Genomic DNA, 144,179 nt, shown 5'->3' with positions numbered 1-144,179 from the left:
CCGATCGAATAATCTACTCTTACATATAAATTTAAATAAATAAATAATAAATTTCTACATAAATTTAAAAATTTTAAAATAATTCTATTTTATAAAAAACTAACCTCATGAAAGCAAGTTTTGAATATAAAGCTACCTACATTAGGGAAAATAAATCAGGTTACTGTTTTCACGTATGAAATTTTATATGATCAATTGAAAATTACAAATCTGACCCAATTTGAGTAAAAATTGACTCAAATTATAACTTACATATCATATAAAAATGTAAGTCGGTATCCGATCAATATTTTGTATAAAGAATTTATTTGTAACTAAGGTCTGGCCTAGTATAATATAGAATTAAAAATAATTTTAAGCAAACTTAACTTACATAAAAATGTAAATTGACGTCGGATCGCTAAAATTTACGAGTACATACATACAATTATTAATATAAAATATAATTATAACCCATGATAAATATAATTATTGTTGGAATTATTAATATCGTAACATCACAGTTATCATGTTTAACGATATTTTGCTTAGTTTATATATTATGAACTGTAGTACTGTAGTACGATGTTTTGCTACTATGAGTAGTTGATAAATGAAATAGTAGTAATAATTCTTTATGACAGAATGTAGAATGTGTGAATGATTTTGTAATGTGTATTTTTATACAATGAATGTAATTTTTCTTATATAATAATTAATTTAAATAAACTAAATATAAAATTAATTATTGGTGTCCGATTATAAAACCAATAGGTTATGGGCCCAGATCCCAGATCCCAGTGTCTTCGTAAATATAAACGTTGAGTGATTGTTTTTTCCAAAAACTTTTTTAAGTTTGAAAAATTGTGAACACGTGGATTGATCATGATAAACGAAATTGGAAATTCTACATTACCATCGTTTGAGAAACTGAAGGGTAGGTCAAACTTTCTGGACTGGCAGTTTCAAATGAAGAATAGTCTACTTCATGATAATTTATGGAACTCAGTGAAAGGTTACCCTGAATCGGACAAAACTGATGAGTCTACAAAATTACGTAGAGACGAAAAAGCTTTATGTAGAATCAACTTGATGGTTGATAAGTGTTGTTTTCCATATGTTATGAATTGTACAACAGCAAAACAGGCCTGGCAGGCCTTATCCAAAGCTTTTGAAGATAAAGGGTTGAACAAAAGGTTGATACTTTTACAAAAACTATTTTCTGTAAAATTAGTTGATTATTCGACAATGGATGAATACATCAACACTGTGATGGATATTTCAATGCAATTGTCTAGTTTAGGCAAACCAGTTGATGACGAATTTATAGGAGTAATTTTATTGAAAGGACTTCCAAAAATGTATCGTCCAATGGTAATGGCTCTTGAAAATGTGGAAGTGGAAATCACAAGTGATTTTGTTAAAAGTAAACTACTTCAAGATGCTGATTGGAATTCAAATTCACAACGACAAATAATTCGTGAGGAATCAGCCCTTGCATCTCATCAGAAGAAAAAATTCATTCATAAAAAGGACAAAGAAAAGAAAAACCCCACTTGCTGGCATTGTAAAAATACAGGTCATTTAAGACCACAGTGTCCGAAGCTGAAATTGGAACAAGATGAATCCAAAAAGGAAAATAATCGAAGGAAAAGTAACGCTTTATTTTCTGCTTTTAAGGCGACTAACGTACTTGCAAATCAGCATGAATGGTACGTGGATTCAGCTGCTAGTAGACACATGTGTTGTGAAGAGGTAAAACTGTCAAACTTTACCAAGAAAAATAATGGAATGACCATAACTGTAGCAAATGGTGACAAACTCACAAGTTTGGGTAGTGGGAATGCTCCCATATCATTACCAAATGGAAATTATGAAATCAAAGATGTAGTTCGTGTACCTGGACTTTCAACAAATTTATTATCTGTGAGTGCCATGGCAGAAAAAGGTTACACTGTTGTTTTTGATAAAAATAAATGTTCAGTGTACGACACAGTTACTTTAAAAGGTAATGTTATAGCTTCAGCTGATATTATTGATGGTATTTATCGGTTAAATGTTTTGAAACATGAAACTAAAAATATCATAAAGAAAAGTAACTTGATATTTGAAAATCATGGATTGATATCAAAAGTTGATGAAACCCGTTTGTGGCACTTGAGACTTGGACATCTTAATCAACAATATATGAAAAGAATGAAAGATTTGGTGACTGGAATTGCACCAACTATTGTTGATGATCCTCGGAAGTGTGTATCTTGTATAATGGGTAAGCAACATAAACTTCCATTTAAAATTAACAAAGAGAAAGAATTAGCCGCAAATAAATTGGATTTAATTCATTCTGACGTTTGTGGACCGTTTCAAGTTGAATCTGTAAGTCAATATAGATATTTTGTTACATTCTGTGATGACCATAGCAGAATGATTTTTATTTATTTTCTAAGAAATAAATGTGAAGTTCCAGAAAAATTTAAAGAATTTAAAGCACGTGTAGAAAAAGAATGTGAACGTTCTATAAAAATTCTTCGCACAGATGGCGGAGGTGAATATATTAGTGCTGAATTTGAACAATATTTAAAAAATGAAGGTATTAAACATGAGCTATCCGTTCCGTACGTTCCGGAACAAAATGGAGTAAGCGAAAATATTAATCGAAAAATTACTGAGCGAGTTCGCTGTATGTTGCATCACGCTAATGCAAACATGAACCTTTGGGCAGAAGCTGCGAACACGGCTGTTTACCTTCTAAATCGAGCTCCGACAAAAAGACTGAAAAATGCAACTCCATTTGAGGTTTGGTATAAGAAAAAGGTCGATATTTCTCATCTAAGGATTTTTGGAGTTGATGCATATGCGCATATTCCTGATGCTAAAAGAAAAAAGTTGGATGCGAAAGCACATAAATATATATTTGTCGGTTATAGTGATACTAGCAAAGCTTATCGACTATATGATCCGTCAAATGGTGCAATAAAACTTGCAAGGGATGTAGTGTTCTGTGAAAGTGAAGTTTTAGAACGAATAAACAATCAAGAAACGACAACACCTATTCCCGATTTGACTGAAACAACTGTTAAACTGTCAATGCCTGTTGTTGATAACATCGCTGATGTTAATGAAACGCAAATGTTAAATGAATCTACAACTGAGTATATTACTGATGACTCCGTGGAAGCCATCGTAGAAACAGAAGATGAAGATTATAACGTTGAGGAAGATATATTTGAGCAAGAAGATACTAGTGTACAGAATACTTCTGATACCACAGATGAATCAAATAGTGTAAGTGAATCATTTTGTGAATTAAATGAAGATCGTAGGTATCCTCTTAGAGACAGAAAAATTAAATTATTTCCTGATTACGAAACTAATTTTCATGTACATATTGGTGAGGAGAATGAACCAGTTACTGTCAAAGAAGCCCTACAGGGTATTCATGCTAAACAATGGCGTAATGCTATTGAAAGTGAACTTCAATGTATGCATAAAAATGATACATGGGAACTGGTTGATTGCCCTCCAAATCAAAAGATTGTAGATTGTAAATGGGTTTTTAAGATAAAACGCGATTCTAATGGTAATATTGCAAAATACCGTGCCCGTTTAGTTGCAAAAGGTTTTACGCAAACTTATGGCGTAGATTATAACGAAACCTTTTCACCTGTAGTTAAATTTAGTACTTTAAGACTTCTGTTTAGTCTTGCTGTTCAGTTAGACCTTGAATGTGATCACTTAGATGCGGAAACAGCATTCTTAAATGGTTGTATATCTGAAACAATTTATATGAAACCACCAGAAGGTCTGAAAGGTAATCTAACAAATAAAGTTTGTAAATTAAAAAAGGGCATTTATGGCCTGAAACAAAGTTCTCGTTTATGGTTTTTTAAAGCGAAAGAAATATTACTCAAATTAGGTTTTAAAGCTTGTAATTTGGAACCTTGTGTTTTTACAAAGATTAATAAACAAAAAATCACAATTATTGCTCTTTATGTTGATGATTTTGTATTATTCTATAATGATGCTTCAGAAGCAAAAAGTGTAAAAACAGAATTAAACAAACATTTTGTTATGAAAGATTTGGGTAGTGTGCAAAATTTGTTAGGTTGGCAATTTGAAAGAGATAAAAATAATGGTAAACTCAAGATAAATCAGACAGTTTACATTGATAAATTACTCAAAAAATTTAATATGGTAGATGCAAATCCTGTAAAGTCCCCTATGGACATTAATAAGAAATTCACACTTGAAGGGGAGCATGCTGATGTTCCTTATCAGCAATTGATTGGTTCTCTTATGTATTTAAGTGTAGGTACGCGACCTGATATATCTTATTCTGTTCATTTTCTTAGTCAATTTAATCAAAATCCATCTCATGAAAATTGGATTGCTGCTAAACGCATTCTGCGTTATTTAAAAGGGACAAAAACCAAAGGACTTGTGTTTGAAAAATCTGATGATTTTAAATTAATTGGTTTCGCAGATGCCGATTTGGCAAATGATATACGCGATAGAAAATCGTATACTGGTTACGTATATAAAATGGGTAAATGTCTATTTTCGTGGGAAAGTAAGAAACAATCTTGTATTGCTTTAGCTTCAGCTCACAGTGAGTATATGGCTATATGTGAAGCCGCTAAAGAAGGCATTTATGTAAAAGCATTTTTATCTGATTTGCTGAAAGGATCAGAAATTATGATTCCAGGACAAGCTGTTATCATATATAATGATAATCAAAGTGCACAAAGGATTGCTTCCAATCCAGAATTTTCGCGCCGAACAAAGCATATAGATGTTAAATATCATTTTATTCGAGAATTGGTTGAGAATAAAGAAATAATATTAAAGTATCAATCAACTGATGAAATGTGTGCTGACATTTGCACTAAAGCTTTACCTGCACCTAAGCATCAATTGTGCTGTGAATATTTAGGATTGGCCTAATGTTTCAATTAAAATTAAGATATTTAATTTTGTAATGTTTTATTGTATTACATGTATTGAAAATAGCATTGAAAATTGAATTTATGTATTGCTATGTATTTATGTGATATTAATGTTGACAATTGTGATGTTAAAGGGGAGTGTTGGAATTATTAATATCGTAACATCACAGTTATCATGTTTAACGATATTTTGCTTAGTTTATATATTATGAACTGTAGTACTGTAGTACGATGTTTTGCTACTATGAGTAGTTGATAAATGAAATAGTAGTAATAATTCTTTATGACAGAATGTAGAATGTGTGAATGATTTTGTAATGTGTATTTTTATACAATGAATGTAATTTTTCTTATATAATAATTAATTTAAATAAACTAAATATAAAATTAATTATTGGTGTCCGATTATAAAACCAATAATTATAACCTATTTTATTTCGGAAATTGACTGTTTACCATATATGTGGAGTATTACATACATGCTGTTTCCCTGCCTCTTGTCACCAAAAATATTTTAATAGTTTATACACGGATTTCCTAATAGTACATAATAGTCCTAATACACGAACCAAAGTTTATAAATTTTTAATCTTATATTTTTATTGAAGTTCCTATCGAATTTTCGAGAAATTTTTAATAAAAAAATGCTTATTCATATTACAAATTGTATTAAGAAGGGCTAAAGACTTTTGGTTTTCACATTTTATAAACACGAATTTAAAATATTAACAAAAAATAAAAACCTCACATAGAATCATTACATAAATTAAAAGTTTTTTTTTTATACCATGTTTATATGAAATATACATAGTATATTAAGTTTAGTCCAAAGTTTGTAACGCCTAAAAATATTCATGCGACGAAAAAAATTTTGGTATAGGTGTTCATAGAATCACCTAATTAGTCCATTTCCGGTTGTCCGTCCGTCCGTCCGTCTGTGGACACGATAACTCAAAAACGAAAAAAGATATCGAGCTGAAATTTTTACAGCGCACTCAGGACGTAAAAAGTGAGGTCAAGTTCGTAAATGAGCATTATAGGTCAATTGGGTCTTGGGTCCGTAGGACCCATCTTGTAAACCGTTAGAGATAGAACAAAAGTTTAAATGTAAAAAATGTTCCTTATCAAAAATTAAACAACTTTTGTTTGAAACATTTTTTTGTAAACATCACTGTTTACCCACGAGGGCGCTTATTAGGTGCAAATTTTAGAGTATGCTTTAATATGGGAATATCAGTCTGTGTGTAGCTATTTAAAAGTGGATATCTTTTTTTATTAACGTGACGTCAAAAAACAAACGATTGTTTCATCAACACTGTCTATACATGGTATTTCAACAATTAACTCAGTCAATTGTTTGTTTTCACTTGTTTTTCATTAAAAGTTACAAAATTGAAGTCTTTAGCCTTTTGTAACATCATTTTGAACATGCATGCAAATTTTCAGGTCATTTTATTGAGGACAGCATAGAAAATACTTTGTTTAAAAAAATGTCGATAATCTTCAAAAGACTATAACCCCTTAATGAATAAAAATTGAAATGAATTTCAAAATCAAATATATGACATACTTTTTTTTAAAAATTATTCGAAGTAATACAAATAAGAAAATTTTAAAAAAGTATATCACATATTTGAGTTTGGAATTCAATTCAATTTAATTTATTCATTATTTTTTTAAATAATACAAATAGTGTACAGAATATGTCATTAAAAGGGATGGGAAAAAAGAAAGGAAGGAGATGCATGCAGCTATGAATATCAACTACAACCCTACACTTAAGAAAAGAATTCATTTACTAAATTTGGTAATGATACATTTTCTAAAACAGTGTAATGATCTCCTTCTAGTACAGTTACAGGAATTTCTGATGATTCCTTATCCACCAAGGTCGATAAATCATAATCGTTAGACGATTCACTAATCACTTGAACAGTGGGTCGAACTAACGCAATCGGAATATTTAATTTAATTTCTTCGGATATCTTGTAATTTAAAATTGAATTAAATCGTGCTAATAAACCATTACAAACTATGCGAATATATTTCTCAGAATATAAGGATACACCTTCCGGTTTTTTGGATAACAATAGATCCACTCGTGATTTCCAATCAGGCAGAGTTTCGAGTTCATTCTATAAAAAAAAGTATTTGTTAATCACTAGATAAAGAATATCAATTTTAAAAAGAATTATATAATAAATATGAGTCAGTAAATTATTAATTGTGTATATCTTTTGAAGTCGACGCTTATCATATCCTTATGACCTCCGCACATTGCTTCGCCAAAATTTAATTTAAAATACCAACGTATCCACTTTTGCATTCCATATATGTAATTGTTCGTTCACAAATTTTTTTAATACAGAATTTTATATTTAAGATTAAAAATTTATATCCGCTGCTCCCAGCTTATTTTAATAATTTCTTTGTCATAATATTCTATTATCACACGATTTACATTTTCCCTTCGAACTTTAACTTTCTGTCTCAACGCTAAAGAGTTTCAAATAAAATATTTTACCCGTTTGCCCGAACTTAATAGTAACTAACTAACACACAAACCAAGTTAATTAAAAGCTTGTAATAAAATAAAATATAATACTAAGTATGCCAAACTCACCAAAATACTTGAAATATCTTCTGTAGCAAACCACGCCATTATCAATGCTATTAACCTTGATTCGATAGTGCTGGCTGACATTTCTTCTGACATTGAAAGTTGATTACGAGCTAGTGTTTTCAGAAATGTTGGCGATCCATCAATAAATAAACAACGACCTTTATGGCCTAATTTTTCTAACACTATAGAAATTTCTGTTGCCAATATTGATCCAAATGAGTAGCCAACAATACCATATTCTTCACTTTTCGCTAGTTTGGATTTAATTAGCTGAAATTAAACAGGCTGATATAAATGTAATAGAATAGTCTTAATAAATAACTTAGGTTCGATTTTCATAGTGATATTTTAAATATTACTATTACAATTTTCATATAAATTATCAAAAATTATAGTTTGACAAAATTGGTTCCAATAAACGAATTGGTGGAAAACAATTACTGAACTGTTAGAAACAGTTGGAGTTGGACCAAAAATGTTTAAAAATAAGATAAAATTAGTTAGTTTTTTGAGTAAAATAAACGCTGCTTCAAGAAAAGTAGTTGTAAAAATAAGTTTCGAAGACGAAATTTTGAACTTTAAAGAAACGGAAAACTGTTTTGAAAAATGTTTTTGCGATTGCACTCAAATTAACCACCCATTAATATATGGCCATGCGCAAGCAAAACAAGATGGTGGTACAATTTAATAAATAAAAATCTCGTGTTACGGTATTTGTGTTTAACTCCTCCGAAAACTTGCCCGATTTTAATGAATTTTATGTTTTGCTGAAGAACAAGTTAAACAACATAACAAACAGCAAAATAAAATTGAATCGATTGTTAAACATACAGAAAGTATTGTATAAAATATTAATCAATATTGCCCGTTTAAAAATCGCTTTTTACTTTTACGGTTTTTATGTTTTAATAAATTGAGCAAAGAATATAAAATTCTATGTAGGTACACATTTACTTACGGAAACCATTTTTTGTGTTAGAGCATTAATGTTATCAGTAGTATCCTCAAACGAAGTTTGTAAACCATAACATTGATAATTCAATCTTGAACATAGTGCTTCAAATACTAAACAATTCCCTTCAATACCAGGAATGAAGAATAGTGGCATTGATTTCGCTTTATTTTGGATTGATGACAATTCTATCATCGGTTCTATATGTTCATTTTCATCACCAAACGTACGAATAAGCATTTTAAATATATCTTCCGGGGACATCGACTTTTCTGTTATTGTAACACCTGATTCAGCATTATCAACCCGTTCATTTTGTAATTCAATTAGTTTTGAGAAACTTAAATTTCGTATATCTTGTGGTGTTAAGAAAAGCTCAAATTCTCTTTCTAATGTTTGTTTAATTTCAACTGCCATCATTGAATCCATACCGATCTCCGTTAGTTTCGCATGCTTACTCACTGTTGTGTAATCTCTTATCCCCATAATAGATATAACAGAATCTAGAATACTTCCACCGGCGTTGAATCCATACTTTTTTTCAGCAACTACCATACTTGCAACAATAGGTGATGATTGTTTCAAGAAAATATCCATAGCATTGAAACAGCTGTTTAAGTTCTGTTGAAGTGTTCCGCCAATTTCTAATACCTCGTCATTATCTTGCATATCGGCAACAAGACCTACTTCACCAATAGCACCCCATTGTATAGCAAGAGCTGGATATCCACTGGCATGACGTTCTTCACATATACGTTCCATTACTGAATTTGCCATACCATAATTAGTTTGACCTACATTACCACGTCCGCAGGACACACTTGAGAATACAACAAAATGACGCAACTCTGGACAAAGTGTACGACTCACTTCATCTAAATATTTTGTACCCAATACTTTCCCACCAAAAGATGTTTGAAAATTTTCAATACTTTGATTTTCGAACAACGCATCTCGCAATAATACGGCTAAGTTGTAAATACCATCAACTGGGCCAAAATGTTTGGCAAATTGCAATATTTCTATGCTTCCTTCTTTTGTTAAAATGTTTGCAGTAGAAATTTGTACGTTAATACCAGCAGAGAGCCATTTTCTAAAAATTCATTTGTGTAAATTGATGAAGCCATTATTCAGGTTTTTGCATATATACAGCAATAAACTTTATGAGGTGGTAGGGGGGCAACAAAATCAACTTTTTGAGTCCAAAAATGTAGCTATTAAAATGCTTCGTTTTTGAGATACAAAGTGTTAAACTTTGTGAAAACAAATCTTTTCTATTAATATTAATAAAATAATTTTATCTATAAACTAATCAGTTTATTGGACCAGGGACGTACTCAAGGAGCAATCTTTGAAACTATAGTAGCATTGAATCTACCTCTAGAAGATTGTCGGTTTGTCTGTTATTTTAATCGCTTATTTTATTATTTTGAACTTTGAGAATTTTTTACTGTTTGGAACTTATTACAAAGTTGACAATTTTTAGTCCCACTGCTCATCATCTCAAGCAAATCATTAATAATAAAATCCTCCAATCACTTTATGTATTCATTGGAGGCCAGCAACACTTAAATGTCGCTAACGGATATAAAGCAATACATCACATATTTTTTGGATAAAGTAATAGCCGCTAGATGTTTGCGAAAATAACATTTCGGAGGTTTATCCTTTTTTCAAAATAGAAATTTGATAAAAAAACTACCTCCTACGGTCAAGCCCAACTCTCGAGAGATTTTTCCTTAGCCGCAAAATCCCCTCAAAATTCTAAAATTCCAAAGCTAAGACATTCAAGTCTTTCTGGACGATTCGCTAATCATTATTAAGTGCAGCACTTAAAATGAATCACTGCCTTGCAAATCGTCAACAAGATCTTCTTTACTCAATGTGCTTCTTAGTAAACAAAAAATGGACAATCCGTCGTTTAATTTACCGAAGGTTCGTTTTGAATGTGAATTTTCGTCCAACACAATTTACGCTCTAGGAAGATTTGAAAGGGACAAAATTATACAGTATAGATTACATTAATTTTGAGAATTTTAACTTACTGTATTCGAATTGATTGGTATCCCTTTCTTAAACCCTGTCTTGACGAAAGTATTAAATTTCTACAACCTCTCTGAATCAACCAATTTGCTAATTCTAATCCAAATCCACCAAGACCGCCGATGATCACAATCGATTTATTTTGCTTTACGTATAACCTATCAATACATTGCATTGAGTTAGTTAATTCGAAATTTTAGAAAGAAAATATATTACATACCTTGGAATTGCGGGTACTAATACTGTTTTCTGTTCTTCATTATCACGAATTTTGATCAATACTTTACCAATGTGTTTGCCAGCACTGAGATATCTAAAAGGTGCTTCTAAATTGTCAATCTCAAACACAGTTCTAGGCAAAGGCTTAATGGCTCCGCCTTGAATGCCTTTCGATACCATTGTATGAATTACTTCTTTCTCCTCGGGTGATGCGCCCATGGTATTATCCAACATGATTCCATGAAACGAAGCACCACGCATAAACACTTCCATTCCAAGTTTATTATTTTTGGATAAATCAAATTTACCAATTTCCATAAATTTTCCATATTCAGCTAGACACCGAACTGATGCTAGTAGCTTTTCTTCAGCCAGCGAATTCAACACAAAGTCGACACCTCGACCTTTTGTTTCACTCATAACCATTTGTTCAAATGATGTGTCACGTGAATTGCCAATATGACTTTCTAATCAGTTTAAAAAAAATTAGAATTGTTAAAAAAATTATTTATTTATCGCTAGAAATTACCTTTAATTTGCGGAAACCGTTTTTTAATGAAATCCCGTTTCTCTTGCGTTCCAACGGTAGTAAATACTTCGCAACCATAATGTAACGCTACATGAATACCAGCTAAACCAACACCCCCAGTTCCAGAATGAATAAGGACAGAGTGACCTTTAGACATTCCAAATTTAATTAGCGATGCGTATACAGTCGAATAAACCACAGGAACTGTTGCGGCATCTTCCAAAGTCCAATTATCTGGTACTGGCCAGATCAAGTTTTCGTCGCATTCAACTCGCGTTGCTTGTCCAGCGCGTGGAATTAAACCCATATACCGTTTTCCATCCGGGCTTACTCCGGAAAATTCAAAACCTTGAACACATTCTAATGGCAACACACAATCAGGATCAGTTTTAGCTTTATGTATAAAATCATTACTCAGTTTTCCTGTAGCTATCATAACATCGCGAAAATTCATTGCCGAATAACAAATTTCAATAATTCTTCTAGGCTTTGTGGATAGTGGCAATTCTATCCAGGACATGCTCGATAAATCTCCTCGAGTTACGCAATTAATATAAGCTGTGTCAGTTATTATTTTTGTTTCTAACAATTTCAAATGACGATATCCACCCCAAACACCATTCTTGTATACATTTACAGCCAAACCAAGATCTAACTGTTTTTTATAGAATGGATCGTTGATATCGAATACTGGTGCATTCTCATCATTTATGAACACAGCTTGAATCGAATTACTTATGTACTCTTTTCGTAAACAGTTAACCAATCCTATTAAGCCACTAATTGGTTCATTTTGTGAATATAAAATTGTGGGCATTTTACTTTTCACTAATTGTTGTAATTGTTCTATCCAAGGGAATTCGATATCATTTGTAATTTTTATTATTTCTGTAGATTTGTTAATATTTAATTTTTGTTTTTTTCGTAGCATTAATAGTTTATCATTTTCAGTAAATAGTTCGCACAATATATCGTAATCAGGTATACTACAAGTTTTTGTTTCCGGATTTTCCCGTGATATTACAAAACTAGCATTATTTTTTGAAACAGTACCAATGATTGACAATTTCTGTATCAAAGAAAAATAATAATTGTTTTAGAAAAGGATAAAAAGCTTATTTTAAATATGCAAAAAACATAACTAATTTAATACATTTTCGATAGCAAGTCTAATCTATCTCATCCAATTATTTTGTAGTTTTTAAGTAGATCGAAATTACCAACTTCAATTAAGTAATTCATGATTTCATTTTTTAACAATATTATATACTTATAACAAGTTAAAACAAACAATTGACTGAGTTAATTGTTGAAATACCATGTATAGAAAGTGTTGATTAATCTATCACATTACACATATACCTATACATGTCACACATACATAACTGATATTACCATTTAATACATACTATACAATTTGCGCCCTCGCGGGTAACAATGATGTTTACGAAAAAATGTTTGAAAGAAAAGTTGTTTATTTTTTTATAAGGAACATTTTTTACATTTAAACTTTTGTTATATCCTTAACGGTTTATAAGATGGATTCTACGGACCTAAGACCCAATTGACCCATGTTGCTCATTTACGAACTCGACCTCACTTTTTACGTCCTAAGCACGCCATAAAAATTTCAGCTCGGTATCTCTTTTCGTTTTTGAGTTATCATGTTGACGCACAGACAGATGGACAGGCAACCGGAAATGGACTAATTAGTTGATTTTATGAACACCTATATCAAAGATGTTCTATATTAACACTAATAAAATATGGAACAAAGGTGTTCCATATTTTATGAACACCTATATCAAATCTTTTAGAGAGACCGCTATCAGAGTGCCAGTTTTCCTATCAAGCCGGCCGGCCTTTCAGTGGATTCCATACTTGATCGACTAGTAGGGTCGATTGAGGGGCGCTATCAAAAAATAACTTTAGAGATCTTCCTTGATATCGAGGGAGCCTTCAATAACACAAACGTTGTGGGCAATACGCACTGGATTACCCGTACGCGGGATAGAGGACATCTTTTTAAGGTGGATCTGCAACATGCTTGAAATGAGGTGCATTACTACAACTTTAGGCGGACAATCAGTTAGAGGCTTCGTGGGTAGAGGGTGTCCGCAGCGTGGAGTTCTTTCGCCGCTACTGTGGTGACTCATTGTGAACAGCTTTCTAATCGGTCTCAAGGAATTATTGATATTTGCTCAAGAAACGCTGATGACATATCCATACTTGTCAAAAGCAGAGACGATGGGGTACGTGGAGCGTTGACGCATTGATCAAAAACTCTGTCAAACCCGAAAAAACAGGTTGTGTGCTGCTAACAAGGAGACGAAGAGTTGCTCAACGAATGATCAGCATATCTGGCATTCAAATTACACAAACCAGAACGGTCAAGCATTTAGGTGTCATCCTGGACGAAAAACTGAACTGGAGTGATCATTTGGATTGGAGATTAACCTAGGCAAATAGTGTCTTTTGGAGGAGAACATTTGGCCAGTCTTGGGGATTCCAACTACACATGGTGCACTATTTATTTACAATAACCGTAAAGCCAATTCTCATATTTGGCTGTGTAGTATGGTGGACTAGAACCTTTCTGGTCATAGCCAGAAAAAAATTAGACAACCTGCTCAGGGTTGTATGCCTTGTCAGTGTTACTGGAGCCATGCGAAAAACACCTAAAGCTGCTCTGGGCGCACTTCTAAGCATACCTCCGATTAACCTAAAGATTGAAGCGGAAGCCATGACAGCTGCTTACCGACTTACAAACACAGGTCATGCCAGCATAATGAACAGGTTAAAGACTGTGACTCCACTTGTGGAAATGGTACATGACTCAACTCTTCCGCTTTACCGTTTTGATCGCAAATTTCGGGTAATCGTCTCGTGAAAAATGAGACCTTCTAGATCATGTCTTTATACGGATGGTTCAATCTGGTGCTGGGGTTTATGGACCTAGAATAAAGTAATCAATTCCTCTTGGCCAATATGAGACGGTTTTTTAATCGGAAATCTTCTCCCTGCTGATAGGTGCCCAGATCTGTAATTAGAAAGGTTACAGTGGGGGAATATCAGCAAGATTCCATTAAGGATAGTCTATAAATGCTTCGAAGAGCTGAATCACCTGGCACTGAACAACACAGTTAGACTGATCTAAGTTCCGGGTCATTCTGGCGTTAAAGGGAATGAATCAGCAGACTCATTGGCTCGAGAGGGGTCGTGCTAAACGCTCCTTTCACCATCTTTGCACAGGGTATCGACGGGCCAAACTGTGTATAACCACAGGTAGGTCGTTCGACTGTGCTCGTCTGAAACTTACTAAACCACAATTGAGGAGACCTTGGATACATCTATCCCGGTAGGGATCCCGACTTAGAAACTGCGAGCTTTCTGTGCGGCGTCTGGCTTCGACAGAATCCTTTATTCGATTTTAATAGCGCCTCCTACCCGAAGACGTCTCACCTTCGGTTGACAGGTCTTTCTCAAGGAGGGCACAAGTGTCTCTGGATCTAGGTGCTAAAGACTCACTTGCGGTACCCCTCTTTTATTTGATTATTATTATTATATATTATTATTATTATTAAAATTGGTCGAAAGGCCACCATAATTGTGTTGGTTTTTTAATAACTTTTCTAATTTATTAAAAATAATTCAAAACCTGACTGTTTGTTTTCTCTTGTTTAAATTAAATTTAATACTTACATTTGGATTGTTTAGTAAATCATATGTCACAATATAATCAGCTTTGGATTCAGTTTCTAATGGTTTGTTAGAAACTTGACAATTATTTGGCAATTGAATCGATCGATTTGAAAGAACTGTTATATCAGGTTGAATTAATGGTAGGTCGCTAAGAACTTCAAAAATTACAGGTGCCAATATATCGTTGACTTCATTATCAACTTCAACCACTTTTACTTTAACACTAGGGTTATTCTCTAAGCCGATTTGGAAAAATATTCGCACAGCGTCAACAACCTAAAAAATTAAATTAAAGTAAATTGATTATTCAGTTTACTCAAATCAGAATATTAAAATTATCATAATTTGAACTATGCCCTTAAAACTCTTAGAGGGTGCATAATGAAAACTCTCGGTTGGTGAAACTTTTCTAAAAGTTGTATTACCGACATAGATAGGTATAGTACTAGCAGTTCCGTACACCTTCCATAGACTTAAATTAAATGTTAGAATAATAAGTATGTATGTGAAAAAAATTGTTTTATTATTATATTTCTTGTTATCGCAATAAGCAAACATACAAAAAACGGGAAATTTCTTTCGTTAAATATATATAATATTTGCTCGTATGTAACATTGTTGTACTTGGTCCCCTCCTCTGTGCTCTGTCACAGCTGAATTAAAAATAAAGAAGTGAACTGCTCCAATATTACCTTGAACCAGAGTCAAGGCAAACGATCCAAACAGATTTAAAAAATGAAAAAGCTGAATGTTTGTTAACATTCAGCTTTTAAGTTAAGTCATATCGCCCATGTAACGCCCTGCTCTGAGCTCTGCTTTAACCTCCAATTTAATATATGTTTTATAACCATACGATTTTTTGTTCTCAAAATGTTTTGTAAATCGTTAGAGATAGACCGTTTTTCGTAAACATCTCTGTTTACCCGCGAGGAGGCAAATTAGGTTAGAAACATCATATAGTGCCATAGACATTTATATCTATGTATAGTGTGTATACATATTCGTTGTGTGCGTAGTCATGGTAGGGATAATAAAATCGATGCCAGCGCTTTAAGTGAAAAATTTTGGAGATAAAGTGGGCTGTTATGACTAATTTGCAATTATTTACATGTTAATGATATAGAAACTGTCAAATTAAAATGATTGAAAAACACTAATTAATTAAACTTAATGCATTAAAAATTGTGAAAATAAGAAATCAAATTGTACAAATATTATTTTTCAAATGTTAATTATCGTAATTATTTATTTAAATTTGTGAAACAAGAATATTAAATTTTAAATGTAAGTTTTCAATGCAATCCACACAATTATATATGCATCCATTAATTCTATAATTAAAGTAGTGTATCGTTGTCATGGAAACGAAATTCACGCTCGGAGCGAATATATTGCATATATTTTAAATTTATATTATATTAATTACATGGTATTTCAACAAATAATTTTTCTCCCCGGCAGGGAATCGAACCCCGGTCTGCCACGTGACAGGCGAGGATTCTAACCACTGTACTACAGAAGACTTGTAATTAAATAAATAAAGATTCACAAATAATGATGTGGGTGGCCTCTGTTATAGGCGTATATGTCAGAGAAACGGAGGTTAAACCCCATTATTATTATTATTATTATTATATTATTTCAACAAATAACTCAGTCAATTGTTTGTTTTCACTTGTGTTTTCTTTCCCTTTGGTTATGGGGAGACCTGAATTTTACCTCTTTATAAATTTCAAATTTGAATTTGTTTTCGAAAAAATTAGTTGAAAACTTTTTCTAAAAATCATTCTGTATAAGTTTTTAAGGTGGAGCTGTGTCATAGCTAAGTGCCCCCCCCCTGGAAATAGTGATTGAAGCACAAATATTTTGTCAGCCTAAGTTGGCTTTATCAGCCAAGAAACGTTCAGAAACGCTGATATGTACAAATAGTTTCATCGACCATAGAAAGGTGGAAACGACCGAATTGCACAAGATGATGTTTGATTAGAATTTCCTGTTTCGTAATATTAACCGAAATGAATTGATTTTTTTGTAACCTCTTCCCTCTCCTCCCAAACCTTAAACGAAATCCGCAATTGATATCATCATTTGTTCACGAGAAATTTTTGAAATAATGCACACACACCATACAAAGTTAAAATTATAAACATACCCGGGTTATTTTAGAACCGCTAACCTTGGGAACTTCAAAATGTGTTTACGTGCCTACTATAGGTAGTATCTACAATATAATTTATTCGAATTTATAATTTTGTTAAATGTAAGTTATTTTAAACCGGAATTGCAAGCAAGATCGAACCAGTTAAATTGTGTGCTTTAAAAACTTGCTTTGTTTTTTTTTTCAAGGTTGGCCTCTCAAAAAAACCCGAGTATATGCTTAAAATTTTTATTCAGTTTGTTCCGAAATTTTTTATGAATGTACGTCACATCAAGTTTTTATAATAGAGGTATAAACAAATTTGTATGTTACAGTAAGATTAATTTCGCCAAAAAAATTAAGGTGAGATTCTTTTCACAAAAATTACTAGGAAAAATTACTTCGATTTACTTTTGAATCAATCGTATGATTTAATTGTATACTATCAAATTAATACTTACAGTATATTTTTGGGAAATACAATTTATTAATGGAACAAATTCTTGTTTTTCTAAAACAGCATCAGCCAAAGGTTTACGACGATTTATTGATGTTGCCATTAAACCCATAATTTGGATGCCACCCCCTTGCAGCACTTTATATTCTTTGTAATTTGTGACGGTTATTGATTGTCTACCATCTTCGTGTTCATGGATATGTTTGAAATGTTCATGCGGATATATTGTTAATTTTTGTACACTTGTCGGAACATACAGAAATCTGGCATCTTCTTGTAATATTTGAAGTTGTAGCATATTATCCATAAATGCAGTCCACATGCCTGGTTTCCATTGAATTTGTCCAACAAAGCCACCATTATCCGTAGATATAATGCCCTTGAACTCATTTTGGTAATTGTAACCACGTAAGCGCAACTCTTTGTAAATGTCACGTGAGCTTAACGCTAACTTATCAGTATCATTGATAATTGGTTTTACTTCGGGCAGCTTAAGTAATTCTTTGGAATTATGAGGTAAACGCTTAATTCGACCAGTGACTACAACTGAATCACCTTCTAAAATTTCAAAATTTCCTGTACCCTTTTGTATCATCGTTGTAAATGTTATATTATTTTTTGTGGAGATATTTGTAGCGCGTAAAAATTGAACATCTTCAAATTCCACTGCAATATTTTCCAATAATTCTCCTTCAATATCTGATAAAGCGTGCCACATTAAAGCTAAGTAACCAGTTGCCGGAAAAAGATTACGACCTGTATAACGAAAACATTTTTTTTCAAAATATCAGTATTGAAGATTATAAATATTGAAGATTATCGACATTTTTTGAAACAAAGTATTTTCTATGTGGTCCTCAATAAAATGAATTTCGATTCTTGCCCCAATTTCCTAGATCAGTTTTTTGTATTTTTAAAATACGTATTTCCGACTACCAAGTAGTCATCATCGGTAAGAATTAGGTAGTGATTACTCTTATTATGAATGTTACTCTTTGCTAATTTGAGAGTATGAGTAACATTCATGATAAGAGTAATCACTAGCTAATTCCTACTGATGATGACTACTTGGTAGTCGAAAATACGTATTTTAAAAATACAAAAAACTGATCTAGGAAATTGGGGCAAAAATCGAAATTTATTTCAATATATCCTAGAGTTCTTATTTATTATCTTCGATAATATTTATACTCAATAAAATGACCTGAAAATTTGCATGCATGTTCAAAATGGTGTTACAAAGGGCTAAAGACTTCAATTTTGTAACTTTTAATGAAAAAAAAAAGTTTAAATTTATGTTACGATTCTATGTGAGGTTATTATTTTTTGTTATATTTTAAATTCGTGTTTATAAAATGTGAAAACCAAAGTCTTTAGCCCTTCTTAATACAATTTGTAATATGAATAAGAATTTTTTATTAAAAATTTCTCGAAAATTCGATAGGAACTTCAATAAAAATATAAGATTAAAAATTTATAAACTTTGATTCGTGTATTATGGCTATTATGTACTATAGGGAAATTCGTGTATAAACTATAAAAATATTTTTGGTGACAAGAGATGGCATGGCAGTCAACATCTGCCATGTCAGCAATAGGAAAAAAACATGGCCGGGCCAATATGAACAAGAAATATCGTTACCCCTTAATACCAACAATGAAGGCCGAATATATGGCGTTATCATCTACAGTTCAAGAGGCGATGTGATGTGGATTAAACAGTTCGCGCAAGAAAAGCAAAAAAAAAGGTGTGATAACCAAAGTGCAATAAAACTTGGTGAATGTGATGGCTAGATCTAAACACATAGACGTGCGTCACCACTGTGTACGGGAAAAAATTCAAAATGGATCTGTGAATATTAAATCCTAATCTGCAGAATCCATGATAGTTGATAGTGTTACAAAAGCAGTCCCAAAAGATAAGCAAATTGTTTACACTAAAAACATGGGACTAGTAAATTGTAATTCAAATTATAATAAAAAACCATAGATTTGATAAAACTGAACTTTGTATACAAACCATCAACTATGTGGCCTGTAAGATATTCATATTTTGGCGTAGTCACATCGATTACAATCGTTTTTTCCAACGATTTTTCGAGGAAACTAAAGCCCTCTTTTGTTACTGGCCATTTTCTTGAATGTTCCCATTTTACGGTGTGTCCGATCATTGGAGTACCACAGCTTACAGGAAATTGTACTTCCGGGTACAATGCTGCCAATTGTGGATTGAATCCTTTCGTATATAAGCTATAAATTGAAGGTGAAATGAGCACGAAATATTATGTTATTAATTACTATTTTATAAAGAACATACTTTCCAATAATATTAAATAATGTGTTTAAATTATGATCGTTCCTTTGCATCAGCGATCCAATAAATATATTCTTTTTATCAAAAACATCTTTTAATATGTCAACAAATGAATTATCTGGTGATATTTCAAGAATAACTGTATTTGATTGAATATTTTTAAAATTTGTTTGTAAATTAATTGGAGTATTCAAAATATTTATTAGAGAATCTGCTGTACATAATTCTTCGTTCGTATTATTCTTCATGTTTGTTGATTCAGTTTTACTAATCCATTTCTTTGATCTAGACTTTGGATTTGGAATTAATTTTTTTAACTCTTTCAGTAATTCCGGCTCTAAAATTTGTTTTATTTTAGTTCAATTTATTACGAAACAAATAAAAACTATATATCTATTAGCTAAAACTATATTATCTGTATAACTATTGAATTGTCTCAAATTGAGAGTTTGCTGTCCCGTTTACTGTCTCAAAACGTATAAATATTTTACTTGTCGACTTCTCAAGTCGACACCAGTTTTCGCAGTTGGCACAATTTATTATTATTTGAGCTCCTTATGCTTAAAAAATTTTAAATTTTGAGTTTTCCAGAGAGTTCACCTTTCGACTAATTATTATGAAAAATAAAAGTTCATTATTTATTCTCTAGCTTTGATATACCTACTGCGATACAATTTGTAGATAACTTTTTTTACTACATTTATTTGTAGAATATAATAAAAATAAGCATCTCTAACGTGTTTCCAAACTATGAGTGTTTTTGTAAACGATAGTGGCACAATTTTCTTTCAAAACTTTAAGATGACAGTCTTGGCTTTTTGTGAAAATTTATAGAGAATTATATACAACGCAACAAAGTTGTTGGAAGCTAAATTTTTCTGCTTAAAAAACTCCCAACCTAGTAACAGATTTAAACGTTAATATAAAATTACATGCGTCACCAAAATTCAAATTCTACAAAAAAGATCAACGGATCAACATTTTTACTGACCAGGTAAATACATCGAATTTCATTAAAATTCGTTCATCCTTTATTGTGAAAGCCAAAAGGACAGTCACAACTGTTTAATTTTACATTATTAATATTAATAATATCAATTTTTACAAAATGGCTTTTATATACTACATTATTTTCAATTTCTTTTATATAAATTTGCGAAGCAGTTTCTTTTAGCATACCTGCTAAACCAGACATTCCCACGTTGTTTGTTTTTTTTATATGCTCACCACTATCGATTTCTATCGGATAATCACTTAATATCTGCAATTAAAAAGAAGAAAATACCGTAAAAATTTCAAAAATAGAATAAAATTATATAATAGAAAATTACTTCATTTGAATTAAGATCACTCAAAGCCACAGACTTCCTAATCAGTTTGGAATCAAACAGTGTTAATCCACGATAATATGCAGCTAAAATTGTTTGCTCAGCAGTTAAACAATTATCTGCATAGGCGCATGCGAATTCTCCAGTGGAATAGCCAATCATATGATTCGCTTCAATGCCAATTGCATTCAATACATCAACTAAACCAATTTGTATTGCTGTGGTTCCAAGGATTGCATACAACGGATTATCAAAAACTTTTGAATTTGTATCAGTAATCAACTTCACAATATTAACACAAAGTGGATCTAGATATTTATTCAATTTATGCATTGTTGCCGCGAATTTTGGTATTTGCATTAATGTTATCCCCATGCCAGCCCATTGACTTCCTACTCCAGTAAACACATAGCAAATGGCTGGTGTTGCTAAATTTTTAATAAATTTCGTTGCATGACCAACATTACGTGGCTCACTTTTTTGTAATAGCACATATCCACGATATTCATGATTTTTTATATTCTTACGATAAATTTCATGATATAATCGAACGTGCTCCACATCCAGAGAATGTTTTTGAAAATCATTAATGATAGTATTCACTGCATCTTGAGTTCTAAAAATTGAAACAGTTGCTTGAATTGAACAGAATTTTCAAACTTCTGTTGATTTACTCACCTGCCAGACACACAAACAAGTCGTGATACGTCATCTGAGGGCCACCCATTATTTTTTTTCATTTTTTTAAAACGCCTCAACAATAGATGTGCATTTGCTCCACCAAATCCAAATCCACTTAGAGCCATGTAATCGCCATCTAAAGGTGTTATTTTGTCAACAACTGCAAATTTGTTTTCCATTAATCCTTGAATTTCTTTCCGTGGTTTATTATAATGCAAATTCGGTGGGATCAAACCAGACTCCATGGACAAAATACATTTTGCAATAGCACACAATCCAGAGGATGGTTCAGAATGCCCAAGGTTAGATTTAACCGAACCAATTTTTAGCGGTGCTTTACGATCTTTACAAAATATTTCCTCAACTGAAATACATTCCTCTACGTCTCCGACTTTAGTACCAGTGCCGTGGCATTCAACGTAACCAATATCTTTAGGTAAAATTGTAATTTCGTTATAGAATTCATTCAATAATTTGTATTGACCTTCTGCTGATGGAAACGTAATTCCTTGAGCTTTATATCCATCACAATTAGTCTTTGAGTGCACAATATACGAGTAGATGCGTTTAGCATCTTTAGCACGCATTAACACCATGCATCCAATTGTTTCAGATCTTACATACCCATTTGCTTTTTCATCAAAAGTTCGACAAGCTCCTTCTTTTGATAATAAACCCAAGCGTACAAATTGTAATGTTGTCATTTCAGATAAACATAAATTTCCCGTTCCAACGAGTGCACAATCCACAATACCAGCTCTCAAATCTCTATACGCGTGCTCAACAGCATATAGGAAACTTGAACATGCTGTATCCAAATTATACGATGGGCCATGTAAATCTAACCATTGACTTACGCGGTTGGCTAACATTGCTCTACTATTTCCAATCGCACCGTATCCATCAACCATTGCTGGTGTATGAATCCAATCATTGTCAGATTCGCATACTGATGAGGCTGTATAGACTCCACTTTTTGTTCCACGTAAATCGTCGGGATTTAATCCTGCATCAATTATGGCCTCATATGTTTTCTCTAAATGTATGCGAGTCATTGGATCCAATGAATAAATCTGTTCATCTGGTATATTAAAAAACTTATTATCAAACCCGCTGAGATTATTTGGTTTCACTCGACCCAAATATTTTGGTATGTCAGGATTTGTGGCTGAGTTGTCTTCTGATATCATGTCAATACCATTATATAAATTATACTTTAATTCGATCAAGTTGTCACATTTAGGAAATAAACCTGAAATACCACAAATTACAACTTCTTCTCCTGGCGCTGGATTTGCATACGAACACCAGTTTTGAACCATGATTCTGAAATAGAAAAACGGAACAAATAAAAAACTTCGTTTTATTAGACGAATCATTAAATCGTAAGAAGGGGTAATACACTTGTAGAGTTTGACCATAATAGCTGTATACAATTTTTGTATTTACGGACACAAAAACTTTAACACATAAACGTAATTCAACATTACGGTTGGCTCAGTGGAATTTTTGCTTTAAGAATTGTCCATCCATAAGCCAGCTTTACCAAGAAATTAATCCAAAATTGATCATTTTCACCTAAACACAACAGGTTTTACCTAACCAGTAAGATGTATTTAAATTATGTTAGTACGGATTATAGTACAATTCGATCTGGGCAATCAATACGGTTACATAAAATATAATTTATCTATAATTAAGATATGAATCGAAATAAAACCGAAAAAACAGTCTAACCAAGGAATTGCCCCCTCGCCAGAAGATTCTTATTCGAAACAAATTGTAAGGAACCATTAATAATTTAGGAATAGATGCAAATTATCAATATAATTGCATATGCATGCTGTATTGTTTTTTTGAGTCGCATATATTACGTATTGATTTTAGCCATGATAATATTTGAATAATTTTGTTAATTTAAATATGGATATCATTTGCATGATCATTATTTTAAATTACAAAATGACTTCTTCGCTACAATGGTATGCAGAATTAAAACTTTATAAATAATACTATTTTCTGAATGTCAATTAAGGTCAGTCAGTAAAATTTTAAATTTCCTTTTCCCTCCAGAAATATTATTATTTTCTAAATACGAAAACATTATTTTTGATTTAAAACAATGAGATTAAGAATCATTTTATCTAATTTCTCCAAAGAAATTTGCTTCTGTAGAGATGATAAAATTCCGGAAAAATTTTTCTAATGTTCGCATCGATTCTTAAAACTTACAACTTTTGCTGTTCAACAAAAATTTCGACGCTCCCTAACAATTTACAGCCTTCTACTTTATTTATAGTTTCCTAAAAAAGCTCTGAAAACGAACATTTGATAAAATCATCCCCTTTCATCTTCTTAATATTATCAGAATGTGTCAAAAGTTGTGCTCAACGGTTGTAAAATATTTTATCCCATGTATGGGACAAAAGTTATCATGAGGTTAAAGAAATACTTGTGTTACGATGTATTACGAAAATTCTCAAGTACGTTTCCTATCTCAATAATCATTATTGACTGTAGCAACTACATTCTGAATCTTTGATAGAATTTTATTTTTTTTTAATTATAAAGTGCAATAATTTATAAAGAATGTGCATAAATGAATTAAATAAATGTACCCTTTGAAAAAATCGAGAAAAACGAAAAAAAAAATTTTGTTTACGAATTTGATGAAAATTAGTGGATGGGGTAATTTTGATCCAAAAAGTATAAAAATCAGGTTAATTTAATGATTGGATGCCCAGTTTCTTAGACATCGTAATATTTGCATCGATTTTAGTCCGTATCTCAAAAACAAGTCAGTATTCGACCAGTCAACAAATAATGCACCTTTTGGGTCAAATTGTTGTTGTCAAACACCAATTTGTTCTTTTTGGGTCAATATTACCTTATAAACAAGAGATATCAAGCTGAAATTTTTGTTGTGTAGGACGTAGAAAATGATGTTGAGTTCGTAAGGTATATTTGCCACATAGGACAATTGGGTCTTGGGTCATGGGACCCATCTTCTAAACCGTTAGAGATAGAACAAAAGTTAGAATGTAAAAATGTTCCTTTGAATAAACAACTTTTGTTTGAAACATTTTTCGTAGACATGACTGTTTACCCGTTAGGCAATAAATTAGGACAAAACTTTGGTATCTATTTTCTCCAAACCTATAAAAGATAGACTGTTTATTATTTGCAGGTAGCTTCAAATAGTGGTAGGTATTGTGGAAGATTCTCCATGACAAAATGGTGATTGAAAGACGGGCATAAATGTGTTTGTTTTTTAATCTGTTCTAATTTATAAAAAAATAATACAAGCACTGACATTCAACACTTTCTATACAGGATATTTCAAAAGATTACACATTCAATTGTTTATTTTCACTTGTTTTTATTTTAATTTGAGTCGCTAAATCGTTTAAACATCGTTGTAATGTGCAATTCTTCAAAAAAAGTAAATCACGACTTATAGTATAGTCTTCTGGTAGTTTTACCTTTAAAGTTTCCGGGAATTTCAAAAATAGGTGATATTATAGATTTTGAGGTGCTCTTTTCAAATTTCTAATTTCTTACCTTGTATCTTTGTCGCTCGCGCCGCCGTATTGGAAAAATGGCGTCGAAAAGCGGTTTTTGGACAATATCTTTTTTTGAGTCATTTTATGAGGAAAATATACATACAAAATTAAACCTCAGAAAATTTCCTACAATTTATATCTTTACAATTTTTTTCGTAAAATCAATAGTTTTGGCGTACGAGCGCCTAAAGTGATGAATTTAAGTGAAAGGTTATATATTTTGATTCGAGTATTTAACGTTAAATAACTGAAAAATTTGACGTTTTTTGAAAAATGTATATCATATACTTTTAAAAGTATTATAAAAAAAACTTGAAAATGAAAAAAGTTTCAAGTCAAAACCAAAATAAACGGAGTTATAAATGAAAAGATGGGTTCGCATACCTTTTTTCTTGATTTCATTTAGCACAAAAACTGATGAATTTACTACAGGATCTAAAATTAATGCTTGCCGCTTTCCAATTTACTTTAATTAGGTAGGTACTGAAAATATGGTCATTGGTCAAAAAGTTTTAACAGGTAAACATTTTGTTAACATTTAGATGTATAACAATTGAAACATTTTGCTAAAACTTTTTTTCTTCGTTGCAAATATATGTATTTTCTGTTTGATTTAAAATAAAATTAAACCAAAAATTATTTCATGTATTTATTATATAAAATATTTATTTTCTTTGATGTTTATTGAAACTACCTTATGATGATTAGGTAAAGTCAGTCAGACTGAAAACCAAATATAAGAAATACTGACTGAGTCAGTATTACGTATATGCCGAATATTTTTTATATATGAACAAAACAAAAAATGAATTAAAAAAAAAAAATTGTCTAACATCAAATATTTGTTATACATCACATATGCCATAAGTATATGTGAAGTTGAAGAAATATTTGATGCATAACAATTATTCGGTATCGTGTGTGGTCGCTCCTTAACATTTACAAAGAAATATTTCAGATATTTGTAAAAATAAATTTTAAAATATCATCATCTAATTTCCATGATCTAAACCATAAAATTTAGAATATCTAGGCAAGCATTAGTAAAATAAAATAGAAAAATTATATGCATTTTTCAATAATTTATCAGTTTGGTAGAACAAATATTATTTATACAATCAGAAAGCTATTGGTCTTCTCACTAGGCGTAATAAATAGATTTATTTTTATTGCAAAATAATACTTACATTAAATATATTTAAACAATCTTAACAAATTAAATCAAATAAAAAGTGAATTCAACAACTATCTGTTATAAATACGATGGGCTTAAAAAATAGGTACTACCTCCGAATATTTCCACCATTTCTTATTTATAACAATTTTCAATGGTAGCATTTTTACACTTTTCAAAGTTATTTAAATTATGGGAAACATTTTAGCTCCGTATAGTTAGCAGGTAAAATTGTTATTTTTCACTCAAACTCTTTCCATTCATTTGGGAATCGTTTGGGAGGATTTGGGAATATAATTTTAGAATTTGGGAATTTTTAGTTTTCCTGTAATTAATGATTCTTTTTTCAGCGTATAGTTAGCAGGTAGGAAATTAAATCCACTTAATTTTTATGTTATTCGAAAGGAAATCATTTGGGAATTACGATAAACACGGTTTCAGAGTTTGGGAATGTATAATTAATTAATTACACCTATTTTTTAGTTAATTGATAGGTTATGTTAATTAACCGTACATTAATTGTTATATAGCAGTATGGCGCCAATATTCAAATATTACTGAATAATTTATTTTATAATTTATGTAAATGTTAAGTTTTATTTTGCCTTAAAACTGTTCTTATTCAATTGGAAATCGTTTGGGAAGATTTAGGAATATAATTTTATTATTTAAGACTGATTAGTTTTTATTTAATTAATTAGTTCTTCAAAGCGTATACTTAGAAGGTAAAAAATTAAATTTTCACCATTTTTACGTTATTTGATAATAATTTACATGGAGACTGATCTAATTAATTTGGGAATCATATTAATCACGGTTTCATCATTTGGGAAAGTATAATTAATTAATTAATTACATTTATTTTTTAGTTGATTTTTTTGTGGTTATATTAATGGCGGCAATATTCAAATGTTACTTCATTGACAATAATTTTGTATTTTTAATTTATGTAAATGTTAAGCTTTATTTTTCATTAAAACTATTTTTATTCAATTGGGAATCGTTAGGGAAGATTTAGGAATATAATTTTATTATTTAGGACTGATTAGTTTTCATGTAATTAATTAGTTTTTCAAAGCGTATACTTAGAAGGTAAAAAATTAAATTTTTTTAAATTTAAATAAAAATTCCCAAATGATGAAACCGTGTTTAATGTAATTCCCAAATAAATTAGATTAGTCTCCATGTAAATTATTTTCAAATAACGTAAAAATGGTGAAAATTTAATTTTTAACCTTCTAAGTATACGCTTTGAAAAACTAATTAATTACATGAAAACTAATCAGTCCTAAATAATAAAATTATATTTCTAAATCTTCCCAAACGATTCCCAATTGAATAAGAACAGTTTTAAGGGAAAATAAAACTTAACATTTTAATAAATTAAAAAAACAAAATTATTGTCAATGAAGTAACATTTGAATATTGCCGCCATTAATATAACCACAAAAAAATCAACTAAAAAATAAATGTAATTAATAAATTAATTATACTTTCCCAAATGATGAAACCGTGATTAATATGATTCCCAAATTAATTAGATCAGTCTCCATGTAAATTATTATCAAATAACGTAAAAATGGTGAAAATTTAATTTTTTACCTTCTAAGTATACGCTTTGAAGAACTAATTAATTACATGAAAACTAATCAGTCCTAAATAATAAAATTATATTCCTAAATCTTCCCAAACGATTCCCAATTGAATAAGAATAGTTTTAATGAAAAATAAAGCTTAACATTTACATAAATTAAAAATACAAAATTATTGTCAATGAAGTAACATTTGAATATTGCCGCCATTAATATAACCACAAAAAAATCAACTAAAAAATAAATGTAATTAATAAATTAATTATACTTTCCCAAATGATGAAACCGTGTTTAATGTGATTCCCAAATCAATTAGATTAGTGTCCATCTAAATTATTATCAAATAACGTAAAAATGGAGAAAATTTAATTTTTTACCTTCTAAGTATACGCTTTGAAGAACTAATTAATTAAATGAAAACTAATCAGTCCTAAATAATAAAATTATATTCCTAAATCTTCCCAAACGATTTCCAATTGAATAAGAACAGTTTTAAGGCAAAATAAAACCTAACATTTACATAAATTATAAAATAAATTATTCAGTAATATTTGAATATTGGCGCCATACTGCTATATAACAATTAATGTACGGTTAATTAACATAACCTATCAATCAACTAAAAAATAGGTGTAATTAATTAATTATACATTCCCAAACTCTAAAACCGTGTTTATCGTAATTCCCAAACGATTTCCTTTCGAATAACATAAAAATTAAGTGGATTTAATTTCCTACCTGCTAACTATACGCTGAAAAAAGAATCATTAATTACAGGAAAACTAATAATTCCCAAATTCTAAAATTATATTCCCAAATCCTCCCAAACGATTCCCAAATGAATGGAAATAGTTTGAGTGGAAAATAACAATTTTACCTGCTAACTATACGGAGCTAAACATTTTTGCATTAATCAACTTTCACACGTGTAACATGTTAAGTGTCAGTGTATCGCATACAATAAATGGTTCGAATGGAACTTGTTAAAACTAAAACGAAACTAAGGGAAAAAATTGTTCGAGATCTCGCTTATAGATAACCGCTTTGAAAGCAGACAGTTGGTTTGCATTTAATTTGGTTTGTCATTTCATTATAAATAGACTCACGTCAGAACAACGCTTGAAAATTATTATTTGTATGAAAATTTACGAAATTTCTCTCTTAATCTAATCTCCCAATCTAATAATCCCTATTAGATTACTTTCTTTGGGGATGTTTTAAGTCACTTATCTACGCCGATAAACCAGAGACGATTGAACACTTGTAACACAATATTCGGCGAGGTATTTTCGGGCTAAATGGCCGAAATCATATTCTTTTTTTTTATTTTATTCCATGTCGTTAATTAAAAATGATTATTACATGAAAAATATTGCAATTTATATATAAGAATAAATTATAACGATCGAATGCCGACTTACATCTTTATGTAAACTATGATTTGAGTAAAATTATTATTAATTTTATCTCAAATTAGGTCAGGTCGTTGGTTTTCGATGGATTGTTTGTTGAAAACATTTAAATATATATGTAAGAGCAGATTATTACGATCGGATGTCGACTTACATTTTAAGTTATTATTTGGCTAAAATTATTATTACCAGAAAAAAATTTTGTATTTTAAATTGAAAGAAATTAGTAATCTGCACATGACAAAATACCAAAATATCTTCAAAAAGGTTCGTTTTCATAATATATATATTATTTGCTCGTCGCCAGATGTCAGCAATAGTAAAAAAAACATGACCACGGCCATGTGAACAAGAAGCATCGTTACTCCTTAAGCTGTACCTTTATTGAAATAGTTCCGTTAAAAAACAGCCGTAGTTATATGCTTATTCACAAAGCTCAATAAGCTATTCTTGCAAAAAATATATACTTCAAAACAAGTGAAAACAAACCATTGACTCAGTTAATTGTTGAAATACCATGTATAGACATAGTTGATTACGCATTTGTTTGTTTTTTTACGTCACGGAAGTAAAAGAAAGATAAACAAACAAACATACAAAATATATGTAACGTATTTTAAAATATAAACAATAGGGACCTGTATATATGTACTATATAATGTTTTTAAGCTAATTAATAATATACTTAGCATTATATTTAAGCTAATAATCTTTAAATTATTTTTTAGTATTGGGACATTTTCAACAAGGGTAGTATTTAATTTTTTTCTATTATATTTAGGCCCGTGCGCAAGGAAGGGGTTTTCTGGGTCAAAACCTCTCCCATTGAGAATCTCTCCACATAAATTTTGAACTAACAATACAGTCCTGTAAATGCACCCAATTATGAAACGCGTTTCCACTGACGAATCAGATGTCCATGCATATTTTGAGCTCGGTACATTTTGTGACTTGAGTCGAATACTTCAAACAGAAAACCTGGATCTTGGCGAGGCTATCGAACTAGCTGAGGGTGCGAAACATATTTTGATTGAAAGAAAATGAAACGTTGGAGAAAAGTTCAGAAAAATTTTCAAACCCATGAGTGATATTTGCGATGAATACGACATAGAATTGCAGAAGCCAAGGTTCGCGCCATAACAGACTCAATGCTCGAATATACAAACTGATTCGGTTGAAGATTATAGATTGAATTTTGAATCATCGCAATATTTTATCAAATTTTGCTTGTCTCTTTCTCAATAAAATGAAAAATTTTGATGAAAACTCTTGCTCAACTTTTTGAACTAGAATATTCAATTTTGCACGTTGATTCCCGTGACATCTTGGAAGATTTTTCCGAATGTATACTAAATGCTTCGCAGTCTGGCAGTTTTGCCTGTAACAACAACGACGAATGAACGCTCCTTTTCAACCTTGTGTCATCTCAAAACATACCTTATATCGACAATGTCTGAAGATCGGCTAAATGATGTAGTCCTCGCTCAAGATACATTGCGATTTAGAGGTCGATGCACACAGAATTTTGGACAAGTTTTTTTCTGTACCTCGCAGAATTAACTTATTGAGAAAAATTGACTGGATATTAAATGGTGGTCTAATCCAGTGTATTCTCTTACTCGAAAAAAGAATTTCTTGTATTTACTGACTTTATGACCAAATATCGCGAACAGAAGTTTGAATCCCTCCCTTGGATAATTCCTGTGCACGGGCCTTATTATATTTATACCTACCGGTTTTTATTCAAAAGATAATAATAAATGTTTTTTTGAAATAAAATAATCAAAGTAATGAATAATTGATAATAAAAAGTATTTAATTAAATAACTATACATTTTATATTATTATACATTTGACTTAATTATTTTATAACTTTTGGATTATAAAAAAGTATAGAGATACTGTTTGTTGTATGATAATTAGGGAAAATGTTGTATGATAATTAGGGAAAATCAAATTACACAAATGTAAATTATCATAATTATTTATTTAAATTTGTGACAAAATAATATTAAATTTTCAATGTAAGTCATAAATGCAATCCATACAATTATATATGCATCCATAAATTTTATAATTAAAGTAGTGTATCGTTACCATGGAAACGCCTCCAATAAAACTTACGGTGCGAATATGTTATTCTTGCATATATGATCAGTGGTACCACAACTGTTGATTTAATAAAGTATTAATATGCAATTATAAGTATCTTATACTTATGACACCTCCCCCCTGAGACACTGTCTCAATAAATTAAATCATAGCCGTCAAATCTTTTTGGCTGTTTGACCGTCCTGTTGATTCTTCTAAAATTGGTATCATTTTTTGTAGATGTCCGAGTATCGGTTGGTTTATTTTCAACAATATTTTGTTTTGTAACGTTATGCTCTGAACTTATGGAAAAATAGATAGTCTATATAAAACCATTCCCAGTTATGATTTAAAGATAACGCTAGGTGATTTCAACGCCAAAATAGGAAAAGAGGATATATATAAGCCAGTAATAGGCAACCATAGCAAACACAACGAAACAAATGAGAACGGAAGAAAGCTGATCGAGCTGGCTATGGAAAACGAGATGAAAATTGTAACAACATTTTTCCAACATAAAGATATTCACAAGGGCACATGGATAATACCGGGTACTGGAGAGACAAACCAGATAGACCATATCCTAATTGAAAATAAGCATTTCACAACCATTACCGACGCTAGGAGTTATAGAGGAGCTGATGCTAACACTGACCACATAATGATAGCAGCAAAATTGAGAATTCAGAAACCGAAGACAGTCAACAAAACTGTAACAAAAAGAATAAAATTCAACTCGGAGCAACTGAAAAACGAAAATAAGATAACTGAATTCCAAGAGGTAATTAATGAAAATTTACAATGTTATGATGAAGTCCTTAGTATTAATCAAGACTGGGAATATCTATCGGATATCTAGAAGGAATATTGGAGATGGCAGGGACTACCTTACAAGGCCAGGCAAAGGTAAATAGGAGATCTTGGTTCGATGAAGAATGCGAAGCTGCAATAATAGCCAGAAAAGCTAGTAGAACAAAATGGTTGAGCAACAAAACAATAGAAAACGAAGAAAAGTACAAGTTTTTAAGGAAAACAGCGAAGAATCTATGCAGACAAAGAAAAAGATTGTTTCTACAGAAGAAAATAATAGATATTGAAGACCATTTTTCAAAAAAGCAGTCGAGAGAATTCTTCCTAGGTGTGAAAAGTTTAAATGAAACCACACAAAGGAACCCAGTTTTTATTAGAAACGAGGATGGGGCGCTCATTGGTGAAATTCATCAAAAGTTAAATCGCTGGGAAAGATATTTCTCAATAATAAGGAAGATTACATTGAACAACAAGTCCATATAAGGGATCATCAGGATTCGCAAGAAATTCCCAGCTTTATGGAAATCAAAAACATTATTGCGAAACTAAAAAATAATAAGTCCCCAGGAGAAAATGGAATAACGGCAGAAATGCTTAAAGAGGGAGGTGATCAAATGCATAATAAGATTTGTGAACTTATATGTGAGGTGTGGAAGCAGGAAAAAATGCCTACGAGATGGAATAGTGCGCTGCTATTACCTTTATTTAAAAAGGTGACCGATCAATATGTGATAATTACAGGGGAATCGCACTGCTAGACATAACATATAAAATATTGGCTATAACAATAAAAAATAGGCTTGAAAATGTCATTGAAAATGTAATAGGGGATTATCAGTGTGGTTTTCGTAGAAATAGATCAACTATTGATCAAATTTTTACTGTCAAGCAGATCCAAGACAGCAGTTACGCGCAAAATCTACCGCTTCACATGCTGTTCATTGATTTTAAGCAGGCATATGACTCACTGAACAGAAGTAAGCTATACAAGGCAATGGATGAGTTGAGATTACCACCAAAATTGATAAGGCTTGTGAAAATGACCCTTAACGAAACCAAAAATAAAATTACGGTTGATGGCTACACCTCAAATGGATTCGACGTCAAAAAAGGGCTGAGGCAAGGAGACCCACTATCCACTACACTGTTCAACATACTCCTAGAATCTGTGATCAGAGAGAGCGGAATTAATGCATGCGGAACAATATACGACCACCTAAACCAATGCCTAGCTTATGCAGATGACATCACAATCCTTACAAGAACAAAGGAAAACCTTCTTGTCGCTTTTAAAGATCTTGAACGGGCAGCAAAATCGAAAGGGTTAATGATAAATGAGAATAAATCTAAATACATGAAACTTCGATCGTCAAGCACCCCATCGAATACGGAACAAGTACTTACAGTTAAAGTAAGCGACGATACGGTTTATAAGTTCGAAGAAGTTCAAAGGTTTAACTATTTAGGTGTTACTTTATGCAACCAATGTAACGAAACTCCAGAAATACAAGAAAGAATCGCCAAAGGTTCAAGAAGTGTTGGAGCCCTAAGAAAATTTTTCTTTTCCAAAAATTTATCTAAGAGTACAAAAATTAGGGTTTATAAATCCATAATTCGGCCAACAGTTATGTATGGTTCCGAGTTATGGAAATTAAACCAAAAAGAAAAGAACACCCTGAATATATGGGAAAGAAAAATATTAAGAACAATTTTTGGAGGCAAGAAAGTGATGAATTTGTGGGAAAGAAGACCAAACCAGGAACTTTACGAACTCTATAAAGAACCCTGTATTACAAACGCCATTAGAGCGCAGAGATTGAGATGGTTGGGACACGTATTTAGATTACCATTGGATAGAGCAGCAAGGCAGGTGTTAGTCAGAGGAAACTCAGGAAGAAGAAAGAGAGGCAGGCCCAGAAACATGTGGTTAAAATCAGCAGAAAAAGATTTAGAAGAGCTAGGAATCCATAATTGGAAACAAGCAGCTGAGAACAGAATCAGATGGAGACAAATCTGCTCAAAAGCAAAAAATCTAAAATGTTAAAAAAAAAAGAAAAGCTAAATTTTTAAAGTTTATAGTGTGTTACGTGTCTGTTAAAGTTTACATATTGTTATGGTTTAAAAGTTTGGAGTTTATCGTTTGTTATTTTGTTAAAAGTTAAAAATTTATAGTTTATCTTTTGTTGTCTGTTATAAGTTATAATCCTTTTCATGCAAAAGTGTGAAATAGTTGTTTTTTGAAAGTCTCTTACGCCACATAGTCATAAGTGTTAAAGTTTTCATTGTTTTTTAACTTCTGTGGACTGGTAGTTAATTAAAACCAAAATATGTGAAAAATTTATAAAATTTGTGATTTGTTAAGTGGCTGCACTGTATCATGTTATGTTAACGAATTGTATGAGTGTAATTTTTATGGTTACGTAAACGTTTTGATACAACATGAATATATATATTTACGTATACGTTTATTTAACATAAATACTTATCTACGAAAAGAAGCAGAGGGAGAATAAGTCTCCACAAAAGCCATGGGCCTACTAGGCCTGTAGTGCTGCTATATATATATATATATATATGCTCTGAACTCTCTGTATGATCACTCCTTGCATAATCGATATCGGAGATTTCATTTCTTTTCTCATGATGATTTCGAGACGGTCTTATGTGGCTACGGTTTATCCTTAAGTATTTCCCATTTTCCTTTTGTATTATATACGAACGTGGTGTATCTAATTTTTTTGAAATAACAGCTGGCTTCCATGTTTTCTCTTCTTCCACGGCTGTGAATTCATTTTTATACTGACTAAACCAGCACTCAGCGTCTGTTAGTGCTCGTGAAGCGTATGCAACAGGTCTGCCATCTTGAAGTAAACAACAGCCCAGCCCACTCTGCCTGCTTTCAGTTTGAATAGTTATTGGTTTGCTTTCACTAAAATTAGCCAAGACAGGTGGCGAGCTGATAACAGATTTGATTCGCCTCAGAGTATCATCATGCTTTTTGGTCCACAGCCAAACTATATTGTTTTTAAGTAGCTCTCTGAGGGGAGCTGACAAAGTCGACAAATTAGGAATCTAGCAACGTGAGCAATTAATCATACAAAAAATTTTTTGTAATCCTTTTTATTATTTGGTTCCTTAAGGCCTAAAATTACGCGATTTTTTCCTTCATCTGCTTCCATTCCTGCACTATTGAACCTGCTATCAAGGTATTTTACCTCATTTACTCTATATTGAATATTATTATTATTAAATTTTACATTTAGTTATCTAGCACGCTGCATGACATTATTCAAAGCTCTATCATGTGATTCTTGAGAATCCCTACAGATAAGCAATCATGTCATAGAAATACACCATACAGCCCTCTATGTCTCCGAAATTATCATTATTCAGTTTTTGAAAAAACTCTGGAGCACAGTTCAGCCCAGTCTATTAAATTTACAGATACCAAATTCTGTACCAAAAGATTTGAGACTAATAATTTTTTGCGGCTGTAAAAAGGATTATTCATTTTCTGATTTGTTAAAACTTTCAATAGAACATTTTTAGGGCTATAAAAAGAATTAGTAAGACTTTTTCAGACTTTAAAAAAAATTGTTATGAAAATTTATGCGGCTATAAAAAGAATTATTAAGAGTTTTTCTGATTTATTGAAACTTTCTGTTGAAAATTTGTGCAGCTTGAAAAGAGTTATTTGGAATTTTTTATTTTTATTAAATTTTTTTGCGGATTACATTCCTGTGTTGCAAAATAATTTGTTACTGGATATTTAAGTTTCACAGGACGAATTTATAATGCCGACGATAACTATCATATTTTCAAATATTGTAGTCAAATATTTCAAATCAATAATTGTAGTTCAAACGTTTAAGGTAATAAATTTGAAGAAATAATCTATTTTTTCTATTTTTACAAAGTTTTTTTTTTTTACATTTTTTAAATTATAAAATCATAAATAATCAATAATTAAAAAATAATAATAATAACATTAATAATTTTTTAAGAGCGCTTATTGCGCGCTATTTTTTGAATATTACTTTTTTTGTTGGATTATTACAAACTTTTGAAGCTTATATTAATTTTTTTTAAATCTATTTACTATCGCTTTAATTTACTCATTCCTAATTATCATAAATAAACCCTACCCCCCCCCCACCCCACAAACTTTTTAAAAGTATGGAAAGACTTTCAACTGTCATAAGCGCAATCAAATTTTATTAATTTTATTAACAAAAAAAAAACAACAAAACAAAACAAAAAACTAAAACGTTAATGGGAAAAGGATACAACTTTGCAGCAATTTCGTCGAGATATATAACTTTAAGAAAATTACTTACAGCAGTTATCAATTATGGATTAAACAAAAATTGTTGAATAAATTTTAGCCCACAAAATGTTAAAAATCGAGAGTTCGAATCGAACTCTCAATTTATATCCCTTATATGTATTTTTTTTTTTTAAATTTATACCTTGGCGAAATTAATACTACGTCGTCCTTTTTATACCATGTATATGTGAAATATACATAGTATATATAAAATCACTTAATTAGTCCATTTCCGGCTCTCCGTCCGTCCGTCCGTCTGTGGACACGATAACTCAAAAACGAAAAAAGATATCGAGCTGAAATTGCAGCGTACTCAGGACGTAAAAAGGGAGGTTAAGTTCGTAAATGAGCATCATAGGTCAATTGGGTCTTGGGTCCGTAGGACCCATCTTGTAAACCGTTAGAGATAGAACAAAAGTTTAAATGTAAAAAATGTTCCTTATCAAAAATTAAACAACTTTAGTTTGAAACATTTTTTCGTAAACATCACTGTTTACCCGTGAGGGCGCCAATTAGGCGGAAATTTTATAATATGTATACTATACTTGATTATCAGTTATGTATGTGTCACATGTTTGTATATGTAATGTGATAAAGAAATCAACACTGACTATGCATGGTATTTCAACAAATAACTCAGTCAATTGTTTGTTTTCACTTGTTACTTTAATATATTATAAATATAATATATAATATGTATAAATAATAAAAGTATTGTGATCGAAAAAAAATCGATTTCGGGGTTTCAACGGAAATACACGTTTTGAGGGTCCCTGATTCCAAAAAAGTGGTTTTTAAAAAACGTTGCGTCCGTCTAGGTGTTCCTAGGATTGGTATAGGCCACATATCCGGGAAAATTCGAGAAGACCCACGCTCTTGGGAATAACTTTTTTTGGGTTTTCTCAAAGACACCTCTAACGATTTCGATTAAACTGGGCACAAGGCTAGACTTTAAGGTGTTCCTAGGATTGGTATAACCCGCATATCCGGGAAAATTCGAGAATGCCCACACCCTAACGAAAACCTTTTTTTGGGGTTTTCTCAAAAACGGCTCTTACGATTTCGATTAAACTTGACACGAGGCTAAACCTTAAGGTGTTCCTAGGATTGGTATAGGCTACATATCCAGGAAAATTCGAGAAGGCCCACACCCTTGGGAAAACCTTTTTAATAATTTTTAACTGTTTACGTTCAAGTACAAGTGCAATAAAACCTCAAAAATCGCATGATAAAATCGTATAATTATTCAAATTGTTCACATAATCAAATAAATCAAATAACGAAATAAATAAAACTTAATTAAGCCAAATAAGTGAAGTTAAGAAACTAAAGCTTTTCCTTGTTTTTAAATAATTCTTACAAGTCATTAAAAATTTTTAAAAAGCGGGGTGAATTGGCAATTTTTTTTCCAATAGTACCTATGGACAGTGTCCCTCATTTTTTTTAAATACTCAATGACCTTAAGCTGTCATAACAGTATTAAAATTTTATTAATTGATTTAAAAAAAATAAAATAAAATAAAACATTCATTGTTGTTATTAATTAAGAGTTAAACTTAATTTGGTAAATAAATATTAGTCTGAAAAATTTGACATTCCGAATCGTAATGTTGACAAGAAGATTTCACTGAAATTTACTGTCCCAATTTCGTTCAACTCTTAATTGATACTAACTGTTAATAATTTTTTTTAAATCTCTGTCTCGGCGAAATTGTAATTGCATTGTCCTTTTTTCAATTAATGCTTAAACTTTTTTAAATTTTTCCTACCCAAATTTGAATACAGTTATTACGATTGAAATTCATTGAATATTTTTTAAAAGTGGGGGGTTCGAATCGGTCCAAATATCGGCCTCAAAATCTAAGTTTGGTCAAACCCTTTCGAATGGCACCAACCGCGATCAAATCAGACAAGCCGTTCAAAAGTTATGAGAGGTTTACATACATCCGCACACACACACACACACACACACACACTCATACATACATACAGCCATACAGACACCCTCGCGGAAGTAGTCAGGGAAGCTTCCTGACACCTTAAAACGTCGAGATCTGATGAAAACTCGATTTTGGCAAAACGGGGTGAAAACAATAACTTCCCTATTTTCTTAGCGGGAAGTTAAAAATACAATATATTTTTTCTATAAATACAGTAAACAAATATGTATAATGATATACATTTAGATAATTTTATATCAGTTAATGATAATGGTAAAATAAATTATAAGAAAACGTTGCATCATGGGGTCATTTTTTCTATCTTTAAATTTAATTTAAGTAGAAAAAAAAAGAAAGAAAGAATTTTTATTGTAATTTGTAAGCATAATTCAGTTAAAATACAATTTTATAGAAAAATAGATAACAAATAATTGACTGGATAATTTTTAAAATTCAATAAAAATTGCAAGTATTTCCATTGGCTAAGAAATCTAGTTATATAGATTAAAATTTTGTAGCAAATTTTCAAACAAATCAATTATATAATTTTTATTTTTATTATTATCAATAATTATTAACTATCAATTTCTTTTTTAGATGAAAATTTTTTAAATAAATCATTCAAAAACGGATTGAAATCAACGTCTAAAATTTACTCTTCAATTTAGTTTATAGATAGATAAATATACTACAAAATGACAAAAAAATGTAAATTTAAGAGAATTCGTACCTTTCGGATTTCAGATCCGGCATCTAATTTTCTTTCATTGGTTTGTTTTAGTAGATTTCGTTTTGGTGGAGACGATTTTCTTCTGTCTGAATTTTCGATTTCTATTATCATATTTCTCTGATTCAAATTCCAGTCGTTGTCGTGTATCTCTTCTTCTCGGCTTTCGTAAACTGTTTCATCGAATAAATTATTCTAAAATTTTTAAAATATGTTTTTCTATCTATTTTTACAATGTTCTGTAAAATGCAAATTTTACAGAAAAAATTTTCGGGTGTTTTATATAAAAATGCCACCAAGCTATCATATAGATGCGTTAAAAGAAGCTTGACATTTGTTTAGTTATGTATTTTATTTTATTTGGCGAGCCTTAAACGAGAAAAACAAGTGCTTTTTATTCACAACGGGTCAACATTTTGATATACCTACTGACGATAGCCTTTTTCGTTGGTATCAGATTTCGCGTTTCTATCAAAGTAACTATCATCACTTGCCTCTTGCCAAAAATCTTAAACTTTGAAATCACAGTAAATTAAACAATATTTAGAATAATTTTTTTTAATTTTTTAAGAGCCAATATGTTATATCACTTCATAACCAGCATAAGTGTTGTGTCTTGTTGTGTGCGACACTTCACTCCTCTGACCATTCAATCTCTTGTACAGTTGTTGTCAGTCATATAAGTAAAGAAAGATAGCCACACATACATACACGCCACACACACATAACTGATATTCTAATATAATACATACTATATAATTTGCGCCGTCATGTCAAGGGTAAACAGTGAAGTTTACAAAAAAATGTTTCAAACAAACACTTTTGTTCAATCTATAACGGCTTACAATATTGATTTCTGGACCCAAGACCCAATTTTTGCACCCAACTTTTTACGTCCTGAAAACAATATTGTTGTCATTAGCAGCCTGTAACTGAAAAATTCTAGGAGTTATTAGAACTGTACAGTAAATACTGTTATTTACAACATATTTGCAAAATAATTTTTTACTTTTGGGCAGTAAATTTTATATTATATTGGCAATTGTTGTTGCTTAAGTGATAATTAGTTTCTCCTTATTTGTCAATTATAGTGTTCTCGATTTAATTATAAAACTTACAGTGATTATTAAAATTTATTATGCATTGATTTGAAAATTTTTGAGAATTTGTATTTTAAGATTTCTCTAACATACTCGTGAGCACCCGGTAGGAACTATGCCGCTTTCGTTTTAAATTATGCTATATTGAAAAACAAACTAAATGAAGGATGGTAATAAAATTGTATTTAATAATTTTTTAATACAATTTCCATAGGGTCTGAAAATCGATTCTCTTATATATTTTGAAACTGGAATAAAATATTTTGCTCTCTGAAAATTTGGAGTCTGAAGCCAACTGAGCCGATTTTGAAGTTCATCGCCAATTTTTTAGTTTTTTTTTTTTTTTTTTTTTTACGGAATTCTAAACTCGCATTTGAAATATAGCTATAAGAACACTCTCTCCATTTAACAACCTTTCAAGTCATTAGAAGCCAAACTATCGGTAGTCGAAAATATGCGGACCGTAAAATTGACATCATAAAATTGACGGACCGTGTGACGTAAAATTGACATCTATATGACCTAATTGACATTATAATCATTTAACAATGATATCACAGTGACGTCACGTTTATGTCAAATATCTGACTTAAATATGATTTATCCTTACGTAAGATTTACATAATTTTTACGTTATTATATTTCACGATATTGTAATTAAAATGACCTAACAATGATATCACAGTGACGTCACGTTTATGTCAAATATCTGACTTAAATATGATTTATCCTTACGTAAGGTTTACATAATTCTTACGTTATTATATGTCACGATATTGTAATTAAAATGACCTGGAAATGATGTCATAATGATGTCAAATACCTTCCTATAATATGATTTTTCTTTACGTAAAGTTTATCTAATTTTTCCGTTGCTCGATGTCACGATATTAAAATGTCATCGATATGTAATGAATTGATCTATTCATTTCTGTTAGACAATAATAAAAATTTATATATTGAATCAGAATGATGTATTTACTCATTGTGGGTTTGATCCTAGCTGTACAGCCGAGAAATCAAAACAATATCTACTGCTGGTAAGAAACATGATTATATACCCTAAATTACATAAAACTAACTCCGCGAATCACAAAGTTATAACTAGTAGAAAGAAGCAGTGATATTCTAGTTGAGATATACACAAGAGTATAAGTATGTTTCTGAGGTAAGAATATGATTCTCACATTACGTAAATAATACGTAAACTTATGAATTTGATATGACGTCACAATGTGACTAAAATATGAGATCAGTTTTACGTAACATTATGACCTGTTTCTGAGGTAAGAATATGATTCACATATTACGTAAACTTATGACTTTGATATGACGTCACAATGCGACTAAAATATTACATCAGTTTTACGTAACAGTATGACCTGTTTCTGAGGAAAGAATATGATTCACATATTACGTTAACTTATGACTTTGATATGACGTCACAATGGGATTAAAATATTACATCAGTTTTACGTAACAGTATGACATGTTTATGAGGTAAAAATATGATTCACATATTAAGTAAATATTACGTAAACGTATGACTTTGATATGACGTCACAATGTGACTAAAACATGACATCAGTTTTACGTAACAGTATGACCTGTTTCTGAGGTAAGAATATGATTCACATATTACGTAAATATTGCGTAAACTTATGACTTTGATATGACGTCCCAATATGACTAAAATATGACATCAGTTTTACGTAACAGTATGACCTGTTTCTGAGGTAAGAATATGATTCACATATTACGTAAATATTGCGTAAACTTATGACTTTGGTATGACGTCCCAATATGACTAAAATATGACATCAGTTTTACGTAACAGTATGACCTGTTTCTGAGGTAAGAATATGATTCACATATTACGTTAATATTGCTTTTTTATCGGACTTTTTTATCATTTATACGTACGTAAACTTGTGACTTTGATATGACGTCACAATGTTATTAAAATATGACATTAGTTTTACGTAACATTAAAGTCTTTTACGTAACATAAAAATGGCATCATATCAAAATCAAATTTAATGTCAATATGTCATAATAGTGAGGTCATTCAATATGATATTGTAGCGGACGCATCTTTCCGTCGACTATTAATTATTCAATAATTAATGGACGAGGAAGGCTGTGACGATGCATTTACCATAACGACATAATTTGTATAAATATTATTCAAATAATAAATCGCGTTATGGTCTACCTATGCGGATCACTACTGATCAAGGTTCACAATTTCGATCTCGTATGCGGAATGATTTTTTGTCAAGTCTGGGAATTAAGCACATTTCGTCGACTGCTTATCACCCAATCAGCAACGGGATTGTCGAACGTTTCATTCGGACTGTCAAGACATCCCTTGCTTGCTGCAAAAAAAATAATAACTGGCACAAAATTCTTCCATGGGTTATATTAAATTTACACTCCTCGGTAAGGGAGGATATTGGTTTTTCATCTGCTGAGATTTTGTATGAAACAGAAATTCGACTTCCATATAATTTTTTTGGAGATGTGACTGATATACATCGTTCTGTTTTTGAATCCACAAAAGAATTGAAAAACAGAATGGTCAACGCTAAATTCTTTTTCACAAAACGGTTCGTAAACAAAAATGTTTATTTACCAAAAGATTTGGCCAAAACAAAAAAGGTTTATATTCGAGAAGATTGTGTCAAACCTCCTTTAACTTGTAATTATAGAGGACCTTACTCTATAATACAAAAATTTTCAAAATATTTTGTTGTTGACGTCAACAACAAACCAACTTCCATTAGTATAGATCGACTCAAACCAGCATACTATTTGGATAGTTAATTTCATTTATTATTATTTATTTAGTTTTGTTAAATATTGTAGTGGAAAATAATATATTGTTTCAAAATTTTGTGATATTTCTTTTAAATATCAATCATTTTCTAATTCAAACCAATATATTATTTTTCATTTTCTTTAATTGTTCAATTTTTCATTTTATCATTAATTTTTTTTCCCCTGGCCAAAAACAATAATTATCAATAATTACATTTTCTTTTCTTATTCACCTAAGTTAAAATGTCTCTATTTTCTTCCAAATTAGATTAAAAAATTTTTTCCAATTCTAAAATTGTTTTTGGTCCGTTTTTTTTTTTTAATGCAGATTTTTTTTTGTTTTTTCAAAGTTTTCTCATTATGTTTACATTTTTTTTTTGTGGGGGGGAGTAGATGTAGCGGACGCATCTTTCCGTCGACTATTAATTATTCAATAATTAATGGACGAGGAAGGCTGTGACGATGCATTTACCATAACGACATAATTTGTATAAATATTATTCGATTAATAAATTCTTAACTTTGAAGTCAGATTTATTATTTGCGCGTCTTTCAGGAGAAGGTTCAAGTGAAGTCTATATAATATCATATTACCATCATAAATTGAGTCACCATTATGTCATGTTTCCGTAAAATATGACGTATGACCTATGCTCTTTTTATGACCTATGTATGACGTCATATTAAGGTAATGTGTTCACTGGGAAGCGATTCCATTTTGTATGGGGTAAAGGTATTTAAAACAAATGAAAACAAACAATTGACTGTTGTCAATTGTTGAATAGTGTTGATCACATTGCACATACATATACAATTTATATAATACATACTATACAATTTATGCCTAATTTGCGCCCTCACGGGTAAACAGTGATGTTTACGAAACAATGTTTCAAACAAAAGTTGTTTATTTTTGGATGAGGAACATTTTTTATATTTAAACTTTTGTTCTATCTAACGGTTTACAAGATGAGTCTTTCGGATCTATAGGTCAAGACCCAATTGAGCTTTGGTGCTCATTTACGAACTCGACCTCACTTTTAACGTCCTGTTGATATCTTTTTTCGTTTTTGAGTTATCGTGCAGACAGACGGACGGACGGCCGGACGGACAGCCGGAAATGGATTAATTAGGTGATTTTATGAACACTCATACCAAAATTTTGTTGGTAGCATCAATATTTTTAAGCGTTACAAACTTGGGACTAAACTTAGTATACCTTGCATATTACATATATGCATGGTATAAATATAATACTTAACTTCATATAACATTTATCCTCAGATAGAATTTTGATTAATCGGTGCAAATAACATACAGGGGATCAAAATTATCCCGTGCATCTCGAATGATTCGCTTACGCACTCAACAATTAGTATGACAATCTATAGCAGACATGCTCTAAAATATTAGGTACCCAATTTACCCTCTTATTACCGTCTATTAAAACTGTATGAAGTACGCCACTCTGAACTCCTGTAACTAGTCCCATTGGTCCATTGTAGTTATCAATATACCCAGGCATTGGTTCCTCCCCGAACCAACCACTAAGGCAAAATATAATTATTTTATTATTAAAAAAAATCTTCAGAAGCATTTGGAGTAATAAAATAAATTTCATGACTTTTATTGAAATATCAAATTTCAATTCAGTTTAAGCTGGAGCTGGAACAGACTTTTTCATGTTAGTCTTCTGGAAAATCAGGATAAAAAGACTCTTTTTTTAGCGCTTCTGGAATGAGGAACGTTCAATTATCATTAAGAAAATCATATTGTCATGTATTAATCGGTGGATTAAATAGAACTACGATAACAGACTTATACTGGGTATGGGTTTAAGTAAGCTTTGGATAAATAGATATATATTTAAAACCATAGTAATTTACAACAATCGGTAATGTTCAAATAATTGAATAGACTGTCTAATAAACAAGTGAAAACAAACAATTGACTGAGTTAAATGTTGAAATACCATGCATGTTGACAGTGTTGATTACTCTAACATACATGCCATAACATCACATAACATATACATACATGCCACACATACATAACTGCTATTCCCATATAATACATACTATACAATTTACGCCTAATTTGCGCCCTCACGGGTAAACAGTGATGTTTACGAAAAAAAATGTTTCACACAAAAGTTGGTTATTTTTTTATAAGGAATCATATAGCACAACAGTGCGTTAGCGTAGATAAGTAAAATGGAAAATTGAAAGGGTAATGTATGATGATGTATGATGATGTATATGTGAAATGTGAATGTTTTTGTTGTGACTATATATACAGGACGTCAAATAGCCCTTTTTCACACCCTTATATCTCAGAAACTACTGGAGCTATAATGTTGAAACTTTCAACTTAAGTAGATATTTACCCTGGGACGCCGTAAATCAAAGCTCACGTTCACGGCTCTCATCGTTTCCGGGCAATAACGCGTCAAAAAACGGCCAGGCCCCGAAATTTTGTCACTGACTGACATAAATTCACAGCAAAACTGAGAAATGGTATAAAGATGCGGTTTTCAATTAAATAAATTAGAGAAAAATCATACCCCAGAAAAAATACCAAATATCAAAATTTTTAACGGGAAATGGGAAATTTCGCTAATTAAAGGTGCATTTTTAGCCCATTTAAAAATACATGGTAAAATATGAACCAATCAGAAGGCTAGTTTTTTTTCCTATACAATTTGTATGGGGAAATTTAAATACGCTTAAAAATTTGTTATTTATATAATTTTAATTAAATATTGATTAAATTTGAATAAATATTAAATAAATAATCAAAAATTAATTGTGTATTTCAATATTTCCAACTCAAAATATTATAAAAATTAAAATAAAGACCCTATCAAATTCAAAGTACCATGTAGAAAACACATTAAAATGATTTTGTCACATTAATTAGGAAAATTTTAATTTGCCTTTATAGCAAAAACTGTAAGAGATAGAAAAAAAGTTTAAATGCAAGAAATGTTCCTTGCCTAAAATTAAGCAATTCTGTATGAAAAATTTTTTTGTAAGGTAATTGTTTTCCAGTGAAGAGCAAATAAATTAAAAAATTAAATTGCAATTTTCGAAAAAACGGTAAGAGATAGAACAAAAGTTTAAATGTAAAAAATGTTCCTTACATAAAAATAAACAACTTTTGTTTGAAACATTTTTTCGAAAAAACAATCATTTTCCCCCGAGAAAGTAAATAACCAGTCCTGTTTTTTTCGTTAATGCAAAATCAAACTATTTTTGTCCTTAAATTTAAAAAAAGTATAAATATAATTTCACAAGAAGTTTTAAACCATTTTGCTTATATGACTTGTAGTGTTCACTACTAACGGTTGCTATGACAAGGAATTTTATTTTCTTAAAAACAATGGTATTGTTATGTTCAACAATAAATAATCTTGCAACCCAATTTTGAAGCCGACACCCTCAATCGATTACGTTGAAATTTTGTAAGCACGCTGACCTTGAATGACATTGAATTTTTATGGTTGTCTTGATCGAATTTTCTCGTCGCTTCCGCCATATTTTGTTAAATATTTTGTTAAATGGGGGGGAATCTTATTACTCAATTTTAAAGCAGATATCTTCAACCGATTGAGTTGAAATTTTGTATACACGTTTAGATTTGATAACAAAACATGGTAAGGTTAGTGGCGTTATTATTTTTCCATCACTTCCACTATAATTGATTTATCTATAAATGATTCAGCTATACCGATTCTAAGGGACTTCTAAATTATAGAAAGATACGATTTTGGACATTCGAAAGAGACTTGCTTGAATTGAGGGTCAACCCATGCGCAGTACTATAACATGTAATTCTCGTGTGCGCACTTGCAATTTTTAAGGCCTACATGTGCGCAGTAACAAAATATAAATTCAGCGTATGCGCAGTTGCAAGATTCAGAATAAATGCATGCGCACAACCATAATTATTGATTAATCTGAGCGCACTTCCCGGATATAATACCCAAATATGCGCACTAACAAAATATAAAGTCCCTGTATGCGCAGTGGTAATATTCAGGATCAACCCATGCGCAGTATTATTACATGTAATCCACATGTGCGCACTAGCAATATATAAGGCCTACATATGCGCAGTAGCAAAATATTAACTAACCTAATGCGCAGTTCTAAGATTCAGGTAAAATGCATGCGCAGAATTATAATTTGTGATTAATTTTTGCGCATTTTCAATATTTAAGGACCAAATATGCCCATTTACAAAATATAAGGTTCCTGTTTGCGCAGTTGTAATATTTCGAATCAACTCATGCGCAGTACTATTTCATGTAATCCACATGCGTGTACTAGCAATATATAAGGCCTACATACGCGCAGTAACAAAATATAAATTCAGCGTATGCGTAGTTGTAAGATTCAGGATGAATGCATGCGCAGAACTATAATTTATGATTAATCTGTGCGCACTTCCAATATATAAGACCCAAATATGCACACTTACAAAATTTAAGGTTCATGTATGTGCAGTTGTTATATTCCAGATTATCCCATGCGCAGAACAATTATATGGGATCAAAGTGTGCGCATTACCAATATATAAGACCCAATTATGCGCACTTACAAAATATAAGGCCCCTGTATGAGCCGTTGTAATATTCAGGATCAATCCATGTGCAGAACTATTATATGAAATCAAGCTGTGCGTATTACCCATAAATAATGCCTAAATATTTGCAGTTACATAATATCTGTCTGTCTGTCTGCCAACACGATAACACAAAAACGAAAAGAAATATTAAGATGAAATTTTTATAGCGTACTCAGGACGTAAAAAGTGAGGTTAAGTTCGTAAATGAGCAATATACGTCAATTGAGTCATGGGTCTGTGGGACCCATCTTGTAAACCATTATAGATAGAACAAAAATTTTAATGTAAAAAATATTCCTTATGATAAAATAACCAACTTTTGCATGAAACATTTTTTCGAAAACATGACTGTTTACCCATGAGGACGCAAATTAGACGTAAATTATATAGAATGTATTATAAAATAATCAATATCAGTTATATGAAAATTAAATTTTCATTACAATATTTATAAATAACACAATTTTGATGACATCTTGTCCGCCATCTCTCTTGACGTACGAGGCTCAGTATTCAACAGTAATTCAATGTATTCATAATGTTGAGTTTAAATTGTTACAAACACTTTCAAACTAAATACTATTGCCTTGCAAAAAGAAGTGATATCCCACCAAAAACATAAATGTGAAAAAAGGCGTAGATGTCACAGAATCCCAATAAACTCAATTACGTCAGCCCAAAAAAGTTGTGAAATCCCGTAGAGAAAAAAATTCTTCGAAAAAAATTTATAAAAATGACATAAATTTATTGAGTAACTTTTCCGTAAAGACGCATTAAAGTATTACATTAGCAACTTTTCGGTGACGTCATACCTACACGCACCTGTATAGGAGAACAAAAGAAAATCGTTAACCCCCTACTACCTCCCTCCTCCCCTCTAATGTTATGACGTTATAATTTTTTCACAACTTTTTTTAAACATCAAAATTTAAATTTAAACAATCGAAAGTATTCTTCAGATAAAAGTCAAGCACCTACTTAACAAAGGCCTAATTTTTTTTTACTAAAGTACGAAAATTATTGGTTTAAATTTCTTGTGTAGGTTTCTCCTTAGTACGTATTTATTTTATATTTTACTTCGCAAGTTTTTATTTTTGGATTCGTTTTTCTATTCCGAAAACTTGCGAAGTAAAATATAAAATAAATACGTACTAAGGAGAAACCTACACAAGAAATTTAAACCAATAATTTTCGTACTTTAGTAAAAAAAAATTAGGCCTTTGTTAAGTAGGTGCTTGACTTTTATCTGAAGAATACTTTCGATTGTTTAAATTTAAATTTTGATGTTTAAAAAAAGTTGTGAAAAAATTATAACGTCATAACATTAGAGGGTAGGAGGGAGGTAGTAGGGGGTTAACGATTTTCTTTTGTTCTCCTATACAGGTGCGTGTAGGTATGACGTCACCGAAAAGTTGCTAATGTAATACTTTAATGCGTCTTTACGGAAAAGTTACTCAATAAATTTATGTCATTTTTATAAATTTTTTTCGAAGAATTTTTTTCTCTACGGGATTTCACAACTTTTTTGGGCTGACGTAATTGAGTTTATTGGGATTCTGTGACATCTACGCCTTTTTTCACATTTATGTTTTTGGTGGGATATTTTTTACAATATCGATTGTGTTGAGCTTTACTTTGTGGAATACGTATATACGTGTATATTTTAATTATAAAATATTTTTTACATTTAAACTTTGTTTCTATCTCTAACGGTTTACAAGACCCAATTGCTCATTTACGAACTCGACCTCACTTTTAACGTCCTGAGTACGCTGTAAAAATTTCAGCTTGATATCTTTTTTCGTTTTTGAGTTATCGTGTTGATAGACAGACGGACGGACAAACAAAAATGGACTAATTAGATGATTTTATACCTATACCAAAATTTTGTTCGTAGCATTTGGTATGGTATAAAAATAGCTGCTCTATTTTTTATATCCTGCATATATGAAATATATAATAGGTATATTAAGTTTAGTCCCAAGTTTGTAACGCTTAAAAATATTGATGCCTTGCGCGCTTTTCAAATACGCTTCTCGTTTTATTATACAATAATGATGCTCACTTACCTAATGTGTCTTACATCCAAAAAACGCGCCATGCTTATATATAACGCTTCGCGTTATATCAGATCCCTTAAAAGCGCCCTTAAAAAACGCTTCGCGTAATTTATTATTTGAGAATAATGAATAGAATTATTCTTAGCTAAGTTTCTCAGAAAAGCGCCGGTGGCGCTTTTCAATAACGCTTCGCGTTATATTGTCCGACCATGACACAAATTGAATGTATTTTACAGGCGAATAACGCTTCGCGCTTTATCAGGTAACTAAATAGAGCTTTCTAAGGGTCAGAAAAAGCACGCCTTATGTGTCCTACAGCGAAAAGGGGCGCCGTGCTTATATATGATGGTCGCAAATCGAATGTAGTTTACAGGATAATACCGCTTCGCGCTTTATCAAGTAACTAAATAGAGCGTTCTTTGCGTTATAAAACAAAGTTCAATATTACGTTAAATGGTGCGCTTCGTGCGCCCTTCTTTTTTTTTTATTATTAGACTCAAGAATGAAAAAATGCTGAAAAAGCGCGCCTTGCACGCTTTTCAATAATGTAGAAAAAGCACGCCAAAGGTGCTTTTCAATAACGCTTCGCGTTATATTTTCCGACCATAACGGTTACAAATCGAATGTATTTTACGGACGAATAATACTTTGCACTTTTTCAGGTAACAAAATAGAGCGTTCTTTGCGTCATAAAACAATGCTCAATATTTCGTAAAATGGGGTGGTTCGCGTTCCCTTCTCTTTTTCCTTTACTGATAGATTCAAAAAGAAAATAATGCAGAAAAAGCGCGCCGCACGCGCTTTTCATTGACTTTTTGCGTTTTATTATACATGCATGATGCTCACTAACCTAATGTGTTGAAAAGGCGCGCCGCGCCTTTTCGCTATAGGACACATTAGGTTAATATTTATTAGATATTAGATATTAGATAAGATTCTTAGAAAAGCGCCAAAGACATGATGGTCACAAATCGAATCTAATTTACAGGCAAATAACACTTCGCGCTTTATCAAGTAACCAAATAGAGCATTCTTTGCGTTATAAAACAGAGCTCTTTTTTTATTGATAAGATATTTTTATTGATAGCGCGCCGAAGGCGCTTTTCAATAACGCTTCGCGTTATATTTTCCGAGCTTATCGGTCACAAATCAAACGATTTTACAGGCGAATAACGTTTTGCGCTTTATCATAGAATAGAGAGTTTTTCGCGTCATAAAACAATGCTCAATAGTTTGTAAAATGGCGCGCTTCGCGCTCCCTTCTCTATTTTTTTTTTTAATTGATTGATTCAAGAATGAAAATAATGCAGAAATAATGAAAATAATGTAGCGCTGCGCGCGCTATCAATTAGTATCTCATGTTACAATTATTATTTACTTAGAAAGTTTCATTGTATTAACATAGTCGGAATTCATATCATAAAATTTATAAGCTTCTTTGTTGATGTAAATCTAATATTTTTAACTTTTCAGATTTATGAAAAATAATGCAAACACTGATAATCAACACTGTCAATACAGGGTATTTCAACAATTAACTCAGTCAATTGTTTTTTTCACTTGTTACATTTAAAAAAAAAATCTTTATTAAAATATTTCAACACCCTGATAACGAAATCTAATTCATTAAGTGGAAATTTCCAATTCAACTAATCGGAATGCATAGGATTCAATTGAGAAAAAAATATACGAATAAATTACGTATATATTTCGTAGAGAGGAGGCGTGGAACAAGTCAGGTAAAAACAAATTTTTACTGTCAATAAAACCAGCAAAAAATTATTTTCAAAAAATGATAAAGTTTCTGTTTTTCAAAAAAAATGGGTAAAGGAGACATTATTTTTTAATAGATTACGGATATGTAACCTATTATGAAATCGAAAGATAATAAAAAATGCTACTCCGTTGTAAAAAATGGCATAAAATGGCAGCCATTTAAAAAAATTTACTAAATTTAAAATTTTGGCTGAACTATTTGTGCGGATTTGGCTAAAATTCTAATTGAAAGTTGTAAGTATTAAAACCTACTTTTGGTATTAGTTTCATTTAAATCAGTCAAATATTTTTTATTTACAATCAAATGAACTGTTTTACCATATGTATGTAAACATATATTTATAACTCGAGGGGGCTGGTGCGAATGCTCCTATAAAAATATGGGGTTTACTATTGAAGCTTTACTACAAACCCAACAAATTTCTCCTCTTGCGAATATAAAATAAAAATGATAAAATTTCAGAACAAAGCCATTTTTGACGCTATTTTGTGCCATCTGAACGTGACAGCAGAGTACTAGAAATTTGCAATCTCAGATGGTAATGCAGAAAGTTATAAAATATTACACCAAACATGTAATTGGTGTTGCATAAACAAATTTTAAAATGAACTAAATTACTCAATATGTATAAACTGGGCCAATGTGAATTCAATCCCCTAAATTGTAATTTTAAAAACAAAAAAAAATTTTATGTGAATTTTCGAGTTCATTTCGCTTTGAATTTCTATTCCCTTTGAACTCGAAATCAAAGCGAAATGAACTCGAAAATTTTAATTCGAATTGAATTCAACTTTTTTATCAGGGTAGAATAAGTGGGAAAACATTCCTCAGGCTTACGCTTTATCAGAAATTTGTCTATTCGTAAATAAATGCCCTTAATTTTTCCATATGAACGAAGTAATTTCTCAATTAAAACTATGCCCATAAAGCCAGTACCGCCCGTAATCAGAATATTTTGGTCAGCATAAAATTCACTAATTGATGGTACATCCTCTGATAACTGTGATAGAGTTACTTTATCCACAAACACTTTCTTTGTTGACTTAACAATATAATTATTATTATCAAACATTTTGGAACACCCGCAACCACAGCCATATACATAACTTATTTTTTATACGCCAAATAAGCATTCTTTTTTAGCTTTGCAAATATTATTATTGTGTTCGTTTTTCATGTCATTGTAGAGTTGTTATTAATAACTCCATTTCCTTCGGAAATTCTCTAAAAACATTTAATAAAAGGTCAATTAAAAAAAAAAGACGTGGTGATGATAATTTAGAAATAAATTTATGTATAATTTAAAAAAAAATGTAAATTAATTAATAAATATATTCAATTAAATGACGAAGATCAAGTGTTGTGTGATATGTGAATATAAAATCAGAAATAACAATAGCTGAAAACACTTTCGATGCACTTAATATGAATGCAACATTGTATTCCAGTTATATAATATATCATTGTATTTCAAAAAAACGAATAAATTTTATTAAAATAAAATAACATTTATTTTTAAAACTAGGATGAGTAGACGCAGTGTTTTCTGAAGTTTTTTAGGTCACCGATTACGAATATGTGCGTCAATTTTATGTAAAGTGGTGCAAACAAAAGGTAGGGTTGATTATAGAAGTTGAAACTGATTTAGGGCAAAAAATGTTGTACAGAAAAGTTGTAGATGATAAAAAGGTTAATAACTTTTGTATGGCTATTTTTTCAAAATAACCTCGACCAAGTTCATGAGAAAATCGCGATACATTGTGTTTATCTTTTTTTTTCGCGCAAAAAAACTTGACCCGTGCAGTTTTGGTTTCCGTAAAAAAAAAGGTTTTTCTTGAATCGGAACTAATGACAAATTTGTACCTTTCAATTTTTGATCTACTCCCAAATTGTGAATGACTGGCTTCGGCCTCGGCGCCCGTTTTGCTTGCTATGAAGTAGGTGTACTTACGTGTTTAGATTTTTACCCACATCCCCTAAAAAATTTAAGATGTTTTAAATATGGCTTAGAAGCAAGCTTTTAGCAATTTTTAAATGTATCTTGGTATCTTCAAAAACAAAGTGTGGCCTTTTATCTTCCTCAGATTTCCAGATGTCCTCGTAAAAAATTTCATCCAAATCGGAGCGACCTTTCGGCTGCGATATACGAACAAAGAGCAGGTAGTACCTCATGGAAAAACGAAACTGTTAATAAGTCTGAATAACAGTTCTTAAAGTATTACTTTCTCTCAAAAAGTCTTATAAACTCTGAATAAGTTTTAAATGTTAGTAAAAGTTAGTAAGACTTCTTAAAACTTTAAAAGTTTTTTTTTTTTTAATTTTTGTGACTGTATAAAGAGTTATAGAGTAAGAGCCAGCGCCTTCCAGACATACGTTAAAGTATAAAAGCTGAAAATTTTCTTGCGTATTCTCACTGGTGTAGGGAACAATGTTTGGGGGTTACAAATCTTGACTAACTGTTAATAAGTCTAAATAACACTTCTCAAAGTTTTACTTTCTCTTAAAAACTCTGAAAAATTCTTACAATATGTCGTAATAATTCTTAATAAGACTTAAGAAGTCGGAATAATTCCAAGAATTGAGACTCTGCCAGAAGTTTCTGATTTATTAAATCTTTCAATAGAAGATTTTTAGGGCTATAAAAAGAATTATTAGAAGATATTTAGGGCTATAGTAAGACTTTTTCAGACTCTTAAAAATTTTTGTATAAAAATTTATGCGGCTATAAAAAGAATTATTAAGAGTTTTTCTGATTTATTAAAACTTTCTGTTGAAAATTTGTGCAGCTTGAAAAGAATGATTTGGAATTTTTTTTTTATTAAAATTTTTTGCGGATTACATTCCTGTGTTGCAAAATAATTTGTTACTGGATTTTTAAGTTTCACAGGACGAATTTATAATGCCGACGATAACTCATATTTTCAAATATTGTAGTCAAATATTTCAAATCAATAATTGTAGTTCAAACGTTTCAGGTAAATAAATTTGAAGAAATAATTAAAAACAAATTTTTATTTTTTCTATCTATTTTTTTCTAAGTTTTTTTTAAAAACATTTTTTAAATTTTTAAATTAAATTATTAGGAGCGCTTATTGCGCGCTATTTTTTGAATATTACTTTTGTTGTTTTATTATTACAAACTTTTGAAGCTTATATTAATATTTTTTAAATCTATTTACTATCACTTTAATTTTATTAATTCCTAATTATTATAAATAAATTAATTATTAGTTATTAACATAAAAGTATATTGCAAGCTGTTCAATGGACGATATTACTTTTTTGCTTGATTATGACAAAAACTTGAAGCTTATTTTAACTTTTTTTAAAACAATAAATTATTAATTATTAACAAAAAAACATAAATAATATCTTACGAGCAGTAATTGCACTCTTTATATCCCTTTTAGTATTTATAGAGCAAGAGCCCGCTGCAAAATCTTGGGCCTATCGAGTTACCGGATAAAACATTTTTTTTAGTGAAGTACTCACTATTATATTTTCAAATATTGAACGGCTGCCATCCTGAGTGGTGCACAAATTTTTTATGGTTTTTTAAATAATCCATTATACGTATGTTACAGTAATCGTACCGAACGAGTTACCGGTTAAATTTATGCTTAAAATTTACTACTTACCGTGTTAAACAATACCATCATTTAGTGCCTTCATAAAAATGAATTCATCACTTTGGCAGGACATTTTTTAATTTTTTTTTTAATTGTCAGCAAATGTACCTATCGAGTTACCGCTTCAAACTTACCTCAAATTAAAGTTCAAACATTCCTCTGTTTAAAAAATATTTAGTGCCACGTTTATTTTACATCTAACACTGTGGCGTAAAACGTTAAACATATGTCCCTGACTAATCATTCGTGACTCAAAGGATTTAGGGATGGAGTAAAAGTAATACATAATAATAACATTTATAAATAAATTCAAATAAAAAACACAGTTTTAACATTTCTTAGAAAATCTCACAAAAGGACCATCTCACAAAAGACCTGGTGATTTTTACAAGGCTTTAAAAAACATTAAATTCAAAGAAGCTCTTATTAGTTTTCTGATAGATTATTTTTTTAATGATAGTGTGGCAGCATTTTTGGGCAAAAAAAAAGTGTTTATTACGAATAAAGATGAATGTTTTTCTTATCAAGTTGAAAATGACTCTGTAATACAAAATAATGAACGTGAACTTGCATGCCATCATGAAGAAGCTGATACGTATATTGGCAGCAAATTGGCGAATAATCAGAAAGTAATGGTCAAAGCGTCTGACACGGATATTTTTGTAGTTATACTAGAGAATATTCATAAATTAGAAACATTACAAATATATTTAAGTACAATAGGAGCGAAGCCTAACATTATTAATTTCATAAATTGTACCGAATTAGCTAGTAAACTTGGCTATCTTATGTGTCGTGCACTGCCTGGTTTTCATGCATTTACAGGCTGTGATTACACAGCGAGCTTTTATAAAAAAGGTAAAGTTAAGCCTTTCAAGGAATTTATGAAAAATTCGCAAGTACAGTTAGTATTTGCTAACTTAGACAACATTGATGAAATTAATAATTTTTAAGATATGGAAATATTACAACAATATACTTCTAAGCTGTATGGTATTAATTGTAATAGCGTAGACGATGCTAGGCTATTAATTTTCCAAAATCAATTCACATCGACTTCTGTTGCAGAAATTTAAGAAATCTCTAAGAAATTTTAAAAATGTGTTTTTCATTTGAATTTATTTATAAATGTTCTTATTATGTATTACTTTTACTCCATTCCTAAATCCTTTGAGTCACGAATGATTAGTCAGGGACATATGTTTAACGTTTGATGCCACAGTGTTAGATGTAAAATAAACGTGGCACTAAATATTTTTTAAACAGAGGAATGTTTGAACTTTAATTTGAGGTAAGTTTGAAGCGGTAACTCGATAGGTACATTTGCTGACAATTAAAAAAAAATTAAAAAATGTCCTGCCAAGGTGATGAATTCATTTTTATGAAGGCACTAAATGATGGTATTGTTTAACACGGTAAGTAGTAAATTTTAAGCATAAATTTAACCGGTAACTCGTTCGGTACGATTACTGTAACATACGTATAATGGATTATTTAAAAAACCATAAAAAATTTGTGCACCACTCAGGATGGCAGCCGTTCAATATTTGAAAATATAATAGTGAGTACTTCACTAAAAAAAATGTTTTATCCGGTAACTCGATAGGCCCAAGATTTTGCAGCGGGCTCTCGGACCATTACCTGTAACTTCAAAGTCAAGATCCAATCCAAGTTGCCTATGAGCTGCGAAAACCTTCATCGTGAACAAATTTTACAAAATAACATTTTTCTGTAGCTAGCTATAGTGTTACAGAAAAACCTCATTAGATAGTGGTAGAGGAGTTCCGAAACAGACTGTGAGAAAAAAATTTTTTTGTAAATCGATTATTAAAAATCGATTTTTACAAATTTAATAATAACCGTTTTTTCACATTCCTCTCAGACAAATTCCACATTAAGTTCTGTTTTTGAAAGCAAAACAAACTTGCAAAACCGAGAAATATTATTAGCATATAATATTATTAAATAACAAATCAAATCGTTTTTCAATTCTCAAAATTAACATTTTTTTAGTTTATTTAAATTATATCGCCGAGTATTTAATTCAAATATGAAGCTTGCACCGTTCACGTTAAATGAATGGACATTTAAAAATAGTAATTTTAATTCTTTGCATGCAATATTGAAACTCGGTGAGTATAAATTATAAAACCACAAAAAATAATTTGAAATTTGGTTTCATTTCAAAAGAAATGAATATTTGTTTTTTATTTTTTATATTATAACGTATCTATTCAACTGAGAAAATATTTTAGTTTGACTTATGTAATTTACAGTTTAATTTTTTATGTACTTCATCTATCACCTTCAGTACCACTTGTATTCCAGATCCTTAACCGAATCACACTTTGAGTGATACTCGGGAGGCATTTGATCTTTTAGTATCAGATGCCGGCTATCCTACCTATGGTTTTCTATGGTAAGGTTTGCACGAGGTTAATGCCGGGATAGTTCCTAACAAAGTCAGCCATAGCTGCATACCTTCCCCTTCCTTTCTTTTTCCCTATCCCTTTTTAATGACATGTTCTGTACATTATTGTTTAAAAAAAGAATAAAAAAATAAATTGTATTGAAATTGAATTGAAATATAATTGAATCAATTTTATGTTAAATTTACAGGTGGATTATTCTGAATTACAGTTTCTGATCGATTTGAAATGCAAAGAGATGGCACAATACGGTATCTGTTAAAAAGATAAGAACTTTTTAAAAGAAACATTTGATAAACGAATGTTTAATTTTAAAATGTAAGATAATACCATATGCAATCTTCCATGACGCATTGACTACGATCAGAAAATACTCTTGGACGGCGTTCACTTTAACAGGCGTGTTATATGATCGTAGAATTTTATGATCACGGCCATTATATTGTAATGATTGGTTCCTGCCAACAATCAATCCTAAGAGTGATTGTTGGTTCCTGCATTACCATAAGAAGATAGATTTACCTTTATAAATTTAGCAAATTAAGTAATACTCGCATATTAACTCGATATATCTAAGTGTATTGCATTATAGCTATGCCAGTTTCCCAGAATTTACTTACATAGAAAATATTTTTTACAATATAGTTGAAACATGACGGTCTTGATTTAAGTCACTACGTCATGTAAAGATTGTGAATGAGTCTAAAATGTAAAAGGATCCCACATCTTTCGTCTGTCCAATATATTTTTTGAAAATGTTAGTTCTTGAAGTTTATAGAGCAAAAGTCCCTATGTTCATAGAGTAAAAAAAAGATACTTAGTCATGGGGACTGTTGACGGAAGTGAAAACTTAAAACTTTGGAAGAACTGTGTTTTTTAATTTTTTTATAGTATAGAATATAGATAATCGCCCAAAATGTAGTATAGATAATTTAAATTTCATAATTTTTAAATTGAAATTATTAACGTTTGTATAAAAAACTATTATAAATAATAATAAAAAGCAACAACACATAGTGTTTTCAAGCAATCAAAGTCCCCCATCCTAGAAATAAGTGTGCTCAATGTTGCTTAACTTCACAGATTGGGCGAGATTCGTTGTTTTCAACGTGGTATATATGGTGAAGGTGGCGGTGACGAAGACGCGACTTCCATGATTTTTGTTCACATAAAAAGTGCTCAACATGCCAAAAGAAGTTTTCACTTCAAAAACTAGAAACTTATTTACCTACCTATAGTTTACCTGTTTTTTCTCGAATTCTAGGTTAATAATCTCAAACTCCTGAACAGTGTGGAAATCGAGACTGTTGTTTTAATTTTCAGAACCAACATTTCAAGCAGTTTACCGAAAGTCATTTTCTATAAGAATTGTACGGGGTCCTTTGTTTATGTGGATATACACATAATAAAAAATTTACAAATTTTTCTTTCCTTACAGAAAATACTATCTGCATGTTGCGATAATTAGTCTTTTAATTATTGGTTCTCTTGTTATGTTGGAAAATTTATGAATAAACGTTACTTTTAAATAACGAATTCAATTCAATTCTCATTCTTTCTTTAAAAAATACAAACATTGTACAGAACATGTCATAAAAAAGGGTAGGGAAAATGAATGGAAGAGGGGAGGGAAGCAGCTATGGCTGGCTTAGTTAGGAACTATTCTAATAGTTAAAATAAAACTAATAATTAAATTAAATTGGTATAATTTGAGACCTTCCATTTTGTATAGTTTTCCGTATACTAAAATTATAAATTTGACCAACACTTTGAAAAAAAAAATTTTTTTTAGAAGAAAATTTCAACTCAATTCTTTTATTTTTGGAAAAGTTATCAGGAGTTGAAAGTTGAAGTTGAAAATTTGAAGTTATTGCTGTTTTTTTGAGATTTGGAGGTTGTTTTGCTATGATGTAAATATCGTGTGCATGATTAAATGTAAACAACAACAATAAGTAATAATAATAAATAAGTGGATAAACAAATTTAAAAAAAAAATTCATTGAGTTGAAAAAATTGCATTCGTGTCTAGAACTCGAATAGCCTAATTGGTAGGGCGCTTGACATGAATCCAAGAAGTTCGGGTTCGATTCCTAGTTCGAGTGTATTTTTTTCAATTCTCTTTAATTAAGATTACTAGACAAGATATTTGTCAATATGTAGTTTACGCCTGTATGTAACAAAGTATACAGGTAGTTTACGCCTGTATGTAAGTATATCAAAATATAGTCGGATAGACCATGATGTAAATATCGTGTGCATGATTAAATGTAAACAACAACAATAAGTAATTATTTGCTATGTTCAGGGTTCCATTGCATTCAAGAAAACGTCACCAAAAAAAAAAACAAAACAATACAGTGGTAAATGGTCTCAAAACGGCGTGCAGAAGATCGTGCGGAATGTTCCGGAATCTGAAAACTGTTTTTTTTTTGTTTTTTACAACAAAAGAAATCTATTTTAAAAAAAATTTACCGTCTTTTAAAATTTTCCGAATTTATTATCAAAATTCGGCAATAAAATATAGATTAAAAGCTCAGTAAGATAGCTTAGAAAAAAGAGGTATAATTTCCAAATACGATGAACCTACTGAGTGGCTAAGCAACCTGGTAATAGTGGAAAAATATGATTAGAGCTTAAGATTATGCCTGGACCCTAAACACCTCAATGAAGCTTTAGAGCGTGAATTTTGTATAATTCTTACACTCGATGAAATACGCTCAAAGCTTCAAGGTCAAAGTTATTTTACAGTATTGGATTTTAAAGATGAATTCGACCAAGTTAAACTAACCCTTATGGAAAAAAGAAACTATTAATAAGTCTGATTAACAGTTTTACTTTCCCTGAAAAAGTCTTATAATCTCTGAATAATTTTTAGTAAGACGTAATAAGTCGGAATAATTCCAAGATTTGAGACTCTGTCAGAAGGGTTTTACTTGGTAAAAGAGTTAGTAAGACTTTTTCATACTTTTTAATACTTAAAGTTTTTAATAATTTTTTTGCGGCTGCAAAAAGAATTATTCAGAGTTTTTCTGACTTATTAAAACTTTCAATAGAACATTTTTAGGGACTTCAGCCTTCAAAAATTTTTTTTATAAATATTTATGCGGCTATAAAAAGAATTATTAAGAGTTTTTCTGATTTATTAAAACTTCCTGTTGAATTATTTATATTTATTAAAATTTTTTGCGGATTACCCGATCGTTTCGTGGGTGGTTTGTCGTACCGGTCAGGCTTGCGCATCGTAATGGTAGGGACTCCCATGCTGGAAAGGTTCCAAATGATGTATCAGACCAAGATCCACGAGCCCCCTAATCCAGGGTGTGATGCGACCCGTTGCCTATTGGATGGTTTGCAGCCGGGGGAATACCGGCTGTATTTGAACGGAGCCTGCCCGATACCTGTTCGCCTCGGGCAGCGCCATTGGTGATTTAAGAACTTACCGCACTATGGAGCACTGGTGCGGCGGACCTTTATTTCTTCCACTTTTTAAGGGACCACCGAGTTTGCCTTTAGCCGACGGAGTAGTCCAACACTACATATGAAAAAAAAAATCAAAAAAAACATAGCCAACCCGTCCGAAAAGGGAGGTATATCATTCCTCCAGGTTCCACAACGCAAAGGGTATTAAAGCCCACGCAAAGTGAACCAAGAGAAAATAGTAGAAGTATCTTTGGCCTCCAAACCTGGACCTTCTACCCAAAAACCAAGCAACTCCAAAGCAGAGGACCACAAACCAGCTGCTGGAGGCAAATTTTCTATCGACCCAAAAATATAAGGAGCGAAAAGCAGCCTATCGACTTCTCGAGCGCCTAGAGTCCATTCCGGATGAAAGTCTCTCTGATCATCAGAGGGCCTCCAAGGAATGGGCAAAAGGTGTTATCAGGGGAAGGGAAAAGGTAAAGCTAAATCCTGCTAAGCGACCACGCTCGCAGGAAGAAGCAGCCCTCCTCCCAAGAAGTCGAAAACGGGATCTTCGCCCCGACAAGGGGGTAAACTTATGAGTACAGTGAAGTGGTCAAAGATCACTTCATCTGGGCGGTGATAGACCGTAGCAACCCCGACGGAACCATCTCTCTGGCCAATTGGAAGAAAGTTAAAATCGCTCGTTTAAGAGTTTACAAGGAGGTCCTAACGGAAAATCCGGGGGCTCCTCCACGTTGAAAACATGCTGGCTGGTACCAAGGTCACATAAAACTTGTGGCCTGTGAAGACCAAAGATCAGCAGATCTTTACAAGACGGCTATAGGGAAGGTGGGGGAGGTATGGGAAGGCAGTAGACTGGACGCTGTCTCAAGGGACTCGATCCCGAGCAGACCCAGGTCGAGAGCCTGAATCCCATCCGAGCCTGCCGACCCGTCTGCAATAGAGCTCATCCAAGTGAGCAACTCAACTTTACCCACGGAAGACTGGAGGGTGGCGATGGTTGGGGAAGCTGTTGGAGGCTCAAGACAGGTACTGATTATCCTTAATCAGAACTCTGTGGCTCCCCTTATGGCAAAACGAAGGGAGATCTATTATGGCTTTGGCCAAACTATTCTTAGCATCTACGACAAGGATGTTAAGGAAGCTGAAAAGAAAGCCGCCGAAGAGAAATCTCAAGACGCGAGTGGCCTCTCATCCCCTAAAGGAGAGAGTTCCACTCAAAAGGCGTTGGAGATTTCTTCAAAATAAGAGTGGAAAGTGAAGATGAATCGCTCTCATCTGGGTACGAAAACCTCGATTCAACAGTAATCGAGGTATTTGATCGAAAAACGGATGAGAATGGTTCAAATTAATCTCCGCCACTCGAAAGCAGCCTCGACTGCACTCCTCCTCCGCCTCCATCAAAAGGAACCTAATTCAAGTTCAGGAACCATGGGTTGTTGGAAACTGGGTTTGTGGACTAAACACCAAAAGTTACAATACCATCTACATCCAAGGTTAAGGTAAGCCTAGGGCATGTATTCTTGCAAAGAAAGAGTACAATTCCTTTATTCTGTATAATTTTAGTGATCTGGACACCGTGAGCGTGGCAGTAGAATTGAGAGCTCAGACTCTCTGGCTACTGTCTTCCTACATGGCAAGACAACCTTTATTACATCAATTCGGCGGGAAGTTCTGGACATCACTTTAGTCAACGAACAGGCTGTCAGTATGATTGAGGCTTGGAAAGTCTCAAGCGAACACTCTTTTTCGGACCACCGATATATAGAATTATCAATAGACGTACCAAAACCCAAAGTTAATACTCACATCAACAGACGTAAGACAGACTGGGGAATGTACGTCGATACTTTTCAAAGTTTACTTCCAGTAAGGGTTCCGGTCCCTCCCACCTAAAAGGAAGAGCTAGACCGGTTAGCATCCAAAGTCCAACGGTTAGCATCCATGCTAACCTCGGGATGCCTACGTACAATTCCATCCAAAGCACTTGAGGTAATTCTGCACTTCCTGGTGGCTATTCATGTGGTATGTGAATGTATAAGACTGAACACCCTTAGGTGCAGGTACATCACAATCTTCATCGACAAACAAGCGGCTCTTAAATCCTTCAGCTCAGTCTATTTAACGTCAAATGTAGCACAGGACTGTCGTACATCCTTAAATGAGCTGGCGGAACAAATGAATGTAAACCTGGTTATATAAGTTTTTTTTTTTTACATTTAAAAAAAAAAATAAAATCATAAATAATCAATAATTAAAAATAATAATAATAACATTGTGCGCTGGACAGTAAATCGAGAACACTGTAATCAGACTTATTAATAGTTTCTTTTTTTCATAAAGGAAGTGAAGAGCCTTGCAGGATGTGTGCTTTTGGTACAGAATTTGGTATCTGTAAATTTAATAGACTACCTTTTGGTTTGAACTGTGCTCCAGAATTGTTTCAAAAACTGAATAATGATAATTTCGGAGACATAAAGGGTTGTATGGTGTATTTCTATGACATGATTGCTTATCTATGGGGATTCTCAAGAATCACATGATAGAGCTTTGAATAATGTCATTCAGCGTGCTAGATAACTAAATGTAAAATTTAATAGTAATAAGATTCAATATAGAGTAAATGAGGTAAAATACCCTGATAACAGGTTCAACAGTGCAGGAATAGAAGCAGATGAAGGAAAAACTCGCGCTATTTTAGGCTTTAAGGAGCCAAATAATAAAAAAGAATTGCAAAAAATTTTTGGTATGATTAATTACTTACGTAGCTAGATTCCTAATTTGTCGACTTTGTTAGTTCCCTTCAGAGAGTTACTTAAAAACAATAAAGTTTGGCTGTGGACCAAAAAAGCATGATGATACTCTGAAGCGAATCAAAGCTGTTATCAGCTCGCCACCTGTCTTGGCTAGTTTTAGTGAAAGCAAACCAATAACTATTCATACTGAAAGCAGGCAGAGTGGGCTGGGCTGTTGTTTACTGCAAGATGGCAGACCTGTTGCATACGCTTCACGAGCACTAACAAACGCTGAGTGCCGGTTTAGCCAGATTAAAAAGGAATTCACAGCCGTGGAAGAAGAGAAAACATGGAAGCCAGCTGTTATTTCAAAAAAATTAGATACACCACGTTCGTATGTAGTACAAAAGGAAAATGGGAAATACTTAAGGATAAACCGTAGCCACATAAGACCGTCTCGAAATCATCATGAGAAAAGAAATGAAATCTCCGAAATCGATTATGCAAGGAGTGATCATACAGAGAGTTCAGAGCATAACGTTACAAAACAAAATATTGTTGAAAATAAACCAACCGATACTCGGACATCTACAAAAAATGATACCAATTTTAGAAGAATCAACAGGACGGTCAAACAGCCAAAAAGATTTGACGGCTATGATTTAATTTATTGAGACAGTGTCTCAGGGGGGAGGTGTCATAAGTATAAGATACTTATAATTGCATATTAATACTTTATTAAATCAACAGTTGTGGTACCACTGATCATATATGCAAGAATAACATATTCGCACCGTGCGTAAGTTTTATTGGAGGCGTTTCCATGGTAACGATACACTACTTTAATTATAGAATTGTATGGATGCATATATAATTGTATGGATTGCATTTATGAATTACATTGAAAATTTAATATTATTGACTCACAAATTTAAATAAATAATTATGATAATTTACATTTTAAAAATAATATTTTTGCAATTTGATTTCATACTTTCACAATTTTTAATGCATTCAGTTTAATTAATTAGTGTTTACTCAATAATTTTAATTTGACATTTTCTATAACATTAACATGTAAAGAACTGCAAATTAGTCATAACAGCCTCATTTAACGCCAAAATTTTTCACTGGAAGCGCTGTCATCGATTTTCCCTAATTATCATACAACATTTTCCCTAATTATCATACAACAGTATCTATATACTTTTTTATAATCCAAAAGTTATAAAATAATAATTAAGTCAAATGTATAATAATATAAAATGTATAGTTATTTAATTAAATACTTTTTATTATCAATTATTCATTACTTTGATTATTTTATTTATTTTATTTCAAAAAAACGTTTATTATTATCTTTTGAATAAAAACCAGTATAAATATAATCAGGCCCGTGCACAGGAATTATCCAACGGAGGGATTCAAACTTCTGTTCGCCATGTTTGGTCATAAAGTTAGTAAATACAAGAAATTCTTTTTTCGAGTAAGAGAATATACTGAATTAGGCCAACATATAATATTCAGTCAATGTTTCTCAGTAAGTTAATTCTGCGAGGTACAGAAAAAAACTTGTCCAAACTACTTGTGTTCATCGACCTCTAAATTGAATTTATCTTGAGTAAGGACTACATCATTTAGCCGATCTTCAGACATTGTCGATCTATGGTACGCTTTGAGATGAAAAGAAGCGTTCATTCGTCGTTGTTGTTACAGGCAAAACTGCCAGACTGCGAAGCATTTAGTATACATTCGGAAAAATCGTCCAAGATGTCACGGGAATCAACGTGCAAAATTGAATATTCTAGTTCAAAAAGTCGAGCAAGATTTTTCATCAAAATTTTTCATTTTATTGAGAAAGAGACAAGCAAAATTTGATAAAATATTGCGATGATTCATAATTTAATCTATAATCTTCAATCGAATCAGTTTGTATATACGAGCATTGAGTCTGTTATGACGCGAACCTTGGCAATTCTATGTGGTATTCATTGCAAATATCGCTCATGGTTTTGAAAATTTGTATGATCTTTTCTCCAACGTTTCATTTTCTTTCAATCAAAATATGTTTCGTAGCCTCAGCTAGTTCAATAGCCTCGCCAAGATCCAGGTTTTGTGTTTGAAGTATTCGACTCAAGTCACAGAATGTACCGAGCTCAAAATATGCATGGACATGTGATTCGTCAGTGGAAATGCGTTTCATAATTAGGTGCATTTACAGGACTATATTGCTAGTGTCTAATTATCTCTGAATAACTCTTCTAGAAGAGTCCCAAATCTTGTAAATACTCTGATTTTTTACCTATAATTAAAATTTTGGATTAATTCTGAAATATTATTCTAGGAGAGTCTAAAAAGTTTTACATATATCTTTCCATACTTTTGCAGAATTTTTTAGACTTCTTCATTCTTCTAGAATATTGTGATTCAGAACACTGCAAGGCTTAACTCAACGCGTATCGAATGTTATTAGTAACAAATTGTATTGTATGAGTGCAACTTCATATGACATCTATAACACCTCTTACTTAGATGCATTGCTTAACGCATGTATTCCTTCATATTTGTGGTAGTTCTATGCCTAGATGTAAACTGAATACTTGGTATATTATAAATTAGCTTAAAAACATTATATAGTACATATATACAGGTACCTTACTTACGTGACGTAAAAAAACAAACAAATGCGTAATCAACTATGTCTATACATGGTATTTCAACAATTAACTCAGTCAATGGTTTGTTTTCACTTGTTTTGAAGTATATATTTTTTGCAAGAATAGCTTATTGAGCTTTGTGAATAAGCATATAACTACGGCTGTTTTTTAACGGAACTATTTCAATAAAGGTACAGCTTAAGGAGTAACGATGCTTCTTGTTCACATGGCCGTGGTCATGTTTTTTTTACTATTGCTGACATCTGGCGACGAGCAAATAATATATATATTATGAAAACGAACCTTTTTGAAGATATTTTGGTATTTTGTCATGTGCAGATTACTAATTTCTTTCAATTTAAAATACAAAATTTTTTTCTGGTAATAATAATTTTAGCCAAATAATAACTTAAAATGTAAGTCGACATCCGATCGTAATAATCTACTCTTACATATATATTTAAATATTTTCAACAAACAATCCACCGAAAACCAACAACCTGACTTAATTTGAGATAAAATTAATAATTTTACTCAAATTATAGTTTACATAAAGATGTAAGTCGGCATTCGATCGTTATAATTTATTCTTATATATAAATTGCAATATTTTTCATGTAATAATCATTTTTAATTAACGACATGGAATAAAATAAAAAAATTTTTTCTTCACTATAGCTTACTCAAAAGTGTAAGCCGGCGTCCAGTGCTGGATTTAGGCTTAGGCCCGTGAGGAACGCGCCTAGGACGCCACAATTTTAGGGCGGCATCAAGTCTAAATCCGCCCCCTGCCGGCGTCTAATCGTTTTAATCGACTCATACATACAAATATAAATATTGTGAATAAAAAGGAGTAGTTAAATTAATGTGACTGGCTCATAAAAGAAAATCCACAGCATATGTTTCGTTTTTTGGAACGACCTGATTTTGGCAGCAAATTTGTTTTTGTGAACACGCTTATGTAGACTAAACTTCTGTTGTTCAGTGAATAATTACCACAAATATCACATTATATTGAACTAATATGTTTCTTCGTGCAAATTGTTTGTCTGAAATTTCACAGGAAAAAACTTTTTTTCCACTATGGAGGCGTTTATATTGACTTGAACTTTTCACCACAAATATCACATGAAATAATTCCTACCATTAAGTTTTGTTGTTCAGTGCATGATTAATTACAGATACCACATGAAAAACGTTTTTCTAGAGCATGAAAATGAATACGTTTATGTTGACTTAAACTTCTTTGTTTTTTAAATGTTTTACCACAAGGCCGAATGCCTATAAGGAAAAACCTGATGCATATACTTGGGAGTGCCTTTTTATGGGTGTGATAATTTTCACGGTTTATCTATGCACCCGTGCGAAACGGGACCGGGTCCCTAGTTGTGTGGGTATAAATTAAATGGAAATCTAGTGTTCCAATTAAAAATTTAATGCTCTTGATTTTTATAAAAATAATTTTATGCCATTAATATGTGACTATGATTTCGGCCATTTAGCCCGCAAATAGCTCGCCGAATATTGTATTACAAGTGTTCAATCGTCCCTGGTTTATCGGCGTAGATAAGTGACTGAAAACATCCCCAAAGAAAGTAATCTAATGGGGATTACTAGATTGGGAGATTAGAGAGAAATTTCGTAAATTTTCATAAAAATAATAATTTTCAAGCGTTGTTCTGGCGTGAGTCTATTTATAATGAAATGACAAACCAAATTAAATGCAAACCAACTGTCTGCTTTCAAACCGGTTATCTATAAGCGAGATCTCGAACAATTTTTTCCCTTAGTTTCGTTTTATTTTTAACAAGTTCCATTCGAACCATTTATTGTATGCGATACACTGACACTTAACATGTTACACGGGTGAAAGTTGATTAATGCAAAAATGTTTCCCATAATTTAAATAACTTTGAAAAGTGTAAAAATGCTACCATTGAAAATTGTTATAAATAAGAAATGGTGGAAATATTCGGAGGTATAGTACCTATTTTTTAAGCCCATCGTACTTATAACAGATAGTTGTTGAAAGTGAACATTTGATTTAATTTGTTAAGATTGTTTAAATATATTTAATGTAAGTATTATTTTGCAATAAAAATAAATCTATTTATTATGCCTAGTGAGAAGACCAATAACTTTCCGATTTTATAAATAATTTTTGTTCTACCAAACTGATAAATTATTGAAAGATGCATATAATTTTTCTATTTTATTTTTACTAATGCTTACCTAGATAATCTAAATTTTATGGTTTTGACCATCGAATATTAGATGATATTTTAAAATTTTTTTTTACAAATATCTCTGAAATATTTCTTTGTAAATGTTAAGGAGCGACCACACACGATACCGAATAATTGTTATGCATCAAATATTTCTCCAACTTCACATATACTTATGGCATATGTGATGTATAACAAATATTTGATGTTAGACAATTTTTTTTCAAAATTCATTTTTTGTGTTTTGTTCACAAAAAAATATTTGGCATATACGTAATACTGACTCAGTCAGTATTTCTTATATTTGGTTTTCAACAGTATGTTCAGTCTGACTGACTTTACCTAATCATCATAAGGTAGTTTCAATAAACATCAAAGAAAATAAATATTTTATATAATAAATACATGAAATAATTTTTGGTTTAATTTTATTTTAAATCAAACAGAAAATACATATATTTTCAACGAAGAAAAAAAGTTTTAGCAAAATGTTTCAATGTTATACATTTAAATGTTAACAAAATGTTTACCTGTGAAAACTTTTTGACCATATTTTCAGTACCTAATTAAAGTAAATTGGAAAGCGGCAAGCATTAATTTTAGTTCCTGTCCTGTAGTAAATTCATCAGTTTTTGTGCTAACTTGAAACTTTTTTTATTTTCAAGGTTTTTTTAATACTACTTTGAAAAGTATATGATATACTTTTTTCAAAAAACGTCAAATTTTTCAGTAATTTAACGTTAAATACTCGAATCAAAATATATAACCTTTCACTTAAATTCATCACTTTAGGCGCTCGTACACCAAGGCGCCTATTGATTTTACGAAAAAAATTGTAAAGATATAAATTGTAGGAAATTTTCTGAGGTTTTATTTTTACGTATATTTTCCTCGTAAAATGGCTCAAAAAGAAGATATTGTCAAAAAACCGTTTTTCGACGCCATTTTTCCAATACGGCGCCGCGAGCGGCAAAGATAAGGTAAGAAATTGGAAATTTGAAAAATGCACCTCAAAATCTATAATATCACCCATTTTTGAAATTCCCGGAAACTTTAAAGGTAAACCCTGGTGGAAAAAATATTTGAAGAAAGAATAAGAATTCTGAAAAAGTCTTAGGAACTTTGAATTTCTCAACGTTTTCGGACTAGTCTAATTCAGAGTTATTCAGAGTTCTTAATACTTTTTTAAAGTTTCTAAGACTTTTTCAGAGTTTCCTTATTAAGACTTATTCTTTTTTCAAATATTTTTTCCACCAGGGAAACTACCAGAAGACTATACTATAAGTTGCGATTTACTTTTTTTTAAGAATTGCACATTACAACGACATTTTAAACGATATAGCGACGCAAATTAAAATAAAAACAAGTAAAAACAAACAATTGAATGTGTTTGGATATTGAAATATCCTGTATAGAAAGTGTTGAATATCAGTGCTTGTATTATTTTTTATAAATTAGAACATATTAAAAAACAAACACATTTATGTCCGTCTTTCAACCACCATTTTGTCATGGAGGTCATGTAGGTATTGTGGAGAATTTTCCACAATACCTACCACTATTTGAAGCTACATGCAAATATTAAACAGCTTATCTTGTATATAGGTTTGGAGCAAATAGATACCAAAGTTTTGTCCTAATTTATGCTCTAACGGGTAAACAGTCATGTCTACGAAAAATGTTTCAAACAAAAGTTGTTGAAAGGAACATTTTTTTAAAAGGAACATTTTTACATTCTAACTTTTGTTCTATCTCTAACGGTTTACAATATGGGTCTGTCTCAACATCATTTTTTACGTCCTACACAATAAAAATTTCCGCTTGATATCTCTTGTATATAAGGTAATTTTGACCCAAAAAGTGCATTTGTTGACTGGTCGAATACTGACTTGTTTTTGAGATACAGACTAAAATCTTAATTTTATACTTCTTGGATCAAAATTACCCCATCCATTGATTTTCATCAAATTCGTAAACAAAATTTGTTTTTTCATTTTTCGCGATTTTTTCAAAGGCTACATTTATTTAATTCATTTATACACATTCTTTATAAATTATTGCACTTTATAATTTAAAAAAAATAAAATTCTATCAAAGATTCAGAATGTAGTTGCTACAGTCAATAATGATTATTGAGATAGGAAACGTACTTGAGAATTTGAGAGTAATACATCGTAACACAAGTATTTCTTTAACCTCATGATGACTTTTTTCCCATACATGGGATAAAATATTTCACAACCGTTGAGCACAACTTCTGACACATTCTGATAATATTATTAAGATGAAAAGAGATGATTTTACCAAATTTTCGTTTTCAGAGCTTTTTTAGGAAACTATAAATAAAGCAGAAGGCTGTTAGGGAGCATCGAAATTTTTTTATTGTTAGGGAGCATCGAAATTTTTTTTAGACAGCAAAAGTTTTAAGTTTGAAGAATCGGTGAACATTATAATAATTTTTTACGGAATTTTATCATCTCTACAGAAGCAAATTCCTTTGAGGAAATTAGCTAAAATGATTCTTAATCTCATTGTTTTAAATCAAAAATAATGCTTTCGCATTTAGAAAATAATAATATTTCTGGAGGGAAAAGGAAATTTAAAATTGTATTAACTGACCTTAATTGACATTCAGAAAATAGTATTATTTATAAAGTTTTAATTCTGCATACAATTGTATCAAAGAAGTAATTTTGTAATTTAAAATAATGATCATGCAAATGATATCCATATATGTCCATATTTTTATATATTTAAATTAACAAAATTATTCAAATATTATCATGGCTAAAATCAATACGTAATATATGCGACTCAAAAAAACAAAACAGCATGCATATGCAATTATATTGATAATTTGCATCTATTCCTAAATTATTAATGGTTCCTTACAATTTGTTTCGAATTTTGGAAAACTATTTTCACTTACTCAAGAGGTACTTACCGAAATATTTGAAGAAACTGAACAAGTTTTCGAAATGTTTTTCAAAATTATGTTTACGGAATGTGGCGTGTTTAGAAATTTGACTGTCAAAAATTTTAACTTAAACAAGTGAAAACAAACAATTGACTGAGTTACTTGTTCAAATACCATGCATAAATAGTGTTGATTATACATTGCACATACATATACAATTTATGTAATACATACTATACAATTTACGCCTAATTTGCGCCCTTGCGGGTAAACAGTGATATTTACAAAAAAATGTTTCAAACAAAAGTTATTTATTTTTTTATAAGGAACATTTTTTACATTTAAACTTTTGTTCTATCTCTAACGGTTTACTAGATGGGTCCTTCGGACCCACAGGTCAAGACCCAATTGACCTATGTTGCTCATTTACGAACTCGACCTCACTTTTTACGTCCTGAGTACGCTGTAAAAATTTCAGCTGCATTTCTTTTTCGTTTTTGAGTTATCGTGCCCACAGACGGACGGACGGACAACCGGAAATGGACTAATTAAGTGATTTTATTAACACCTATACCAAAATTTTGTTGGTAGCATCAATATTTTTAAGCGTTAGAAACTTGGGACTAAACTTAGTATACCTTGCATATTACATATATGCATGGTATAAAAAATTTCAATTTTCTCATTTTTATTTCTTTTGAGTATTGCAATATACCAGAAATTTGAAATACAAATATTTAAAGCTGCGGTTTTTTAGGTAACAGTTAGGTTCCCAGTGAACACATGCCCTTAATATGACGTCATACATAGGTCATATAGAGATAATAGGTCATAGGACATATTTTACGTAAACATGACATAATGGTGACTCAATTTATGATGTCAATATGATATCATATTGAATTACCTCACTATTATATCATACTGACATTTTTGATTTTGATATGATGTCATTTTTATGACTTTAATGTTACGTAAAACTGATGTAATATTTTAATCACATTGTGACGTCTTGTCAAAGTCATAAGTTTACGTTTTATTTACGTAATATGTGAATCATATTCTTACCTCAGTAACATGTCATAATGTTACGTGAAACTGATGTCATATTTTAGTCACATTGTGACGTCATATCAAAGTCATAAGTTTACGTATTATTTACGTAATTTGGGAATGATATTCTTACCTAAGAAATATGTCATACTGTTACGTAAAACTGATGTCATATTTTAATCACATTGTGGCGTCATATCAAAGTCAAAAGTTTACGTATTATTTACGTAATGTGAAAATCATATTCTTACCTCAGAAACAGGTGATACTGTTACGTAAAACTGATCTCATATTTTAATCACATTGTGACGTCATATCAAAGTCAAAAGTTTACGTATTATTTACGTAATGTGGGAATCATATTCTTAGTTCAGAAACACACTCATACTCTTCTGTATGTATATATATGCCTATCTCAACTAGAATATCACTGCTTCTTTCTACTAGTTCGAACTTTGTGTATTATTGCGGAGTTAGTTTTATGTAATTTCGGGTATATAATCATATTCCTTACCAGCAGTAGGTATTGCTTTGATTTTTCGGCTGTACAGCTAAGGTCAAACCCACAATGAGTAAATACATCATTCTGATTCAATATATTAATTTGTATCATTGTCTGACAGCAATGAATAGATCAATTCATTACATATCGAAGTTCCATGAACCTGGAACAGCCAAAGTAGCACAACCAGGTAAACAATACGGGGTTAATTAGTACTCGATTATTACTAATTAATTACCCAAAAATTGAATTTATTACTCCATTTTAAAAAAATTAACATTAGTTGTGCTGGCTTCCACCGAAAGCTAGCACAACAGCTTCAAAAAACTTCGTATTGGTACAAAAAATTAAAAACTCATTTATTACTAATTTATTAACATAAATTTTAATTAATTGCTAATTTATTACCGAAAAATTGAATTTATTACTCCATTTTAAAAAAAATTAAGACTAGTTGTGCTGGCTTCCACCGAAAGCTAGCACAACAGCTTCAAAAAACTTCGTATTGGTACAAAAAATTAAAAACTCATTTGTTATTAATTTATTACCATAAATTTTAATTTATTACTAATTAATTACCGAAAAATTGAATTGATTACTCCATTTAAAAAAAAAATATTACTAGTTGTGCTGGCTTCTACCGAAAGTTAGCACAACAGCTTCAAAAACTTCGTATTGGTATAAAAAATTAGAACTCATTTATTACTAATTTATTACCATAAATTTTAATTTATTACTAATTAATTACCGAAAAATTGAATTGATTAGTCCATTTAAAAAAAAATTATTACTAGTTGTGCTGGCTTCGACCGAAAGTTAGCACAACAGCTTCAAAAAACTTCGTATTGGGATATAAAATTAGAACTCATTAATTACTAATTTATTACTAATTAATTACCGAAAAAAATGAATTTATTACTCCATTAAAAAAAAAAAAATTAAGACTAGTTGTGCTGGCTTCGACCGAAAGTTAGCACAAGTGCTTCAAAAAACTCCGTATTGGCATAAAAAATTAGAACTCATTTATTACTAATTTATTACCATAAATTTTAATTTATTACCATAAATTTTAATTTATTACTAATTAATTACCGAAAAAACAGCCAAAGTTGCACAACCAGGTAAACAATACGGGGTTAATTAGTACTCGATTATTACTAATTAATTACCCAAAAATTGAATTTATTACTCCATTTAAAAAAAAATTAAGACTAGTTGTGCTGGTTCGACCGAATGCTTCAAAAAACTTCGTATTGGTATAAAAAATTAGTACTCATTTATTACTAATTTATTACTACACATTTATATGTATTTATTACTGGTATAATTTTCCAGTAATTTGACATTGTTTCATTTTCTTTGTGAACCTGGAACAACCCATCAACTTATCTGTTTACCACCGTGGCGTTGCAGACCAATTTGTTGTTTTTAACTCATAACGGCTTTTTCATTGTTTGGATTATGAACGACATTTCAATTACAATTAAAAAATGAGTGTTGGATGCAAAGCTGCAATTGATAAAGAAAAGATAATTTCTATTTTAACGAGTTACAAGAATGATGTGCTCGATAAACAAACAAAAAAGTGCGTTAGCAAAGGTCACCCAATTTGGGATCAGATTTCACAACAGCTTCAATCTTTGATAAAACCATCGTCACTTTATGTGTATGCCTGCCAACATTACTGAATGTTTCCATCTTGCATAATTTTCAAAGAAAAAAAAATAATAATAATAAAACAACTAGTTGTTCCAGGTTCACGAGAAAAATAGAATTTTAATTACTATAGAATTTTACAAGTAATAAATTAAAATTTATGGTAATAAATTAGTAATAAATGAGTTCTAATTTTTTATGCCAATACGGAGTTTTTTGAAGCACTTGTGCTAACTTTCGGTCGAAGCCAAAAAGCACAACTAGTCTTAATTTTTTTTTTAAATGGAGTAATCAATTCAATTTTTCGGTAATTAATTAGTAATTAATTAAAATTTATGTTAATAAATTAGTAATAAATGAGTTTTTAATTTTTTGTACCAATACGAAGTTTTTTGAAGCTGTTGTGCTAGCTTTCGGTGGAAGCCAGCACAACTAGTGTTAATTTTTTAAAAAATGGAGTAATAAATTCAATTTTTGGGTAATTAATTAGTAATAATCGAGTACTAATTAACCCCGTATTGTTTACCTGGTTGTGCTACTTTGGCTGTTCCAGGTTCATGGAACTACATATCGATGACATTTTAATCTCGTGACATCGAGCAACGTAAAAATTAGGTAAACCTTACGTACAGAAAAGTCATATTTAAGGAAGGTATTTGACATCATTATGATATCATTTCCATGTCATTTTAATCATAACATCGTGACATATAATAACGTAAGAATTATGTAAACCTTACGTAAGGATAAAAATCATATTTAAGTCAGATATTTGACATAAACGTGACGTCACTGTGATATCATTGTTAGATCATTTTAATGTCAATTAGGTCATATAGATATACGTCATGTTTACGTCATTCTATTACGTAAAAATCTTACGTCAGGCAGTGGGAAATAATGAGTCAGACCTGACTCATCTGTGACTCATATCTTACATAAATTATGGCATTGCATGACTTAGTTTGACGTCATTATGACGTTATATTTACGTCGTTGTGTTCACTGGGTTTTGTGAAAAATTGTATACGGTTGACTTCTAAAGAAACTGAAATAACAGTAGAAAACTATGTGAGAATATCTAGTATTTCTGCAATGAAATTAAATCTCTAATAATATTTAATAGTAATGATTCATATCAGTGGCGTATCCAGGATTTCGTCCAGGAGGGGGGGGGGAGAATATTTTACCATATTGTTAAAATGTGTGTTCCTATGAGGCACACTGGACACCAAATTATATATATATATATATATATATATATATATATATATATATATATATATATATATATATATATGGATTGTTATGGTACGCCGATTTACTTTTTAAAACCTCAAGTTATTTTTTTGAAATTTTAATTACAATTTACGGAATTAAAATTATCAATATTGTTTACATAGCGTCACAGTTTTAGAGATAAAAGCATTTGAAAAACAAAAATGTGAATTTTCAACAACTTACTTATTCAAAGTTTCAATTAAAATTATCATTATTGATAATTTTAATTCACAGAGAGCTGGTTCCTATTAGAAACCTTATAAGAAACTTGGAATTAAAATTATCAATATTGATAATTTTAATTCCAAGTTTCTTCAGTAATTTTAGTAATTCCTCATATCTTCAGTAGCACTTGCGAGGTTAGGACAAATCGATTGACGTCAGAATCATCAAAATCGACCCACGCGTTTGGTGTCCAGTGTGCCTCATAGGAACACACATTTTCACAATATGGTAAAATATTCTCCCCACCCCTCCTGGACGAAATCCTGTATACGCCACTGATATATATATATATATATATTTATTTATATATATTTCTAATGTTAAATAAAGAGAATGGGATGTTCGGTGTTCGGATGTACAGTAGGTACCTCTGTCACACCTTATGGTGAGAAATCGAAAAAGCACAAGAACACATGTATATGGCTTTGTTGAGGACACTCAGGCAAATATTTTCCACTGGCTCCCATAAGAATCTTCTGACGAGGGGGCAATTCCTTGGTTAGACTGTTTTTCGGTTTTATTTCCTCGATTCATATCTTTATTATAGATTAATTTTATTTTAAGTAACCGTATTGATTTCCCAGATCGAATTGTACTATTATCCGTAACATAATTCAAATACACCTTAATGGTTAGGTAAACCCTGTTGTGTTTAGGTGAAAATGATAAATTTTGGATTAATTTCTTGGCAAAGCTGGCTTATGGATGGACGATTCTTAAAGCAAAAATTCCACTGAACCAACCGTAATGTTGAATTATGTTTATGTGTTAAAGTTTTTGTGTCCGTAAATACAAAATTTGTATACAGCTATTATGGTAAAACTCTACAAGTGGATTACCCCTTCTTACGATTTAATGATTCGTCTAATAAAATGTTCCGTTTTTCTATTTCAGAATGATGGTTCAAAACTGGTGTTCATATCCAAATCCAGCGCCAGGAGAAGAAGTTGCAATTTGTGGTATTTCAGGTTTATTTCCTAAATGTGACAACTTGATCGAATTAAAGTATAATTTATATAATGGTATTGACATGATATCAGAAGACAACTCAGCCACAAATCCTGACATACCAAAATATTTGGGTCGAGTGAAACCAAATAATCTCAGCGGGTTTGATAATAAGTTTTTTAATATACCAGATGAACAGATTTATTCATTGGATCCAATGACTCGCATACATTTAGAGAAAACATATGAGGCCATAATTGATGCAGGATTAAATCCCGACGATTTACGTGGAACAAAAAGTGGAGTCTATACAGCCTCATCAGTATGCGAATCTGACAATGATTGGATTCATACACCAGCAATGGTTGATGGATACGGTGCGATTGGAAATAGTAGAGCAATGTTAGCCAACCACGTAAGTCAATGGTTAGATTTACATGGCCCATCGTATAATTTGGATACAGCATGTTCAAGTTTCCTATATGCTGTTGAGCACGCGTATAGAGATTTGAGAGCTGGTATTGTGGATTGTGCACTCGTTGGAACGGGAAATTTATGTTTATCTGAAATGACAACATTACAATTTGCACGCTTGGGTTTATTATCAAAAGAAGGAGCTTGTCGAACTTTTGATGAAAAAGCAAATGGGTATGTAAGATCTGAAACAATTGGATGCATGGTGTTAATGCGTGCTAAAGATGCTAAACGCATCTACTCGTATATTGAGCACTCAAAGACTAATTGTGATGGATATAAAGCTCAAGGAATTACGTTTCCATCAGCAGAAGGTCAATACAAATTATTGAATGAATTCTATAACGAAATTACAATTTTACCGAAAGATATTGGTTACGTTGAATGCCACGGCACTGGTACTAAAGTCGGGGACGTAGAGGAATGTATTTCAGTTGAGGAAATATTTTGTAAAAATCGTAAAGCACCGCTAAAAATTGGTTCGGTTAAATCTAACCTTGGGCATTCTGAACCATCCTCTGGATTGTGTGCTATTGCAAAATGTATTTTGTCCATGGAGTCTGGTTTGATCCCACCGAATTTGCATTTTAATAAACCACGGAAAGAAATTCGAGGATTAATGGAAAAAAAATTTGCGGTAGTTGACAAAATAACACCTTTAGATGGCGATTACATGGCTCTAAGTGGATTTGGATTTGGTGGAGCAAATGCACATCTATTGTTGAGGCGTTTTAAAAAAATGAAAAAAAATAATGGGTGGCCCTCAGATGACGTATCACGACTTGTTTGTGTGTCTGGCAGGTGAGTAAATCAACAGAAGTTTGAAAATTTTGTTCAATTCAAGCAACTGTTTCAATTTTTAGAACTCAAGATGCAGTGAATACTATCATTAATGATTTTCAAAAACATTCTCTGGATGTGGAGCACGTTCGATTATATCATGAAATTCATCGTAAGAATATAAAAAATCATGAATATCGTGGATATGTGCTATTACAAAAAAGTGAGCCACGTAATGTTGGTCATGCAACGAAATTTATTAAAAATTTAGCAACACCAGCCATTTGCTATGTGTTCACTGGAGTAGGAAGTCAATGGGCTGGCATGGGGATGACATTAATGCAAATACCAAAATTCGCGGAAACAATGCATAAATTAAATAAATATCTAGATCCACTTTGTGTTAATATTGTGAAGTTGATTACTGATACAAATTCGAAAGTTTTTGATAATCCGTTGTATGCAATCCTTGGAACCACAGCAATACAAATTGGTTTAGTTGATGTATTGAATGCAATTGGCATTGAAGCGAATCATATGATTGGCTATTCCACTGGAGAATTCGCATGCGCCTATGCAGATTATTGTTTAACTGCTGAGCAAACTATTTTAGCTGCATATTATCGTGGATTAACACTGTTTGATTCCAAAATGATTAGGAAGTCTGTGGCTTTGAGTGATCTTAATTCAAATGAAGTAATTTTCTATTATATGATTTTATTCAATTTTTGTAATTTTTATGGTATTTTCTTTTTTTTAATTGCAGATATTAAATGATTATCCGATAGAAATCGATAGTGGTGAGCATATCAAAAAAACAAACAGCTTGGGAATGTTTGGTTTAGCAGGTATGCTAAAAGAAACTGCTTCGCAAATTTATATAAAAGATATTGAAAGTAATGTAGTAAATAAAAGCCATTTTGTAGAAATTGATATTATGAATATTAACAATGTAAAATTAAACTGTTGTGACTGTCCTTTTGGCTTCATTTTTCTATTTTTAAAACGCTCTAATAAGTGTTTTTTATATGTGTTACATAACTTGAGTTAGTTTTATGAAATTTAGGGTATATAATCATGTTCCCTACCAGCAGAAAAGATTACTTAGGATTCTCGGATGTATAGCTAAGAAAGAATTCGAAATGTAGAATGCACCATTCTGTTTCAACCAACATATTAATTTTAAAATTATCTAAAAGAATTGAAAAGATCTATCGATTACATTTTTTAATAGCGTCCGTTGAAAATTATCTAATTAAGTTCCAGCATTAATTTAATTTTGCACACGGGGAATGTAATCCGCAATAAATATTACCATAGATTAGAATTCCAAATTATCTCTTTTCTCAGCTGGACAAATTTTCAACAGGAATTTTTATTAATAAGTTAAATAAACTCTAAATAACTCTTTATACAGCCGCATAATATATTTTTAAAAGGAATTCTTTTAAATGCATGTATTAATAAGTCTTACTAACTCTTTATACAATCACAAAAATTTTTAAAAATAAAATACTTTTAAAGTTTTAACAAGTCTTACTAACTTTTACTAACATTTTAGTAAGTTTTATTAACTCTGAATAACTCTTCTGGCAGAGTCTCAAAAAATGGAATTATTCCGACTTTTTATGTCTTATTAAAACTTATTCAGAGTTTATGAGACTTTTTCAGAGTTTTTAAGTGAAAGTAATACTTTAAGAACTGTTATTCAGACTTATTAACAGTTTCGTTTTTCCACAAGGGAATTCAAGATTATACAGATAATATAGTTTTAGCTAATAGATATACAGTTTTCATTTGTTTCGTAATAAATTGAACTAAAATAAAACAAATTTTAGAGCCGGAATTACTAAAAGAATTAAGAAAATTAATTCCAAATCCAAAGTCTAGATCAAAGAAATGGATTAGTAAAACTGAATCAACAAACATGAAGAATAATACGAACGAAGAATTATGTACAGCAGATTCTCTAATAAATATTTTGAATACTCCAATTAATTTACAAACAAATTTTAAAAATATTCAATCAAATACAGTTATTCTTGAAATATCACCAGATAATTCATTTGTTGACATATTAAAAGATGTTTTTGATAAAAAGAATATATTTATTGGATCGCTGATGCAAAGGAACGATCATAATTTAAACACATTATTTAATATTATTGGAAAGTATGTTCTTTATAAAATAGTAATTAATAACATAATATTTCGTGCTCATTTCACCTTCAATTTATAGCTTATATACGAAAGGATTCAATCCACAATTGGCAGCATTGTACCCGGAAGTACAATTTCCTGTAAGCTGTGGTACTCCAATGATCGGACACACCGTAAAATGGGAACATTCAAGAAAATGGCCAGTAACAAAAGAGGGCTTTAGTTTCCTCGAAAAATCGTTGGAAAAAACGATTGTAATCGATGTGACTACGCCAAAATATGAATATCTTACAGGCCACATAGTTGATGGTTTGTATACAAAGTTCAGTTTTATCAAACCTATGTTTTTATACCATGTATATTTGAAATATACATAGTATATTAAGTTTAGTCCCAAGTTTGTAACGCTTAAAAATAATGATGCTAAGAAAAAAATTTTGTCATAGGTGTTCATAAAATCACCTAATTAGTCCATTTCCGGTTGTCCGTCCGTCCGTCTGTGGACACGATAACTCAAAAACGAAAAAAGATATCGAGCTGAAATTTTTACAGCGTACTCAGGACGTAAAAAGTGAGGTCAAGTTCGTAAATGAGCATCATAGGTCAATTGGGTCTTGGGTCCGTAGGACCCATCTTGTAAACCGTTAGAGATAGAACAAAAGTTTAAATATAAAAAATGTTCCTTATCAAAAATTAAACAACTTTTGTTTGAAACATTTTTTCGTAAACATCACTGTTTACCCGTGAGGGCGCCAATTAGGCGGAAATTTTATAATATGTACTATACTTGATTATCAGTTATGTATGTGTAATGTGATAAAGAAATCAACACTGACTATGCATGGTATTTCAACAATTAACTCAGTCAATTGTTTGTTTTCACTTGTTTCATTATAATTTGAATTACAATTTACTAGTCCCATGTTTTTAGTGCAAACAATTTGCTTATCTTTTGGGACTGCTTTTGTAACACTATCAACTATCATAATATTCACAGATCCATTTTGAATTTTTTCCCGTACACAGTGGTGACGCATGTCTATGTGTTTAGATCTAGCCATCACATTCACCAAGTTTTATTGCACTTTGGTTATCGCACCTTTTTCTTTGCTTTTCTTGCGCGAACTGTTTAATCCAAATCACATCGCCTCTTGAACTGTAGATGATAGCGCCATATATTCGGCCTTCATTGTTGGTATTAATAGTATATTTTAGAGTTTTAATTCGGTTTATACCTATAGGAAATAGATTAAATTGAAGACTTTAATAAATCAAACAACCCCTATTCAGAGCGTAGATTTTGAAAAGACCTAAGGAAGTAATTGTTAAATTATATTTTGAAAAAAATGTTTTCGTTATACAGGTCGTAATCTTTTTCCGGCAACTGGTTACTTAGCTTTAATGTGGCACGCTTTATCAGACATTGAAGGAGAATTATTGGAAAATATTGCAGTGGAATTTGAAGATGTTCAATTTTTACGCGCTACAAATATCTCCACAAAAAATAAAATAACATTTACAACGATGATACAAAAGGGTACAGGAAATTTTGAAATTTTAGAAGGTGATTCAGTTGTAGTCACTGGTCGAATTAAGCGTTTACCTCATAATTCCAAAGAATTACTAAAGCTGCCCGAAGTAAAACCAATTATCAATGATACTGATAAGTTAGCGTTAAGCTCACGTGACATTTACAAAGAGTTGCGCTTACGTGGTTACAATTACCAAAATGAGTTCAAGGGCATTATATCTACGGATAATGGTGGCTTTGTTGGACAAATTCAATGGAAACCAGGCATGTGGACTGCATTTATGGATAATATGCTACAACTTCAAATATTACAAGAAGATGCCAGATTTCTGTATGTTCCGACAAGTGTACAAAAATTAACAATATATCCGCATGAACATTTCAAACATATCCATGAACACGAAGATGGTAGACAATCAATAACCGTCACAAATTACAAAGAATATAAAGTGCTGCAAGGGGGTGGCATCCAAATTATGGGTTTAATGGCAACATCAATAAATCGTCGTAAACCTTTGGCTGATGCTGTTTTAGAAAAACAAGAATTTGTTCCATTAATAAATTGTATTTCCCAAAAATATACTGTAAGTATTAATTTGATAGTATACAATTAAATCATACGATTGATTCAAAAGTAAATCGAAGTAATTTTTCCTAGTAATTTTTGTGAAAAGAATCTCACCTTAATTTTTTTGGCGAAATTAATCTTACTGTAACATACAAATTTGTTTATACCTCTATTATAAAAACTTGATGTGACGTACATTCATAAAAAATTTCGGAACAAACTGAATAAAAATTTTAAGCATATACTCGGGTTTTTTTGAGAGGCCAACCTTGAAAAAAAAAACAAAGCAAGTTTTTAAAGCACACAATTTAACTGGTTCGATCTTGCTTGCAATTCCGGTTTAAAATAACTTACATTTAACAAAATTATAAATTCGAATAAATTATATTGTAGATACTACCTATAGTAGGCACGTAAACACATTTTGAAGTTCCCAAGGTTAGCGGTTCTAAAATAACCCGGGTATGTTTATAATTTTAACTTTGTATGGTGTGTGTGCATTATTTCAAAAATTTCTCGTGAACAAATGATGATATCAATTGCGGATTTCGTTCAAGGTGTGATAAAAAATCTGCCACAAACGATATGTACAAAATAAGCGGTTTGGGAGGAGGGAAGAGAGGTTACAAAAAAATCAATTCATTTCGGTTTATATTACGAAACAGGAAATTCTAATCAAATATCCTCTTGTGCAATTAGGTCGTGTCCACTTTTCTATGGTCGATGAAACTATATGTACATATCAGCGTTTTTGAACGTTTTTTGGCTGATAAAGCCAGCTTAGGCTGACAACATATTTGTGCTTCAATCACTATTTCCAGGGGGAGGGCACTTAGCTATGACACAGCCCCACCTTAAAAACTTATACAGAATGATTTTTAGAAAAAGTTTTCAACTAATTTTTTCGAAAACAAATTCAATTAGTTTTTTTCTTACGTCATGTAAGTAAATAAAACTGCCTCAATGTATATATAGTATATGCTATAAGAAACAAACACATACATATTATATGTAACGTATAAATTTAAAATATATACAATACATATGTATACACACTATACATAGATATAAATGTCTATGGCACTATATGATGTTTCTAGTCTCATTTGTCTCCTCGCGAGTAAACAGAGATGTTTACGAAAAACGGTTTATCTCTAATGATTTACAAAACATTTTGAGAACAAAAAATGTATGCGTCAGTCCAAAACTAACAGCGTCAAAAGTGAAACTTTTTATGTAATTCAAAAACTGTCAATGAGTGTACAAAAAAATACATTGCAGCAAAGAAAAATTGACTGGAAATTATAATAAAAATGATTTATAATAAAAATCAAGAAAAATCTACAGACTATCCCGAATTAATTACTACGGAAGTTTCACTTGTACGTATATGTATATAGTTTTATGTATATGTAAATAATAGTACGTACGAGTGAAACTTCCGTAGTAATTAATTCGGGATAGTCTGTAGATTTTTCTTGATTTTTATTATAAATCATTTTTATTATAATTTCCAGTCAATTTTTCTTTGCTGCAATGTATTTTTTTGTACACTCATTGACAGTTTTTGAATTACATAAAAAGTTTCACTTTTGACGCTGTTAGTTTTGGACTGACGCATACATTTTTGTATCTTCATTGACAATAACTGAGAATAAAAACAATATTAAAAAATTTTTAATATGAAATAATTTAATATACATATACATATATATATATATATATATATATATATATATATATATATATATATATATATATATATATATATATATATATATATATATATATATATTACATATACATAAACATTCTACATTAAGAAAAGAACTATAGATGAACGACTGAAATTGAAGTTTTTTGTCCATTCATTTTCATTTATCAAAAAATAATTTTAAATTACAATTACAAAAAAAAATATTTCCATAAATAAAGCAACACTAGTTACAACGACTTTCTCTGATGAACTGAGACTTACTTGCTCTTCTACGTACGTAAGATTGTACAAGTCTAAACTAGTCCTAAATTTTATATAAATAAATAACATCAATACTGCTTGACTCATATACAGAACATATATTGATATATATGTATATATAATTTTTTCCGCCTCTCTCACTCTGCTAGAGTAAATGGTAATAAGAAAGAGACAAGGAGTTTAACAGTTTTGTTAGCTCGACGAGTTAACTCTCATGACAAAACGCTAGTGTCCCATAAAAAGTTTCACTTTAAAAATCGTATGGTTATAAAACATATATTAAATTGGAGGTTAAAGCAGAGCTCTGAAGGATATAACTGTTTTCAATAAAAAGGGCGTTACATGGGCGATATGACTTAACTTAAAAGCTGAATGTTAACAAACATTCAGCTTTTTCATTTTTTAAATCTGTTTGGATCATTTGCCTTGACTCCGGTTCAAGGTAATATTGGAGCAGTTCACTCCTTTATCTTTAATTCAGCTGTGACAGAGCACAGAGGAGCGGACCAAGTACAACAAAGTTACATACGAGCAAATATTATATATATTTAATGAAAGAAATTTCGCGTTTTTTGTATATTTGCTGATTGCGATGACAGGAAATATAATAATACAAACTTTTTTTTCACCATACATACTTATTATTCTAACATTTAATTTAAGTCTATGGAAGGTGTACGGAACTGCTAGTACTATACCTATCTATGTCGGTAATACAACTTTTAGAAAAGTTTCACCAACCAAGAGTTCTCTTTATGCACCCTCTAAGAGTTTTAAGGGCATAGTTCAAATAATGAAAATTTTAATAATCAATTTACTTTTCGAATCCAAGAAGTCCGGGTTCGAGAGTATTTTTTTCAATTCTCTTTAATGAAGATTACTAGACAAGATATTTGTCAATATTTAGTTTACGAATGTGTAACATATTATACATCAAAATTAGTCGAATAGACCATGACGTAAATATCGTGTGCATGATTAAATTTAAACAACAACAATAAATAACAATTTACTTTTATTTAATTTTTTAGGTTGTTGACGCTGTGCGAATATTTTTCCAAATCGGCTTAGAGAATAACCCTAGTGTTAAAGTAAAAGTGGTTGAAGTTGATAATGAAGTCAACGATATATTGGCACCTGTAATTTTTGAAGTTCTTAGCGACCTACCATTAATTCAACCTGATATAACAGTTCTTTCAAATCGATCGATTCAATTGCCAAATAATTGTCAAGTTTCTAACAAACCATTAGAAACTGAATCCAAAGCTGATTATATTGTGACATATGATTTACTAAACAATCCAAATGTAAGTATTAAATTTAATTTAAACAAGAGAAAACAAACAGTCAGGTTTTGAATTATTTTTAATAAATTAGAAAAGTTATTAAAAAACCAACACAATTATGGTGGCCTTGCGGCCAATTTTAATAATAATAATAATAATAAATAATAATAATCAAATAAAAGAGGAGTACCGCAAGTGAGTCTCTGGCACCTAGATCAGGAGTCATTTGTACGCTCCTTGAGAAAGACCTGTCAACCGAAGATGAGACGTCTTCGGGTAGGAGGCGCGTCGAAGCCAGACGCCGCACTGAAAGCTCGGTGCTTCTAAGTCGGGATCACTACCAGGATAGATGTATCCAAGGTCTCCTCAATTGTGGTCTAGTAAGTTTCAGACGAGCACAGTCGAATGACCTACCTGTGGTTATACACAGTTTGGCCTGTCGCATACCCTGTGCAAAGATGGGCTTGTCGTCCTATCCTAGTAATCAATATGTAGCCATTCTTTGATTCGGTAAATTACAGAGAATCTTTCTATGGGAAGGACAGGCTCAGGCAAAAGGAGCATTTGGCACGACCCCTCTCGAACCAACGAGTCTGCTGCTCCATTCCCTTTAACGCCAGAATGACCCGGAACTTAGATCAGCCTGACTGTGTTGTTCAGTGCCAGGTGATTCAGCTCTTCGACGCATTTATAGACTATCCTTAATGGAATCTTGCTGGTATACCCCCACTGTAATATTTCGAGTTACAGATCTGGGCACCTATCAGCAGGGCAAAGATTTCCGATTAAAAAACCGTCGCATATTGACCCAGAGAATAAAGACATGATCTAGAAGGTCCCATTTTTCACGAGGCGATTACTCGAAATTTGCGATCAAAACGGTAAAGCGGAGCAGTGGAGTCCTGTAACATTTCCAAAAGTAGTTTCACAGTCTTAAACTTGTTCATTATACTTGCATGACCTGTGTTTGTAAGTCGGTAAGCAGCTGTCATGGCTTCCGCTCTAATCTTTAGGTGAATCGGCGGTATGCCTAGAAGTGCACCTAGAGCAGCGATAGGTGTTTTTCGCATGGCTCCAGTGACACTAAGGTACACAACCCTGAGCAGGTGGTCTAATTTTTTTCTGGCTATGGCCAGAGAGGTTCTTCTCCACCATACTACACAGCCAAATATGAGCATTGGCTTTACGATTATTGTAAATAAACAGTGCACCATGTGTAGTTGGAATCCACAAGACTGGCCAAATGTTCTCCTGCACATCCAGAAGACACTATTTGCCTAGGTTAATCTCCAATCCAAATGGTCACTCCAGTTCAGTTTTTCGTCCAGGATGACTCCTAAATGCTTGACCGTTCTGGTTTGTGTAATTTTAATGCCAGATATACTGATCATTCGTTGAGCATCTCTTCGTCTCCTTGTAAACAGCACACAGCCTATTTTTTCGGGTTTGGCAGAGTTTTTGGTCAATGCGTCATCGCTCCACGTACCCCCTCGTCTCTGCTTTTGACAAGTATGGATATGCCATCAGCGTAGCTTGAGCAAATATCCCTAATTCCTTGAGACCTATTAGAAAGCTGTTCACGACGAGGCACCACAATAGCGGCGAAAGAATTACACGCTGCGGACACCCTCTACTCATGAAGCCTCTAACTGATTGTCCGCCTAAAGTTGTAGTAATGCACTTCATTTCAAGCATGTTGCAGATCCACTTTACCAAGATGTACTCTACCCCGCCCACGGTTAATCCAGTGCGTATTGCCCACAACGTTGGTGTTATTGAAGGTTCTCTCGATATCAAGGAAGATCCCTAAAGCCATTGCCTTTTCTGATAGCGCCCCTCAATCGACCCTACTAGTCGATCAAGTACGGAATCCACTGAAAGGCCGGTCGGCTTGATAGGCAAACTGGCACTCTGATAGCGGTCTCTCTTAAAGATTTGATATAGGTGTTAATATGTAATACACCTTTGTTCCATATTTTATTAGTGTTAATATGGAACACCTTTGATATAGGTGTTCACAAAATCATATAATTAGCCCATTTCCGGTTGCCTAACCCTCTGTATTCCCGCCTGTCTGCCTGTCAACACGATAACTGAAAAACGAAAAGAGATACCAAGTTGAATTTTTATGGCGTGCTTAGGACGTAAAAAGTGAGGTCGAGTTCGTAAATGAGCAATATGGGTCAATTGGGTCTTGGGTCCGTAGAATCTCCATCTTGTAAACCGTTAGAGATACAACAAAGGTTTAATTGTAAAAAATGTTCCTTATAAAAATAAAAAAAATAATTGTATAGTATGTATTAAATGGTAATATCAGTATGTGTGACATGTATAGGTATATGTGTAATGTGATAGATTAATCAACAATTTCTATACATGATATTTCAACAATTAACTCAGTCAATTGTTTGTTTTCGCTTATGTATAATATTGTTAAAAAATGAAATCATGAATTACTTAATTGAAGTTGGTAATTGCGATCCACTTAAAAACTACAAAATAATTGGATGAGATAGATTAGACTTGCTGTCGAAAATGTATTAAATTAGTTGTGTTCTTTTTGCATATTTAAAATAAGCTTTTTATCCTTTTCTAAAACAAATATTATTTTTCTTTGATACAGAAATTGTCAATCATTGGTACTGTTTCAAAAAATAATGCTAGTTTTGTAATATCACGGGAAAATCCGGAAACAAAAACTTGTAGTATACCTGATTACGATATATTGTGCGAACTATTTACTGAAAATGATAAACTATTAATGCTACGAAAAAAACAGAAATTAAATATTAACAAATCTACAGAAATAATAAAAATTACAAATGATATCGAATTCCCTTGGATGGAACAATTACAGCAATTAATGAAAAGTAAAATACCCACAATTTTATATTCACAAAATGAGCCAATTAGTGGCTTAATTGGATTGGTTAACTGTTTACGAAAAGAGTACATAAGTAATTCGATTCAAGCTGTGTTCATAAATGATAAGAATGCACCAGGATTCGATATCAACGATCCATTCTATAAAAAACAGTTAGATCTTGGTTTGGCTGTAAATGTATACAAGAATGGTGTTTGGGGTGGATATCGTCATTTGAAATTGTTAGAAACAAAAATAATAACTGACACAGCTTATATTAATTGCGTAACTCGAGGAGATTTATCGAGCATGTCCTGGATAGAATTGCCACTATCCACAAAGCCTAGAAGAATTATTGAAATTTGTTATTCAGCAATGAATTTTCGCGATGTTATGTTAGCTACAGGAAAATTGAGTAGTGATTTTATAGATAGAGCTAAAACTGATCCTGATTGTGTGTTGCCATTAGACTGTGTTCAAGGTTGTGAATTTTCCGGAATAAGCCCGGATGGAAAACGGTATATGGGTTTAATTCCACGCGCTGGACAAGCAACTCGAGTTGAATGTGACGAAAACTTGACGTGGCCAGTACCAGATAATTGGACTTTGGAAGATGCCGCAACAGTTCCTGTGGTTTATTCGACTGTATATGGATCGCTAATTAAATTTGGAATGTCTAAAGGTCACTCTGTCCTTATTCATTCTGGAACTGGCGGTGTTGGTTTAGCTGCTATTCATGTTGCGTTACATTATGGTTGCGAAGTATTTACAACCGTTGGAACGCAAGAGAAACGGGATTTCATTAAAAAACGGTTTCCGCAAATTAAAGGTAATTTCTAGCGTATAAATAAATAATTTTTTTAATTATTCTAATTTTTTAAAAACTGATTAGAAAGTCATATTGGCAATTCACGTGACACATCATTTGAACAAATGGTTATGATTGAAACAAAAGGTCGAGGTGTCGACTTTGTGTTGAATTCACTGGCTGAAGAAAAACTACTAGCATCAGTTCGGTGTCTAGCTGAATATGGAAAATTTATGGAAATTGGTAAATTTGATTTATCCAAAAATAATAAACTTGGAATGGAAGTATTTATGCGTGGTGCTTCGTTTCATGGAATCATGTTGGATAATACCATGGAGGCATCACCCGAGGAGAAAGAAGTAATTCGTACAATGATATCGAAAGGCATTCAAGGCGGAGCCATTAAGCCTTTGCCTAGAACTGTGTTTGAGATTGACAATTTAGAAGCACCTTTTAGATATCTCAGTGCTGGCAAACACATTGGTAAAGTATTGATCAAAATTCGTGATAATGAAGCACAGAAAACAGTATTAGTACCCGCAATTCCAAGGTATGTAATATATTTTCTTTCTGAAATTTCGAATTAACTAACTCAATGCAATGTATTGATAGGTTATACGTAAAGCAAAATAAATCGATTGTGATCATCGGCGGTCTTGGTGGATTTGGATTGGAATTAGCAAATTGGTTGATTCAGAGAGGTTGTAGAAATTTAATACTTTCGTCAAGACAGGGTTTAAGAAAGGGATACCAATCAATTCGAATACAGTAAGTTATAATTCTCAAAATTAATGTAATCTATACAGTATAATTTTGTCCCTTTCAAATCTTACACTAGAGCGTAAATTGCGTTGTACGAAAATTCACATTCAAAACGAACCTTCGGTAAATTAAACGACAGATTGTCCATTTTTTGTTTACTAAGAAGCACATTGAGTAAAGAAGATCTTGTTGACGATTTGCAAGGCAGTGATTCATTTTAAGTGCTGCATTTAATGGTAAGCGAATCGTCCAGAAAGACTTGAATGTCTTAGCTTTGGAATTTTAGAATTTTGAGGGGATTTTGCGGCTAAGGAAAAATCTTTCGAGAGTTTGGCTTGACCGTAGGAGCCTGTAGGAGGTAGATTTTTATCGAACTTCTATTTTGAAAAAAGGATAAACCTCCGAAATGTTATTTTCGCAAACATCTAGCGGCTATTACTTTATCCAAAAAATATGTGATGTATTGCTTCATATCCGTTAGCGACATTTAAGTGTTGCTGGCCTCAAATGAATACATAAAGTGATTGGAGGATTTTATTATTAATGATTTGCTTGAGATGATGAGCAGTGGGACTAAAAATTGTCAACTTTGAAATAAGTTCCAAATAGTAAAAAATTCTCAAAGTTCAAAATAATAAAATAAGCGATTAAAATAACAGACAAACCGACAATCTTCTAGAGGTGATTCAATGCTACTAGTTTCAAAGATTGCTCCTTGAGTACGTCCCTGGTCCAATAAACTGATTAGTTTATAGATAAAATTATTTTATAATTATTAATAGAAAAGGTTTGTTTCCACAAAGTTTAACACTTTGTATTTCAAAAACGAAGCATTTTAATAGCTACATTTTTGGACTCAAAAAGTTGATTTTGTTGCCCCCCTACCACCTCATAAAGTTTATTGCTGTACATATATGCAAAAACCTGAATAATGGCTTCATAAATTTACTAAAATGAATTTTTAGAAAATGGCTCTCTGCTGGTATTAACGTACAAATTTCTACTGCAAACATTTTAACAAAAGAAGGATGCATAGAAATATTGCAATTTGCCAAACATTTTGGCCCAGTTGATGGTATTTACAACTTAGCCGTATTATTACGAGATGCGTTGTTCGAAAATCAAAGTATTGAAAATTTTCAAACATCTTTTGGTGGGAAAGTATTGGGTACAAAATATTTAGATGAAGTGAGTCGTACACTTTGTCCAGAGTTGCGTCATTTTGTTGTATTCTCAAGTGTGTCCTGCGGACGTGGTAATGTGGGTCAGACTAATTATGGTATGGCAAATTCAGTAATGGAACGTATATGTGAAGAACGTCATGCCAGTGGTTATCCAGCTCTTGCTATACAATGGGGTGCTATTGGTGAAGTAGGTCTTGTTGCCGATATGCAAGATAATGACGAGGTATTAGAAATTGGCGGAACACTTCAACAGAACTTAAACAGCTGTTTCAATGCTATGGATATTTTCTTGAAACAATCATCACCTATTGTTGCAAGTATGGTAGTTGCTGAGAAAAAGTATGGATTCAACGCCGGTGGAAGTATTTTAGATTCTGTTATATCTATTATGGGGATAAGAGATTACACAACAGTGAGTAAGCATGCGAAACTAACGGAGATCGGTATGGATTCAATGATGGCAGTTGAAATTAAACAAACATTAGAAAGAGAATTTGAGCTTTTCTTAACACCACAAGATATACGAAATTTAAGTTTCTCAAAACTAATTGAATTACAAAATGAACGGGTTGATAATGCTGAATCAGGTGCTACAATAAAAGAAAAGTCGATGTCCTCGGAAGATATATTTAAAATGCTTATTCGTACGTTTGGTGATGAAAATGAACATATAGAACCGATGATAAAATTGTCATCAATCAAAAATAAAGCGAAATCAATGCCACTATTCTTCATTCCTGGAATTGAAGGGAATTGTTTAGTGTTTGAAGCACTATGTTCAAGATTGAATTATCAATGTTATGGTTTACAAACTTCGTTTGAGGATACTACTGATAACATTAATGCTCTAACACAAAAAATGGTTTCCGTAAGTAAATGTGTACCTACATAAAATTTTATATTCTTTGCTCAATTTATTAAAACATAAAAACCGTAAAAGTAAAAAGCGATTTTTAAACGGGCAATATTGATTAATATTTTATACACTACTTTCTGTATCTTTTGTAGTGAACAATTTATATCACAAAAAAAACTATTTGTTTTATTGACGTTTAAAAAATTTCACTACAATAATTGATTCACAAGAGCTTGCACTATTTTTGATTGTTAACTTGATTAAAATGAACTTATATATTGTACTGTAGTTAACTTGAAGAGTCTGTATTGTTATCTGACCGTATCGCACGCCGCGCTGTGCGTCGTTTATATAGTTACAGTCAATTATTACCGTAGAGTCTAGCAAATTCTAGAACATTCACGTGTAATTTATTGCATATATTTTATATGTTTTCTATCTCTGTTTGAGTAATATAAAACGGTATTGTTCTTTTCTTTTTAGAATTGTCTAGAATTGTCTAGACAATTCTATAGTATTTCAAAATTACATTTGTTTTCAAGAAAGTTCTAGAGTATGGTTGACTAACCATAGCGAAAAAGTAATTAAGAAAGATATGAATACAAAGTTTATTCATAGTCGAAGGTTGTTGCTGTTACCACAGTTGACCTACACTTTAACAATCGCTGATTCAATTTAATTTTGCTGTTTGTTATGTTGTTTAACTTGTTCTTCAGTAAAACATAAAATTCATTAAAATCGGGCAAGTTTTCCGAGGAGTTAAACACAAATACCGTGACACGAGATTTTTATTTAATAAATTATACCACCATCTTGTTTTGCTTGCACATGGCCAAATATTAATGGGTGGTTAATTTGAGTGCAATCGCAAAAACATTTTTCAAAGCAGTTTTCCGTTTCTTTAAAGTTTAAAATTTTTTTTTGGGTCTTCGAAACTTATTTTTACAACTACTTTTCTTGAAGCAACGTTTATTTTACTCAAAAAACTAACTAATTTTATCTTATTTTTATACATTTTTGGTCCTGCACCTCCAACTATTTCTTACAGTTCAGTAATTGTTTTCCACCAATTCGTTTATTGGAACCAATTTTGTCAAACTATAATTTTTGATAATTTATATGAAAATTGTAATAGTAATATTTAAAATATCACTATGAAAAACGAACCGAAGTTATTTATTGAGACTATTCTATTACATTTATATCAGCCTGTTTAATTTCAGCTAATTAAATCCAAACTAGCGAAAAGTGAAGAGTATGGTATTATTGGCTACTCATTTGGATCAATATTGGCAACAGAAATTTCTATAGTATTAGAAAAATTAGGCCATAAAGGTCGTTGTTTATTTATTGACGGATCGCCAACATTTCTGAAAACACTAGCTCGTAATCAACTTTCAGTTTCAGAAGAAATGCCAGCCAGCGCTATCGAATCAAGGTTAATAGCATTGATATTGTCGTGGTTTGCTACAGAAGATATTTCAAGTATTTTGGTGAGTTTGGCATACTTAGTATTATATTTTATTTTATAAGAAGCTTTTAATTAACTTGGTTTATGTGTTAGTTACTATTAAGTTCGGGCAAACGGGTAAAAATATTTTATTTGAAACTCTTTAGCGTTGAGACAGAAAGTTAAAGTTCGAAGGGGGAATGTAAATCGTGTGATAATAGAATATTATGACGAAGAAATTATTAAAATAAGCTGAGAGCGGATATAAGATAATTTTTTAATCTTAAATATAAAATTCAAGCGAAAACATGAACAACGGTCTGCCGCTGTATTAAAAAAATTTGTGTACGAACAATTACATATATGAAATGCAAAAGTGGATACGTTGGTATTTTAAATTAAATTTTATATACACTTCGATTTTAAATTAAATTTTGGCGAAGCAATGTGCGGAGGTCATAAGGATATGATAAGCGTCGACTTCAAAAGATATACACAATTAATAATTTACTGACTCATATTTATTATATAATTCTTTTTAAAATTGATATTCTTGATCTAGTGATTAACAAATACTTTTTTTTATAGAATGAACTCGAAACTCTGCCTGATTGGAAATCACGAGTGGATCTATTGTTATCCAAAAAACCGGAAGTTGTATCTTTATATTCTGAGAAATATATTCGCATAGTTTGTAATGGTTTATTGGCACGATTTCATTCAATTTTAAATTACAAAATATCCGAAGAAATTAAATTAAATATTCCGATTGCGTTAGTTCGACCCACTGTTCAAGTGATTAGTGAATCGTCAAAAGATTATGACTTATCGACCTTGGTGGATAAGGAATCATCAGAGATTCCTGTAACTGTACTAGAAGGAGATCATTACACTGTTTTAGAAAATGTATCATTACCAAATTTAGTAAATGAATTCTTTTCTTAAGTGTAGGGTTGTAGTTGATATTCATAGCTGCATGCATCACCCTTCCTTTGATTTTTCCTATTCCTTTTAATGACATATTATACAAACATTGTACAGAATATGTCTTTAAAAGGGACAGGGGAAATGAAACCAAGGGCAGGGTATGCAGCTATGGCTGACTTAAACTTTTTCCTTAATTATTCCAGTTTGATAAAATTATTTAAAATTAATGATTGTCCAGTCTATTACTTAAAAAAAAAAAATATTTTGGTGTATTCTTTTTATTTCATACCAGCTCCTTCTTTTATTTCCCTCTCCCTTTTAATGACATGTTCTGTACAATATATGTATTGTTTATAACTAAAAAGGATAAATTAAATTGAATTGAATTCCAAAATCAAATATCTATTATGATATACTTTTTTCTAAATTATTCGAAGTAAGTCTTAAGTATAAGACAAAGCACTGCTATACCTTACATTGAATAATTTAAAAAAAGATATATCATAATATTTAATTTTGGTATTCAATTCAATTTAATTTATCCTATAGCACAGCAGTGCGAAGCGTAGATTAGTTTAAAATGGAAAATCGAAAATTGAAAGTGTAATGTATGATGATGTATATGTGAAATGTGTATGCTTTTGCTGTGACTATACGGGGTGTTCCAAACCACCCGTCCAGGCTGATTATTCTGAATAGTTTTCAAAAAAAATTGAAACGAAAAAACACGCATCAAATATTTTTTGAAACTCTATCTAACCATACCAAAAACACCCTCCACCCTCAACCCCTGTTAGGGGTAGGGGGTGTAACTTGAAAAAATCAAATGGAAACCCCTATTTTTTTCTGCAGATTTGGATTCTTCAGAAGAAAAGACAAACATTTTGTCTAAGAAATTTTTCCCGATTTTCGGTAGATCACGCTACAATCGACAAAAATCGTTCTTTTAGATTTGGCATTAGAATTGCAGTTCAAGTGAAGGCGAGAAAAGTTTTTTGAGTCGAGAATAGTTATTTTCAATTTTGTTTTTGTTTTTTTGAAGAAAAGACTATTCTGTTTTTGTTTTTCATATTTTATTATGATTTAGAAAAATTATTTTTGTAAAAATGTTTTTTTTTATTTTGGAAAGTCTGAAAAAAAATTAAATCTAAAATGATTCATATCTAATTCTTTCTAAGAGCTTTATTTAGCATCCTCCCAATTGTCTAGTGGTTTACCTCAATTACCGCAATTCGACATTTTCGCTTCTCTTTTATTTTCGTTGAATTTCTAACTTTTGTGTTGCTTTTGTTTTGTTTTTGTTTTGGTTCTGTGTGTTTGTGTTTTTATTTTTATTTTTACTTTTTCGTTTTGATTTTTGTCATTGAACGGCGCAATTCTTATGCCAAATCTAAAAGAACGATTTTTGTCGATTGTAGCGCGATCTACCGAAAATCGGGAAAAATTTCTTAGACAAAATGTTTGTCTTTTCTTCTGAAGAATTCAAATCTGCAGAAAAAAATAGGGGTTTCCATTTGATTTTTTCAAGTTACACCCCCTACCCCTAACAGGATTTGAGGGTGGAGGGTGTTTTTGGTATGGTTAGATAGAGTTTCAAAAAATATTTGATACGTGTTTTTTCGTTTCAATTTTTTTTAAAAACTATTCAGAATAATCAGCCTGGACGGGTGGTTTGGAACACCCAGTATATACAGGACGTCAAATAGCCCTTTTTCACACCCTTATTATATCTCAGAAACTACTTGAGCTATAATGTTGAAATTTTCAACTTAAGTAGATATATACTCTGGGACGCCGTAAATCAAATTTCACGTTCACAGCTCTCATCGTTTCCGAGCAATAACGCGTCAAAAAACGGCCACGACCCGAAATTTTGTGACTGACTGATATAAATTCACAGCAAAACTGAGAAATGGTATAAAGATGCGGTTTTCGTTAAAATAAATTAGAGAAAAATCATACCCCAGAAAAAATACCAAATATCAAAATTTTTAACGGGAAATGGGAAATTTCGCTAATTAAAGGTGCATTTTTACCCCATTTAAAAATCAATGTTAAAATATGAACCAATCAGATGGCTAGTTTTTTTTCCTATACACTTTGTTTGGGAAAACTAAAATACGCTTAAAAATTTGTTATTTATATAATTTTGATTAAATTTTGATTCAATTTGAATAAATATTAAATAAATAATTAAAAATTAATTCTGTATTTCAATATTTCCAACTTAAAATATTATAAAAATTAAATAAAATATTTCAAAACAATAAGACCCTATCAAATTCAAAGTACCATGTAGAAAACAGATTAAAATGATTTTGTCACATTAATTAGGAAAATTTTAATTTGCCTTTATAGCAAAAACTGTAAGAGATAGAACAAAAGTTTAAATGTAAGAAATGTTCCTTGCATAAAGTTAAACAATTCTGTATGTAAAATTTTTTTGTAAAGGTAATTGTTTTCCCGTGAAGAGCAAATAAAGTATAATATTAAATTGCAATTTGCGGAAAAACGGTAAGAGATAGAACAAAAATTTAAATGTAAAAAATGTTCCTTACATAAAAATAAGCAACTTTTGCTTGAAACATTTTTTCGAAAAAACAATCATTTTCCCTCGAGAAAGTAAATAATCAGTCCTGTTTTTTTCGTTAATGCAAAAGCATACTATTTTTGTTCTTAAATTTAAAAAAAGTATAAATATATTCGTACAAGAAGTTTTAAACCATTTTGATCATATCTCTTGTAGCGGTCACAACTAACCGTTGCTAACAACGAATTTTATTTTCTTAAAAACAATGCTATTGTTATGTTCAATAATAAATAATCCCACCAAAAACATAAATGTGTAAAATGGCGTAGATGTCACAGAATCCCAATAAACTCAATTACGTCAGCCCAAAAAAGTTGTGAAATCTCGTAGAGAAAAAATTCTTCGAAAAAAATTTATAAAAATGACATAAATTTATTGAGTAACTTTTCCGTAAAGAAGCATTAAAGTATTACATTAGCAACTTTTCGGTGACTTCATACCTACACGCACCTGTATAGGAGAACAAAAGATAATCGTTAACCCCCTACTACCTCCCTCCTCCCCTCTAATGTTCTGACGTTATAATTTTTTCACAACTTTTTTTAAACAATCAAAGTATTCTTCAGATAAAAGTCAAGCACCTACTTAACAAAGGCCTAATTTTTTTTTACTTAAGTACGAAAATTATTGGTTTAAATTTATTGTGTAAGTTTCTCCTTAGTATGTATTTATTTTATATTTTACTTCGCAAGTTTTTATTTTTGGATTCGTTTTTCTATTCCGAAAACTTGCGAAGTACTAAGAAGATACTTACACAAGAAATTTAAACCAATAATTTTCGTACTTTAGTAAAAAAAAATTATGCCTTTGTTAAGTAGGTGCTTGACTTTTATCTGAAGAATACTTTGATTGTTAAAATTTAAATTTTGATGTTTAAAAAAAGTTGTGAAAAAATTATAACGTCATAACATTAGAGGGGAGGGGGGAGGTAGTAGGGGGTTAACGATTATCTTTTGTTCTCCTATACAGGTGCGTGTAGGTATGAAGTCACCGAAAAGTTGCTAATGTAATACTTTAATGCTTCTTTACGGAAAAGTTACTCAATAAATTTATGTCATTTTTATAAATTTTGAATTCTACAATTTGGCATAGGTTTGATCACTAAAATATATGGACCAAGTAAGTGCATATGGACCAAGTTTTGTAGTGGCCACTTGAACCATTAAGGGCTGGCTATCCATAAATTACACCAAGTCACACCAATTTTACGATTTTTAGCAACCCCCCCTCCCTCCATTGTCACAGATGGTCACATTTGTCACATTATTTTATAATTTAATTGAGATAATTAAAATGAAAAACCAGTAAAATTTTTTTTTTTATTTTACTTACATTCTTAATAAAAGTAAAAAAATCTGTATTTCCGAAAAAAAAGCTTGTAGTTTTTTAATAAGCGGCGAATTTTTTATCACCATCCACCGCTTTGTGTCAAGGATTGAAAGGATGAAAAAAGTTAAGACAATTTTCTAAGAACTTTAAATGTGTGCACGGGATGCTTATGCATAAAACTGGTATTCCAATTTTCACATATTGCTGTATGCTGGGGATCTAGACATTCCAAACTCCCAAAAAACGTTTCTCTCCGAAACCTTAGTGGGATAACTATTGTAAAGTCAAATTAGAAAGGAGTCCTCAAGGTCTCTTAGGAATAATTTTACTTCCAGATAATTTTTTCAATGTTAGAAGAACTTAAGCATCAACAAGATGTCTTTTTAAGGAAAAAAAACGGAATACTGCGAAGGTCCACCCAGAAAAAGTCAATTTCCATAAATTCGATACTCGAATCGTGATTCAAACTTTTATCAATCCGTTAAATGATAGGCAAAGAGAATCATAGTACTATTATCTACATAAAATAGAATGTGTAAAATATTTTTCAACGTAACTCCAATCAAATAATCTTAGTAACAGAAATGGCAAAAAGGTAAGTAATAAAAACTAGAAAGTTTTTTAAATAAATTATTTTATTTTTAGGAGCACGATAAGCACCTGGTTATATCTATGCTGTAAAACATACATAATCGGTACACCCGGTATTTGAAACATAGAACGTCTTTTTTACTAAACAGATTTCAATAGTTTCTTAATTTCCTGATAGACACTTGTTGTTTCGTAATGCTGATTTTCCACTAAGCGGACAGTTTAGAGTTTTTGTTGAAAAACAAAAATGAAACTGAAACTATAATGGCCATTACATTGCCAGTCTTCAAAAAGTTTGTAAGAAGTTGCAGTTTTCTTTTTCTCGGCACGAGTTTCTGTTTTGTTTTTGTTTGCCCGTTTAGTGGAAAACCGGCTTTAAAAACCTGGTTTCATATCATCATGTTAGTATCGAAAACACTGCCACAGGCCTTTAGGTTGCGGTGTATGATTATTGCGTTTGATGATTAGGTTGCGGTGTATGATTATTGCGTAATGATCGCATTGCGTTTGATATAACTCGGGTCGCTTAAATTATTAATTTTATTCAGGGTGTTTCTTTAATATTAAATCGATCGAACTTAAAATTTTAGTTTGAGACGTGGTAAAAAAAATACACAATGTGTGAAAAAATAAGGTTTTAAATGATTTGCATTTTATTAAACTATTGTAGTCCTTTAAATTATTTAATAACTAGTCGTGACTCGCCCGCTTCACTGGACGTATTTAATTTTCTTTCAAAACCCTGGTGGAAAAAATATTTGAAGAAAGAATAAGAAATTCTGAAAAAGTCTTAGGAACTTTGAATTTCTCAACGTTTTCGGACTAGTCTAATTCAGAGTTATTCAGAGTTCTTAATACTTTTTTAAAGTTTCTAAGACATTTTCAGAGTTTCCTAAGACTTATTAAGACTTATTATTTTTTCAAATATTTTTTCCACCAGGAAAGTAATAAATTTTTGAAATAAATATAAGGAATGATTGATTAAACATTCAAAACTATGCAACAAACAGATTTTTTAGGTTTTAGATATGGCTTAATAGCAAGCTTATAGCAAGTTTTTAAATGTAAGTAGTATTTTCAAAAACAAAATAAAGTAAAGCATTTGTTAGTCCTCACATTTCCAAGAATTCTCGTAATAAGTTTAATCGAATTGGAGCGGCCGTTCAAGAGCGATATACGAGCAAAGAACAGACAGACAGTATATCCTCAAAAGGTTTTTTTGTAATTTTTTTAACACTATTGGTCTTGGGTCACCTCATATTTGGTATCAATACATTGAAAATTGCATCAAGTTCTATAAAATTATTCTTAAATATTACAAAAAACCCGTGAGTGGCTGAGCTCCATCATTTAAGTCATATTTTCCCTTCATTATTTAATTATTTAATGACTCCTATTGAAATGTAATTTTTGTCTTTCGTGTTTTTGAACACATGAAACATTGGTTGGAAAAGAGAGGCGCCCATAAAATGGCTGGAAAAGAGGCCGTAGAATTACCACCAATAGGAGCTCTTCCTAAACATTACCCAACTCTTGAATTTCCAAGCTTGTACGTCAATTTGAGGGATCTTTGGAAATTCACAATGTCTTAAAACACTCGAAAATCCATGTTTTTCCATGTAAAAAATGGAGAGAGAATGGTTGGTAAGTTTACACCCGTAAGAGGCACTTCTTTTATACTATCTCAGCCTATACACAGATTTTTCTTGACTTTAATTTAAAGAGACTGGGGAAACACACAAACCTCAAAACTGCGCGATAATCTTTGATGTTTAGAGAGGAAAAACAGGGAAGGTGTCTTGAAAGAATGAAAGTAGACACTACTAAAAAGCACTTCCTTGATGCTAACGAAATTTATATGCCAATTTATAACCCTCTGGTTGAATTAAAAGCACTGTAGAGATTAAATTAAATTGAAATCATAAGCAGTATAACATCCTAAGCAGTACAACATCGAAACTACTTAGTGAACATACCCCATAACACCCCAAACCCTCACCATGGACTCAATACAGCGCATAAGTCTATATTTCCGGGGAAAATATAACAAAAAAATCTATTGAAATTAAATACAATTATAATTTATATCAGATAAATATATTAATATTTCAGCATTCTTTGTATTGTTCTTTGTTCGGGGTGTTCCAAAATGATTGATACCCTGGTGAAAAAGTCTTAATAAGTCTTAGGAAACTCTGAAAAAGTCTTAGAAACTTTAAAAAAGTATTAAGAGCTCTGAACAACTCTGAATTAGACTAGTCCGAAAACGTTGAGAAATTCAAAGTTCCTAAGACTTTTTCAGAATTTCTTATTCTTTCTTCAAATATTTTTTCCACCAGGGTAGTAATAATTTTATTGTTGAAGAAGAAATCGTTAAGCCAGCGAAGAAAGTGTTTGTGGAGAAAGTAACTCCACTATCTATATATATAATATAAAAACTGATCTAGAAAATTTGGGCGAAAAATTGAAATTTATCTTATTGCAAATAAGAAATAAAATGTTTTTATTCTGCTTAGAAAAAACTATTGCGTTTAAGAATTTTTATATTTTAGTTAAAAAAATTAAAACGAAAAAAACACTCTAAAAAGAATTACATATATTCATATTTATTTTTAACGGTTAGTGATATAAAAAAACTAGTTTATAAAAGGTATTTTTGGTCTAAAGTGCACGCCCTTGTGGAAAAACGAAACTGTTAATAAGTCTGAATATCAGTTCCATGAAGGTTATAAAGAAGGAGGAAGGTACTAAAGCATTAGGGCACCCAGGGTTGCCAGAAAGTTTTCATTCAAGTCGCCCCATCTGTGATCGAAAGTCGCAAAATATTCTGAACAGTCGCCCAATAAAAGTTTGAAAATACCTTAGACATAACAAACTTGAATTTACCAGGTAATTTGAAATTGATTTTTTCTAAATAAAATGCTGAGAAGAACTAAAATAAATTTTTGTATACTCTTTTATAATATAATAATTTCAGAGTCAATGGAAAACTCAAGAATATGAATTTGATATATATCTTTATTTAAATAAGTGAAATTTATTACTTTTCATACTAAAAAATACAGAGTACAGCAGATTTTCATGCAATCGGTAGGTACCTGTACTGAGGAATGAAAAGTGCCTAATTTGCGACTTGTCGCCCAAACTCAAAAAAAGGAGCGTATCCATGAAAAAAATCGCCCAATTCGCGATAAATCGCCCCATCTGGCAACCCTGAGCGCACCTGTCCCTGAAAATTTGTAGAATTTATAGTTCATTTTTCAGCCACCAGCCGCGCTGTCATCAAGGAGTAGTATCTGCGAAGTTAGCTGTTTATGAGTACAAGTAGATGAAGTTATGGATTCCCGAGAGTTGCCGCGATTTGAAAATTGACCAATAAGTCTTTAAATACACAATATCAAAACTACAGCGAATATCCACCGTGTCAAAAGTCTTATGTTTCGGTGTAAGGTTATTTTATTGATTTCCGAAAAGTGATAATATATTTTGTGCTACAATTTTGGAATCTTGTTTTAGAAGTCTATATTTCTAGCGGTAATTAAATACGTCTGTGATTAGCGAGGTGATTTTTAAATCATTAGTTCAAAATATGTACGCTACGTGGCGATAGTATCCAATGATTTTAGAACGTTGTCAAATACGTCAAAAACTGTTTTCAAAACAAACATTTTCATTTGTAATTTTAGCTATTTTTTGCAACATTAAATTTAAAAACGATAGTTAATAAAGTTTTTAAGGTAGTATTCGGTATTCTCACATTAAGCGTTAAAAACTTACTCAAGTCACAATATTATTTATTTTGGTTATTAAAAGAAAATGATATAGGGAAAATTAACAAAACCAAATAAATATTTTATATTTTGTTGTTATATTAAATAATGACAAATTTAATGATGGATTATGAGTTTAAAATGAAAACTCAGAGTGAACGAACAAAGGTAGAGGATTTATTTGATTATGAAGGTTGCAAAGTTGGACGAGGCACTTATGGTCACGTATACAAAGGTCGTCGAAAAGATGGTTCGGATACTAAAGATTATGCCTTAAAACAGATTGAAGGTACTGGCTTGTCTATGTCTGCATGTCGTGAAATTGCGGTAAGAAAACTGTGGCTTTCCTTAAAAGCAACAAATAAAATTTAAGATTGACTCACTTTTGTAGTTATTACGTGAATTAAAGCATCCAAATGTCATAAATTTAATTCGAGTCTTTTTATCACACAACGATCGAAAAGTATGGTTGCTCTTCGATTTTGCTGAACATGATTTGTGGCATATTATTAAATTTCATCGAGCAGCTAAAGCAAATAAAAAACCGGTAATGGTACCGAAAGGTATGGTTAAGAGTCTTTTATATCAAATTTTGGATGGAATACATTATTTACATTCAAACTGGGTTCTACATCGAGATTTGGTAAGAAAAATAATTATTGCTTAGAAATTTGGTTTCTTATGATTGTGTTTCCAGAAACCAGCAAATATTTTGGTAATGGGTGAAGGAAATGAAAGAGGTCGTGTAAAAATTGCTGATATGGGTTTTGCACGATTATTTAATGCTCCATTAAAACCATTAGCTGATTTGGATCCAGTTGTCGTTACATTTTGGTACCGAGCCCCGGAATTACTCTTAGGTGCCCGACATTATACTAAAGCAATAGGTAAATCGCATTTTATAAATACACTAAAAGATACAATTTAAACTAAATACAAACAAGTGAAGCTAACAACTAAAAGTTGTTAATTGTTTAAATACTTTGGGTATGCTATAGTGTCAACACTATTTTTATAATAAATAAAATTAAAAATTTTAAATTACACCAAATATTTAATTGTAGAGTGCTTTACTTTGTGGAACTTCATAATTAGGATTGAAGAAATAAAATTTCCAATTTTCTTTGCTTAGTCCACTTTTATTTATTTAATATTTTAATAATTAAAAATATTTTTGACATGTTTCGTCTAACATAGTTATTTTCATAACTGTAAAGCATCTTTCATTGTTTTGGTTTATATACGTTATGAGAATTTTGGTATATAATTTTATTTACTAATCATGAATTTTGCAAAAATATTTTAGGCGAGCTAAAATTTATATAAACGTTTGATCAAATTCTATTCATTTTTGAGTGGGTCATTTTAATCTATAATTGCTAATAGCTCGTTTTGTAGTTAACCAATTACAAAATAACTAAAGTTGTAGAGTTTGGTGGGGGAATTTAGATTCTAAACGGTTAGAGATAGCATAACACTTTAAGTTAGAAAGTTGATTCTCATAAAAAAAAAACACTAACATTTCTTAAGTGAAAAGGGTATATTTTGCTTTGCTATCAATATAATCGCATTTTAAATAGAAATAAACAAGCTTTTTATTGTACATACTCAATTTCTTGTACGAATACTAATGCACCCTGTGCACGCTTTTATAATTCATATCAAATTAATTAATAAATTTTCACAGCATTTCAGCCCTGCACATAAAATATTCAAGGATAATAAAAATGTTTATTGATTCAAAAACTAGAAATTACAAGCTATCGGATCATATTTGTTTCATTTAGATCGAATTAATTTTCCCTGTTTGAAATTTCGAAAAAAAGTGATGAATTTTCGAAAAAAAAAAAAAAAAAAAAAACCGATGGATAAAGTTTTACAATAATTTATGTTATTGTATATTTCTTATTCACGCGTTCATGCGTTAACAAATGTCAACCAAATGTTTCGCGTTCTGGCAGTTTTACCTGTGACAACAGCGACAAATGAACGTTTTTTCCAGCTTTGCGTCGTCTCAAAACCTACCTTAGATCAACAATATGTGAAAGATCGGCTAAACGGTTCAGCCTCGTTCAATATACATCGTAGTATAGAGGTCATTGCGCACAGAGTTTTGGAAACGTTTTTTATGTAACTCGCAGAATTAATTAACTTATTGAGATGAAGTCATGAATTTTTCATGTGTTACTTCCCTTTCTTACATTATTTTATGGAACGGTCGAAAATTATCAACGATTTTCTTATTATCAAAATTAATAATATTATGGAAAATTCACAGTCTACCACGTTTTTACACAAATGCAATTTAAATAATTTAAAAAAACCCTGACATTTGTTTTGGGTACGAAACCCTAAACTCGCACTTGAAACAAATCTAAGAACACTCTCCATTAAATTTAATTTTTCCTTAGAGCCTTCTCCAAACTGAACCATTTTGAGGATCATTGCTAGTTTTTAAAATATTTCGAGTACGGAGCCCTAAACTCGCACTTGAAACATAGCTAAGAATACTCTGGATACTAAGGAGTGGTTAAGGGAAAATATTAAATATTAATGTGCGAACATTTCGTACGGGTCAACAATTTTTCGTGTTTAAGCATCTTGCGTTATTCCGATAAATGTTCCCATAACCATAGTAGTGGTGTAAATCTACCGGACTTTGATGGTCAATTCGAAAAATTTTGGGAGATGGCTAATTTTTTTTAAAAATTGGTTTCTTTCGTTGTAAAAAACAGAGAAAAGAAGTTTTCTGGTTCTGGAACGTTCCGCACGACCTTCTGCACACGGTTTTGGAAACATTTATCTCTACATTGTTTTCTTTGGAGACGTTTTCTTAAATATCTCTGCTTCTATTGATTGAATTGAGACAAATAAAAAAAAAAATTGTTTGTTATGAATTTCTGCATCGACCCTGCCTACCTAGGAAGCAGAGGTATTCAAGAAAAAGTCGCCAAAGAATGCAATGTAGAGATAAATTGTCCCAAAACCACGTGTAGAAGGTTGTGCGGGACGTGCCATAACCGGAAAAACTCCTGTTCTCTGTTTTTTACAACAAAATAAACCTATTAAAAAAAATAGCCTTTTCCCAAAATTTTCCGAATTGATTATCAAAATCCCGTAGATTTACCCCACTATAATTAGGATTGTGGTAGGTTTGTTCATGGACATATTCCTTTTCAAGTATCTCCATAGAAAAAAAACCATCAAATGTGTCATTTAATTTATTAAACCCAAATTAAATTAATCCTTAAAACTTCATGAAATTTCCGATCGTGGAATTTGAACAAATAGGACACTTTTTTAAAATAATACTTAATTTTGTAGATATTTGGGCTATCGGTTGTATCTTTGCGGAATTATTAACTTCCGAACCAATATTTCATTGCCGTCAAGAGGATATCAAAACAAGTAATCCATATCATCATGACCAATTAGATCGAATATTTAATGTAATGGGCTTTCCACAAGAAAAAGATTGGGAAGATATACGAAAAATGCCTGAACATCCAACCTTACTCAAAGATTTTAAACGTTCCAAGTAAATCATAAATAATTCGATAAAAGAAGGTATTATACAAAATAATAAATAAATATATATTTTGTTTTAGCTATGCAAGTTGTTCGCTTATTAAATATATGGATCGTCATAAAATAAAACCAGATAGTAAAGCATTCCATTTGTTACAAAAATTATTGCTTATGGACCCGAATAAACGGATTACTTCAGAACAAGCAATGCAAGATTCATATTTTACTGAAGATCCATTACCAACACCTGAGTATGTATATCTATATCTATACCTAGCACCTACGTAAAATAGACACTTCCAGTAAATTTTTCGATGTACCAAATACACGTTGAATCGATTGTAGGGATCAAAAAATGAGTCCTATAATAAAATATTTAAATTTAAAAGTATTTTGCAATAAATATTCTCTCTTAAAAAAATTTTTACATTAAAATACTTCGGAATCGTGCTCCATGATACATGACGTCATCTGTTATGACAATTCATAGCATACCAAAGAGTTTATGCAACTAAAGAACGCCAGGGCCAAAAACTTGCGATATGATGAATGAGAGAGTTCTTCTGTGTCCTTGTCTAATCTATATGTCTTTGGCTACATATTGTTTACATTATTGCTATTTAGTAAATAGTTAAAAAACGATTTATAGAATATTATTTAATACATTAAAAGTTATTCAAAAAGTAAAAACGTCAAAAGAAACTTTATTTACAAAACAAACACAATATAAACAGTTTAATTTTTAATAAAATTAACCTTAAATTAAGTTTTATTGAGATTAATTATTATTTAAATTTAAGTGCACTTTCATCAACCAATATTTCAATTACAATATTTCTGAAAAAAAAAAAAATTGTAAACTTAGTATAAACTGCGGTCACATATTGGAGAATATGCAAATCTGTATATCAAACACTTTTTCATTTTTAAGAAAAATTAGTACAAAACTGTATATGTACAAAACAAATATAATAGCAGACACAAAATCTGGATGCATCATATGATTATGACATATGACTATGACAAGGACACAGTGGAACTCACTGGCAGTCTTTTCTCTCATTCATCATTACGCGTCCACTTACAGGTCAGCAGATCTCTCGTGTTCTCTGCGAACTCTTTGGATTCAAAACTATTCATAAAAGATGTTTATATTACCTTGAAAAATTTGGACTTAAATTTTTAGTTAAATGAAGATTAAAAAACGGTTTCGATAGCTTAGATTACATTTTTTGGACTTTAACTAACTTTTAAGACATAAAAAAACCGGGAAAAATATTTTAAGATCTTTTCAGGACTTTAACTAACTTTTAAAACAAAAAAACAGGTAAAAATTTTTTTTTTTTGGAAGTGTCTATTTAAGACTACAATCTTTGATTCTAGCCAATTCAAGTTGCTCAGTTGGTTATAGTGTACCAACTACCCTTCGTGGTATACCTAAGGTTGTCAATTTGGTTCCAACTGTTACAGCAAGTAATTTAAATAGTGGTATGTGATTTTGAAAAGATTGTAAAAAGACATCCGTTCAATTTTTCCAAATTATATTTTTACTACCTTAAAGAACCTAAAAAGCTTTCTTTTAAAATTAAAAAATCTTGTATTGAAACTTACTTATTGTTTAAACAATTAAACTGAATTTTCAATAAACCAGTTTCTACGAAAATTAAACCAATAGTAGGAGAGGTGAGCAACAAAAAATTGCAAGCATTTTCTAGAGGCTGATTTTGTAATATTTACGTTATAATTAAGTAACCTTGTCGTCTGTAAGTACGGGATAGTCTGCATCAAATCCGGTAGTTCTGATTTTTCGCAGACTTGTTTATGATGAATAATCAATCCAAGTTTGTGATCTCGATCGTCAAACGCAACTTGGTCAAAAATCGAAAAATCCGTGAAAATTTCGGATTTTGGTGATTATAACCCTAAAGGCCTAGTTTTTTATAGAACCTTTTCAGAACGTTTAGTCAAGCAGACGAAATTTGCTACAATATGAGACTAGAATGGACTCTGTAAACCTAATACTTTTCGAGATAAAGCTGTTCAAATTTGGTCATATTTTCCAAATTAGTAATTTTTTGCAATATTTCAGACGTCACTCTAACTATTCTAGCGTAGGATAGTTCCACTTACCTCCGACGCAGTGGGCTAGTGATGCTCAGGGTCAAAATTCATTCAGAACGAAAGAATATTTCAAAAAATTGGGATGCTCGAAAAAATTATAAATTTTGAAAGGCTTTATTTCGGAAACTATTAGGTTTACAGAGACTATTCTAGTGTCATATTGTAGCAATTTTTGCTAACTCTAAAAACATACATCACGTACATTGAACGTGCATCAAAAACTAGCTCGTTAGGGTTATAATCTGAAAAAGCCGTAATTTTCACCGTTTTTATTTTAATTTTTGACAAAGTTGCGTTCGGCGCTCAACTTTGATACTCAGAGGTTCTTGAGGTTGGTGATTGCGAATATGACGATAAAAAACATCCAGAGCGCATCTGGAGATCGGTATGCCCTGGCATCGATGTCGACTATAGAAATTATTACGCGATCTTTGACTAGTATAAAATAAAGGCACTTTCACCTAGTTATCTATATCATCGAATGTCATTAAGAACTATAACATGTTCTGATATTAATTTTAAATGTTCTGATAGTATTTTTAAATATCATCAAGATTATGTATTTAAAAAATTTGTTTTAATTTTAACACAATTAACACTAAAACATTAGCGAGATTTCTCACATTTCAACATACCTCCAGGTGCGTTCTGGAATTTTTTATCGTCATATTAGCAATCAGCGACCTCAAAAACAACCGAGCTACCAAATTCAGGTTTTTACGCAAAATTCGAGGATAATGATTGGATAATTTAAAAAATAAATATAAAATTGATGGTTTTGAAAACGGCTAAAGATATCGAAATTGTTCACTTTACATTTTTTTAAGAAAAAAATTTCCGACAGTCAATTAGTTTCAAGATATTGTTAATTAGAATATAAATATATATATTTGGCCGTTTTTTCCGATTTTGGGGAAGATATCACAATTTTTGATTCTACATTTTTCTTAGGAAAAAAAATCCGACAATTTTTGTTTGAAACTTTTTTTCATAAAGTTAATGGTTTCCAAGATATTGGCCAAAAATCGTGTTTTTATGTATATTTAGCGTTAATTATCACAACCCCTGCACTTCCGAGACTACGCGTTAGTAGGGTCTTAAACTAGAAGTAGAAGCCTTCCTATTTTTTAGTTTTTTTTTTTGCCTTTGAATAAGTTCACGCAAAAACATTTTTTTATATTATTATTTTCAGTGTTTTCGCTGGATGTCCAATTCCATATCCTAAACGAGAATTCTTAACCGATGATGATCAAGATGAAAAAGCTGATAGCAAGGCACGTCAAAATCAACAACAAAATGTAAGCATGTTATCAAATGAATAATAATTTTTGACCTTCACTTTCGTGTCCATAACTGATTTTTTGTACAAAGCTTCCTTAATAGGGTATTCCACTATTTTTGAAAAAGTACTTCAAAATGTTGATTTTGCTAATAAAAAGCCACCAAAAATTTATTTCTGAAAAATACACACGCTTTCTTGCCAAAAACTTAAAATAAATTTTAAACCTTTTTTAAACTGTCAAAAACGCGGGCATCCAATTTGATGACGTAATATCTGATTATAATAAATCTAAATACTTATTATCTATGTATATATTACTAGCTGTTACCCGCCCGCTTTGCTGGGCAACATCCCCACTTGCACCCCTCCCTCCACATTTCCTTGCGTTGGATAACAGTTTTGTAATGTACACGTCATGCTCTTTTATTTGATACCCCACTTAGGTATATTTGTAAATATTCGATATTTCCTTCCCACTTTCTCGCTACACCTTTCTACCCTCCGAAGGTTAAAAAAATTTCTAAATGTAATTTAAAACATTCTGACCAAGTTTTGAACTATTAAAAGCCATAATTAAAAAATATGAATTTTTTATTCATGAACACCCCCGCAACCCCCCCTTGTGGGTGGAATTTCGTAAAATCCGTTCTTAGCTGACCTCTACTTGGCAAAAGGAATATTCCTCCCAAATTTCAAGTCTCTAGGTCTTATAGTTCCAGAGATATCGTGATGAGTGACTATCTATCTATCTATCTATATCTATAGAAAGTCTCCTATATATTTATAGATACCCAACTGTCTACACTGAACTAATTGATGGTCTAGGACTAATACCGCTATGACATCACAGCAGGGCTTACCCGCATTTTAGGTCACGTGATATACAGTTTAAAAATACGATTTTCAATTTTAATATTTTAAAAGAAAAATATGCTTTTATGACTCGAAATCAGAATATTTAAGTATATTTTTACATAAATTTTAATTTTTTTCAAATTTCATTATTTATTTTTGACTAACAAAAACCCCTATTGGCATTCACCTTTACAGCAACAAGTACAACAGCAAGCTCAACAAGGTGATAATCACCATGGTGGAAATGCTGCAAAGCGTGTGCGATTATCTGCACCAGGTGGACCTGGACAGAATGGTGTATCAGGTGGACATCCTGGTCAAGTAAATTCAGCACAGGTGCAAGCGCAAGCTGTTGCAATGGCTCAACATCAACAGCAAGCTCAACAACAACAAGTAGCGGCGGCCCAAGCTCAAGCACAAGCTCAACAGGCTGCTCAAGAACAAGCAGTCGCTGCTCAACAATTTCATCATGTTCAACAGCAACAGCAACAACAACAAATGATGTTTAATAATTCACAACAGCAGCAACAAAATTTTCAACAACGATTTTAAATTAATTTTAAAAACCACAATCAGAGCATAATGTGCCTATTTCTAAACGCACTGCAGGATGTTCTTAAAAGTTCTTTACAACGTTCTACCACATAAATTTCAGTTCAAAATAAGCTTAGTTAGCTAATAATGCAGTAAATAAGCCGGAAAATACCATTAAATGTGGTGAACAGCTTTCAAAAATTATTGTTTGTACGTGTTCCTTAGACTTTAAAAAAAATTCAGTCGCACAAACCTTCGCATTAATATGAAAAATGAGAAAATTCGGGTATTTTTCCCTCCCCCAAAAAAACTCTAAATAGTAACACCGTAGAAAAAAATTTTTAAATCTGAATTTCACTTCGGAAATCGTCTCACGAGGTCGCTGATCACAAATTCGAGGTTAAAAAGTAACTGAATGTGGTTGCATGCCCATGATAATCACCCCTAGAAGTGATAGGCATAAAAAAATGTTTAATTAAAAATTTCTCCTCGAATATCCTTTCGGGGGTTTTTGGAATCTTTGATTACGAATCCGAGGTAAAAAGTAACTGAAGATAGTCTCCACCTTATTAAAACCACCCCTAGAAGTGACATTGATAAAAAAATCTAAATTTCATCTCGGAAATTGTCTCTTGGCGGTTTTCGGATATTCTTACCCAGTTGCTTTTTAGCCTCGAATTCATGATCAGCGACCTCGGAAACCCTCGGGAGACGATTTCCAAGGTAAAATTTTGATTTTTTAAAATTTCTATTCACTGAAACTATTTGGAAGGCTTTGAGGAGCGAGAAAACTACCTTAATTTTCTCATTTTTCATATTAATGCAAAGGTTTGTACGGCTGAATGTTTCTGAAGGTCTAATAAACATGTACAAACAAGAATTTTTAAAATCGGACCTGCTCCACCACTTTTCCAGCTTATTATGGTGTACTTTTTTCATTACAAAGTTGCTCGTTTAAAAAGAAATTTTTATTCATTTGAATACTCGGTTTTAATAAAATTTGGTATGGGGAAACTATTTTATTAGGCATAAAAAATGAAAATCTGTATATGAAACACTTTTTCATTTTTCAGAAAAAAAAATACAAAACTGTATATAACCTCTTTGTGCAAAACAAATATAATAGCAGACACAAAATCTGTATGCATCATATGATTATGACATATTACTATGGCAAGGACACAGGGGAACTCACTGGCAGTCTTTTCTTTCATTCATCATTACGCGTCCACTTACAGGTCAGCAGATCCCTCGCGTTCTCTATGTATATAAACTCTTTGGATTCAAAACCATTCATAAAATATGTTTATATTACCTTGCAAAAATTGAGCTTTAACATTAAATTTTTAATTAATGAACGATTAAAAAACGGTTTCGATAGCTTAGACGACATTTTTTGGACTTTAACTAACTATTAAGACAAAAAAAACCGGAACAAATTTTTTTTTGGAAGTGTTTTTTAAAAATTATAATCATATAAATTGATCAATAAAATTTCAAATGTTTTGTATCATTTTCATTTTTGCGGTATCGAAATACGTTAATATAAATTCATGCGCGTAGAATCTAATCGCAATCCTCTTTACGCCAATGGCGTAAAACGTTTTTAGTGTGAAATCTAGATTAAGTAAATTGTTTACTACAAAAAAAGGCGCTAGTGGTATTACTCGGTTACTCTCATGATTTGTTTTTTTAGATTCTAAAAAATACAACATAAACTCAACTGTCCGTCTTGTAATGAATTGTAACACCTTTCCCGCGAATAATACAATGAATAAGCCGGAAAAAAGTGTCGAAAGTGGGGAAACAGCATCGATTTTAAGGAAACTTTTTGTAAAGTGATTATAGAACCCCAAGAAAAATTCAGCCAAGTTAACCTAGTCATAAGAGGCATAGGGCCGCAACGGGGGGCATATATAGCCCAAATTTTTTAGCAATTCTTATTTTAGCTTAAAATTGTCATCTAGTAGGTATTTTTGTCCGCTGAAAACGAAACCGATGTCAGATTACACGAATTCTGTCAAGTATTCCAAAAATCGTGCCATTTTTAATCGGAAATTCCACTTTTTTGGCACAAAAACGGTCAACTTAGTATTTATCGTCCAAACTTTGCTCTTTGCTGATTACGAATCCTATGTCCGATTACACGGATTCTATGATTCGTAATTGGCGAACAAAACAACCCCTTGGAACACAATTTGGACGATAAATAGCTAGTTTACCGTTTTTGAGCCAAAAAGTGGCACGATTTTCCGGAGACGTGGCTGAATCCGTGTAATCGGAAATCAGATTCGTAATCAGCGGAAAAAACTACTTCCTAGATAACAGATTGGACGATAAATACTTTTTATTTATTTATTTATTTTTTTTTTCAAAAAGTGGAATTTCCGGTTCCACAATGGCACGATTTTTTTAACGAATCCATGACAGAATTCGTATTACACTGATCAAAAATACCCGCTAGATGACAATTTTAAGCCAAAATAAGCATTTCAAAAAAATTTCTGCTACATATGCCCCCGTTGAGACCTTAAATTGGCAGAACCTTGCGGTTCTATAAACACCTTACAAAAATGTTCATTAAAATCGATACGGTTTCCCAACTTTTCCTAGATAGATTACGTTACTTTATAGTTATGTATTTTGCATTATTTCATAGAACAGTTAAAGTTCATTACTTATCCTGTTCCAAGATCCCAGATCGTCCGCCTATCTGGGGACGAATAACATTCCTTTTTGGATGTGAAAATTCTGATAATCAAATTAACCTCAGAAATCGTTTAAACAACGCTAAGCTAAAAATATTCTGTAAAGCTTTCTATAAATGTCCATACTTTTTTTAAAGAAACATACTTATGAGTTTTCACCGAGTAATTTTCTATTTTCCCCTGATTAAGGATGTACGAACACTAAGACAATTTTAAATAAAAAAACTTGATTTTTTTATATGAAGTTGGATCAAGTCTAAATCAATCCTGAAAATTTTAGGGGGGTGGGAGTTTGATTATATAAATAAATAAAAATGATTTCATATGAGACATATTTAACATTGGTTTTATGGTAAAACGGTAAATGGATTATATGTTTTCATAGATTTCTCCAAAACTAGTCGATGGAAATTAAAAAAAAATTATTTAAATTAAAATTAAAATCTTAATAAATTTTTTGAAAAGAAATCCGTTTTGCCCAATTAATTAGGAATGTAAGAGCACCGTAATGGGGATACTAATTTTAAAAAATATATATTTCCATTTTTGATGGTGAAAAAATATAAAATTTTATTAATAAATAAAATTTTTCGATATCGGAAGTAATTTTCAAAATATCGAAAGTGGAACCGAGGCAGATATCGATAAATTTTATTCTTATTTTTTGTCTACATTTATGAAGTTGTAATAAAATTTATCATCAAATTTTAAAATAAGGTACAAATAATTTCAACCCTAAATCAAAAATTGTTTAAGCATAAGCGCTCGTACTACCTCAAACATTGAATATTTTCAACAAATAAAGTACTGTGAGACATAACTCGGTAAGTAATAATTGGGATTTTGAACCAAATTTTTGTTGTTGACAAAAATGGAAAGATCATACATAAGTTTTATAACAAAACTGTTTTTATTTTTTTATGATAATTTTAATAAAGTTAAGAGAGTTTTAAAAGAACTTTTCAAAAGAGAAACGAAAACGCCCGAAAAAAAAAATGTTCGCAAAACAGTTGTGAGTGACATAATAATGTTAATAATAATACACTGTGGTCAGAATTCCTACCTCAAAAAGAAGTGGCTTTCGTCCCCAAAAATTTGCACATCTTGGAAAAATTTGCAAGTAGGATGATAGGATGGAAGTGAGCTTTGAAAGTTCCAAAAGAGCAGCGTTTAGAATTTCGTATTGGAATATTAATGTTCTTAATTTTTTTTAAATATCAAGGTATCTTTAATTGTAACTGTAGTGATTATTTAATTGTAATTTTAAATTATTATAATATTTGATTTTTTTAATATCTGTCTGTTTTTTTTTTATTTTTAGAATTCACTAAAATTACCCTTGCGAAATGTTTATGTTCAAAAAAAATGATTCCGAACAATAACCAACAAATGGAAGATGTAATATTTGTTTTACCAAAAGATGGTTCAGATGATTTTGGTTTCAAAAGAAGAAGACCAAGGGGACATTCATAAATTACGTGAGTTCAAAGGGGGGGGGGGGGGCATGAAAATCTCAACAATATCACCTGAAAGGAGGGGAGGGTCTAATCTAAAAATCTCATGCCCACTTAATAAAAAATAATTCAGAATGTGCATTTTTCCCAGTTAAAAAAACTCATTATTTTTATTAAAATTGCTTATTTCGATAGTAGAAAAAAATGCAGCATATAAACGTATGCATTCAGTAAAAATTTGTGTGTATATAGACTCATGTTGAAAAAAAAGTCTCATGTAAATCTCACATAAGGGGTGGGTGTCTTCCAATCTGTGATTACAAATAAGTTGTAACAAAAGAAGATAAATATTTCACAAATTATAAATAAACTATTGCGATACTTTTTATACCCTGTATATATGAAGTATGTCAAGGTACATTGTCTTTAGTCCCAAGTTTGTAACGCTTAAAAATATTGATGCTACGAACATAAATTTGGTATAGATGTTCATAAAATCACCTAAAGAGTCCATTTTCAGTTGTCCGTCCATCTGTCTGTCGCCACAATAACTTAAAAACGAAAAGATATATCAAGCTTAAATTTTTATAGCGTGCTTAGGACGTAAAAAGTGAGGCCAAGCTCGTAAATAAGCAACATAGGTCAAGGCCTTAGGTCCGTGGGACCCATCTTGTAAACCGTTAGAGATAGAAAAGAAATGAAAAGATAGAATAATGTAAAAAATGTTCCTAATGAAAAAATAAACAACTTTTGTTTGAAACATTGTTTAAATAAGGTTAAAAACATATTCATATTACATATATTATGGATATGTTTGTGTGTTTATTACTATTTCACCGAAGAAGTAAGATATACTTCAGACTACAGAGGATTTTCTTCTGCATTAAATTACAGGAGTTATTTTTTTATTTAAATTTAATTGTAAATGTACAAAATCTATATCTCCACAACTGTGCACTTTAGGCCAAAATGATAATAGTCTTTATTGTAGATAATTAAATTTCCTGCCTTTTTTGTAAAAAAAATTTTTTTTTTTTTCGTATCACTAACCGTTTTTGACTTATACGACTATGACGATTTACTTATTGAATATTTGAGCAATATCTCTTCTATTATTATATTCTTGTTTAAACAAATATTAGAAGAAATATCGGTCAAATAGTCAATAAGTAAATCGTCATAGTCATATAAGTCATAAACGGTTAGTGACACAAAAAAAAATTGTTTTACAAAAAAGGTAGGTAATTTAACTAACTACAATAAAGGTTATTATAATTTTTGATCTAAAGTGCACGGTTATGGAGATATAGCCTAAAACGTTTTTCCTTAAAATGGAGGCACCTCCCCGCCTATTTTTGTAAGGATTTTGTGCATTTACATCCAGTACGTGATTGATTATGAACCCATTTAAATAAAAAAATGATTCCTGTAATTTAGTGCATTAGGGACAAGAGTAACTATCTTCTACATAACCTGTATGAATATTCTCATTTCTTTGTGTGTGAGAGTGGCTATATTTCTGTACTTACATGACGTAATAAACAAACGCGTAATCAACACTGCCTATACATGGTATTTCAACAATTAATTAGTCAATTGTTTCCACTTATTTTTAATTGAAATCCTCTGGCCAATTAGATGTATTACCATAATGATAGTATAGAGGTCAGCATTTAGCGCAGTATCTCTTTTATTAGCGAGTTTCCATCCATGAAAACGGAGCTATTTCAACTTCGGGCTACACCCACTATCCTATGTATCTTAAATACATACGATCCTTCTATATCTAAGTGCTCTGTAATTTGAAAATTTTTTTTATTTTTTATTAATTTATTTGGTTTATTACCTCGGAAATTGGGACTCAGATCGAAATTTGATAAGGAGCTATTTTTGTTCGGCTTTATACGCTTATTCAGGAAGTGCTGAGTTTTGCAGTCACTTGTAGTAAACGATGCATTCTCGGCTAATAATGTATTTGTTATTGTTAACCTCCGACTAAAAAGAGGGTTGCTATAAGTTTAGCGTATCTGTATGGCCAGGCACAAAAACGTTATTTATATCGAAAGTCGATATCTCGAGATATACATACTAAAAAGTAGCCCTAACTTCATTTTAATAAAACACATGGTAATGATGTATTATTACCTCTATATTAATCAACTTTTTTGTTGCTCATTTTTATTTTTACAACTAGAGTGATACCTACCCGCTTCACTGGGTTTAAAAGTAAAGATTGATAAAGATTGCTCTCGTTTATCCCTTTTCTATAACACTGAAAATAATGGTAAGGATTGTTTTACACAGGTAAAATATGTGTATGGTTTTCTTTTTTTTAAATGTAAAATAGTCGTAATTATTCATTGAGTATATCTGAAAAGATGGCCGTAAAATATGTTATATTGACTATTTTTACAGAAATCTGTAATTTATGGTAATTTCAAATGACTACTTTTACAGAAATCTGTAAGTTATAGTAATGTCAAATTAAATTAATTTTTATACCATGCATATATGAAATATACATAGTATATTAAGTTTAGTCCCAAGTTTGTAACGCTTAAAAATAATGATGCTAGGAAAAAAATTTTGTCACAGCTGTTCATAAAATCACCTAATTAGTCCATTTCCGGTTGTCCGTCCGTCCGTCCGTCTGTGGACACGATAACTCAAAAACGAAAAAAGATATCGAGCTGAAATTTTTACAGCGTACTCAGGACGTAAAAAGTGAGGTCAAGTTCGTAAATGAGCATCATAGGTCACTTGGGTCTGGGGTCCGTAGGACCCATCTTGTAAACCGTTAGAGATAGAACAAAAGTTTAAATGTAAAAAATGTTCCTTATAAAAAAATAAAAAACTTTTGTTTGAAACATTTTTTTGTAAACATCACTGTTTACCCACGAGGGCGTTAATTAGGTGCAAATTTTATAGTATGTATTAATATAGGAATATCAGTTGTGTGTGTGTCTATTTAAAAGTGAATATCTTTTGTTATTTACGTGACGTCAAAAAAACAAACGATTGCGCATCAACACTGTCTATACATTTTTGTATGTGTTATGTGATAAAGAAATCAACACTGACTATGCATGGTATTTCAACAATTAACTCAGTCAATTGTTTCTTTTCACTTGTTTTATATATTTTTTATTAATATATCTTTATAAATTATATCTCATGTGTTATTCTGAAGTATGAGCTATGTTCGCGATTAACAAATCTCGTGGCGCCGCCAAGTGGACTTCTGTAGAAACATTAAGAGTGATTGTTTACAATTGATCTGACGTATTGTTTACATTTTGGAACAATGAATAAATTAAAACAAATCAAATATTGCTGTGTAAGTGCGTGTCCAAAAACACATTTGGATAGTGTAAGCTTTCACCTTTTCCCATCTGACGAAAATTTTAAGCAATCTTGGCTCTTTAATTTGAAAATTAAAGAGTACAAGCCGAGCATGCGAGTATGCAGTGAGCCTTTCAAAAAAAGGATTTTCACTTTATAGGTAAGAAAAATTGTTGTAAATGAACAAAAAATGGTTGATAACAACATCTACAATGGTACGATAAATTTTAAAATGAAAACACAGTGTTTAAACGACTGAAAGCCATTGCGATTCCAACTGTCAATTTTCCCTGTACTCTTTTGCCGAGAAAAAACGGAATAAGCGCCAATCTAATGAAAGAGCTGAACAAGCTGCAAAAAGAACGAAAGTAATCGAAAAGTATGTGTGAAATTGAAATTCCAAAATTTTATTTAAAATATTTTAATAGATTTTTCAACTTTGTTTCATAGCCTCACATTATGATTATTTTGGTAAAGTTCCAAGTCATGCAATGAACGCGTTTTTCGATTTGGTATACCTTCGATTTATTAATTATTGTTTAAAATTTTACCTGTTCAAATAAAACAAAGTGGTGTAGGAATGTTTGCATTGATTTCCCGCCCCGGCCACACAAGAGTAAAAACAAACAATTTTTTTCACATTGCCGAAAAATTCGATTTTCACTTGAATCGTATGCGTTTCTGATGCATATTTTTTGTAGACGCGCAAGAAGCTTGGATTTTTACACTATTTTTGTTCGCAGACACAATGAAATATTTTGTCGGCGAAAAACAGGGCCTTTCCTTCATCGACAGGCCGCGCCGTCACACGTGACAATGACAAAATGTCTTCAGAATTTATATTACATTTTGAATACATTTTCCAATTGTTTTTATAATTTTAACCACTGTTTGAATCACTTGCTTGTTTATAAAACATTTAAATGAGAATCACTCCTGTCGGCCATAATGAAAAATGAAAGGCTGGCAGTGCCATCTATAGGTAAAGTTAATCGCGAATTGCTGTACAGTTTCATTAAAAACCATTCGCTAGTTTTAGCGTGAAAGCGTAACAAACAAACAAACATACTTACTTTCGCATTTATAATATATAGAGATAACTCTAATTTGACGATCAAAGCCAGCGTCAAGCATCATCATGAGGCTACATTATTACCTTTAGAAATTAAATAATGAGAAAATAACTTATAAATTTATTTGTATATTTATTAAATATTAATAATTCAATAAACAAATATGTATGCCATTTTTTTGATCATCGATTATTCTATGAGTTTCTGAGATATACAAATATATGATTTTAATATGAATGTTTCTTAAAAGAATCAAATTTTATTATGACGCCTCTTTATTGTGTATTTTTTGTCTTCTAAGTGGTTGGCCAAGTTGTAATACCATCTATAAAAAATTATGAAATTTCAATTGGTACTCAATTTAGAAAGCTGAAAACGGGTTAACAGTTTGCGATTCATTTGAATAAAAGGCAAGACTGTCCAATACCTTAAAAATTGATTGATAGACGGTTTTCTCGTGTACAAACTTTAACATAAGCAATATTAGTAAAAAATTTGTTTTGTTAAAGTTTGTACACGAGAAAACCGTCTGCCAATCAATCAATTTTTACCCCGACTATACTATGGCGAGGGTTATGTGTTTGACCAGTATGTATGTATGTTCATCTGTTCCCACCTAGCTTCTAAACTACTTATCATAATTTGACAAATGAGGTATCGTTTAAAGCAGCGGTGCCCAACCTACGGCCCGCGGGCCGGATCCGGCCCGCGAAGAAGCTCAATCCGGCCCGCGAGCTCCTAGTCGGATATTCGTAAATTATTGACCAAATACCGCCTATTTTTTAAATTTATTAAAGTATTTTCTGTGAATTTTATTAACTACAATATTTCTGATATTGTTATATGTATTTTGATTGAATAATTTGTATTTGTACATGACATCGGCATGACACGGTGTGTCATGCCGATGTCGACTAGTGCTGCCGCGAGTGGCCGATAGTCGAGGTGACTACAGAGTGAAGTTAGTTATAATCATGGAGTTACTTGTGGTAATTATTTCATAGGAGATGCTCACATATGTTTACATTAACTTTTGTGAAAACTTTAAGTTAATTTTTGATAAATAAGTTATTAAAAAATATAAATTTAATTTTGTGAAAGTTTTATAATATTGAATATTTTTTCATAAAATTTATAAATATTTAAAAAAAATGAATCAGCACAAACATATTCGTGAATTCATTGAAAATGTTGAATTTTTTTCAAAGGTGTTACTAAGATATGCAATTATAAAGAATCCGGCCCGCGAAATCGTATGTCATGATGAATCCGGCCCACGGACAAAAAAAGGTTGGGCAACCCTGGTTTAAAGCGTCTTGATTGTCCGAAGGTTATAGATTACCTTATAATCGACGGAAATCGAATGTATATATTTATCTGTAGGTACTTATTTGCTTTTGCATACGATCTAAACATTATATTAACAAATTTATTATTATCAAAAAGGCCCGAGTGCATGGAGGAGGGGGGGGTGTCACCCTTAGATCATATATTTTAAATAGATAAGCCCAATGTATACCAAGTATGTATATTTTAGCGTCACAGAATAGATTAACAAAGATGAAAATACAATATTCACACAGCTGACAGAGAAAACACCATTTTGGAGGCCTGGTATTCAATGCGCATGATCGTATGACCGGAATCAGCTGCTTCAATGATGTTTTTATATTTCACTTTCACATGTGCTTAAAATAAATAAATAAAATTTGTTTTAACGTTCAAACAAGTAATATTGTTAAATAATTTGGTTTAAATTCTATGAAAAAAATTTTTTTTAATGATAAAATGGTAATTTGTTCAAAATATACTGTTTTAACTTTATTTAAAAGTGCTATAATCTTATTTTAAATACGCGCCGGGATATTTTTTGTATATTAAGACATGCGTATTATGACCAGGCCTCGGCATTTATTATCCTTGTCAATCTACTTTGAGACGTGGTTCTCACTCTGTTGACAATTCCAGTAGTGAATTTTCAAAGGTGTCACCACGTTGGGAGGCTTTTTCTGTTACGAGCTGACGGTCGAATTTATCACTTTCAAAATAAAATTGATTTCTTGCTTCACTCCTATTTATTTTTATTTATTTATATTTACCAAGTAACTATAATTTCTACGATTACGTTCATAATTTTGTCAATTCTCCCGCTTGAGTTCGGCCTCCCTCTCTAGTCTCAATGGATACAATTTTCACCGATTTGCTAAATGATAATTCGAACACTCAAAAATTGTACCCTATTTGGATTGACGAAGTCTTCTGATTACAGTATGTAGAAATTTTGAAACAAACCAAAGACTAATCAAAATTTTGTTATTAGATTTAACGTTTAAATAACATACACAACGACATTAATTCTGATTGATCGTAGCAGTGATGATTAAATTGTTGTGTTTCATTATTCCAGCGATTTATATTTTCTATTTTCTGAGCAATATCATCTTCTAGCATTCGCCGCCATTCAACTGGATCGCAAACCATTTGTGCAACATGATTCAATGAGCTATACTCGGGTACGCAACTAATATTATTTATACCAAATATGCAACGAACTTCACCTGGAGAATATGACCTAAAAAGTTATGCCACAATATAGTCCAGTGCACTCATAAATCGTAGAGGTGTGGCCCAAAAGTTTTGAAACTAGATTTTTTTTTTATTCATTCGATAGGGGGTTGTTTGGAGACCTTAAATCTGATTTTGGGTATTCGGAAAATTAACCCTTTCGCCGCCATCTTGGAAAACGATTTTTTTTTACGTTTTGTCCTATATCTTGCATTCTTTTCATTTAAAATTGATGATTTTGATGTCGTTGGACCTGCCTGCGTTTTATCGTCAAACCCTTTTATGTCAAAATACACTCTACGATTAATTTTATTACATTAATTTCCCGGATACGCAAAATCAGATTGAAGGTCTCTAAACAATCCCTTATCGAATGAATAAATAAAAAAATCTAGTGTCAAAACTTTTGGGTCAATCCGTAAGTGCACTGAAGTAATATTGATAGAATATAATTCTAATTCTACGAATAATAAAAAAAATCCCATCAATGATTTTGAAAAAACACCAATGATTTTGTTAAAGTACTGTGTGGACCATCCTATTGCACTTAAGCCCACTAAAATTGAAGCTAATTGCTGAGCTACAACGACCCTGTATACAGTATATATTGATCACGCTATATAAAACGGAAGATTATGGCTAAACGGCTTAATTTTTCTTTCTTTGGGTTATTGCCTGTACATTTTAAAATTATTTTCGTAATATACAGGGTGACCGAAAAGCGGAATTCATAAAAGTTGTTTATTTTTTTAATGAAACACCCTGTTTATTATTTCTTATTCAGACTCTACAATCAAAATAAAGGTGTTTTTCATTAAGGTTTACCTCAAAATTTAACTTCACGGTTTTGGAAATATTCTGTATAGGCCAAGAGCCAGTGAAAAATTTTAGGTCATTTCAAAAGTCACGAAACTTTTCGTAGTAAAACCTCAATACCTACAGAAACTGAAAAGCCACTTCTGGCAGCCCTGTGCGGCCGGGATGGACTACCCTTAATTTTTAAGGAGGATAAGAAATAAGATTTATTTTTGTTAAAGTATAAGTCATAAAATTTTAGGAAATTACTTTCGACAGTATTTTTATTTCATAGAATTTTTGGCAGAGCATTTACATCTCTCCTAATTGTTGACAGAACGCTATAAATATTTATAAAAAAAATCCAATTTTGTCACTTCATCAGTCTTGAATATCATCTAATGCCAGAACGAAATTCGAGCACCAACAGTCTGCCAGAGCGAAAAACGTGTCCGTGCGAGTGCGAGCAATGCATATGGAAACCTGTTAGTTAGAGTGAGAGCGCTTATTGAGCATCTGTGAACTTCATTAGACGTAGATCTAGAATGATATAAAATGAAATAGATTTTTCTTAATCTTGTTGAAACATCACTTTTGAAAGATTTTTCTGTACCTTTGAAGCAGATATTCTCTAGGTCATTAAAACACATGTGGAGAGTAAAATATATATATAAGCTGGATATATACAATTGAAGAAAAACTTTATTAATCTAATTAAAAAATAAAAAATTATGTTTGTGGAATTATTCAGTTGTTTAATAGTGCACTATCATATTGGTCGTCACGATCTTTGAAAATGTTCGTAAACGACTACTGAGATGTTGAATCGTATGCATCACCACAAACCGTCAGACGATTACTGATTTTTGTTCATACCTATGATACGGCCTTCGAAATGTAAAGAAAAGAATTTAAAAGTACGTCACAGGTACAGGTAAAAGCAATAGACCTTCTACGCATTGTAACTCCCAAAAGAATACCTAGAATATTACGCGTTTTAATATTTTCTCACAGTATCCTTGAAAATGACCTAGAGAATATCTGCATCAAAGGTACAGAAAAATCTTTCCAAAGTGATGTTTCAACAATATTAAGAACAAGTGAAAACAAACAATTGACTGAGTTAATTTTTGAAATACCATGTAAAGGCAGTGTTGATTACTCTATCACTTTACACATACATACATGTCACACATATATAACTGATATAGCCATAACATACATACTATACAATTTGCGCATAATTTGCACTCTCACGGGTAAACAGTGATGTTTACGAAAAATGTTTCAAACAAAAGTTGTTAATTTTTTTATAAGAAACATTTTTTACATTTAAACTTTTGTTCTATCTCTAACGGTTTACAAGATGGGTCCCACGGACCCCAGACCCAATTGACCTATTTTGCTCATTTAGGAACTCGACCTCACTTTTTATGTCCTCAGCACGCTATCAAAATTTCAGCTTGTAATCGTTTTTGAGTAATCGTGATGACAGACGACAGACACACAGACAGACAACCGGAAATGGACTAATTAGGTGTTGATTCTATGAACACCTATATCAAAATTTTGTTCGTAGCATCAATATTTTTAAGCGTTACAAACTTGGGACTAAACTTAATATACTATGTATGTTTCATATATACATAACTCGCAGGTTTCCATATGCATTGCTCGTACTCGCACGGACACGTTTTGCGCTCTGGTAGACTGTTGGTGATGGAATTTCGTTCTAGCATTAGATATTATGAATTATTAATTAATTTATTCTGTTAAAATTTCAATACTAATGAATTTATAGTGTAATATTTATAGTGTAATCGAAAAATATCGATCCTAAGAAAACAAGTTCACCATTTGGTAAACTTGCCCCCCCCTCTCTAGTGGAAAAAATATTTGAAGAAACTATAAAAAAAGTCTTAGGAACTCTGAATAACAACGTTTTTGGACTGTCTAATTCAGAGTTATCCAGACTTGAGTTATTCAGAATTTCTAAAACTTATTAAGATAAATTCTTTCTTCTTATTCGGAAAAACATTTTTCCCTCAGGGACGCTGCCTATCCCATATTCATTTAAACATCTCCCTATAGCTATTTCTTACCTTTTTATAGCTTGATCTTGTCCACCATAATTACTTAAAAGTATTAAGCTATTTGCAATCCCTAGACGACCCCGTTCAGACAATTTCTTTTTTAAAATGGTGAATTTATAGCGATATCGATGATCTTTTGACATTCTTCAAAAAACAAAATGTTTAAAATTGAATTATCGAAATAAATAAGATTAAGATTTCCATGCACCGTGATTTCCTATAAGTTCACAATTACGCGCCTCCAAAATTGTTTAACTTGTTACATAATATACTTCCAAATGAATTAAACTTTTAATCCAGTAAACGAGGATTAAACCTCTAAACTCTTTCGTATATAGCTTAGATTGACGTGGAAATTTGACGATAAGTAGATAAGACCTAAAGAAACAAAAGTTATATGGCGCCAAGTAATGCTTTTCTCCAGGGGGTGATATCCATCCTTTCTAGGGGGAAGAAAAATATATGTTGAAAATGACAATGGGAATCGAAAAAGGGATGAATTCTAAACGAAAAGTGTCATTCAATCATATTACGAAGTCATTTCTTGCCGAGTTATTGGCGATTGAAATTCGGAGTATTTATAACGTCAAATAACTGAAAAAGACGCTTTTTGAAAACACACACTTTTTAAAGTACTATATCATGAAAAGGAAAATTTTTGAAGTCATTTTAATAATGAACAGAAAGTTGCCCGAACCTTTTTTTAATGTTTTATTCAGCACAAAAATAATAAAGTTACAAAAAAAGTTTAAAGGGAGAAATTTAACACTTCCTCGGCCGAATATTTTATCCACAAAACTTTTTTTCGCAACTCTATTATTTTTCGAGTTATTGAACGATAAAGACATTTTTTGTTGTTTTTTTTTCGAGAAATTTTTTTTCATTTAAATTGCAATATTTAAAAAAACTGCGAGAACTTTTTGAGCATATGTTATCAATACTTGACTAATGTAAATTGGAAATTGGCAAGCAGTAATTTTAGTTCTCGTTCTTTTCATTTATGGAGGGTAGAGGTAAGGAGAACTATCTTAAATATAAAGTTAAAGTAAAAAAGTGTCTGAAAAATAATCTGAAAAAAGCAAATAACAGTTATAAAATTGACCAGAATAGCTCTTGTGTAGCAGAAGGTGTTTGATGTGAAATTCTCTATCCTTCTCGAACAACTTGTTTTGATCTTTATCTTACTCTTATTACTTTGAGCACTTCTTTCAAAACTTGCACTTTTACTACAGCAGCGCCACCCTCATTGGCTGCTTTTCGATGGACACTTTTTATATATAGAGATGGTTCTCCTTTATCTTTACCCTCCATATTTTCATTAAAATCCATTAATTTTCGTGCAAATGGCTTGAAAATTTTTTCAAGGAATTTTATACTACTTTTAATAAGCGTACGATATACCTACTTTTAAAAAGCGTCAAATTTTTCAGTTCAGTCTTTAAATACTCTGAAGTTCAATCACCAATAACAGGGAACTATAGACATTTCGGAATATGGTTAAATGACATTTTTTGGTAAGAATTCACCCCTCTACCGATTTCCGTTGTCATTTTCAACATATATAGAATGTTCGATTTAAATCTAGGCATATATATATCACGAGTATGACAGAATACATACGTTAAGACAATGCATCTAAGTGAGAGGTATTATGTAGATGTGTTGAAGCTTCGATTTGCGTTGAGATAGTTGTAAGACACTTGGAGAGTGGGAGTTTTAATTGAATAAATGAACTACAACAGATAAGCCACGATACAAGTCATTTTTGCAATTTCATGTAACTCCTATAATACCTCTTACTTAGATGCATTGCTTAACGCATACACTCTGTCATACTCGAGATATTTATATGCCTAGATGTAAATCGAACATTCTGCATTAAACCACCTCTTAGAAGGGGTGGGAGTGGTTACTACCGCGTGGACAAAAGCACGACTCGGAACCATTTAACTTTTGATCTAGATTGTGAACTTGACTTGAACAAATTATCATCGAAATTGGTGCTACAGGTCAAAATTTAGAGTTTTTTCTCCTCGTTTACTGGAGTATTTATTGTATTATTACATCCTTATTTGAAGTTTCACTCCTTAGTTTAGACTAATATTTGTGTTTACCTAAATTCCTAGTTTACCTTATTTTTTGCGGGTACAATAACTAATCAGTAGTTATAAAATTCTCTCTTTTAGGCTTCAATATCTCTAAAACCAGGCGGGATATGAAGTCAATTTATTCTTCAGTTTATTCGAACATGTTTTATAAAATACCAACGTTCAATCGCCATGGAAATCGTAATCGCATGTCAAAATTGCCATTATATTAATTATAGGTACCTAATTTGATGTGTTCCATTGTAATTTTGATGTAATGAAATCATGATGAATACAAATTTTCAACAAAATCACTGATGAATTTTATTTTTTTAATAAATTATATATTCACTGAGAATATATAATTTATTAGACTAAAAATTCATAATGAAATTATTAGTTAATACTTTGTTGCTATCAATACTATGGCAACCTTCACTTCTATGATCGAATTATTTTAGAGAGGCCAACTTTAAGAATTTCAAAGTGTTTTCTCGAGTCTATAGTAGCAGAGAATATGGATTAAGAGCCAGGCCAAGAAAAATTCGTTGAATTTACTAAAGCTGATAATTTGAAGATTTTTTACAGTAGTTGTGTACACACATATACTGCGGTCAGTCAAGTGAACGATAGAACAGGGGTCAGATATATGCTATCGAAACGTTTAAGTTTTACGTGGTACAAAAATGAAATTACCAAAGCTGAAAATTGTTATACAGATTGTATATTGCATATAAATAACAGTTATGATTGTCAGTAATTTAGGTGTTAGAACAGGGCTGGTCAGTCAGCCCGTAGTTATATATACTCATATATAATAATTATATATAATTTTATATAATTATATATGATTATATATAATTTTTGTTACCAGGGCTGCTAATTATGTATCTTGTTAGCAGCATAAACAGGATGTTCGATTCGAAATGCGTTAATTTAACTTATACTAGTTCTATTAGAATCAACTGTTAAATTTGGGCTCCAAAAGAACCGTAACCGAACCATTTATTGTATGCGATACACTTATTCGAATTAGTACGTTACATGGATGATTAGTTGATGAATTTTCAATTTTCTCACATAATTTAAATAATTTTGCTCAAGTTCAAAAATGCTATCATTAAAATTTGTTATAAATAAGAAATGATAGAAATATTCAGAGGTAGTATTTTTTTATGTTACTGCACTTATAACAGATAGCTGTTATTGGCTGTTAAATAAAATAATCTAATAGGGAATATTCATGAAATTTAAATTTGGTTCAAAATTTTTTTTCCGTTACTTTATTGGATGGATATTTCAACTAAACCATTATTTAAGTTATTTTAAAATTAATTAATAAAAGTGCAAATTCAGTGAGAGAAATGCAAAATTTGTAAAGCGGAAATTCAAATTTAAAATGGACATCATAGTATTGGCTTATCAAATTCCTTGACATACTGTATGGTATGTTTTGTATGGTATTACATCGAGTTATATTATTCTACGACTTTTATTAGAAAACTTAATAATAACGAGTGTAAATTCTGTGTTGGAAATTCATTTTTTAAAGTATAAATTATACATTGAACTGTCACCAATTGACAGGTTACATATTAATACGTCATCAGCACAGAGCGCAAAAAGAGTGCGTTTAAACATCTCAAAATTATTCTGTATTTTAAATTTTTTTTACACTTAATTACAGCATTTTTAAACAGTATTTATATTTTTTACTATGTTATAACGGTGTAAACGAATGTAAATGAATTAAAAATATAAAAAAAAATACATGAATATTCCCTATTGAACAAATCAGTTTGAAACAACACTTTTCTAAGATTGTTAGACGACTTAACACATTTTATGTATCTATTATTTCGCAAAAAAAAAAAATAAATCGTGATATTACGCCTAGTGGGCGTAATAGCTTTCTTTTCTACCTAACTGATAAGTAACTGAAAAATGTATTTTCTATAATTTATTCTATTTTATTTTACTAACACTAGGCTAGATATTACATATTTTGATGTTTAGAACATGGAAATTAGATAATGAAGTACAGTAAAATTTATTTTTACAAATATTTGAAATATTTATGTAAATGTTGGATATTAATTTTGTTCGGAGTCTACCTAGGATTAAATCGATCGAACTTAAAAGTTTATTTTGAGATGCAGTAAAAAAAAAAACAATAGTGAGAAAAAATATGGTTTAAATGATTTGCATTTTATTAATCTATTGTAGCTATTGTAATTATTCAATAACTAGTCGTGACCCGCCTGCTTCATTGGCCGATTTTAATTTTTTTTTTTCAAAAATAATAAATTTTTGAAATTAATATATAGAATGTTTAATTTACATCTAGGCATATAAATATCACGAATATCAGAGAATACATGCGTTAAGCAATGTATCTAAGTGAGAGGTACATGCTTCTTCTATGTTGAAGCTTCGATATGCGTTGAGATAGTTGTAATACGCTTGGAGAGTGGTAGTTTCTTAGTTGAATAGATGAACTACAACAGATAAGCCATGATACAAGTCACTTTTGCAATTTCATATAACACCTATAATACCTCTTACTTAGATGCGTTGCTTAACGCATTAACTCTGTCATACTCGTGATATTTATATGCCTAGATGTAAATCGAACATTCTGTATAGTAAGCAATCATTACATGCATATATGTACATAGATACATACAAAACTATGCAAAAAAGAGACTTTCGCATTGATCCCTGATTCTAAATACATCACAAAGCATCCTTAACAGCTTAGCACTCTTCACAATATATACATTTGACCCCAATAGCCTTCTTAATTCATAAAAAAAATTAAGATGTTTTAAATATGGCTTAGAAGCAAGCTTATAGCAATTTTTAAATGTAAGTGGTATTTTCAAAAATAAAGTGTAGCCTTATATCGTCCTCAGATTTTCACATGTCCTCGTAAAAAATTTCATCGAAATCGGAGCGAGCTTTCGACTGCGATATACGAACTATAGAACAGACAGACAGTGTTACTTTCAAATTTATATCATTAGCAAGGAAAACAAAATTTTTCAGCAAAATTAAATGTAAACATGCATTGTTTCATATTTTAACACTTGCACTTCTGGTCTAGGTCAAGGGCTTTTTTTAAATACTCATGTATAGTAATTAGAATTCCAAAAATATGCATATTACTGTTGCTGATAGTTTGTTTATTAAATAAGTGAGTGAGTCTCTAAAAAGGTTTAACTGTGACTAATTTTACCTTTTATACACCCTTTCTTTAACAAACCAAAATATTTCATTAGTTTTGTTTGTTCTTAACTCTTGTCAGATTCATTGCCTCACATAGTGATGGGACGAATATTCGCATTCGCGAATATTCGCGTATTTTTAAATAATTTTAAATATAAAATATACATAGTATATTAAGTTTAGTCCCAAGTTTGTAACGCTTAAAAATATTGATGCTATGAATAAAATTTTGGTGTAGATGTTCATAAAATTACCTAATTAGTCCATTTCCGGTTGTCTGTCTGTCTGTCGTCTGTCGTCTGTCTGTCCGTCTGTCATCACGATTACTCAAAAACGAAAAGAGATATCAAGCTGAAATTTTTATAGCATGCTTAGGGCGTAAAAAGTGAGGTCAAGTTCGTAAATGAGTAAAATAGGTCAATTGGGTTTTGGGTCCGTAGGACCCATCTTGTAAACCGTTAGAGATAGAACAAAAAGTTTAAATGCAAAAAATGTTCCTTATCAAAAAATAAACAACTTTTGTTTGAAACATTAAAACATTTCGTAAACATCACTGTTTACCCGTGAGAGCGCATATTATGCACAAGTTGTAGTATTATATGGGTATATCAGTCATATATGTGTAACATGTATGTATGTGTAATGTGATAGAGTAATCAACATTGTCTATACATGGTATTTCAACAATTAACTCAGTCAATTGTTTATTTTCACTTGTTTTTCGTTAAAATTAAATAATTATTATTTGTCTAGCCGGTTTTTTCCTAAGCGGCACAATTTTAGTCCGTGAGTACCTATATTTTTCATCGGAAGCCGGCATGAGAGGTGAATCATGGAATCTGATAAAGAAATAAGAAAGGAAAGGTATGGGCAGAAAAAAAACATGCTGAAGAAATAATATATAAGGATTAATTAAGTTAATACATTAGAATTTGTGAGCGTTTCATTTGAAAGTTAACATTCGCATTCGCGAATATTGGAAATAAACATTCGCATTCTCATGCGCATGTACAAAATTCAACATTCGTCCCATCACACAAAATTGTAATATAAGGTTTATATTCAAGTTGATAATAACTGGGAACAGGTAAGGAAAAACAAACATGATGACGTATAACTATTTTGGACTGTGTGAAATTCATTTGGTCAGTGATTTTCTGCCAAATGTAAGTGATTTTCTGCCAAAGTTCATATATCAAGTGTGTTCTAACATCAAGTGTGCTTTGGCTTCATTTCCTTCCTTTATCGCTAAATTGACAAAGACTTTTGGGAAATATTTAATGATTCGGCAAACGTCTGTTCGGCTACCACTACTTAAGGTATTTGTTTCCCTACAGTATTGTATAAAAATTTTGGTTTATTACACGGTACATACATATAAACCAAATACATGCTTTGTAGTCAAATAATGTGTTATTTTTAGCTTTACAATACACAACTACAAAAATTATAAATATATTGTATGCAAGTGCTGCTCATAAATTTGATAAATATAGATATCTCTCTTCAATCATCAATACTCTAACTATAGACATCTCTGTTCATCAAATAATGGATCTTCGATGAACTCATAATTAAATTAAATTAAAATTTTTATATGCCATCGACAACCTTATATTTTTATGGTATTATTATAAACTACAAAATTGTCTAAATATTTTAGATAGTTTTTTATCACACTGTCCAGATTTATTGATATAAAAATATCCAATTGAAAAGGATAACCTATATGAGTCATCATTTTTTCAGCCAACTTTGAACGATAAAATAATAATAAAAAGCCCGATGATCTAGGAATTTTTTGTGATTTTTGAAAACTGTGTTCATCAAAAAATGTATTTATAAAGTTTTATTGAAATCCCTCAGATTATTCAATCCTTGCATATCTCCTTAACAGTCCTTAAAAAGTTTTTTTTTTGTAATTGTTTAATACTATTGTACTTGGATCACCTTATATTTGGCATCAATTTACCAAAATTTGGATCAATTTCAATAAAATTATTCTTAAAAATAACCAAAAAAAAACACTCGTGAGCAACAGAGCTCCACCATTAAAGTTATATTTTCCTTTCACTATTTAATTATTTAATGTCTTCTATTGAAATGTAATTTTTGTTTTTTCATGTTTTTGAACACATGAAACATTAACATAAAGTGGCTGGAAGAGCGGCCAGAAAATTGCCACAACCAATAGGCTGTTCGTTATTATTACTCAATTCTTGGATAAATTTGCAAGCTTATAGCTCAATTTGAGAGAACTTTAGAGATGAGCAAATGTCTAAAAACACTCGCCAATCTATGTTCTTCCAAAATAAAAATGGAGAGGGTGGTTGGTAAGTTTACATTCGCAAAAGACACTTTCTTTTCACTAACTCAACCTATACACAGATTTTTATTTAGTTCAATTTGGAGAGACTATGGAAACACACAAAGCACCAAAATTGCGGAAATTTTTGATACTTCGAGAGAAAAAAGAGGGAAGGGGTATGGAAAGTAGACAATAATAAAAGGCACTTCCTTGTTACTAACCCAGTTTATATTCTAATTTACAACTCCCTCTGACTAAATTAAATGCGCTGTAAAAAATTAAAATTCGCCGAAATAAGCAGTATTTTTATATTTTGCAGGGAATTTCCTCCAAATTGTTGAAATTCTTCAAAATATAGTATAACACCGTTTTACTTAGTGAACAACCTTACATGCTATAGAAATGTTCAAAAGATCATGAAACATATTTATAACACACCCCGAATCCACACCAAAGACTTTCGATACAACGCATAGGTCTATATTTTCGAGGAAAATATAAAAAAAAATCATTTCATTTAAATACAATCAATATTGCTCAATATTTCAATATTTTAGTAAAATTGGCATAAGTTTTATTCTTTGTATTGGTCTTTGTTCCGGTTGTTCTAAAATGTTTGATAATAATAATTATATTGTTGAAGATAATATCCTTAAGCCGACAAAGAAAGTGTTTGTGGATAAAGTAACTCTATCGCAGTTATCAAAGAATGTACCATCAATTAGTGAATTTTATGCTGACCAAAACATTCTGGTTACTGGCGGTACTGGCTTTATGGGCAAAGTTTTAATTGAAAAATTACTCCGTTCATGTCCAAAAATTAAGGGGATTTATTTATTATTGCGTTCGAAGAAAAATTATACGGATGAAGAAAGATTAAATAAAATGTTTAATATACCTGTAAGTTTTTATGTTATTCCTACGAATAGTAAGGATTCTGGAGAAATATACTGATGCTTACTTATTAGGGATGACAGATTTGTGATAAAACGTAAGCCTGAGGAATGTTTAATCACTTATTTTATAAGAAATATTTTGTTACCTGACTTGTTCCACTTCTCCTTGCACTTATATACGTATTCATTTCAACTTCATTTCAGTTATTTGACAGATTAAAAGCAGAATACCCGGAATCATTATCAAAAGTAAAAGTAATTAAAGGAGATATCCGCGAACTAGAATGTGGTTTATCTGATTCTGATTTGGAATTTATAATTCATGAAATAAATATTGTATTCCATGTGGCAGCATCTGTTCGATTTGATGATTCTTTGAAGGAAGCTATTTTAATTAACACACGAGGAACTAGAGAAATGTTAAAAATACTTAAACAAATGCAAAATTTAAAGGTAATCATTTAATAAAAACGTATATTGAACCTTCAGTAAAATTGACTTCATCACAAGTTAGTGCCAATATTACGACAATATGTTGTTGAAACATAATTTTCAATTATTATTTTATTATTATTTCGCACAATCTAATGCATACATGGCCGGCTTAATAGTTATTTGTCAAACTTTTATCACAAGCACAATATGACGATTCATGACGCCATTACTACTGGTCAGTATACTGATGTATATTACGGAAAACGTCCAAGATTATCCAATTTTTTCTTTAAGATACATCAGGTGCAAATACTATATTTCGGCTCAGTATAGCTCACTTCGCTTGGGCGTAGCCAATACACAGAGTTTTATTACTGATGACTGATACGTTACTGGACTAAAACAGGAGACAGTATAATTATAAAGCGGCCATATTTTTAACCATAGTTTTTTTTCTGCATGTGACTGATTACACTGCTGCTGGATTCGAACCGAGTAATCACTAAAATAACCAATTATATAGCTACACTTCTACTAACTTAACTATCCTTAGTTCAAAGTAATGACTTTAATATAACATGCTAAAATACATGTCACAGTAAGCAGCCACAAGATAATATTTTGCAAGATACCCTATTGACTACTTCTTTGATAGCGAATTATAAAGTTCTTTTTCTGTGGTTAGGTTTTCCTATATACGTCAACCACTTATTGTAATGTCGATAAAGACGTGGACGCAATCGAAGAAAAGGTTTATAACTCAACAACGGATTGGAAAACTATGATTAAAGCAGCTGAAATTATGGATGAAAATGTGCTCAATATTCTTGAACAAAAGTATGTTACTTGTAAAGATGCTCCAATTCGCAACTCCGTGTTACCATAGATAAGAATGTAATGGCGATTGGAAAGGATGGTAACATCACTTAATTCTAGTCCCAGCGAAAACGCGGAACACAATTTTATATATAGTATACGATAATATGTCCGTTTTCTGTAATAGTATCCCATTTTTTAACTCAAGCACTAAAAACTTCAGAACCCAAACAACTGTCTCTATAGTCGACAAAATAAACCTCGTATTTTACTCGTATTTAAAACAATACAAAGATATCAAAAAATAAAATAAGAAACGTTCAAGATAACAAGAATGAAATAGATTTAAAAAATCCAATAGTTATATATGATTATAAATGTTGCTGGATTCGAGCTAAGTAATCACTAAAATAACAAAATATGTATCTCAATGTCACAAAAAATGCTCGTTTTAAAACATTCTAAGTGTTACTATTATAACATAACATATGATGAGTACGCTTAGAATGTTTTAACTGTGGCACTTTTTTTGACAGTGAGTGTACATAGTCATCTTTAACTCACTCAGCTATCTAATGTTCAAAGAAATGACCATAATATAACATATTAATATAAATGTAAAATGTTATGTCATTATGTGCGTGCGATGCGTGCATTTATTCCGCGATTTCCCTACGACTAGAAGTAAGTTAAACATGTATCTCCATGGTATAGATAAATAAACAAAAAATCATAGAACATATAATCTATTTTATATCATTTACAACTGCAGAAATTCCCCTTTTTTATCATTTAATTATATGTTCTAAGATAGTGTTTGCAACCTTTTCAATCGCTATTACAGTGCTATCTATGGTATCTTGGAGTCACGAATTGAGCATTATAAATGAATTTAATTGATTCGTTTAATTTTAGAATTTTAAATAAATATCCGAATACGTATACCTTTTCCAAAAATCTTGCCGAAGAACTTGTTTTTGAAAGTTGTGAAGATGTATCAACAGTTATTTTTCGTCCTACAGTCGGTAAATTTTTATGTTATTACATTTGAAGTTTTTTAATGTTATGGGTTTATGGTTGTAAAAAGCAACCTGATTGTGGCAACAACGAGCATTTGCGAATTCACTGGGTCTTTCGATTCTGTATCATCCACCTTAATGGCATGAATCCTTAGTTGTCAATGACGTCAAGCAGTCAAAAGCAAGCTTAAATCTTTTATAAAAAATAACAGTGGCTTTTGGAATAACTAGACCATTAAAAGAGTGGACTTTTTTAACCTCCGAACTAAAAAAAGGGGGTGTCATAAGTTTGACCGCTATGTTTGTGTGTCTGCCTGTCTGTTTGTCTGTCTGTCTGTCTGTCTATCTGTTTGTCTGTGGCATCTTAGCGCCTAAGCAGATGAACCGATTTTGATTTTTTTGTTTCGTTTGAAAGGTAATTTAATGGAGAGTGTTCTTAGCTATGTTTCAATTACGAGTTTAGGGTTCCGTACCCGAAAAAATTGGTGATGATCTTCAAAATTGGCTCAGTTTGAAAAAGGCTTTAAGAAAAAAAAAGTAATTTCATGGAGAGTATTATTAGTTATGTTTCAATTGCGAGTTTAGGGTTCCGTACCCGAAAGATTTGTCGGGGGTTTTTTAAATTTTGTAAATTTCACTTGTTAATTATACAGTTTGTTTATCTATTTGAACATCATTGTTGTAAATTACTATGGTTTGTATATATATATCTTTTTATCCAACGCCTACTAAAACACAGATACACTTTAAAACTTTTATCGTAGTTCAAATTTAAGCCATCCATTATCACATGGTAAAATGATTTTCTCAATAATAATTGAACAGTTATCATACGAGAAGTGCTCAAAACAAGAATATTATACCCCGATTTCCCAGAAAGCTAACCAGAAAATTCTATTGAAGTTTCAGTCTAGGCTGAATTCGAATTTGATATATCAGTAAAAATTTTTAATTTATTTTATGACTCCAAATTTTTTTATAATATATTATGTTTTGCTTTAGTGATTGGTTCGGAGAAGGAACCAATGCCGGGATGGGTTGATAACTACAATGGACCAATGGGTCTACTTACAGGAATTATGGCTGGCGTAATTCATGCAGTGTATGCAAACGGTGATACGAAGGTAGATTGGGTGCCTGTTGACATAGCAATAAAAGGAATGATAACGTCAGCATGGTACAAAGCTTTAGAACAAACTAATCGTAACAAATGGTAATTTTTTATGACCTGTAACTATAAATTCATACTAACTGCGGTGTACCGTAAAATGTTCCTTATGTTTTCCCAAAGAATAATATTGCAGAAGAAGGATTCCTATTTTCCGTTCGGAAATCTTAAATTCCAATAGGTAGCTGCTGACAGTAAGCGTATCGATCGAGGTGCTCGACACAAGTTTGGGTACCTTTACATTTTTTGAGCCGCTAAATTAAAATTCCGAGATAATCAATCCCAAAAAGCCGGACTTTTTGTTTGAAACTTGCAAAATATTCATCTGAGAATAAATGTTCCACAAAGTTTTTATTATATTTTTAAAGAACTTGCCATAGCGATCCAATACACAATGGTATCTCTTCCTTCCCTTAGTACGCCCATGGGTATGAAATCATCAATGGTATTTGAAAACAGAATTTTCTAGTAACTTTTCTTCTCAAACGAATATTTTGCCAAATTCAAGCAAAAAATTCTAACTTGCAACGTTTCAAGAATCTTATTATAAAAATTGGACCAGAATTACCCGTCTGGGTAACCTCGAAATTTCGATTCTGCGGAACATTACTTATAATTTTATTTTTGTAGCTTAGTAATTAACTCATCAACCAGTGATTTTATAAAGATTACCAATGGGTTGTTTAATAATGTCGGTTCCAGTATAATATTAAAAAATCCAACAAATCAACTATTATGGTATCCATTTTGTGTCTATACGCCAAATAAATATTTGTATTGGCTTTATTTTGTATCACTACACTTGGTTCCAGCAATATTTTTAAGTGTTTTATTGAAAATAAGCAATCAGAGATTAAAGTAAGTAAAAATTGTTAATTCATTGTTTTAAAAATAAAAGCAAGTAGGTATTTAAATACAATCACGAAATGTTTCTTGGCGCAGCCGGTAGGAATGTAACTTTCATTAAAAAATAAATTTTATTAAAAAATAATCGATTAATTATCCTTTCTAAAAAAATTCTATCAAAAAATAATTTATTTTTTTAATAAGAAAGATCCATTTTTTTTAACGAAAATGATTGTTTTAATTTCACTGGTTGGTTTTTCCCACTTTTGTTTATAGCTCAAAGTGTTGATGTAAAATGATAGATAGTGAAGAAGTTATTTGTAAAAATTTTATTGTGAAAATAATTGATTAAGAAAGGAAAATTTTGTAAATAAACCATATGAATCGATTTTTTTTTGTAAAAGAACTGAGAAATATCAATGTTTTTTATTTTTAAATCGATTATTAAAAACTAGCAAGTTTCCGGGCGAGTTTTGTTCTCGAATACAAAATCAACCCTCAAAACTAGGAAATATTAGAACCAAAAATTTTAAATTAACAACTCAAACCGTTTTTCATTTCTCAAAAGTAAACATTATTTTAGTTTATTTAAATTATATCGCCGAGTATTTTATTCAAATATGAAGCTTGCACCGTTCACATTAAATGAATGGATATTTGAAAATGATAATTTTAAATCTTTGCATGCAATATTGAAACCAGAGGATGTTGATAAGTTCTCGGTGAGTATTAAATCGAAAGAGATCATTTGAAATATAATTGAATCAATTTGATATAAAATTTACAGGTAGATTATTCTGGATATATAATTTCGGATCAAATGAAAATACAAAGAGATGGCACAATACGGTATTTATTAAAAGATAAAAACTTTTCAGAAGAAACGTTTAACAAACGAATGTTTAATTTAAAAATGTAAGATGTTACTTTGATGTACTTTTATATAATTATTGCATGATTATTATTAGCATTGACTATAATCAGAAAATACTCATAGCGGCACAAATATGCCGTCTCCACAAAGATAATAGGGTCCGCTTTAAAAAAAAGCGTGTATTTGCGTAGTATTTTCTGACCAAGATTATTATTGTAATGATAGCAATTAACTCTGCTTAGCCGACGGAGCTAAGTGTAGGTTCCTGCATTACCATACAAAAGATAATATAAACTTTACCTTAGTAAATTAAAGTAATTCTTGCGTATTAACAACTATTCATATGTATTGGAATTTGACTTATCTATGACTTTATTATATAGTTATGTCAGTTTGCCAAAATTCACTTACATAGGTAATGTTTTTTGAAAAGCATCATGCGTATGGAAAATAGCTTTCGTCTTCCGAATAAAATTTTTGGAAGTTTGTGAAATGTTAGTTCTTGAAAAAAGGAGCAAAAATTCGTATGTTCCAATATAAAGCTAAAAAAATTTGGAAATTGTTTACCATCTGGTTTAAAAGTTTTTTATCGAATTTTTGGTAAAAAAATCTCAAACCCTCTGAACTCTGTGGCAATCGAAACTGTTGTTTTAGTTTTCAAGATCTAAGATTTCTGACAGTTTGCCGAAAGACATTTTCTATAAACAATGGTGGTCCTTTGTTTATATACACATAATAAGAAATTTACAAATTTTTTTCGTTCTTTACAGAAAATACTATCTGCATATTGCGATAATTAGTCTTTTAATTATTGGTTCTCTTTTAGTCTTGAATCTTAATGGTAGATTTATGTATAAACGTTACTTTTAGATAACGAATAAAATTAATAGTTAAAATTAATTGGTACAAGTTTTATTTCTCAATTAGCAAGCTAGTTTAGAGACCTTCCATTTTCCATATTTTTCCTTATACTAAAACTGGGAAAGTCAAAAAATAACCCAATCAGTATATAAAACTATTATTCGCCCTTTTTTTTTTTTAAATAATTGGGGGCAGAATTAAAAATTTCACTAACACTTTACAAAAAAAAAAAATTCGTAAATTCTTCATATACGATAGACGATAAACGCTGTAAGCAACAGCCATGATACGTCACACTAGAATGTTTCTGTTATACCATTTTTAAAATATTCAGAACCTGTGTTCTTGTGTACAAATTAACTTATGGATGTGAGAAAGGTAACTTCCTTCTATTTAGAAAGAAATTGGGGAAAGGAGAAAGGGGTAGGTGAGACTGAAAAAAAAACTTTTATCACAAAGAAAACCGACTTCAAAAGGTAAACTTTTCCAAAACAATTTAATATGCACTAAAAAGTAAAAAAAAAAGGGTAGTTAAAATTATTGTTATTTTTGAAGTCGGTGTCAGCCAAGGAAACAACCATGAAGGTTATAAAGAAGGAGAACGATCGCTACGTGTTAATGCATTAGCGCACCTGTCCCTGAAAATTTGTAGAATTTATAGTTCATTTTTCAGCCACCAGCCGCGCTGTTATCAAGAAGTAGTATCTGCGAAGTTAGCTGTTAGCGATGAGTACAAGTAGATGAAGTTAGTTGCATAATGTACAAATTGATATATCATTTCAAATTAGTGCACAACAGCCCGCTTTTATTGATCCTACTTAGCGGTCGCAGCGCCTCACTTATTTTATCCATATTTCGGGGACAATATTTTCTATAGCGATCGTTCTCCTTCCTATAACCTTCATGGAAACAACTCTGACAGAACAGTTTGCTACATTAGCTTGGCTGACACCGAATCCAAAAATAACAATAATTTTAAGTACATTATATTATCGTTATTTTTTTACTTTTTAGTGCATATTAATTAGTTTTGGAAAAGTTTATCTTTCGAAGTCGGTTTTCTTTTTGATAAAGGTTTTTTTTATTTTGTGATTTTTAGTGAATCTGAAGTACAGTAACTAATTTGTCACTAAAAAAGAATCATCGAAATCGGTTGGCGTGATATTGAGTTATTCGTCCTCTTGTCGTGTCTACTTAATGCAAATTTAAGACTTTTATGGGTTTCTGATGAATGCCGTTGTCAGAACTGAACCAAAATGAAATGGGAACACACAGAATGCACCAGCTTTCAATTAGATAAAGAATCATCAAAATCGGTTCACCCAGTCAAAAGTTCTGAGGTAACAAACATAAAAAAAAAATACAGTCGAATTGATAACCTCCTCCTTTTTTGTTTGAAGTCGGTTAAAAAAGGATTTATAGTGTAAAATATTGAAAGATTGAGCAATATTTATTGTATTTAATTTCAATAATTTTTTTGTTATATTTCCACCGAAAATATAGACTTGACCAACCAACTCGCAATTAAAACAAGACAGAGTTATCAAACAATAAAACGAGAAGCACCTAATTAGCACTTAATTACCACGCTTAGTTTATACCTGACTAAACATTCGTCCTAGTTTTAGAGAAATCTGATTTTAAAATCCGCTTTTTTGCCAATTTCTAGGCTTCCCTATATTAATTAGCCGATTTCACGATCCTGAAAGTTAAGCACTAAATAAGCACCTAATTTTGTTTCCTTAACATTCATTATTATTATTTTGTGATGCTTGCAACGCAACTTTGAGTATTGAGTTGCGGTGTAAGTTACAGAGCGCCTAATATCTGACGTTGATACCTGGCGTAACAGACCTTTTTAAGTTACGCCAAGCCACAATATTTGAATATTAAAGGGTAACTATACTGCTTGTTCATATGGGTGCGGCCATGTTTTTTTACTATTGCTGACATCTGGCGACGAGAAGAGAAAAATACATAGAATGCTACCTTCATTGTGACTTGTGGTCTTTTTGAAAATATTTTGGTATTTTGTCATGTGCAGATTCCCAATTTATTTTCAATTTAAAATACAAAATTTTTTTCTGGTCTGATTTAAGATAAAATTAATAATAATCTTAGCCAAATCATAGCTTTGTTAAAATGTAAGTCGACATCCGATCATAATAATCTAATCTTACATTTAAATTTAAATATTTTCAACAAACAATTCATCGAAAACGAACGACTTGATCTGATTTGAAATAAAATTAATAATAATTTTAGTCAAATCATAGTGTGGTGTTAACAATTAACCCAACATTATAAATAATATAGCATTATCTAGAATTCTAGACAATTCTAAAAAGAAATAAACAATATCATTCTATATTACTTAAACAAAGATAGAAAACATATACAAGTAAAATGTATGCAATAGAACATACGTGCCAGTTCTAGAATTTGCTAGACTGTACGCTAACAATTGATTGTAACTATATAAACAGTGCACAGTGTGCGATACCGTTAGATTATAATACAGACTCTTCAAGTTAACTACAGAAAAATCAAGTTTTATCATCTATCAGAATAACAATAAAATAAAAGTATTGTGAACTATATGGTATTTGTATGTAGTAAAATAACTTAACAATAAAAATTTCGTATAATATTTTAGTATAGACAGTTCATTTTTTCATTACACAAATTTGATTACGTTAAGCCCGCTAGATAATTGATGACCCCGTTAAAGAACCAAGCACTGCTCAACGACCTACTCCATGACAACGTAAAAGAAAAAAACACCGGTTGAATGGATCACTGAAGCAATTGAAACGAGTGCAAGGAACACCTACTTCAAGCCACGTTACTCGCGCATCCCGAACCTAACGCATCGCTAGCAATTTTCACCGACGCATTCGATTTCGCAGTTGGAACTGTTCTTCAGCAATTCGTTGATAGCTGTTGTTGATTGGAATTCTTTTAGAAAAAACTAAGTGCGACAGAACGCAACTACTCTGCTTATGATCGCGAATTATTGGCCATCTATCTTGCCATCAAGCATTTTCGACATATGGTAGAAGCGCGAATATTTACAATATATTCGGATCAAAAGCCAATTACTTTCACATTTCAACGTCGTAATCCAGAGTTTTCACCTAGACAAATGCGGCACCTCGATTTCATTGGGCAATTTACGACAGACATTCGACATTATCACGAATATACGACATTATATCGACATTATCACGAATCAACGAAATTCCACATGCAATTGACTATAAAGAACTCACAGAGTCACAGCGAAACGATACGGAACTTCGAAAATATCTGAACGACTCATCGTCACTGAGACTTAAATTGATTCTCATCCCTGGCACGAATGACTCAGTTTATTACGACGTTTCGACAGCAAATGCTCGACTATTTTTAACAAAATCATTCAGAAAACAAGCATTCGACTCGATACATCAACTTGCTCATCCCGGAATAAGGTCTACGACGAAAAAAGTGACATCACGCTTCGTTTTGCCATCAATGAATACCGATTGTCGCGAATGGGTTCGCAATTGTGTTCAATGCCAAAAATCAAAAATCAGCAGACACATCACGTCACCGATCGGCACATTCGCTTTACCATCATCGAGATTTGATCACATTCACAAAGATATTGTAATCATGTTCCTATCGGAAAGCTATCGCTATTGTCTTACAATAGTGGATCGTTTCTCAAGGTGGCCCGAAGCCATACCAATGGTTAATCAAGAAGCACCTACAGTGGCCCGCAATCTAT

At 31.2% G+C, this 144,179-nt stretch overlaps 7 protein-coding genes across 7 annotated transcripts; 5 read left to right on the top strand and 2 right to left on the bottom strand.

Moving 5' to 3' along the window:
* Window positions 1–6,646: 6,646 nt before the first annotated feature.
* Window positions 6,647–11,991, bottom strand: LOC123300129 (fatty acid synthase-like). Its single transcript, XM_044882620.1, has 6 exons — window positions 11,292–11,991; window positions 10,764–11,229; window positions 10,546–10,701; window positions 8,507–9,593; window positions 7,549–7,818; window positions 6,647–7,060 (listed from the first exon to the last, which is right to left on the bottom strand). Exons 1-6 carry the CDS (start codon window positions 11,809–11,811, stop codon window positions 6,704–6,706), a joined length of 2,856 nt encoding a protein of 951 aa, XP_044738555.1. The 5' UTR covers window positions 11,812–11,991; the 3' UTR covers window positions 6,647–6,703.
* Window positions 11,992–77,829: 65,838 nt separating this feature from the next.
* On the top strand, window positions 77,830–78,731 carry LOC123301306 (fatty acid synthase-like). Its single transcript, XM_044884043.1, has 2 exons — window positions 77,830–78,611; window positions 78,728–78,731. The coding sequence occupies exons 1-2, from the start codon at window positions 77,830–77,832 to the stop codon at window positions 78,729–78,731; spliced, it is 786 nt and encodes a 261-aa protein (XP_044739978.1).
* A 501-nt stretch (window positions 78,732–79,232) lies between these two features.
* On the top strand, window positions 79,233–87,675 carry LOC123301305 (fatty acid synthase-like). The gene is made up of 8 exons (XM_044884042.1): window positions 79,233–79,562; window positions 79,633–79,714; window positions 80,705–80,821; window positions 80,903–81,038; window positions 81,106–81,335; window positions 82,390–83,141; window positions 86,135–86,410; window positions 87,610–87,675. The coding sequence occupies exons 1-8, from the start codon at window positions 79,233–79,235 to the stop codon at window positions 87,673–87,675; spliced, it is 1,989 nt and encodes a 662-aa protein (XP_044739977.1).
* A 1,741-nt stretch (window positions 87,676–89,416) lies between these two features.
* On the top strand, window positions 89,417–95,257 carry LOC123301304 (fatty acid synthase-like). Its single transcript, XM_044884040.1, has 6 exons — window positions 89,417–90,081; window positions 90,145–90,610; window positions 90,673–90,828; window positions 91,788–92,874; window positions 94,086–94,355; window positions 94,901–95,257. Exons 1-6 carry the CDS (start codon window positions 89,562–89,564, stop codon window positions 95,255–95,257), a joined length of 2,856 nt encoding a protein of 951 aa, XP_044739975.1. The 5' UTR covers window positions 89,417–89,561.
* An 8,361-nt stretch (window positions 95,258–103,618) lies between these two features.
* Window positions 103,619–112,786, top strand: LOC123300133 (cyclin-dependent kinase 8). The gene is made up of 7 exons (XM_044882623.1): window positions 103,619–103,846; window positions 103,911–104,162; window positions 104,217–104,406; window positions 106,844–107,057; window positions 107,128–107,298; window positions 110,361–110,466; window positions 111,501–112,786. The coding sequence occupies exons 1-7, from the start codon at window positions 103,628–103,630 to the stop codon at window positions 111,855–111,857; spliced, it is 1,509 nt and encodes a 502-aa protein (XP_044738558.1). The 5' UTR covers window positions 103,619–103,627; the 3' UTR covers window positions 111,858–112,786.
* Window positions 112,787–120,681: 7,895 nt separating this feature from the next.
* LOC123300136 lies at window positions 120,682–128,326 on the bottom strand. The gene is made up of 4 exons (XM_044882626.1): window positions 128,200–128,326; window positions 125,879–126,013; window positions 122,759–122,988; window positions 120,682–120,741 (listed from the first exon to the last, which is right to left on the bottom strand). The coding sequence occupies exons 1-4, from the start codon at window positions 128,241–128,243 to the stop codon at window positions 120,713–120,715; spliced, it is 438 nt and encodes a 145-aa protein (XP_044738561.1). The 5' UTR covers window positions 128,244–128,326; the 3' UTR covers window positions 120,682–120,712.
* A 5,736-nt stretch (window positions 128,327–134,062) lies between these two features.
* On the top strand, window positions 134,063–140,446 carry LOC123300137 (fatty acyl-CoA reductase 1-like). Its single transcript, XM_044882627.1, has 9 exons — window positions 134,063–134,392; window positions 134,593–134,841; window positions 135,509–135,660; window positions 136,555–136,664; window positions 137,661–137,871; window positions 138,457–138,684; window positions 139,256–139,394; window positions 139,460–139,587; window positions 140,317–140,446. The coding sequence occupies exons 1-9, from the start codon at window positions 134,105–134,107 to the stop codon at window positions 140,414–140,416; spliced, it is 1,605 nt and encodes a 534-aa protein (XP_044738562.1). The 5' UTR covers window positions 134,063–134,104; the 3' UTR covers window positions 140,417–140,446.
* Window positions 140,447–144,179: the final 3,733 nt, after the last annotated feature.

This window comes from Chrysoperla carnea, chromosome 5 (genome assembly GCF_905475395.1).
Source record: "Chrysoperla carnea chromosome 5, inChrCarn1.1, whole genome shotgun sequence".
Lineage (NCBI taxonomy): Eukaryota > Metazoa > Arthropoda > Insecta > Neuroptera > Chrysopidae > Chrysoperla > Chrysoperla carnea.
The sequence above is the reverse complement of the archived record's forward strand: the minus strand, read 5'-3'. Positions and strand labels throughout refer to the sequence as shown.

Bases quoted from the DNA above. Each gene is read 5' to 3' on its own strand.
- LOC123300129 (XM_044882620.1), bottom strand. From the start codon at position 11,811: ATGTCCTGGATAGAATTGCCACTATCCACAAAGCCTAGAAGAATTATT. The intron at 10,702-10,763 runs GTATGTAATATA...ATGTATTGATAG, and splicing joins TTAGTACCCGCAATTCCAAG to GTTATACGTAAAGCAAAATA. The intron at 9,594-10,545 runs GTAAGTTAAAAT...ATGAATTTTTAG, and splicing joins TACCAATCAATTCGAATACA to AAAATGGCTCTCTGCTGGTA.
- LOC123301306 (XM_044884043.1), top strand. From the start codon at position 77,830: ATGACTCGCATACATTTAGAGAAAACATATGAGGCCATAATTGATGCA.
- LOC123301305 (XM_044884042.1), top strand. From the start codon at position 79,233: ATGCATAAATTAAATAAATATCTAGATCCACTTTGTGTTAATATTGTG. The intron at 79,563-79,632 runs GTAATTTTCTAT...TTTTAATTGCAG, and splicing joins GTGATCTTAATTCAAATGAA to ATATTAAATGATTATCCGAT. The intron at 83,142-86,134 runs GTAAGTATTAAT...TTAATTTTTTAG, and splicing joins GTATTTCCCAAAAATATACT to GTTGTTGACGCTGTGCGAAT.
- LOC123301304 (XM_044884040.1), top strand. From the start codon at position 89,562: ATGTCCTGGATAGAATTGCCACTATCCACAAAGCCTAGAAGAATTATT. The intron at 90,082-90,144 runs GTAATTTCTAGC...AAAACTGATTAG, and splicing joins ACGGTTTCCGCAAATTAAAG to AAAGTCATATTGGCAATTCA. The intron at 94,356-94,900 runs GTGAGTTTGGCA...TTTTTTTTATAG, and splicing joins AAGATATTTCAAGTATTTTG to AATGAACTCGAAACTCTGCC.
- LOC123300133 (XM_044882623.1), top strand. From the start codon at position 103,628: ATGACAAATTTAATGATGGATTATGAGTTTAAAATGAAAACTCAGAGT. The intron at 103,847-103,910 runs GTAAGAAAACTG...TCACTTTTGTAG, and splicing joins CTGCATGTCGTGAAATTGCG to TTATTACGTGAATTAAAGCA. The intron at 104,163-104,216 runs GTAAGAAAAATA...TTGTGTTTCCAG, and splicing joins GGGTTCTACATCGAGATTTG to AAACCAGCAAATATTTTGGT.
- LOC123300136 (XM_044882626.1), bottom strand. From the start codon at position 128,243: ATGATTTCATTACATCAAAATTACAATGGAACACATCAAATTAG. The intron at 122,989-125,878 runs GTAAGAAATAGC...ATAACTTTTTAG, and splicing joins CAAGATCAAGCTATAAAAAG to GTCATATTCTCCAGGTGAAG. The intron at 120,742-122,758 runs GTATGTTATTTA...AATTTTTTATAG, and splicing joins ATCAGAATTAATGTCGTTGT to ATGGTATTACAACTTGGCCA.
- LOC123300137 (XM_044882627.1), top strand. From the start codon at position 134,105: ATGTTTGATAATAATAATTATATTGTTGAAGATAATATCCTTAAGCCG. The intron at 134,842-135,508 runs GTAATCATTTAA...TTCTGTGGTTAG, and splicing joins AACAAATGCAAAATTTAAAG to GTTTTCCTATATACGTCAAC. The intron at 138,685-139,255 runs GTAAGTAAAAAT...ACATTATTTTAG, and splicing joins ATAAGCAATCAGAGATTAAA to TTTATTTAAATTATATCGCC.